This window comes from Hyperolius riggenbachi, chromosome 2 (genome assembly GCF_040937935.1).
Source record: "Hyperolius riggenbachi isolate aHypRig1 chromosome 2, aHypRig1.pri, whole genome shotgun sequence".
NCBI classification, from domain to species: domain Eukaryota; kingdom Metazoa; phylum Chordata; class Amphibia; order Anura; family Hyperoliidae; genus Hyperolius; species Hyperolius riggenbachi.
In genome coordinates, this window is record NC_090647.1 from 6,037,336 (window position 1) to 6,181,514 (window position 144,179).

A 144,179-nucleotide genomic window follows, 5' to 3' on the forward strand; every position below is an offset into this window, starting at 1 on the left:
TTGGGGTGTCTTCTTTCTAAAATGTGGTCATTTGTGGGGTTCCTATACTGTCCTGGCATTTTAGGGGCCCTAAACCGTGAGGAGTAGTCATGAAACGAAATTTCTCAAAATGACCTGTGAAATCATAAAGGTACTCATTGGACTTTGGGCCCCTTAGCGCAGTTAGGCTGCAAAAAAGTGCCACACATGAGGTATCGCCATACTCAGGAGAAGTAGTATAATGTGTTTTGCGGTGTATTTTTACATATACCCATGCTGGGTGGGAGAAATATCTCTGTAAATGGACAGTTGTGTGTAAAAAAATCAAAATATTGTCATTTACAGAGATATTTCTCCCACCCAGCATGGGTATATGTAAAAATACACCCCAAAACACATTATACTACTTCTCCCGAGTACAGCGATACCACATGTGTGGCACTTTTTTGCACCCTAACTGCGCTAAGGGGCCCAAATTCCAATGAGTACCTTTAGGATTTCACAGGTCATTTTGAGAAATTAGGTTTAAAGACTACTCCTCACGGTTTAGGGCGCCTAAAATGCCAGGGCAGTATAGGAACACCACAAATGACCCCATTGTAGAAAGAAGACACCCCAAGGTATTCCGTTAGGAGTATGGTGAGTTCATAGAAGCGTTTATTTTTTTGTCACAAGTTAGCGGAAATTGATTTTTATTGTTTTTTTCACAAAGTGTCATTTTCCGCTAACTTGTAACAAAAAGTAAAATCTTCTATGAACTCACCATACTCCTAACGGAATACCTTGGGGTGTCTTCTTTCTATAATGGGTTTATTTGTGGTGTTCCTATACTGCCCTGGCATTTTAGGGGTCCTAAACCGTGAGGAGTAGTCTTGAAACCAAATGTCTCAAAATTACCTGTGAAATCCTAAAGGTACTCATTGGACTTTGGGCCCCTTAGCGCAGTTAGAGTGCAAAAAAGTGCCACACATGTGGTATCGCTGTACTCGGGATAATGTGTTTTGGGGTGTATTTTTACACATACCTATGCTGGGTGGGAGAAATATCTTTGTAAATGGACAGTTGTGTGTAAAAAAAATCTAAAAAATCTCATTTACAGAGGTATTTCTCCCACCCAGCATGGGTATGTGTAAAAATACACCCCAAAACACATTATACTATTTCTCCTGAGTACGGCGATACCACATGTGTGACACTTTTTTGCAGCCTGGGTGCGCTAAGGGGCCCAAAGTCCTATGAGCACCTTTAGGCTTTACAGGGGTGCTTACAATTTAGCACCCCCAAAATGCCAGGACAGTAAACACACCCCACAAATGACCCCATTTTGGAAAGTAGACATCCCAAAGTATTCATAGAGGGGCATGGTGAGTCTGTGGCAGATTTCATTTTTTTTGTCACAAGTTAGCAGAAATGGAAACTTTTTATTATTTTTTTTTTGGTCACAAAGTGTCATTTTCCGCTAACTTGTGACAAAAAATAAAATCTTCTATGAACTCACCATGCCTCTTAGTGAATACTTTGGGATGTCTTCTTTCCAAAATGGGGTCATTTGGGGGGTATTTGTACTATCCTGGAATTCTAGCCCCTCATGAAACATGACAGGGGGTCAGAAAAATCAAAGATGCTGGAAAATGGGAAAATTCACTTTTTGCACCATAGTTTGTAAACGCTATAACTTTTACCCAAACCAATAAATATAGGCTGAATGGGTTTTTTTTTAATCAAAAACATGTTTGTCCACATTTTTCGTGCTGCATGTATACAGAAATTTTACTTTATTTGAAAAATGTCAGCACAGAAAGTTAAAAAAATCATTTTTTTTACAAAATTCATGTCTTTTTTGATGAATATAATAAAAAGTTCAAATCGCAGCAGCAATCAAATAGCACCAAAATAAAGCTGTATTAGTGACAAGAAAAGGAGGTAAAATTTGTTTGGGTGGTAAGTTGTATAACCGAGCAATAAACAGTTATAACTGCAGTGGTCTGAATTGTAAAAAATGGCCTGGTCTTTAGGGGGGTTTAGCACTGCAGTCTTCAAGTGGTTAAAGGGAACCTAAACGGAGAAGGATATGGATTTTTCCTTTTAAAATAATACCAGTTGCCTGACTCTCCTGCTGATCCTGTGTCTCTAATACTTTTAGCCACAGCCCCTGAACAAGCATGCAGATCAGGTGCTCTGACTGAAGTCAGACTGGATTAGCTGCATGCTTGTTTCAGGGTGTGATTCAGCCACTATTGCAGTCACAAAGATCAGCTGGACTGCCAGGCAACTGGTACTGTTTACAGGAAACATCCATATCACTCTCAGTTAAGGTTCCCTTTAAGCAACCTGTTTCTATTGCATTGAGCATAAATGGTAAATTTTAGGCCAGCTTCACTTACTACTGTAGTGGTATAGTGGTTAGGGTGACTTGCCCACCACACAGTGAGATCTGGGTTCGATTCCCAGCCATGGTATGATGTATACTGGTTTTTAAAATAGTATAATTCCCTGGCAGAAGAGACCTTCCTCCCTCCGGTAGGAGGGAGGTGACCCACAAGAGGCTAATTAAAATCTCCCTAGCAGAGTGTGTAGCAGCTGTCCCATAACTAATTAGTGTAGGCAGACAACTGAGTCAAATGGTATAAGGACCTTGCTTGGAGGAGGGAGGGTGGGTGGGCTTACAGCAGTGAGACCAGTTTGTTTGGCAATAATATGTCTGCTGACAGTGATATGGAGGGTCAAAGTTTTGGTCAATAGAGCATTATGGGGTGAATCGAACTTCCGCAAAAGTTCGCCTGATGCAGGCGAACGCGAACCCCCAAAGTTCGCCTGGAACCATTCGCAGGCGAACCGTTCGCGACATCTCTAGCTTTCAGCCAACATCAAGTACCTAGACAATCTTAAAATTAGGGATGGTCGGAAATGCCAATTTCCGATTCCGCGGTAAATCCGCATTCCGCCATTACCGATTCCGCTTTCCGCTACCAATTTCTGCATTCCAATGCGGAATTTCCGCTGGAAATCGCGGAAATTCCACCTGACTTTAACATCAATTTTCACAAAAACTATAAGGTCTTTTTGAAAACTTTTTTTGAATCTTGTTCAGAAGATTCTGTTTAATAAACCCTGAAAATTTGGTGTTTCTAGGACTTACGGTGGCTTTGCTATTAACCGCTAAAGTCGGCGGATTTTTACTGTAATATAAATGCAGAAAATAGGCAGATGCAGATTTTCTGCATTTCACATTACAGTAAAAATCCGCCGAATTTAGCGGTTAATAGCAAAGCCCCTGTAAGTCCTAGAAACACCAAATTTTCAGGGTTTATTAAACAGAATCTTGTGAACAAGATGCAAAAAAAAAGTTTTCAAAAAGACCGTATAGTTTTTGAGAAAATCAATGTTAAATTCGGGCGGAATTTCTGCACTTGCATTACCGAATTCCGCATTCCGATGCGGAAATACAATTTCCGATCGGAATTTCGGAAATTGCATTTCCGCTGAATCCGTATGAGCATCCCTACTTATAATCAATGACAAACTTATCTCGTTTCATAACCTAGTGGATCAATTCCACCTCCATCTTCTGAATTTGTGACGTACCTCCGAATTAATCATCTTGTTTCCTCCAAGAGATTTAACAATAAATACCTTCCAAACCATCTCTTAGCATATACAGTACCAAAGCTCCTAACAGCCTGAAGGACGGCCTATCATTATGGGACTCAGCTTTACTGGAGAATGAATCCTATTCTAATTCCTATCATAAACACTACTCCCAATGGTCTCGAGATTTAACATTAGACATCAACCCACTGAAGGCCACAAAAAATATGAAATCTTACTCTCACTGTACGACGCACTTAGAAACGGTTTTAAAAATCTTTTACAAGTGGTATCTAACTCCACGTAGGCTAGCCACGTTCTCCAATGGATAATCCCCTCTATGCTGGAGACAATGTGGAAACATAGGTACCTTACCCCACCTATGATGGTTTTGTCCTCTCATTATACCTCTTTGGAAACAAATATTTCATATCATATCAAAGTTAACAGTCTGTTCTCTCACCTTCTATTTGCTACCAGACAACTAATTTTAAATCATTGGAGATCTCCAGAACTCCCCTCAACTTCACAAATAATAGGTTACACCAATGCTAACATTTCTATAGAAAACCAATTAACTGCTAGACTAAAAAGTATAACCTATGACATTATTTGTATTCAGACTACTTAGCCCTGGGCCTTTAAGTTTAAAGTGAACCAGAAATGAAGCACTCTCATGTATTTTACCATATATATCAGTGGACCATCAGAGAAAACGCCTACCCTGCTCTCTGTTTCATCCTTCACTGCTCAGCCTGCTTGTTAACAGCCCTGATAAAATCCCTGACTGAGCATTCAGTCTGGCTTTGCTCAGGAATCATAGTTGAGTCTGTCTTCTCTGATGTCTGGCTCTGCTATAATGACTCAGCTATAATGATTCCTGAGCAAAGCCAGACTGAGTGCTCAGTCAGGGAATTTATCATGGCTGATAACAAGCAGGCTGAGCAGTGAAGGATGAAGTAGAGAGCAGGGTAGGTGTTTTCTCTAATGTTTCCACTGATATATACGGTAAAATACATGAGGGTGCTTCATCTCTGGTACATTTAAAGTCTAAGTTTAGGGTTAAGTTTAGGCTTGACCCTAGCCTTGACAATTTTCCACCACGTCTATTTATTGTCAGAAACCCTAAATAATTCAACTGGGGTTCACTGTCAGGTTCTTAAAAGAAAAAAAATCAATTATAAATAATTCAACATTATTTATTTTGAGTTACAAACTCTCATCTAGCTATAGAGACATATAGTTTGTTATTTTCCTATATTGTAGTCTGTCAATATAAGAATTTCCACTACATTGTATATTTCACCTGGAGTACCACTACGTTTAATTTGTGTGTATACTAGTTTAATTAAGTTTGATCATTATTATATATTCATTGTACTCTAGGTTCTTTTCTGTATTTTGTGTTTTACGTGCGACGTGTCATCTTCTTGCACTCATTTGTGCGTGTTGCATTATTTGTTACTGTTATAAATTCTTAATAAAAATGATAGAAACAGAATATGTCGGTGCTGCTATATAAATACTTTTCATAAATAAAGAAAATAAACTATCTGGCAGGGTGATCACTGGGATCCACTGTGCCGACAGACGGGAGCGAGCGCTCGGGTGAGCACGAGCTCCCATCAAATGTCTTTCCTCTCAAGATGAAGCATATATACTTTGCGGAGGAGCGAGAGAGCCACTGTCCCATCGCCATTCTGCATTAGGCGGTCGGGAAGCAGTTAAAGTGTGTAAAACCTCTCAAAACAGGAAATTAAATGTGCAAGTCATGTCCACATTGAGATTTAGTGTAAACATTGTGTTTCCAGGATCGGTGTAAGCCATGCTGGGGCCCCTGGGCAAAAGTGACTTTGAGGCCCCTACCCCCGCCAAGCAAAGTCAGCACCTAGGGACCCGCTCTTCCGGACCCCCCAGATGGTCTCCTGCTGACTTCTCCCCATAGCCCTCGAATGTTCTGTAGCTGACCTACATTGTAATAACTCATCTCTCCTAGGAGCTGTTCTGTTTCCACTCTCCATCTTCAGCCATGCTGCCTGCATCTTCTCCATTGCATGCATGTTATGTGTAAAAACCACGTGTCGGACATACAGAAGAGGCAGGCAGGGTGGCTGAAGATGGAGATTGGAGGGGAGAAGCCACTGGGACAGGTGAGTTATTACAGGGCAGCTCAACTAGGGAACATGCGGGGGCCATGAGGAGCAGTCAGCGGGAGACCACCTGGGGGTCCAGCAGAGTGGGGGCCCCTGGAGTGGTCGAGGGCCTGGGCATTTGCCCCCTTAGCCTTAATGGCAATGCCAACCCTGTGTGCTTCATATGCTGAATCCATCGGCAGAGGTTAAGTTCTTTAGTGGGGGACGGAAGTGGCTTCGACCTCAAGTGACATGAACATCATTTAATGCCAAATTCGCAAATGCTACTTTCACCTGTTGAGCTGATTTCCACACTTTAATCAGATTTCTGCAATTTATCCTGCTTCCGCCAATACAGTGACCCAAATACATCATTTCCGCCCATACATCACGTCACTTCCGGTTTTCATTTGGATGACCAAATGAGGAAATTATATTTTTTCAGACTATTAGACGCACCTTTTCTTCCCCAAAACTGTGGGGGGAAGAAGGAAGTTGGTGCGTCTTATAGTGCGAGTATACGGTTCCAGACTGTGAAGCAGAGCACTTACTAGCCGGCATTCTCCTCTCCACCTCCATCTCCCTCTATCTGTGGCTTTACCCTGCAACCCCTAGAACTGAAAGCCGGTTGGGAGATCAGCGAGGTGGGGGGGGGGACGTATGAGCAGGAAAGAGGCAGCCATCCACCTGTGTTCATACATGCCGAGATCTGGTGACGATGACAAGATCAATGAAGTCTGCAATGTGCAGGAGCGAGGCAGCCATTCACCAACGCACATAACACATACAATAATTGTAAGCGGGTGGGAGATTAGTGAGGTCTGGAATGTGCAGTCAGGTGGATGGCTGCCTCACTCCTGCTCTTATCAGAGTTCCTTGTTTAACTGAAGTCAAATGTATGACGTTTAAGTCAGGCAGGGTTTGTTCTATAACAATAGGGCCCCCCAGACAAAATTAACCCAGAGGCCCCCGATAGACACTCCCAACCAAAAAAAGCAACAGTAGGGAGGGCCCTTTGTTGCCGCCACATTTCCCCCAGGACCCCTGAGCTGTGTGTTGACACCCCATCACCCCGTAACTTAACTGTGCTCCCCGGGGCCCCTGCAGAGTCTTTGGCAGAGTAGCATCTTCCCTGTGCTTGCGGGCGCCCTCCTCTGTGATCAGCAGCATAGCTGCCCACCACCATAAACCATAACTTCAGATGCAGTGAGTCCAACAGGGAGCCAGCCTGAAGCCCAGTCCCCTGAAGGTGGACACATGTGACCACTGACTGTTACCTAGCAACTGTGAGACCAGTGAGGAGCCAGCCTAGAACCCAGAGCCTTGTCGCCAGCCTGAAGGAGGACACATGTGACCACTGCCTGTCACCCAGCAACCGTGAGACCTGCGAGCAGCCAGCCTAGAGCCAAGAGCCTGGTCGCCAACATGAAAGAGGACACATGTGACCACTGACTGTCACCCAGAAACTGTGAGACCTGCAAGGAGCCAGCCTAGAGCCCAGAGCCCGGGTCCCCGGCCTTAAGGAGGACATATGTGACCACTGACTGTCACCCAGCATCCGTGAGACCAGCGAGGAACCAGCCTGGAGCCCAGAGCCCATTCCCCGGCCTGAAGGAGGACATATGTGACCACTGTCTGTCACCCAGCAACTGTGAGACCAGCGAGGAACCAGCCGGGAGCCCAAAGCCCAGTCCCCGGTCTGAAGGAGGACACATGTGATAGGCTGTCCTATCACCTGCATCTCTGAAGACCAGGCAAAACTTGTTCTGTTAGCTAAGAGTCATTTCCAGTACACACTGTGAGCACGGCCCTTTTTTTTCTATTTCCCAGTGGAGTCCTGAAAGCTGCACCAGTGGAACCTCCTCCTCACCTGATGGCACCGCATCTAAGATCTCTGTATCCCGATACCCAATGCAGCTATTGCTTCTGATGGTCCTTGGTGTGTTGTAGGTTCTGCATCTAATAAAGCCTTCCTGGCCTTGTCTCTGTGTCCTGATTCCACCAATGTCCCTCCAGTCATATAATGCTCCACACAGGTTATTCCCTCTGCATATTTCCTCATTATTCCCCAGATACCATCCCACTTAGAAGCTTATCATCAATCATCAATCATCTAATAATAATAATGATTATCATCATCTGGTTCTACAAGAACAGAAAGAGTGACATACTTACATTGGGTGTGACCTGGAAGAGAGAAAAAATAAGAAATTGGTTAGATTCATTTTTTTTACTAATTCCCCCAACTCCCCCCCCCCCCACTTGCCCACAGCCTCTTATCCTCTTTTACTGGCCAAGAGAAACACAAGAGCTGTAAGATGTCCCATCTGATCAGGCAATGGTGATTGTGACTGAGAAATCCAGCGCTCAAAGCTTCCAACACAACAAAAATTGCCAAACAAAATAAAGGCTCTGAGTTCTGCAGAATTGCTTCAGTATTCTTCAGTTAAGCCAAGCACTAGAATCATTGAGATTCCCTCCTTAGGATTGGCCCAGTTATACCAGCATGCAACTAGACAGTTCATGCATACAATGTGACATTTAGGGAAACACAAATGCATCCAACCAGCCATCCTACAAAATACATGAGGTACAAACTCGCTCACATGGTTGTAATTATGGGCTGTGGTGGGAGAGGAGAGCTGCAGCTTGGAGCCTGGCTGGTTGGGCTTCCAGAAGCATTCAGAAGAGCTAGAGCTACAAACTCGCTCACATGGTTGTAATTATGGGCTGTGGTGGGATAAGGAGAGCTGCAGCTTGGAGTCTGGCTGGTAGGGCTTCCAGAAGCATTCAGAAGAGCTAGAGCTACAAACTCGCTCACATGGTTGTAATTATGGGCTGTGGTGGGATAAGGAGAGCCGCAGCTTGGAGCCTGGCTGGTAGGGCTTCCAGAAGCATTCAGAATAGCTAGAGCTATAAACTCGCTCACATGGTTGTAATTATGGGATGTGGTGGGATAAGGAGAGCCGCAGCTTGGAGCCTGGCTGGTAGGGCTTCCAGAAGCATTCAGAAGAGCTAGAGCTACAAACTCGCTCACATGGTTGTAATTATTATGGGCTGTGGTGGGATAAGGAGAGGAGAGCTGCAGCTTGGAGCCTGGCTGGTAGGGCTTCTAGAAGCATTCAGAAGAGCTAGAGCTACAATCTCGCTCACATGGCTGTAATTATTATGGGCTGTGGTGGGATAAGGAGAGCTGCAGCTTGGAGCCTGGCTGGTAGGGCTTCCAGAAGCATTCAGAAGAACAAGGCTGCTTTGCTCATCCCACACAGACAATAAGTAGGGTAAATAGCGGTGCAAAGGGGTGTGGCCAGATCAAATGCAAACCAGTATTAACCCTTGCAGCCAAAGCTTACACTTGCAGCAACGCATAACACACAGCAATATAAACTGCCAAACAGACAATTCCGGTGCGCTGGGTTTATCCAAGAATGCAGCCGTATTTTTTAGAAAACTACTAAAGTCCGCTATTTTGTTTGGCATTTTCAATTGCTGGGTATGCTGTGTTGTCTTGCCTGTGCACTGCAGTGTTACTGCCACTTATGTCAGTTATGTGCAGTGTGCAATTAGCACAACCTGCGATTCCCAGGTAATGAGTGTGTTGCCAGGGTAATGTGCATTATGTTACTTGTGTACTGCAGGACACGCTAGCACCATCTGCACCTTATGCACGCATGCAGCATAACTGGCATTAGTACCGTTATCATTTAAAATCTATAGAGAGTGGCGCTGGACTTATTTTGTTTTTATTCAATAAAATCACTGTATATCCAAAAAGAGTGAAAATCACTATAAATCCAAAAGAGTGAAGGTACTTCAGTATCAGTCTTAATATCAGTTGGCTTCTAAAGTCATATAAAATCCACAACAAGATTATTAAAATAATGAATGAATTTTAAAAATTAAAAAAATCAATAATGAAAATAAAAATGAAAATTAAATTAAAATAAGAGTCAAATCGATACCACCAGTTAAGCACCAGGACATTAAAATAATGTTTGTATGACCCCGCAATCCTTAGCAGCAATATTGTTACCAATTTGTTGACATATCACAATATGCCCATAAACTCATACAACCACCATACACACTACTCTCACCGGAGCCACCTGATTCCCTTCAGTGGGGGTAGTCCAACTGGGATCTAACTTTGTGATATCTGAGTCTCATAAAACTCTATATTGCATCAACGTCCTCATCCGGTGACTAACCGTGGTAGCCAGTGTCATACAGACTGAGTTCACTGCTCAGAATGAGCTTCTGATACGTCCGGAACTTATAGTCCCGCAAGATTTGAATGGCTCACGAATCTAGCAGCTTTGTAGGGTAAACCTTCTGATGCGGGCCTCCACCGGCGGCCTTGCACCTCGTTCCTGATTCGTCATCCGTAGACAGCCGTCCTCTGTGCCGCGGCTGCTGTACGCATAAACCCCGAAATCATTAAAGGCTGGATTCGCCAGGGAGATATGACTTTGGGCAAGTTTCTATCTGGGAGTGATGTCACTTAAAAAGTCTCATAAAACTCTATATTGCATAAACGTCCTCATCCGGTGACTAACGGTTATATCCTGGCCTGTAGGTGCCATTTACCAGCATGGCTGGATAATGTCCCAAAGGGACAGTTCATGAGGTTAAAACGGGACTGTACTGAGGTGGTGGAGTACAGAAAGGAAGTAGAAGTAATGTCTGAACATTCAGAGAGAAGGGATATAGAGAAGGTATTATAGAAAAAGCCAAACTAGAAGTAGAAAAGGTGGAACCGAGGGATCTTTTGGAGAAGAGAGTGAAGAAGGAAGGGGGAGATTTCTCACTGAGATGAAACTTGAGCTATAATCCCCAGGTGGGACAAGTAAAGGCAATTATTAGAAAACACTGGGAGATTTTACAAGGGGATAAGATACTGAGGGAGATACTCTCAGAATATCCATCCTTTATCCACAGAAAGTCTAGTATTATTGGACTTAAGGTGGCTACTGCAGTCAATGGGGGAGGGATGACCCAAAGAAGAGCAGGAGGTGGGTTTGTTAGATGTGGGAGGTGTCATAATTGTAATACAACTAGAGGTTATAGCAAGTTAAGTGAAGTGGGTGGGGGGAGTGAGACATATAGAATTAACCACTTAAGTCTATCTGGATGGATATTTCAGTCCAGATAGACTGTGCTGCTGCCAGTGCCTGAGGCGCATGATCGTGCGTGCTCCCATGCATGCTCCCGCGGCCTGCCGTTAGCCCACAGATCAATGAATGGGAATATACTTCCCATTCATCAATCTAAGTCCCCCGCAGAAAATCCGTCGGCCTCTTATCAGTTGTCGCGGTCTTTCTGCATAAACATTTTTTTTTCCCTTCTTCATTCTAGTTTCTGGAAGCAAGATTGTTCACTTCCAGGACCTTTTGACTGTGGCCAAATAGTAAAACTACACCCACATACATTTTTAAATACATAATATTTCATTTATAGTTAGCTGTTTACCTCCTACACCAAAAATTACAGTAAATAAAAAGCAATCACAATTTAAAAAAACAAACAACATAAATATTTACCTATGGTCTGAACTTTTTAAATATGCATGTCAAGAGAGTATATTAATATATTTTTTTTAATTATAGGCTTGTAAATAGTGATGGACGCAAATTGAAAAAATGCACCTTTATTTCCAAATAAAATTTTGACGCCATACATTGTGATAGGGACATAATTTAAATGGTGTAATAACCGGGACAAATGGGCAAATAAAATACATTGGTTTTAATTATGGTAGCATGTATTAATTTCAAACTATAATGTTCAAAAACTGAGAAATAATCATTTTTTTCCCATTTATTTCTTAATCTTCCTGTTTAAATGGATTTAGAATAAAATAATTCTTAGTAAAATAAAATGTACCACCCAAAGAAAGCCTAAATGGTGGTGGCAAAAACAAGATATAGATCATTTCATTGTGATAAAGTTATTGGCAAATGAGTGGGAGGTGAAAGATGCTCGGATGCACAAGGTGAACAGCACTGTAGGCTGAAGTGGTTAAAGAGCTGATTACTTGTGACACAAAGGGTGTTATTTACTGCCTTGTATGCCCAGGTGGCAAAAAATATGTGGGATGTACAAAAAGGGAACTAAGCAGGAGGATAAGTGAACATCTGAACAACATCCTCAAGGTTTGGGAGGAACACCCTCTTTCTAAACACTTTAGTGTAATTGCCTTCTTAAAACAGAAGGGAATTTGCAATAATTCAGTTATAAGTGAACATTTGTGGTTACCCACAATGCCCTACTGAATATGCAAATTATCCCTTTTTGCCCTTGTGAAGCCAAGCAAGCATCCAGAACCGCTGGTTTATAGCAAGCCTATAGCTTTAAGTTGTACACAGCCATATCAAACCCACATGTAGACAGCCTGTTTCAAACTTTTGGTCCTCCTCAGTACATAGCAGGGATTGAAAAGGCTGTATGAAATAGGGCTTTGACGAGAACAACAGAGTAACCAAGCAGCTCAGGGTGACCCAAACTACTAGGAATGTATAGGGGGATAAAAGAAACCAAAAAGCCCTCCTACTAAAAAAGCAAAGCTTGGTGTAATTGCCTTCTTAAAACAGAAGGAAATTTGCAATAATTCAGTTATAAGTGAACATTTGTGGTTACCCACAATGCACTGCTACTGAATATGCAAATTATCCCTTTTTGCCCTTGTGAAGCCAAGCAAGCATCCAGAACCGCTGGTTTATAGCAAGCCTAAAGCTATAGGCTTGCTATAAACCAGCGACACATGTAGCCATCAAAACATGTTGATCTACAGGTCCCCGAACAAAGAGTAAAGTTGTTCCCACCAACTATCATTCAATTGCGCACCCCTCAGCCGACGTACGCAGGCCTGGAGACAATCGGCTGTGAGTGGAATGCAGGGAGTCCGTGGGGAAGTGACATCACTCCCAGAGAGCAACTTGCCCGGAAGTCATATCTCCCTTGCGAATCCAGCCTTTGATAACTGTGAGGTTTATGCGTACAGCAGCCGCGGCACGGAGGATGGCTATCTACAGACGACGAATCGGGAACGAGGTGCAAGGCCGCCGGTGGAGGTCCCCATCAGAAGGTTTACCCTACAAAGCTGCTAGATTCGTGAGTCATTCAAATCTTGCAGGACTATAAGTTCCGGACATATCAGAAGCTCATTCTGGGCAGTGAACTCAGTCTGTATGACACTGGCTACCATGGTTAGTCACCGGAGGACGACGTTTATGCAACATAGAGTTTTATGAGACTCAGATATCACGAAGTTAGATCCCAGTTGGACTACCCCCACTGAAGGGAATCAGGTGGCTCCGGTGAGAGTAGTGTGTATGGTGGTTGTATGAGTTTATGGGCATATTGTGATATGTCAACAAATTGGTAACAATATTGCTGCTAAGGTTTGCGGGCTCATACAAACATTATTTTAATGCCCTGGTGCTTAACTGGCGTTATCGATTTGACTCTTATTTTAATTTCATTTTAATTTAAATTTTTTTATTTTTATAATTTATTCATTATTTCGATAATCTTGTTGTGGATTTTATATGACTTTAGAAGCCAACTGATATTAAAACTGATACTGAAGTACCTTCACTCTTTTGGATATACAGGGATTTTATTGAATAAAAACAAAATAAGTCCAGCGCCACTCTCTATAGATTTTATATGCGGTTGTTTGGAAGCGGATATCCCAGATCCTGAGGGAAGGGCAGCAGGAGGAAGTGTACATATATTAGACTTCATATCATGTAGATTGTGTGAGTTATATTGATAGCAGCGCCCTTTAATATTTGCTTTTTTAGTACCGTTATAATTGCTGTGCAGTAACTGCACACAGCATTTTTACATGAAAGCAACAGGGACAGCCATGCCATGCCAGGAAAAAAACACATATATAAGCAGATAACTACTTGTTCCACTAACAAAATAGATGTATTGTACTGATTGTACTGTTCGTATTTTTATTTCTGCAAATTTTATATAGTAAAAAAAGACAATTCTGTTCCTGGCATTTGCCATCTTGGCTCCCTCTGACTGAAGCCAATTCTAATGTCATTTCCTCCCTTCTCCTAGAAACTGCACTGTCATATCTAGCTTGCTTAGTAAACATGTGAGCGCAGTAAGATCAGGTTACAGCAGCTTTACACTGAACTGCCCGGCTGGTGGCTGAGAGCGGAGCTTTGGCATGGGACATTTCAGCTGCAAGGGGCTGGAAGACGCCCCAAGTAAGTAGATCGGGGGTAGGATAAATAGCCCAATGATTCCTTCAAGTTAGCCATACATCTAGTGATAATGGGCAGATTCAACTAACAGACAAATCTCTCTCTGATTGAATCTGATTAGAGATTGATTTGTCAGCTGCCCATACACTGCAGGCCAATACTCGATCAATTTCAGCATGTAATCTCTCAGGAATCAAGGGAGCCCGCCGCTCCTGCCACTTTCACCACCTTGCCGCTATTCCCCTATGTATAAGTGTGTATGTCTTATACGCTGCCAGCATGTATAGGAGATATAACGGACAGCAGCGGATTTGGGAGAGGGTGGGCAGCATGACACAGGACAGGTAATGTATAAATGCACATACATATACATGTACATACACATTTATACATACATAACCAGCGCCGGGAGTGTCTTCTCTCATTCTGATATCACTTGCCGTTAACACCGTGCACCCAACCAACTGCCACGGCCCGAGATCTTACAGCGTTTCTTATCAATTAATGCAACCAGTTGTGGCCCACAATATTATTTGTATAAGTATAATAATTGAAATTTGATGGTCGATCGGCCACCAAGTCGCCTGATGTTTGGCCACCTTTATTAGTTGGGGGAATAACAAGGTGAGATAACTGGTGAGATTTGTGTGTTGTGTATTATTAGCTGTACTGGTTCCAGACTTACATTTTGTGCATGTGTCTTCATCAGCTTTTGTGGTTGTGCTTGTAGTTGTAGAAGTTGTAGTTGGAGTGGTTGTTGTAGTGGTTGGTGTTGTAGTTGGAGTGGTTGTTCTTGTAGTGGTTGGTGTTGTAGTTGGAGTGGTTGTTCTTGTAGTGGTTGGTGTTGTAGTTGGAGTGGTTGTTGTAGTGGTTGGTGTTGTGGTTGGTGTTGTAGTTGTGCTAGTTGTTGTTGGAGTAGCTGTAGATACCACAGGGAGTCTTCTTGTACTTGCACTTGTAGTCACGATGTTAATGTCAGGATCTGAAAAAAAAATAATTATAAATAATTCTTAAAGATCGAGAAAATTTTCAAACTTCTGCAATGCCCCTGCTTAAGTTGAAAGATCTCTGGCACTTTCATTTTGGCCCTTTGCACACTTGCACGCTGCGCCACCCTTCATTACTCTCCACCCACCACATTCCCGCCCTGAGACTTGCGCACTTCCCGCGATGTGACAGGATGCGCCAGAAGTATCCAAATTGCCGCAATGATGACACAAAGTCAATGGGTGACGCAGTATGTGTGCAGGTCGGGAGCGCGGTGCGACACACAGACTGATGGGTATCCCAGTGACATACTTCCTGTCCAGCAAGGCGTACGTCACTGAGCTGGGGGCGGGCCTATGAATATGACGCCGCACTGTGGCACAGGGTCATATGATGGCTGATTCCTGTGTTGCGGTGCTGCAATTATTAGGTGTGCAGCCGGCAGCAGTCTTGTTTTTTTTTTTTTTTTCTTCAGAACAAATGGGGCTTTCTTTTGATACCGTTTCATTATATTTGTAATTTGCTTGTTTTTTTAGAGAGAAAATATTTATAAAAAATGAAAAAAAAAGATTATTTTCAGCATTTCTCAACCAAAAATATGCAAATAGATCAAATTGGAGCAATAAAACTCTCAGAAACGGAAAGGTTCATGTTTTCTATGCAGAAATGTCAAAATTATGCGGATTATTTACACCACATTCCAAATTATTAAGCAAACTATATTTTCTCTGATTTTCCTAAATATTCAATGCAAGCGGTGAGTCAGAATGTTTTTGAGTCATCCACCTTTAGCCCATAATTAATTTACTGAAAAAAAAATCTCATAATGATAATGGAATGTTCTAGGATTCTCAAGAGGTCAGAGGTCCTGTGGAGCAGCAACATTGCAAAACGCATGAGGGAGCACAGGGCGACGCGGGTGATGTTGTGGTGATGCAGCAGTACAGTGACTAACCTGTGCAGTACAGTGGCTCACCTGTGCAGTACAGTGACTCACCTGTGCAGTATAGTGACTCACCTGTGCAGTACAGTGACTCACCTGTGCAGTACAGTGACTAACCTGTGCAGTACAGTGGCTCACCTGTGCAGTACAGTGACTCACCTGTGCAGTACAGTGACTCACCTGTGCAGTACAGTGACTCACCTGTGCAGTATAGTGACTCACCTGTGCAGTACAGTGACTCACCTGTGCAGTACAGTGACTCACCTGTGTAAAATAGTGGCTCACCAGTGCAGTATAGTGACTCACCTGTGTAGTGCAGTGACTCACCTGTGCAGCACAGTGACTCACCTGTGAAGTACAGTGACTCACCTGTGCCGTACAGTGACTCACCTGTGCCGTACAGTGACTCACCTGTGCAGTACAGTGGCTCACCAGTGCAGTATAGTGAATCACTTGTGCAGTACAGCTACTCACCTGTGCAGTACAGTGACTCACCTGTGCAGTACAGTGACTCACCTGTGCAGTACAGTGACTCACCTGTGCAGTACAGTGACTCACCTGTGCAGTACAGTGACTCACCTGTGCAGTACAGGGGCTCACCAGTGCAGTATAGTGAATCACTTGTTCAGTACAGTTACTCACCTGTGCAGTATAGTGACTCACCTGTGCAGTAGTGACTCACCTGTGCAGTACAGTTAATCACCTGTGCAGTACAGTGGCTCACCTGTGCAGTACAGTTAATCACCTGAGCAGTACAGTGACTCACCTGTGCCGTATATTGACTCACCTGTGCAGTACAGTTAATCACCTGTGCAGTACAGTGACTCACCTGTGCAGTAAACATCAAATTTGAGGGATCCAGAGAACTTGTAGACGTAATGTCCCGCAGAACAGGCTTTCACAAGAATATTTGGCCCATTGTAACATCCAGAGGCCACACTGTTGATCAGCAGAGGCAATATCTGGATCCCATCTCCAATCTTTGGGTGGCTTCCTCCTAGAGTGTATGGTTCCAGGGATCCACACTTCAGAGGTCCCACACACCCTTCCTTCAGGCTGGATCCAGTGCCAACATAACGGTACCAACCACAGAGGTTCCGGTCAGTGGGGAATCTTCCGGTGGAGGACATGTTGGCCAGCCGGTTGGCTCCATTGACCTGCTGGTAGTTATAACAAGGGTCAGCACACTGAGCTTCCCCACTGATCCTCAGACAGTCATGTTCACTGGTGCAGTGGCTGTCTTCTGATCTGCCACATGGGGCATTCCTGTTTCTATTACACAAGTAGGTGCCGTTTTGGTTGACACAGGTGTCTGTTGGAGAACACTTGTTCAGTGTAGGGCTGGCACACTCATCGATGTCCGCACATAGCTTTTGTTTATTATCCCAGGTGTAGCCATCAGGACAGCATGGACTGGTGTCACAGAACTCCATGATTGTGCAGTTCAAACCGTCGCCCACATATCCAGGCTTGCAGGAACACGACACGTAGCCTGACTTGGCAGCACAGTTGGCGGTTGTTGTAGAGTTGCAATCACTGCAGGCTTTGGCATCTGTACAAATCCAGAAAAAAAAAGACATTAAGCTCCCGTACGTGATATAGAATAAAATGAATACATTTCAGTAATAACAAAAGGGATCTAATCAATATCTATAAATATTAGTCATCTATAATTTGAATTAGGTCTTATAAATTGAATTAAATCTGCTTAAAGTGTGTAAATCCTCTCAAAACATGGAATTAAATGCGTACGTTAAAAAGGGGCGCTGGGAAAAAAGGGCGCGGGGTTTTAAACGATAAGCATGGATAACGTTTAAAAATGTATTGTACTGTATTTCGTTTAAAATTAATGTTTAATAAAGTTATAAATCATTAAATAATGTGCATTAAATCGGCAATTGTAAAAACGTTAATCTTCCGTTTAAATAGTGAAACGTATAATAACGTTTAAAAATTTTTTACTAAGTAACCCTCCCTGTACCTACCCCTAACCCCTAGACCCCCCTGTTGATGCCTAAACCTAAGACCCCCCCTGTTGGTGCCTAAGTAACCCTCCCTGTACCTAACCCTAACCCCTAGACCCCCCTGTTAGTGCCTAAACCTAAGACCCCCCTGTTGGTGCCTAAACCTAAGACCCCCCTGTTAGTGCCTAAACCTAAGACCCCCCTGTTGGTGCCTAAACCTAAGACCCCCCTGTTGGTGCCTAAACCTAAGACCCCCCTGTTGGTGCATAAACCTAAGACCCCCTGTTGGTGCCTAAACCTAAGACCCCCTGGTGGTGCCTAAACCTAAGACCCCCCTGTTGGTGCCTAAACCTAAGACCCCCCTGTTGGTGCCTAAACCTAAGACCACCCTGTTGGTGCCTTAACCTAAGACCCTCCTTAGTACTCACTGTATTGTGTGTAGAATAATGTTTTAAAAACAGTAAGGGATAAAATATATTACAATTTACATTACGTACTGATCGCTTTGTTTTGTGAATAATAATGTTTTACAAACAGTAAGGGATAACATTTAAAATAATGTTTTATTGAAATAAGAAACGTAAATCATCACAAGCAGTTATAAAACATGAAAAATCTTCGGGCGCCGTTGGAAAACGTTATTATTCTCGGGCGCCCTTTTTTCCTGTTCGGCGCCCATTAAACGATAATTATTATAGGAGTGAATGGCGGCGCCCGATTTGTCCACTAGCCTCCTGCGCCCTTTTTTACTGTTACCGAATTAAATGTGCAAGTCATGTCCACATTGAGATTTAGTGGAAACATTTGGGCAAAAGTAACTTGGAGGCCCCTCTGCCCCTGCCAAGCAAAGTCAGCTCCGTGGACCTGCTCTGCCAGACCCCCCTGGTGGTCTCCCTCTGACTGCTCCCCATGGCCCCCACATGTTCCATAGCTGAGCTGTCCTGTAATGTCTCATCTCTCCTGGCAGCTGCTCCGCCCCGATCTCTGTCTTCAGTCATGCTGCCTGCCTCTTCTGTATGCCCGACGCATGGTTTTTACACATAACATGCATGCAATGGACAAGACGCAGGCAGCATGGCTGGAGATGGAGAGCGGAACAGCACAGCTCCTAGGAGAGATGAGTTATTACAATGCAGGTCAGCTACAGAACATGCGGGGGCCATGGGGAGCAGTCAGTGGGAGACCACCTGGAGGGTCTGACAGAGTAGGGGACCGTGAAGTGGACAGGGTCTTGGGCTCTGGGGCCTCAATGGCAGCACCAGCCATGTGTGCGTTATATGCTGAATCCATTGGCAGAGGTTAAGTTCTTTAGTGGGGAAGGAAGTGTCTTCTGACCTCAAGTGACATGGACATCACTTAATGCCAAATTTGCAGATGCTTCTTTCACATTTTGAGCTGACTTCCGCACTTTAATCGGATTTCTGCAATTTAGCTGCGAGCGTCCTGCTTCCGCCAATATAGTGACCCAAATGCATCATTTCCGCCCATACATCACGTCACTTCCGGTTTTTCATTGGAAGCAATGACCAAACCAGGAAACTATTTACCGTATTCTTGGGACTTTAAGACGCACTTTTTCTTAAAACTGTGGGGGGAGGGGGAATTTGGTGTGTCTTATAGTGCAAATATACATTTACCAGCCGGTGTTCTCCTCTCCTCCTCTGTCTCCCTCCATCTGCAATTCTAACCTGCAACCCCTAGAGCTGGCAGCAGGTGGGAGATTAGCGAGGGGGGGTATGAGCAGGAGTGAGACAGCTATCCCACTGTGGGCATACATGCCAAGAACTGGTGGCAGGTGCAAGATCAGCAAGGCCTGGAATGTGCAGGAGCGAGTCAGCCATCCACCCACGGGCATAACACATGCCGATAATTGGCAGCGGGTAGAAGATCAGTGAGGTCCAGAATGTGCAGGAGCGAATCAGCCATCCACCCATGGGCATAACACATGCTGACCCAGCAGCACACACGTGTCACATGGTTTAAGGACACCATTAACCAAGAAGTATGGAGGAGCCGGGAATGGATAGAGCTGCATGATTTTTGAAAAATGAAGACAGACAGAGACAGAGGAGTGGAGCGCGGCAGCTGCAGGATGGTCTGAAGCATGTGTTACACCTGCAGGTGGATGGCTGCCTCGCTCCTGAACATTCCTGATCTCACAGACTTCCCACCCACTTACAATAATCGGCATGTGTTATGCCCATGGGTGGATGTAAGCCTCGCTCCTGCACAATGCTGCGTGGTCCACCAGGCCGACGCCCCTGTGAAGGTCGCCTGGGATGCCATGTGGGGGTGTGCTGCCACAGTGGTTTTACGGCCGTTCCCACCCCCCACCAGATTGTGGGACCCCCGTGATGAACTAACATGTGGACTATAATAGATGCCGCACCAGTTCACTCCCTGCAGCCGGCAGCTCACCTCAGCCTGTGGAGTCTTCTAGCAGGCAGAGGAGGGCTACGGAAAGATGGCGTCCAAAGTCCTGTACTAGAGACTATTTGTGTTTCCAGTACAGGGCTACAGGCACCATCTTCCCGTAGCCTTGCTCTCTGTCTGTCAGCGCAGGACTTTCGCAGCATCTGGTTGCAGGAAGATGATCGGAGGAGCTGCATGTGGGGAGAGGAGTCTTCTGCAGGTTAGTAAAGGCTTTTTTTTACAGGTGCACACTATTTTCTGGTAGTGCTGCTCATCCGGATTTCGGATATCCGAACTACCCAGATAATCCGATCTTTTTCCACTATCCGACTTGGATTCGGATTTCGGATACCTTCACCAAATCCTAATAGTACTATCCGAGTTAACTTGGATATCTATCTAAAATCCATCGGATATTGAGGCCGGATATCCAAATCCGTGTACTGTAACCATGGAGATGACGTCCATGACGTAATTGAGCCAATTAGAGGGCTCCCAGCAAAAGCCTTAGCAACCAATCACAGAAGGGAACCCTGGCCAGCCCCTCCTGACCTCATTGAGCCAATCAGAGGGCTCCCAGCCTAAGCCCTAGCACCCAATCACAGAAAGGAACCCTAGCCAGGCCCCCCTGTATATTAAGGAGGGGTGCCAGGATGAGAAATCTCGCTCTTGCTTGTGTGACTGCTCACTGAGAGACATGCTCCTGTGCTGCTGGCCTAGCAAGTGCTGTATACAGTGATAAACCTAAAGCTGTTTAGTGAATAGCACCTTTACTATCACTACACTATTGTTCTATTGTTTATTAGGTAGCTAGCTTGATTTCATTCAGTGACAGTCAGAGAGTGTGCTGCAGGCCTGCAGCAGCTGCTATACACAGACCAGGCCAGCTGCTGGCCTGCTATTAGCCTTAGCTACAGTATAGGTTAAGGAATAGGATTACTGTATTATTGTGTAGTTAGTACTGCAGTCTGTGCTAGTTAGTTGTTACAGTAGTACCACTGTGTTAGCTTACTACAGAACTGCTGTGCTGAGCAGTGTCAGAGTGACAGTTAGTGTGCACTAGTGTCATCTCCTCTGCTGTCTGTCACTCCGTGCTGATTTGCTTTAAAGTCCAACCCTGATTTTAATAAAGTACAAGTACCCCACATCATGTGGCTGAAGCAAGCTGGTGCTGGCAATGGTCAGACTCGGAGCACCAGAACCCCCTCTGCCACTCCTGCCGACACTGAGGCCTGTTCAGGCAGCCAGTCCTCAGTGGCCTCCTCTGCTCCCTCCACCACTTCCCGCTTCCCGTGCATGAAAAAACCGCCGCCAGACCCTGTTGAGCGAGTTTTTCCCTTTTGTTGGCAAGAGGTGGACATGAAGTGGCTGGGAATCACTATGCCTGCCTTACCACCCTTTACCACCACCACCACAACCTCCTGGCTCCTCCTGATTAACTATTACTAACAAAGCCGCCTGGTTCAAAAAATTTTTACAGCCGTGGTACCACCAACGCTACGTGCCAAGTACCACGTGCACTCAGCACGTGGCACTTAGCACGTGTCACATGGCACTTAGCACGTGCGACGTACCAGGTACCATGTCCAGCATGCTCCTGGCACACGTTACATCTGCTGCTGCTGCATTGCCCTGCTCCTGCTGCCTGTGCAGCTCCCATTTTTTTTTGGGGGGGGGGGGGTTAAGTCCCCACATAATCAATTAGTGTTTTATTTTAAAAAAACATGATGCTACATGCCTCATTTACCCTAAAAATGTTTTAAAAGCAATTTAAAGGCCACTTCCGGTTTTCTATTCGGATATCCGAATCCGGGCGGATATCTCTGATATTGGGTCTGGATAGCCAATTCTATTTGGAAACCAAAATGTTCGGATTCGGATCAGAGCCGGATTAAGGCTAAATGGGGCCCTAAGCAAAGTAACTGATTTGGGCCCCCCATCATGTCGTAATAGAATCAGAAGATGCAGCTGCACAGCAATATGTCGCACACACCGGGCAGCCGAGCTACTGGCTGCTATGGGCAACAGCACGCTTTCCTCTGTGGGTGCACAATGCAGGGAATAGCAGCGGCAAAATGCAGAGTGAGAGATGAATGGCTGGGACATTTGCACTCAGGGGCTGGGGCACCCCTGTGAAGAGGGCGCCAGATATCACAGCAGCAGCACTTTCTCCCTGCATCTCCAGCCTGGCAATAGCAGAAAGCTCTGGACACCACAAAACCGGAAGCCGTTCCCCAGACAGAATTACATAACCACTCCCACCACCGAACAACCAATTTCCTCCCAAACTAGACAGCCACCATGCAGCCTCCATCCCAGTGAATTCGATAGTCCAGCAGAGAAGGCAGCCGCAGTGGGGGAGAATGACAGCACCAGATGACTCACATTCACCTATTGCGATCCAAGCAATAGAGGTCCCGTCATCCGGAGCCCATCTGTCTCCTCTAGAGTGCTGCCGCTCTGTTACTACTACTATTACTACTTCCTACTTCATGTCTGATCTGAGAATCAGGAAGTTCAGAGCGAGCGGCTGCACTGTAGAAGAGACAGATGGGTTTCAGATGACGGGATCTCTATTGCTTGGATCATGGATAGGTGAGTGAGCGTTTGCCATCTGCTGCTATCATTCTTGCTGCAGCTGTGGTTCTCTGTGGTAAGGGAGGGTGGAGTGGGCAGCGGCAGAGCGCACAGTAGCAGGAGGGGGACCTAGGAGGAGAGCCTGGCTCTGAAGACAATCAGCAGCGCACGGCATCATTTGACAAGACAAGACAAATAACATTTATATCGCGCTTTTCTCCTGGTGGACTCAAAGCGCCAGAGCTGCAGCCACTAGGACGCGCCCTATAGGCAGTAGCAGTGTTAGAGAGACTTGCCTACGGTCTCCTACTGAATAGGTGCTGGCTTACTGAACAGGCAGAGCTGAGATTCGAACCCTGGTCTCCTGTGTCAGCGGCAGAGCCCTTAAAGGGACTCCAAGCAGTGCCTGTGGATATGCCTTTAAGCATACCCACAACTAATTCATTACATCCTCACAATTACCAGCATGATGTTTGTAATTATATCCCCCTGGGTTCCTTATACTTCATTGCATTGTGCTGAATCGAGCTGCCAACTTTGGAGAAAAGTCGTCCTGTGGCCGTGATTTTGATCGTGAAAATATCAAAAACTAAAGGCATAGAGCAGCCGTTTATATATCATTGGAAAGAGGAGAAAAAGAGCTTTAAAATGATATGCATCTTTCCATAGTTACTGCACTGCTCAGAGTCCCTTTAACCATTATACCATCCAGCCACCGCTGACTTTGGAGAAAAGTCGTCCTGTGGCCGCGATTTCGATCGCAAAAATATCGAAAACTAAAAGGCATAGAGCAGCTGTTTATATATCATTGGAAAGAGGAGAAAGAGAGCTTTAAAATGATATGAATCTTTCCATAGTTACTGCATTTCTCAGAGTCCCTTTAACCATTATACCATCCAGCCACCGCTGACTTTGGAGAAAAGTCGTCCTGTGGCCGCGATTTCAATCGCGAAAATATCGAAAACTAAAAGGCATAGAGCAGCTGTTTATATATCATTGGAAAGAGGAGAAAGAGAGCTTTAAAATGATATGAATCTTTCCATAGCTACTGCACTGCTCAGAGTCCCTTTAACCATTATACCATCCAGCCACGGCTGACTTTGGAGAAAAGTCGTCCTGTGGCCGCGATTTCAATCGCGAAAATATCGAAAACTAAAAGGCATAGAGCAGCCATTTAGATATCATTGGAAAGAGGAGAAAGAGAGCTTTAAAATGATATGCATCTTTCCATAGTTACTGCACTGCTCAGAGTCCCTTTAACCATTATACATCCAGCCACCGCTGACAGGATGGCAAGGGCTGGTTTATGTGCTAATGGGGCCCCTTTGACTCTGAATGGGGCCCCAAGCGACTGCTTTTGTTGCCTGGTCGGTAGTCCGGCCCTGATTCGGATATCCGATTCGGAACCGGATTTCTGGGTATCCGGATCTGAATCAATTCGGATTTTGAAGATGGGTATCCGAGCAGCACTGTTTTCTGGTGAAACATTGCTGCATTATGATTATTTTCTGTGATACATTGCCGCATTATGATTATTTTCTGGTGAAACATTACTATATTATGATTATTTTCTGGTAAAAGATTGCCGCATTACGATTATTTTCTGGTGAAACATTGCTGCATTACGATTATTGTCTGGTGAAACATTGCTGCATTATGATTATTTTCTGGTGAAACATTGCTGCATTAGGATTATTTTCTGGTGAAACATTGCTGCATTATGATTATTTTCTGGTGAAACATTGCTGCGTTAGGATTATTCTCTGGTGAAACATTGCTGCATTAGGATTATTTTCTGGTGAAACATTGCTGCATTGATTATATTCTGGTGAAACGTTGCTGCATTATGATTATTTTATGGTGAAACATTGCTGCATTACGATTTTTTTCTGGTGAAACATTGTTGCATTATGATTATACTCATGAGGGGCCACCATGGGGTAACAGGTTTTCTCACCTTGAGGAACAAAATGGCTAGAGGCGCACCTGCTCCTGCACATTCAAGACCTCACTGATCTCCCACCTGATGCCAGTTATCAGCATCTGCTATGCCCCGGGGAAGGCTGCCTCGCTCCAGCTCTTACCCCCTCACTGATCTCCCACCTGCTGCCAGTTATCAGCATGTGTTATGCCCCGGGGAAGGCTGCCTCGCTCCTGCACTTACTCGCTCACTGATCTCCCACCTGCTGCCAGTTATCAGCATGTGTTATGCCCCGGGGAAGGCTGCCTCGCTCCTGCTCTTACCCCTCTCACTGATCTTCCACCTGCTGCCGGTTATCAGCATGTGTTATGCCCCGGGGAAGGCTGCCTTGCTCCTGCTCTTACCCCCCTCACTGATCTCCCACCTAAAGTCAGGCAGGGCCAGTTCTAGTAACAATGGGAACCCCAGATAAAATTAACCCAGGGGCCCCAATTGATCCCACGCACCAAAAAAACAACAGTAGGGGACCATTTGTTGCAGCCACATTTCCCCCAGGACCCTTGTGCTGTGTGCTGCCTGACACCCCATCACCCCCTAACTTAACTGTGCTCCCCGGGGCCCCTGCAGAGTGTTTGGTAGAGTAGCATCTTCCCTGTGCTTGCGGGCGCCCTCCTCTGCTCAGCAGCATAGCTGCCCACCACCATCAACCATAACTGCAGATGCAGTGAGTCCAACAAGAAGCCAGCCTGGAGCCCAGAGCCTAATCCTTAGCATGAAGGAGGACACATCTGTGAACACTGACTGTCACCTAGCAACTGTGAGACCAGCGAGGAGCCATCCTTGAGCCCAGAGCCCAGTCGCCAGCCTGAAGGAGGAAACATGTGACCACTGACTGTCACCCAGCAACCGTGAGACCTGCGAGGAGCCAGCCTAGAGCCCAGAGCCCGGTCGCCAGCATGGATGAAGACACATGTGACCACTGTCTGTCACCCAGCGACTGTGAGACCTGCAAGGGGCCAGCCTAGAGCCCAGGGCCCGGTCTCTGGCCTGAAGGAGGACACATGTGAACACTGACTGTCACCCAGCAACCATGAGACCAGCGAGGAACCAGCCTGGAGCCCAGAGCCCGGTCCCCGGCCTGAAGGAGGACACATGTGACCACTGGCTGTCCTATCACCTGCAGCTCGGAAGACCAGGCAAGACCTGTCCTGTTAGCTAAGAGCCATTTCCAGTACACACTGTGAGCACGCCCCTTTTTTTTCCTATTTCCCAGTGGAGTCCTGAAAGCTGCACCAGTGGAACCGCCTCCTCATCTGATGGCACCGCATGTAAGATCTCTGTATCCCGATACCCAATGCAGATATCCGAATCCGGGCTGATATCTCTGATATTGGGTCTGGATATCCGATTCTATTTGGAAATTAAAATGTTCGGATTCGGATATCCGATTCGGAACCGGATTTCTGGGTATCCGGATCTGAATCAATTCGGATTTTGAAGATGGGTATCCGAGCAGCACTGTTTTCTGGTGAAACATTGCTGCATTATGATTATTTTCTGTGATACATTGCCGCATTACGATTATTTTCTGGTGAAACATTACTATATTATGATTATTTTCTGTGGAACCGCCTCCTCATCTGATGGCACAGCATCTAAGATCTCTGTATCCCGATACCCAATGCAGCTATTGCTTCTGATGGTCCTTGGTGTGTTGTAGGTTCTGCATCTAATAAAGCCTTGCTGGCCTGGTCTCTGTGTCCTGATTCCACCGCTGTCCCTCCAGTCATATAATGCTCCACACAGGTTATTCCCTCTGCATATTCCCTCATTATTCCCCACATACCATCCCACTTACAAGCTTATCATCAATCATAAATCATCTAATAATAATAATGATTATCATCATCTGGTTCTACAAGAACAGAAATAGTGACATACTTACATTGGGTGAGACCTGGAAGAGAGAAAAAATAAGAAATTGGTTAGATTCATTTTTTTTTTACTAATTCCCCCAACTCCCCCCCCCCCACACTTGCCCACAGCCTCTTATCCTCTTTTACTGGCCAAGAGAAACACAAGAGCTGTGAGATGTCCCATCTGATCAGGCAATGGTGATTGTGACTGAGAAATCCAGCGCTCAAAACTTCCAACACAACAATAACTGCCACACAAAATAAAGGCTCTTAGTTCTGCAGAATTGCTTCAGCATTTTTAAGTTAAGCCAAGCACTAGAATCATTGAGATTCCCTCCTTAGGATTGGCCCAGTTATACCAGCATGCAACTAGACAGTTCATGCATACAATGTGACATTTAGGGGAACACAAATGCATCCAACCAACCATCCTACAAAATACATGAGGTACAAACTCGCTCACATGGCTGTAATTATGGGCTGTGGTGGGATAAGGAGAGGAGAGCTGCAGCTTGGAGCCTGGCTGGTAGGGCTTCTAGAAGCATTCAGAAGAGCTAGAGCTACAAACTCGCTCACATGGCTGTAATTATTATGGGCTGTGGTGGGATAAGGAGAGGAGAGCTGCAGCTTGGAGTCTGGCTGGTTGGGCTTCCAGAAGCATTCAGAAGAGCTAGAGCTACAAACTCGCTCACATGGCTGTAATTATTATGGGCTGTGGTGGGATAAGGAGAGGAGAGCTGCAGCTTGGAGTCTGGCTGGTAGGGCTTCCAGAAGCATTCAGAAGAGCTAGAGCTACAAACTCGCTCACATGGTTGTAATTATGGGATGTGGTGGGATAAGGAGAGCTGCAGCTTGGAGCCTGGCTGGTAGGGCTTCCAGAAGCATTCAGAAGAGCTAGAGCTACAAACTCGCTCACATGGTTGTAATTATTATGGGCTGTGGTGAGATAAGGAGAGGAGAGCTGCAGCTTGGAGCCTGGCTGGTAGGGCTTCCAGAAGCATTCAGAAGAGCTAGAGCTACAAACTCGCTCACATGGTTGTAATTATTATGGGCTGTGGTGGGATAAGGAGAGCTGCAGCTTGGAGCCTGGCTGGTAGGGCTTCCAGAAGCATTCAGAAGAACAAGGCTGCTTTGCTCATCCCACACAGACAATAAATAGGGTAAATGGCGGTACAAAGGGATGTGGCCAGATCAAATGCAAACCAGTATTAACCCTTGCAGCCAAAGCTAACACTTGCAGCAACGCATAACACACAGCAATATAAACTGCCAAACAGACAATTCCGGTGCGCTGGATTAATCCAAGAACACTGGCGTATTTTTAGAAAACTACTAAAGTCCGCCATTTTGTTTGTCAGTTTGAATTGCTGGGTATGCTGTGTTGTCTTGCCTGTGCACTGCAGTGTTACTGCCACTTATGCCAGTTATGTGCAGTGTGCAATTAGTACAACCTGCGATACCCACGTAATGAGTGTGTTGCCAGGGTAATGCGCATTATGCTACTTGCGTACTGCAGGACACGCTAGCACCATCTGCACCTTATGAACACATGCAGCATAACTGGCATTAGTACCGTTATCATTTAAAATCTATAGAGAGTGGCGCTGGACTTATTTTGTTTTTATTCAATGAAATCACTGTATATCCAAAAGAGTGAAAATCACTATATATCCAAAAGAGTGAAGGTACTTCAGTATCAGTTTTAATATCAGTTGGCTTCTAAAGTCATATAAAATCCACAACAAGATTATTAAAATAATGAATGAATTTTAAAAATTAAAAAAATCAAAAATGAAAATAAAAATGAAAATTAAATTAAAATAAGAGTCAAATCGATACCACCAGTTAAGCACCAGGACATTAAAAGAATGTTTGTATGACCCCGCAATCCTTAGCAGCAATATTGTTACCAATTTGTTGACATATCACAATATGCCCATAAACTCATACAACCACCATACACACTACTCTCACCAGAGCCACCTGATCCCCTTCAGTGGGGGTAGTCCAACTGGGATCTAACTGTGATATCTGAGTCTCATAAAACTCTATATTGCATAAACGTCCTCATCCGGTGACTAACCGTGGTAGCCAGTGTCATACAGACTGACTTCACTGCTCAGAATGAGCTTCTGATACGTCCGGAACTTATAGTCCCGCAAGATTTGAATGGCTCACGAATCTAGCAGCTTTGTAGGGTAAACCTTCTGATGCAGCCCCCCACCGGCGGCCTTGCACCTCGTTCCTGATTCGTCATCCGTAGACAGCCGTCCTCCGTGCCTCGGCTGCTGTACGCATAAACCCCGCAATCATTAAAGGCTGGATTCGCCACGGAGATATGACTTTGGGCAAGTTTCTATCTGGGAGTGATGTCACTTAAAAAGTCTCATAATACTCTATATTGCATAAACGTCCTCATCCGGTGACTAACGGTTATACCCTGGCCTGTAGGTGCCATTTACCAGCATGGCTGGATAATGTCCCAAAGGACCAGTTCATGAGGTTAAAACGGGACTGTACTGAGGTGGTGGAGTACAGAAAGGAAGTAGAAGTAATGTCTGAACATTCAGAGAGAAGGGATATAGAGAAGGTATTATAGAAAAAGCCAAACTAGAAGTAGAAAAGGTGGAACCGAGGGATCTTTTGGAGAAGAGAGTGAAGAAGGAAGGGGGAGATTTCTCACTGAGATGAAACTTGAGATATAATCCCCAGGTGGGACAAGTAAAGGCAATTATTAGAAAACACTGGGGGATTGTACAAGGGAATAAGATACTGAGGGAGATACTCCCAGAATATCCATCCTTTATCCACAGAAAGTCTAGTATTATGGGACTTAAGGTGGCTACGGCAGTCAATGGGGGAGGGATGACCCAAAGAAGAGCAGGAGGTGGATTTGTTAGATGTGGGAGGTGTCATAATTGTAATACAACTAGAGGTTATAGCAAGTTAACTGAAGTGGGTGGGGGGAGTGAGACATATAGAATTAACCACTTAAGTCTATCTGGATGGATACTTCAGTCCAGATAGACTGTGCTGCTGCCAGTGCCAGAGGCGCGTGATCGTGCGCGCTCCCACGCATGCTCCTGCCACCTGCCGTTAGCCCACAGGTCAATGAATGGGAATATACTTCCCATTCATCAATCTAAGTCCCCCGCAGAAAAACCATCGGCCTCTTATCAGAGGCCGTGGTCTTTTTGCATAAAAAAAGTTTCCCATACTCCTTATAGTTCCTGTAAGCAAGATTGTTCACTTCTGTTACGAGTGGCGGGGACACCGCCACGGCAGAGAGCGGCATGTCCGCCACTTCCGCATCTCAGCTGGTGGCGGGCCCCGCCTCGCAGGCGTACAGTACGCCTCAGTTAGGTCCTTCGGCCACTCACAGGCTCAGGGACACGCGCACGCCCAGCGCCAGGACCTTTATTGTTTGAGGAGAAGAGTCAGCTGACCCACCGGTCAGCTGACCTCGGCAAGTACTCTGATTGGCTGGGCTTCTGGGCGGCACTGCTGAATGATCCTTATCATATAAGGATCTGCCGGTCAGTTGTTCTTTGTCTGTTGTTGCGAATACTTCGTGTTAGCGCTCAGACCTTGGATAGCTGTAATCAGTAGTATTCAATACCATTGTATTACTATTGTGTTTTGAACTCTGCCTGTACTTTTGACTATTCTCCTCCCTTCCGATTCTGTACTTCGCTTATCTGATCCGTTGCCGATTTCTAGCCTGAACCTCTGACTCTGATTTTTGCCTTCTGATTCTGTACCTTACCTGTCCGACCCACTGTCGAACTCACCTTGTATTTGACTATGATTTTGCCTGACGTTTCTGACCGACACATTGCCGACCTTGCTCGTACGACTACTCTCTGTCTGGTGATAGCCTCAGTCTCCAAGGGCTATCACTGAAGGCGTACTCCTGTATTACTGTTTGCACCAATCACTACACTTGTGCAATAAAGTTTTTCATTTCCTATTGGTATATCTGTTTTATTTAACGATACTGCAGATCGTCAAATAATCAGATATCGATAGTCGTGCACACATTGTTACAACTTTCAGGACTTTTTGACTGTGGCCAAAATTTCGACGCCATACATTGTGATAGGGACATCATTCAAATGGTGTAATAACCAGGACAAATGGGCAAATAAAATACATGGGTTTTAATTATGGTAGCATGTATTAATTTTAAACTATAATGGTCAAAAACTGAAGAATAATTATTTTTTTACATTTCTTTCCTAATCTTCCTGTTAAAATGGATTTAGAATAAAATAATTCTTAGCAAAATGTACCACCCAAAGAAAGCCTAAATGGTGGTGGAAAAAACAGGATATAGATCATTTAATTGTGATAAAGTTATTGGCGAATGAGTGGGAGGTGAAAGTTGCTCGGATGCACAAGGTGAACAGCACTGTAGGCTGTAGTGGTTAAAGAGCTGATTACTTGTGACACAAAGGCCTCGATTCATAAACAGCAGTGCGATAAAAAAATCTTGTCGGGAAAATACCGCACTCTGTATTTTCCCGGTCTGTGTGCTAATTCATAAAGATTTCCCCAGCTGCCCTTGGAGGTCGGTAAATTACCGCAGCCCATTGAGCGGTAGAGTAGAGCAGTGTCTCGATTCTCTCTTTGCCCTGCAGAAATGAATCACACAGACGGCTCTCTCTGGCTCTCCCACTGATGACTCAGACAGATGAGTCACACATTCTTTCCCTGCCTGCAGAAATGACTCACACAGACGGCTCTCTCCACTGATGACTCAGACAGATGAGTCACACAGTCTATCCCTTCCTGCAGAAATGACTCACACAGACGGCTCTTTCCACTGATGACTCAGACAGATGAGTCACACAATCTTTCCCTGCCTGCTAAATGACTCACACAGAGGGCTCTCTGGCTCTCTCCACAGATGACTCAAACAGACTTCAGCTCTCTGCACTTTTGCATTCATCAGAGCTGTCAGAGCTGTCGGTAACTTGTTATCGCCTCACTAGAGGTGTCGGTAACTACTGCCAGGCTTACCGCTTGTTGAAGGCTTTATGAATTGACATTTGCTGACAATTTACTGACATGTGTTGTCGGTAACTGCAGCCAAGTCGGTAATTTATCTCCCTGGTCGGTAATGTCAGCTTTTCATGCGGTAACAGCCTTTATGAATTGACATTTTACTAAATGGTCGGTAAAGTCTGCTGTTTTCAGCATTACCGCATGAGGTAATGCTTTATGAATCGAGGCCAAAGGGTGTTATTTACTGCCTTGTATGCCCAGGTGGCAAAAAATATCTGGGATGTACAAAAAGGGAACTAAGCAGAAGGATAGGTGAACATCTGAACAACATCCTCAAGGTTTGGGAGGAACGCCCTCTTTCTAAACACTTTACATTTTGTTTATGCCACAAATGTAAAATAGAGCATGTAATATATTTTGGCCTTGAAATAATCCAGAGAGATCCAAGAGGTGGGGACTACATAGCAAAGATGTGCAGAAAAGAAAGCAAATGGATCTTTAATTTGAACACCATGGTGCCGAGAGGTTTAAATGTAGAGTGGGAGATGTTTGGCTTTCTGAGATAGAAGGAGGTGAATAGGAGCCACCTGATTGGAGAACCACCTGTTTCCCCAGAAGGAGCTGCTGTCATGAGAAAGAAGGGGTCAGCTTGAGGAGATATGTTAGTGAAATAAGTAGAGTGGGAAGAAGAGGGTTTTGTGTATGGTTAGAATGGATACAAACATAGAGTGAAAAGAGGAAAAAATTGTTTTGAGCTATGCTGGAAACTAAAGTAAAGAGACCTTTATAACAACTAATATATAGACAAATAACTGACATAATAAGGGAGAGAAGACCAACAATGATGAGACATATATGAGGTTTATGCGTACAGCAGCCACGGCACGGAGGACGACTGTCTACGGACGATGAATCGGGAACGAGGTGCAAGGCCGCCGGTGGGGGACCGCATCAGAAGGTTTACCCTACAAAGCTGCTAGATTTGTGAGTCATTCAAATCTTGCAGGACTATAAGTTCCGGACGTATCAGAAGCTCATACTGGGCAGTGAACGCTCACTGAAGGGAATCAGGTGGCTCCGGTGTGAGTAGTGTGTATGGTGGTTGTATGAGTTTATGGGCATATTGTGATATGTCAACAAACTGGTAACAATATTGCTGCTAAGGATTGCGGGGTCATACAAACATTCCTTTAATGCCCTGGTGCTTAACTGGCGTTATCGATTTGACTCTTATTTTAATTTTAATTTCATTTTTATTTTCATTTTTTATTTTTATAATTTATTCATTATTTCGATAATCTTGTTGTGGATTTTTTATGACTTTAGAAGCCAACTGATATTAAAACTGATACTGAAATACCTTCACTCTTTTGAATATACAGGGATTTTATTGAATAAAAACAAAATAAGTCCAGCGCCACTCTCTATAGATTTTATATTCGGTTGTTTGGAAGCGGATATCCCAGATCCTGAGGGAAGGGCAGCAGGAGGAAGTGTACATATATTAGACTTCATATCGTGTAGATTGTGTGAGTTATATTGATAGCAGTGCGCTTTAATATTTGTTTTTTTTAGTACTGTTATAATTGCTGTGCAGTAACTGCACACAGCATTTTTACATGAAAGCAACAGGGACAGTCATACCATGCCAGGAAAAAAACACATATATAAGTATATATACGTATACTTATACTTAAGTATATAAGTATATATAAGTAGATAATAACTACATGTTCCACTAACATGATAGATGTATTGTACTGTTCATGTTTGTATTTCTGCTAATTTTATTTAGTAAATAAAGACAATTCTGTTCCTGGCATTTACCATCTTGGCTCCCTCTGACTGAAGCCAATTCTAATGTCATTTCCTCCCTTCTCCTAGAAACTGCACTGTCATATCTAGCTTGCTTTGCTTTGTAAACATGTGAGCGCAGTAAGATCAGGTTACAGCAGCTTTACACTGAAATGCCCAGCCGGCAGCTGAGAGCGGAGCTGTGGCGTGGGACATTTCCGCTGCAAAGGGCTGGAAGAAGCCCCAAGTAGGTAGATGTCGGTAGGATAAATAGCCCAATGATTCCTTTAAGGTAGCCATACATCTAGTGATCATGGGCAGATTCAACCAAGAGACAAATCTCTCTCTGATTGAATCTGATTAGAGATTGATTTGTCAGCTGTCCATACACTGCAGGCCAATACTCGATCAATTTCAGCATGTAATCTCTCAGAAATCGGGGGAGCCCGCCGCTCCTGCCACTTTCACCACCTTGCCGCTATTCCCCTATGTATAAGTGTATATGTATGTCTTATACGCTGCCAGCATGTATAGGAGATGTAACGGACAGCAGCGGATTCGGGAGAGGGTGGGCAGCATGACACAGGACAGGTAATGTATAAATGCACATACATATACATGTACATACACATTTATACATACATAACCAGCGCCGGGAGTGTCTTCTCTCATTCTGATATCACTTGCCGTTAACACCGTGCACCCAACCAACTGCCATGGCCTGAGATCTTACAGCGTTTCTTATCAATTTAATATAACCAAATTTAGCCCGAAATATTATTTTTATAAGTATAATAATTGAAATTTGATGGTCGATTGGCCACCAAGTCGCCTGATGTTTGGCCACCTTTATTAGTTGGGGGAATAACAAGGTGAGATAACTGGTGAGATTTGTGTGTTGTGTATTATTAGCTGTACTAGTTGCAGACTTACATTTTGTGCATGTGTCTTCATCAGTGTTTGTGGTTGTTCTTGTAGTGGTTGGTGTTGTGGTAGAAGTTGTAGTTGGAGAAGTTGTTCTTGTAGTAGTTGGTGTAGTAGTAGTTGGTGTTGTAGTTGGAGTGGTTGTTCTTGTAGTAGTTGGTGTAGTAGTAGTTGGAGTTGTAGTTGGAGTGGTTGTTCTTGTAGTGGTTGGTGTTGTAGTTGGAGTAGTTGTTCTTGTTGTGGTTGGTGTTGTAGTTGGAGTGGTTGTTCTTGTAGTGGTTGGTGTTGTAGTTGTAGTGGTTGTTGTAGTGGTTGGTGTTGTGGTTGGTGTTGTAGTTGTGCTAGTCGTTGTTGGAGTAGCTGTAGATACCACAGGGAGTCTTCTTGTACTTGCACTTGTAGTCACGATGTTAATGTCAGGATCTGAAAAAAATAATTATAAATAATTCTTAAAGACCGAGACAATTTTCAAACTTCTGCAATGCCCCTGCTTAAGTTGAAAGATCTCTGGCACTTTCATTTCGGCCCTTTGCACACTTGCACGCTGCGTCACCCTTCATTACTCTTCACCCACCACATTCCCGCCCTGAGACTTGCGCACTTCCCGCGATGTGACAGGATGCGCCAGAAGTATCCAAATTGCCGCAATGATGACACAAAGTCAATGGGCGACGCAGTATGTGTGCAGGTCGGGAGCGCGGTGCGACACACAGACTGATGGGTATCCCAGTGACATACTTCCTGTCCAGCAAGGCGTACGTCACTGAGCTGGGGGCGGGCCTATGAATATGACGCCGCACTGTGGCACAGGGTCATATGACGGCTGATTTCTGTCGTGCGGTGCTGCAATTAGTAGGTGTGCAGCCGTCCTCAGTCTTGTTTTTTTTTTTTTTTTCTTCAGAACAAATGGGGCTTTCTTTTGATACCGTTTAATTATATTTGTAATTTGCTTGTTTTTTTAGAGAGAAAATATTCATAAAAAATGAAAAAAAAAAAATATAATTTTCAGCATTTCTCAACCAAAAATATGCAAATAGATCAAATTGGAGCAATAAAACTCTCAGAAACGGAAAGGTTCATGTTTCCTATGCAGAAATGTCAAAATTATGCGGATTATTTACACCACATTCCAAATTATTAAGCAAATTATATTTTCTCTGATTTTCCTAAATATTCAATGCAAGCGAATGTTTTTGAGTCATCCACCTTTAGCCCATAATACATTTACTGAAAAAAAAATCTCATAATGATAATGGAATGTTCTAAGATTCTCAAGAGGTCAGAGGTCCTGTGGAGCAGCAACATTGCAAAACGCATGAGGGAGCACAGGGCGACGCGGGTGATGTTGTGGTGATGCAGCAGTACAGTGACTAACCTGTGCAGTACAGTGGCTCACCTGTGCAGTACAGTGACTCACCTGTGCAGTATATTGACTCACCTGTGCAGTACAGTGACTCACCTGTGCCGTACAGTGACTCACCTGTGCAGTACAGTGGCTCACCAGTGCAGTACAGTGAATCACTTGTGCAGTACAGTGACTCACCTGTGCAGTACACTGACTCACCTGTTCAGTACACTGACTCACCTGTGCAGTACAGTGACTCACCTGTGCAGTACAGTTACTCACCTGTGCAGTATAGTGACTCACCTGTGCAGTATAGTGACTCACCCGTGCCGTAGTGACTCACCTGTGCAGTACAGTTAATCACCTGTGCAGTACAGTGGCTCACCTGTGCAGTACAGTGACTCACCTGTGCAGTACAGTGACTCACCTGTGTAAAATAGTGGCTCACCAGTGCAGTATAGTGAATCACTTGTGCAGTACAGTTACTCACCTGTGTAGTACAGTGGCTCACCTGTGCAGTACAGTTAATCACCTGAGCAGTACAGTGACTCACCTGTGCAGTATAGTGACTCACCTGTGCAGTACAGTTTATCACCTGTGCAGTACAGTTAATCACCTGTGCAGTATAGTGACACACCTGTGCAGTATAGTGAATCACTTGTGCAGTACAGTGACTCACCTGTGCAGTAGTGACTCACCTCTGCAGTACAGTGAATCACCTGTGCAGTACAGTGACTCACCTGTGCAGTATAGTGACTCACCTGTGCAGTACAGTTAATCACCTGTGCAGTACAGTGACTCACCTGTGCAGTAAACATCAAATTTGAGGGATCCAGAGAACTTGTAGATGTAATGTCCCCCAGGACAGGCTTTCACAAGAATATTTGGCCCATTGTAACATCCGGAGGCCACACTGTTGATCAGCAGAGGCACAATCTGGATCCCATCTCCAATCTTTGGGTGGCTTCCTCCTAGAGTGTATGGTTCCAGGGATCCACACTTCAGAGGTCCCACACACCCTTCCTTCAGGCTGGATCCAGTGCCAACATAACGGTACCAACCACAGAGGTTCCGGTCAGTAGGAAATCTTCCGGTGGAGGAGATGTTGGCCAGCCGGTTGGCTCCATTGATCTGTTGGTAGTTATAACAAGGGTCAGCACACTGAGTTTCCCCACTGATCCTCAGACAGTCATGTTCACTGGTGCAGTGGCTGTCTTCTGATCTGCCACATGGGGCATTCCTGTTTCTATTACACAAGAAGGTGCCGTTTTGGTTGACACAGGTGTCTGTTGGAGAACACTTGTTCAGTGTAGGGCTGGCACACTCATCGATGTCCACACATAACTTTCGCTTATTATCCCAGGTGTAGCCATCAGGACAGCATGGACGGGTGTCACAGAACTCCATGATTGTGCAGTTCAAACCGTCGCCCACATATCCATGCTTGCAGGAACACGACACGTAGCCTGACTTGGCAGCACAGTTGGCGGTTGTTGTAGAGTTGCAATCACTGCAGGATTTGGCATCTGTTCAAATCCAGAAAAAAAAAAGACATTAAGCTCCCGTACGTGATATAAAATAAAATGAATACATTTCAGTAATAACAAAAGGGATCTAATCAATATCTATAAATATTAGTCATCTATAATTTGAATTAGGTCTTATAAATTGAATTAAATCTGCTTAAAGTGCGTGAATCCTCTCAAAACATGGAATTAAATGTGCAAGTCATGTCCACATTGAGATTTAGTGGAAACATTTGCTCAAGGGCCGGTGTAAGCCACGCTGGGGCCCCTTGGCAAAAGTAACTTGGAGGCCCCTCTGCCCCTGCCAAGCAAAGTCAGCCTCGTGGACCTGCTCTGCCGGACCCCCCTGGTGCTCTTCCTCTGACTGCTCCCCATGGCCCCCACATGTTCCGTAGCTGAGTTGTCCTGTAATGTCTCTTCTCTCCTGGCAGCTGCTTCGCCCCAATCTCTGTCTTCAGTCATGCTGCCTGCCTCTTCTGTATGCCCGACACGTGGTTTTTACACATAACATGCATGCAATGGAGAAGACGCAGGCAGCATGGCTGAAGATGGGGAGCGGAACAGCACAGCTCCTAGGAGAGATGAGTTATTACACTGCAGGTCAGTTACAGAACATGCGGGGGCCATGGGGAGCAGTCAGTGGGAGACCACCTGGAGGGTCTGACAGAGTAGGGGACCATGAAGTGGACGGGGTCTTGGGCTCTGGGGCCTCAATGGCAGCACCAGCCCTGTGTGCGTGATATGCTGAATCCATCGGCAGAGGTTAAGTTCTTTAGTGGGGACGGAAGTGTCTTCTGACCTCAAGTGACATGGACATCACTTAATGCCAAATTTGCAGATGCTTCTTTTACATTTTGAGCTGATTTCCACACTTTAATCGGATTTCTGCAATTTAGCTGCGAGTGTCCTGCTTCCGCCAATATAGTGACCCAAATGCATCACTTCCGCCCATACATCACGTCACTTCCGGTTTTTCATTGGAAGCAATGACCAAACCAGGAAACTATTTACCATATTCTTCGGACTTTAAGACACACTTGTTCTTAAAACTGTGTGGGGGAAGGGGGAATTTGGTGCATCTTATAGTGCGAATATACATTTACCAGCCGGTGTTCTCCTCTCCTTCTCCGTTTCCCTCCATCTGCAATTCTAACCTGCAACCCCTAGAACTGGCAGTAGGTGGGAGATTAGCGAGGAGAGGGGTATGAGCAGGAGTGAGACAGCTATCCCACTGTAAGCATACATGCCAAGAACTGGTGGCGTGTGCAAGATCAGCAAGGCCTGGAATGTGCAGGAGCGAGTCAGCCATCACCCACGGGCATAACACATGCTGACCCCAGCAGCACACACGTGTCACATGGTTTAAGGACACCATTAAGTAAGAAGCATGGAGGAGCCGGGAATGGATAGAGCTGCATGATTTTTGAAAGATGAAGACAGACAGAGACAGAGGAGTGGAGCGCGGCAGCTGCAGGATGGTCTGAAGCATGTGTTACACCCGCAGGTGGATGGCTGCCTCGCTCCTGAACATTCCTGATCTCACAGACTTCCCACCCACTTACAATAATCGGCATGTGTTATGCCCATGGGTGGATGGCTGCCTCGCTCCTGCACAATGGCGCATGGTCAACCAGGCTGATGCCCCTGTGCAGGTTGCCTGGGATGGAAAGATGGCGTCCAAAATCCTTCACTGGAGACTATTTGTGTTTCCAGTACAAGGCTACAGGCACCATCTTCCCGTAGCCCTGCTCTCTGTCTGTCAGCGCAGGACTTTCGCAGCATCTGATTGCAGGAAAATGATCGGGGGAGCTGCATGTGGGGAGAGGAGTCTTCTGCAGGTTAGTAAAGGCTTTTTTTAACAGGTGCACACTATTTTCTGGTAAAAGATTGCCGCATTACAATTATTCTCATGAGGGGCCACCATGGGGGGGGGGGGGGGGGGGGTAACAGGTTTTCTCACCTTGAGGGATAAAATGGCTAGAGGTGCACCTGCTCCTGCACATTCCAGACCTCGCTGATCTCCAACCTGCTGCCAGTTATCAGCATGTGTTATGCCCCGGGGAAGGCTGCCTCTCTCCTGCTCTTACCCCCTTACTGATCTCCCACCTGCTGCCAGTTATCAGCATGTGTTATGCCCCGGGGGAAGGCTGCCTCGCTCCTGCACATTCCAGACCTCGCTGATCTCCAACCTGCTGCCAGTTATCAGCATGTGTTATGCCCCGGGAAAGGCTGCCTCGGTCCTGCTCTTACCCCCTCACTGATCTCCCACCTGCTGTCAGTTATCAGCATGTGTTATGCCCCGGGGGAAGGCTGCCTCGCTCCTGCTCTTACCCCCTCACTGATCCCCCACCTGCTGCCAGTTATCAGCATGTGTTATGCCTCGGGGAAGGCTGCCTCGCTCCTGCTCTTACCCCCCTCACTGATCTCCCACCTGCTGCCAGTTATCAGCATGTGTTATGCCCCGGGGAAGGCTGCCTCGCTCCTGCTCTTACCCCCTCACTGATCTCAAACCTGCTGCCAGTTATCGGCATGTGTTATGCCCCGGGGAAGGCTGCCTTGCTCCTGCTATTACCCCCCCTCACTGATCTCCCACCTGATGCCAGTTATCGGCATTTGTTATGCCCCGGGGAAGGCTGCCTCTCTCCTGCTCTTACCCCCCTCACTGATCTCCCACCTGCTGCCCGTTATCTGCATGTGTTATGCCCCGGGGAAGGCTGCCTCACTCCTGCTCTTAACTCCCCCTCACTAATCTCCCACCTGCTGCCAGTTATCTGCATGTGTTATGCCCCGGGGAAGGCTGCCTCACTCCTGCTCTAACCCCCCTCACTGATCCCCCACCTGCTGCCAGTTATCATCATGTGTTTTGTCCCGGGGAAGGCTGCCTCACTCCTGCTCTCACCCCCCTCACTGATCTCCCACCTGCTGCCAGTTATCTGCATGTGTTATGCCCCGGGGAAGGCTGCCTCGCTCCTGCTCTTACCCTCCTCACTGATCTTCCACCTGCTGCCAGTTATCAGCATGTGTTATGCCCCGGGGGAAGGCTGCCACGCTCCTGCTCTAACCCCCCTCACTGATCTCCCACCTGCTGCCAGTTATCAGCATGTGTTATGCCCCGGGGGAAGGCTGCCTCGCTCCTGCTATTACCCCCCCTCACTGATCTCCCACCTGATGCCAGTTATCTGCATGTGTTATGCCCCGGGGAAGGCTGCCTCGCTCCTGCTCTTACCCTCCTCACTGATCTTCCACCTGCTGCCAGTTATCAGCATGTGTTATGCCCCGGGGGAAGGCTGCCTCACTCCTGCTCTAACCCCCCTCACTGATCCCCCACCTGCTGCCAGTTATCTGCATGTGTTATGCCCCGGGGAAGGCTGCCTCGCTCCTGCTCTTACCCTCCTCACTGATATTCCACCTGCTGCCAGTTATCAGCATGTGTTATGCCCCGGGGGAAGGCTGCCACGCTCCTGCTCTAACCCCCCTCACTGATCTCCCACCTGCTGCCAGATATTAGCATGTGTTATGCCCCGGGGGAAGGCTGCCACGCTCCTGCTCTTACACCCCTCATTGATCTCCCACCTGATGCCAGTTATCTGCATGTGTTATGCCCCGGGTAAGGCTGCCTCGCTCCTGCTCTTACCCTCCTCACTGATCTTCCACCTGCTGCCAGTTATCAGCATGTGTTATGCCCCGGGGGAAGGCTGCCTCACTCCTGCTCTAACCCCCCTCACTGATCCCCCACCTGCTGCCAGTTATCTGCATGTGTTATGCCCCGGGGAAGGCTGCCTCGCTCCTGCTCTTACCCTCCTCACTGATCTTCCACCTGCTGCCAGTTATCAGCATGTGTTATGCCCCGGGGGAAGGCTGCCACGCTCCTGCTCTAACCCCCCCTCACTGATCTCCCACCTGCTGCCAGTTATCAGCATGTGTTATGCCCCGGGGGAAGGCTGCCACACTCCTGCTCTTACCCCCCTCACTGATCTCCCACCTGCTGCCAGTTATCTGCATGTGTTATGCCCCAGGGAAGGCTGCCTCGCTCCTGCTCTTACCCTCCTCACTGATCTTCCACCTGCTGCCAGTTATCAGCATGTGTTATGCCCCGGGGGAAGGCTGCCACGCTCCTGCTCTTACCCCCTTACTGATCTCCCACCTGCTGCCAGTTATCAGCATGTGTTATGCCCCGGGGAAGGCTGCCTCGCTCCTGCTCTTACCCCCCTCACTGATCTCCCACCTGCTGCCGGTTATCAGCATGTGTTATGCCCCGGGGAAGGCTGCCACGCTCCTGCTCTTACCCCCCTCACTGATCTCCCACCTGATGCCAGTTATCTGCATGTGTTATGCCCCGGGGAAGGCTGCCTCGCTCCTGCTCTTACCCTCCTCACTGATCTTCCACCTGCTGCCAGTTATCAGCATGTGTTATGCCCCGGGGAAGGCTGCCTCACTCCTGCTCTTACCCCCCTCACTGATCTCGAACCTTAAGTCCGGCAGGGCCAGTTCTAGTAACAATGGGAACCCCAGACAAAATTAACCCAGGGGCCCCAATTGATCCCCCCACCAAAAAAACAACAGTAGGGGACCATTTGTTGCAGCCACATTTCCCCCAGGACCCCTGTGCTGTGTGCTGACACCCCATCACCCTCTAATGTAACTGTGCTCCCCGGGGCCCCTGCAGAGTGTTTGGCAGAGTAGCATCTTCCCTGTGCTTGCGGGCGCCCTCCTCTGTGCTCAGCAGCATAGCTGCCCACCAACATCAACCATAACTGCAGATGCAGTGAGTCCAACAGGAAGCCAGCCTGAAGCTCAGAGCCTAATCCTTAGCATGAAGGAGGACACATCTGTGACCACTGACTGTCACCTAGCAACTGTGAGACCAGCGAGGAGCCAGCCTGGAGCCCAGAGCCCGGTCCCTAGCCTGAACGAGGACACATGTGATCACTGACTGTCACCCAGCAACTGTGAGACCTGCGAGGAGCCAGCCTGGAGCCCAGAGCCTAATCCTTAGCATGAAGGAGGACACATGTGATCACTGACTGTCACCCAGCAACTGTGAGACCAGCGAGGAGCCAGCCTGGAGCCCAGAGCCCGGTCCCTAGCCTGAACGAGGACACATGTGACCACTGACTGTCGCCCAGCAACTGTGAGACCAGCGAGGAGGCAGCCTGAAGCCCAGAGCCTAATCCTTAAAATGAAGGGGGACACATGTGACCACTGACTATCACCCAGCAACTGTGAGACCAGCGAGGAACCAGCCTTGAGCCCAGAGCCCGGTCCCCGGCCTGAAGGAGGACATATGTGACCACTGACTGTCACCCAGCATCCGTGAGACCAGCGAGGAACCAGCCTGGAGCCCAGAGCCTGTTCCCCAGCCTGAAGGAGGACACATGTGACCACTGTCTGTCACCCAGCATCCGTGAGACCAGCGAGGAACCAGCCTGGAGCCCAAAGCCCGGTCCCCGGCCTGAAGGAGGACACATGTGATAGGCTGTCCTATCACCTGCACAGCTCCGAAGACCAGGCAAGACCTGTCCTGTTAGCTAAGAGCCATTTCCGGAACACACTGTGAGCACGGCCCTTTTTTTTCTATTTCCCAGTGGAGTCCTGAAAGCTGCACCAGTGGAACCGCCTCCTCATCTGATGGCACCGCATGTAAGATCTCTGTATCCCGATACCCAATGCAGCTATTGCTTCTGATGGTCCTTGGTGTGTTGTAGGTTCTGCATCTAATAAAGCCTTGCTGGTCCGGTCTCTGTGTCCTGATTCCACCGCTGTCCCTCCAGTCATATAATGCTCCACACAGGTTATTCCCTCTGCATATTCCCTCATTATTCCCCAGATACCATCCCACTTACAAGCTTATCATCAATCATCATCATCAATCATCTAATAATAATAATGATTATCATCATTTGGTTCTACAAGAACAGAAATAGTGACATACTTACATTGGGTGTGACCTGGAAGAGAGAAAAAATAAAAAATTGGTTAGATCCATTTTTTTTTTACTAATCCCCCCCCCCCCAATTAGGCCACAGCCTCTTATCCTCTTATACTGGCCAAGATAAACACAAGGGGCCTGATCCACAAAGCGGTGCTAACAGTTAGCACGCTGGTGAAAAGCCCTTTATCACGCCTAAACTCAGTTTAGGCATGATAAGTTTAGGTGTGATAAGTTTAGGTGTGATAAGTTTAGGCATGATAAGTTTAGGTGTGATAAGTTTAGGCATGATAAGTTTAAGCACCAACTGAGTTAGCACCGCAGTGCACAGCTGATCAAAAGTTTTGCGCTTGCAAAGTCTGGTGCACTTCGCATAGAGTTTAATGGTGCTGCTTTGCGTACAGGACTTTGCACACTATCTTCACTTATCTAAACTTAGCATGCTTAAACTTATCACACCTAAACTTATCACGCCTAAACTTATCACGCCTAAACTGGCTTTTCACCAGCGTGGTGCAATGGTTATCACGCCTAAAGTCTCTAACTGGGTTAGCACCGCTTTGTGAATCGAGCCCAAGAGCTGTAAGATGTCCCATCTGATCAGGCAATGATGATTGTGACTGAGAAATCCAGCGCTCAAAGCTTCCAACACAATAATAACTGCCACACAAAATAAAAGCTCTTAGTTCTGCAGAATTGCTTCAGCATTCTTCAGTTAAGCCAAGCACTAGAATCATTGAGATTCCCTCCTTAGGATTGGCCCAGTTATACCAGCATGCAACTAGACAATTCATGCATACAACGTGACATTTAGGGAAACACAAATGCATCCAACCAGCCATCCTACAAAATACATGAGGTACAAACTCGCTCACATGGCTGTAATTATGGGCTGTGGTGGGATAAGGAGAGGAGAGCTGCAGCTTGGAGCCTGGCTGGTAGGGCTTCCAGAAGCATTCAGAAGAGCTAGAGCTACAAACTCGCTCACATGGTTGTAATTATGGGCTGTGGTGGGATAAGGAGAGCTGCAGCTTGGAGCCTGGCTGGTAGGGCTTCCAGAAGCATTCAGAAGAGCTAGAGCTACAAACTCGCTCACATGGTAGTAATTATGGGCTGTGGTGGGATAAGGAGAGGAGAGCTGCAGCTTGGAGCCTGGCTGGTAGGGCTTCCAGAAGCATTCAGAAGAGCTAGAGCTACAAACTCGCTCACATGGTTGTAATTATGGGATGTGGTGGGATAAGGAGAGGAGAGCTGCAGCTTGGAGCCTGGCTGCTAGGGCTTCCAGAAGCATTCAGAAGAGCTAGAGCTACAAACTCGCTCACATGGTTGTAATTATGGGTTGTGGTGGGATAAGGAGAGGAGAGCTGCAGCTTGGAGCCTGGCTGGTAGGGCTTCCAGAAGCATTCAGAAGAGCTAGAGCTACAAACTCGCTCACATGGTTGTAATTATGGGCTGTGGTGGGATAAGGAGAGGAGAGCTGCAGCTTGGAGCCTGGCTGGTAGGGCTTCCAGAAGCATTCAGAATAGCTAGAGCTACAAACTCACTCACATGGTTGTAATTATGGGCTGTGGTGGGATAAGGAGAGGAGAGCTGCAGCTTGGAGCCTGGCTGGTAGGGCTTCCAGAAGCATTCAGAAGAGCTAGAGCTACAAACTCGCTCACATGGTTGTAATTATGGGCTGTGGTGGGATAAGGAGAGGAGAGCTGCAGCTTGGAGCCTGGCTGGTAGGGCTTCCAGAAGCATTCAGAAGAGCTAGAGCTACAAACTCGCTCACATGGTTGTAATTATGGGCTGTGGTGGGATAAGGAGAGCTGCAGCTTGGAGCCTGGCTGGTAGGGCTTCCAGAAGCATTCAGAAGAGCTAGAGCTACAAACTCGCTCACATGGTAGTAATTATGGGCTGTGGTGGGATAAGGAGAGGAGAGCTGCAGCTTGGAGCCTGGCTGGTAGGGCTTCCAGAAGCATTCAGAAGAGCTAGAGCTACAAACTCGCTCACATGGTTGTAATTATGGGATGTGGTGGGATAAGGAGAGGAGAGCTGCAGCTTGGAGCCTGGCTGGTAGGGCTTCCAGAAGCATTCAGAAGAGCTAGAGCTACAAACTCGCTCACATGGTTGTAATTATGGGTTGTGGTGGGATAAGGAGAGGAGAGCTGCAGCTTGGAGCCTGGCTGGTAGGGCTTCCAGAAGCATTCAGAAGAGCTAGAGCTACAAACTCGCTCACATGGCTGTAATTATTATGGGCTGTGGTGGGATAAGGAGAGGAGAGCTGCAGCTTGGAGCCTGGCTGGTAGGGCTTCCAGAAGCATTCAGAAGAGCTAGAGCTACAAACTCGCTCACATGGTTGTAATTATGGGATGTGGTGGGATAAGGAGAGCTGCAGCTTGGAGCCTGGCTGGTAGGGCTTCCAGAAGCATTCAGAAGAGCTAGAGCTACAAACTCGCTCACATGGTTGTAATTATGGGCTGTGGTGGGAGAGGAGAGCCGCAGCTTGGAGCCTGGCTGGTAGGGCTTCTAGAAGCATTCAGAATAGCTAGAGCTACAAACTCGCTCACATGGTTGTAATTATGGGCTGTGGTGGGATAAGGAGAGGAGAGCTGCAGCTTGGAGCCTGGCTGGTAGGGCTTCCAGAAGCATTCAGAAGAACAAGGCTGCTTTGCTCATCCCACACAGACAATAAGTAGGGTAAATGGCGGTACAAAGGGGTGTGGCCAGATCAAATGCAAACCAGTATTAACCCTTGCAGCCAAAGCTTACACTTGCAGCAACGCATAACACACAGCAATATAAACTGGCAAACAGACAATTCCGGTGCGCTGGGTTAATCCAAGAACACTGGCGCATTTTTGGAAAACTACTAAAGTCCGCCATTTTATTTGGCAGTTTGAATTGCTGGGTATGCTGTGTTGTCTTGCCTGTGCACTGCAGTGTTACTGCCACTTATGTCAGTTATGTGCAGTGTGCAATTAGCACAACCTGCGATTTCCAGGTAATGAGTGTGTTGCCAGGGTAATGCGCATTATGCTACTTGCGTACTGCAGGACACGCTAGCACCATGTGCACCTTATGTACGCATGCAGCATAACTGGCATTAGTACCGTTATCATTTAAAATCTATAGAGAGTGGCGCTGGACTTATTTTGTTTTTATTCAATAAAATCACTGTATATCCAAAAAGAGTGAAAATCACTATATATCCAAAAGAGTGAACGTACTTCAGTATCAGTTTTAATATCAGTTGGCTTCTAAAGTCATATAAAATCCACAACAAGATTATCAAAATAATGAATGAATTTTAAAAATTAAAAAATAAAAAATGAAAATAAAAATGAAAATTAAATTAAAATAAGAGTCATATCGATAATTCCAGTTAAGCACCAGGGCATTAAAATAATGTTTCTATGAGCCTAACCTTAGCAGCAATATTGTTACCAATTTGTTGACATATCACAATATGCCCATAAACTCATACAACCACCATACACACTACTCTCACCAGAGCCACCTGATCCCCTTCAGTGGGGGTAGTCCAACTGGGATCTAACTTTGTGATATCTGAGTCTCATAAAACCCTATATTGCATAAACGTCCTCATCCGGTGACTAACCGTGGTAGCCAGTGTCATACAGACTGAGTTCACTGCTCAGAATGAGCTTCTGATACGTCCGGAACTTATAGTCCTGCAAGATTTGAATGGCTCACGAATCTAGCAGCTTTGTAGGGTAAACCTTCTGATGCGGTCCTCCACCGGCGGCATTGCACCTCGTTCCTGACCAGGCCGGTCAGCTGACAATTCCACCACCTGCCATTGGTCTAGCACTTAGGGGAGGCGCTGGAGAGCGCTTTGCTATATATACTGGGTGCTGGTCATTCTCTGGTTGTCTGCTGTTGCGATCACAACGTGGTAGCACTCAGACCTTATCTGTATCTGTGTTCTAGCATAGTTTCCAAAGGTGTTGACATCAAGGCGCTCATACCTTAGCATTAGGAACATTGTATTGTATTATTTGTTATGACCTTCTGCCTGTCTGACTATTCCTCTGAACTCTGATTCTGTACCTTGCTATTTCTGATATCCTGTTGCCAAACTCTGCTCGTCATTGGACTCCGTATTGGCATCCTGATTCTGTACCTTATCTGTCTGTGTGGTAACGACCTGGCTTGCCGACCTCGAGAACTGGCCTTACTGTTAGAGGCAGTTCCCAGATCTGTTAGTGACACCCCCCACTCGGGTGTCACTCACGCTCTGACCTTCCTACCTTCAGCCTAGCTCCTCCCTCCTGGAGAGTCTAGGCCATAGGAAGGAACATACTTCTGGTGAAATAATCAAAGTATACTGTTGCATCTAACACTCACTGGTTCTCCCTGGTGTCCAGAGGTTAGTGTATATATCTGATTATCGGTGATACTGCAGATCACCAATAATCGGGTATATTCTGTATTCCTGGTGAGACTGCAGTTCACCGGTAATCAGACCCTCTCTGTGTTACACCGATTGTTACAGTGAGATATAATCCCCAGGTGGGACAAGTAAAGGCAATTATTAGAAAACACTGGGAGATTTTACAAGGGATAAGATACTGAGGGAGATACTCCCAGAATATCCATCCTTTATCCACAGAAAGTCTAGTATTATGGGACTTAAGGTGGCTACTGCAGTCAATGGGGGAGGGATGACCCAAAGAAGAGCAGGAGGTGGGTTTGTTAGATGTGGGAGGTGTCATAATTGTAATACAACTAGAGGTTATAGCAAGTTAACTGAAGTGGGTGGGGGGAGTGAGACATATAGAATTAACCGCTTAAGTCTATCTGGATGGATATTTCAGTCCAAATAGACTGTGCTGCTGCCAGTGCCAGAGGCGCGTGATCGTGCGCGCTCCCACACATGCTCCTGCCACCTGCCGTTAGCCCACAGATCAATGATTAGGAATATACTTCCCATTCATCAATCTAAGTCCCCCGCAGAAAAAACGTCGGCCTCTTATCAGTGGCCGCGGTCTTTCTGCATAAGAAAATGTTTCCCTTCTTCATTCTAGTTCCTGGAAGCAAGATCGTTCACTTCCAGGACTTTTTGACTGTGGCCAAATAGTAAAACTACACCCACATACATCTTTACATACATTATATTTCATTTATAGTTAGCTGTTTACCTCCCACACCAAAAATTACAGTAAATAAAAAACAATCACAATTTAAAAAAACAAACAACATAAATAGTTACCTATGGTCTGAACTTTTTAAATATGCATGTCAAGAGAGTATATTAATATAATTGTTTAAATTATAGGCTTGTAAATAGTGATGTATGCAAATTGAAAAAAATGCACCTTTATTTCCAAATAAAACTTTGACGCCATACATTGTGATAGGGACATCATTTAAATGGTGTAATAACTGTGACAAATGGGCAAATAAAATACATTGGTTTTAATTATGGTAGCATGTAATAATTTCAAACTATAATGTTCAAAAACTGAGAAATAATCATTTTTTCTCATTTATTTCTTAATCTTCCTGTTTAAATGGATTTAGAATAAAATAATTCTTAGCAAAATGTACCACCCAAAGAAAGCCTAAATGGTGGTGGAAAAAACAAGATATAGATCATTTCATTGTGATAAAGTTATTGGTGAATGAATGGGAGGTGAAAGTTGCTCGGATGCACAAAGTGAACAGCACTGTAGGCTGTGACACAAAGGGTGTTATTTACTGCCTTGTATGCCCAGGTGGCAAAAAATATGTGGGATGTACAAAAAGGGAACTAAGCAGGAGGATAAGTGAACATCTGTACAACATCCTCAAGGTTTGGGAGGAACGCCCTCTTTCTAAACACTTTACGTTTCCTTTATACCAGGAATGTAAAATAGAACATGTAATATATTTTGGCCTTGAAATAATCCAGAGAGATCCAAGAGGTGGGGACTACATAGCAAAGATGTCCAGAAAAGAATGCCAATGGATCTTTAATTTGAACACCATGATGCTGAGAGGTTTAAATGTAGAGTGGGAGATGTTCGGCTTTCTGAGATAGAGTGAATGGGAGCCACCTGATTGGAGAACCACCTGTTTCCCCAGAAGGAGCTGCTGTCATGAGAAAGAAGGGGTCAGCTTGAGGAGATATGTTAGTGAAATAAGTAGAGTGGGAAGAAGAGGGTTTTGTGTATGGTTAGAATGGATACAAACATAGAGTGAAAAGAGGAAAAAAGTGTTTTGAGCTATGCTGGAAACTAAAGTAAAGAGACCTTTATAACAACTAGAGTTGGGCCGAACGGTTCGCCTGCGAACGGTTCCATGCGAACTTCCGTGGTTCGCGTTCGCGTCCCGCAGGCGAAGTATTGCGGAAGTTCAGTTTGCCCCATAATGCACCATGAGGGTCAACTTTGACCCTCTACATCACAGTCAGCAGGCCCAGTGCAGTCATTTAGGCTACACTAGCCCCTGGAGCCACTCCCCCCCTTATAAAAGGCAGACAGCGGCGGCCATTACGGTCACTCGTGTGCTGCCTGCGTTAGTGAGAGTAGGGCGAGCTGCTGCAGACTGTCTCTCATAGGGAAAGATTAGTTAGGCTTAGCTTGTTCCTGGCTGCATACCTGTTCTGTTCAGTGAACCTGCCACTGCATACCTGTTCTGTGAACCCACCACTGCATACCTGTACTGTGAACCCACCACTGCATACCTGTTCAGTGAACCCACCACTGCATACCTGTTCAGTGAACCCACCACTGCATACCTGTTCAGTGAACCCACCACTGCATACCTGTTCAGTGAACCCACCACTGCATACCTGTTCAGTGAACCTGCCACTGCATACCTGTTCAGTGAACCTGCCACTGCATATCTGTACTGTTCTGTGAATCCGCCACTGCATACCTGTTCTGTTCAGTGAACCCACCACTGTATTCCTGTTCAGTGAACCTGCCACTGCATACCTGTTCTGTGAACCCGCCACTGTATACCTGTTCTGTTCAGTGAACCCGCCACTGTATACCTGTTCTGTTCAGTGAACCCGCCACTGTATACCTGTTCAGTGAACCCACCACTGCATACCTGTTCTGTGAACCCACCACTGCATACCTGTTGTGTTCAGTGAACACGCCACTGTATACCTGTTCTGTTCAGTGAACCTGCCACTGTATACCTGTTCAGTGAACCCGCCACTGCATACCTGTTGTGTTCAGTGAACCCGCCACTGTATACCTGTTCTGTTCAGTGAACCTGCCACTGTATACCTGTTCTGTTCAGTGAACCCGCCACTGCATACCTGTTCAGTTCAGTGAACCCGCCACTGTATACCTGTTCTGTTCAGTGAACCCGCCACTGTATATCTGTTCTGTTCAGTGAACCCGCCACTGTATACCTGTTCAGTGAACCTGCCACTGCATACCTGTTCTGTTCAGTGAACCCGCCACTGTATACCTGTTCTGTTCAGTGAACCCGCCACTGCATACCTGTTCTGTTCAGTGAACCCGCCACTGTATACCTGTTCTGTTCAGTGAACCTGCCACTGTATACCTGTTCAGTGAACCCGCCACTGCATACCTGTTGTGTTCAGTGAACCCGCCACTGTATACCTGTTCTGTTCAGTGAACCCGCCACTGTATACCTGTTCTGTTCAGTGAACCCGCCACTGTATACCTGTTCAGTGAACCTACTAAGCCACTAATCCTCCTCCCGTGTCCACGCAGTCAAAGACAGGACGCTCCAGCGATCTCATGGTGATGTCGGACATGCGGACGTTCTTTAGTCCAACGCCTCGCCGTAGCCCTTCCGGATCCACCCTCCTCCAATGCCTGGAACGGCAGGTAGCCGACTACCTGGCCTTAAGTGTGGATGTAGACACTGCTGTGAACAGCGATGAGGAACCCTTGAACTACTGGGTGCGCAGGCTTGACCTGTGGCCAGAGCTGTCCCAATTTGCCATCCAACTTCTCTCCTGCCCTGCCGCAAGCGTCCTGTCAGAAAGGACCTTCAGCGCAGCTGGAGGCATTGTCACTGAGAAGAGAAGTCGCCTAAGTCACAAAAGTGTTAAGTACCTCACCTTTATCAAAATGAATGAGGCATGGATCCCGGAGGGCTGCTGCCCGCCCCAAGTCAGTCCCCGCACACACAGCATCTCTGCCTGCACGCCGTGTGACTGGCTGCCTGGCCTGCCCCAAGAAGACTAAGTCGCTCCCAGTCCCTCCACACAGCATGTCTGCCTGCAGGCCGCTTGACTACCTTCTCCGCCACCACCAACAGGGTCCGGGACTCCAGGCGGATTGCTGAATTTTTTAGGCCGCTGCTAGCAGCGGCCGCTGTAATAATTTTTCTGGTGCGTGTACATGACTGCCTAATTTTTCTGGCTGCACTGCGGGCAGCTGCAACAACAAAAGAAAAGGCATGTACATGCGCCCATTCCCCTTCGTGATCATTACCTTGCCGTGGTAAAGGGGCTTGCGTATCACAATGAAGCAATGACCGGCACCTAGATGAGTGTCTCGGGGGGCACACAAAAGATAAGGTCGTTGCTTCATTGTGGTCAGACCAAATTTGATCAGCTGGACAGTCACTGTTCTGTCATTCAGCTACATCAGCCAGGCGACCATATGGGCTGTAAAGCCACCAAAACCTGCACTCTCGCCATGGTGCGCACCAGTCCAGCACGGCCGTCACTACACAAACAGCTGTTTGCGGTGCGTTAAACGGTGAGTTTGGTGTGTCAGTGTGAAGCAGTACCTTAATTACACTCCCTGATTGATGTATACACATGCAAGATGTTTTAAAGCACTTTAGGCCTGTCATTTAGCATTCAATGTGATTTCTGCCCTTAAAACGCTGCTTTGCGTCAAATCCAGATTTTTCCCGGGGACTTTTGGCGTGTATCCCACTCCGCCATGCCCCCCTCCAGGTGTTAGACCCCTTGAAACATCAGCAGGCCCAGTGTAGCCAATTAGGCTACACTAGCCCCTGGAGCCACTCCCCCCCTTATAAAAGGCAGGCAGCGGCGGCCATTACGGTCACTCGTGTGCCTGTGTTAGTGAGAGTAGGGCGAGCTGCTGCAGACTGTCTCTCATAGGGAAAGATTAGTTAGGCTTAGCTTGTTCCTGGCTGCATACCTGTTCTGTTCTGTGAACCCACCACTGCATACCTGTTCAGTGAACCTGCCACTGCATACCTGTTCTGTGAACCCACCACTGCATACCTGTTCTGTGAACCCGCCACTGCATACCTGTTCTGTGAACCTGCCACTGCATACCTGTTCTGTGAACCCACCACTGCATACCTGTTCTGTGAACCCACCACTGCATACCTGTTCAGTGAACCCGCCACTGTATTCCTGTTCAGTGAACCCGCCACTGCCGTCACTACACAAACAGCTGTTTGTGGTGCGTTACACGGTGAGTTTGGTGTGTCAGTGTGAAGCAGTACCTTAATTACACTCCCTGATTGATGTATACACATGCAAGATGTTTTAAAGCACTTTAGGCCTGTCATTTAGCATTCAATGTGATTTCTGCCCTTAAAACGCTGCTTTGCGTCAAATCCAGATTTTTCCCGGGGACTTTTGGCATGTATCCCACTCCGCCATGCCCCCCTCCAGGTTCTAGACCCCTTGAAACATCTTTTCCATCACTTTTCTGGCCAGCATAATTATTTTTTTTCAAAGTTCGCATCCCCATTGAAGTCTATTGCAGTTCGCGAACTTTAACGCGAACCGAACCTTCCGCGGAAGTTCGCGAACCCGGTTCGCGAACCTAAAATCGGAGGTTCGGCCCAACTCTAATAACAACTAATATATAGACAAAGAACTGACATAATAAGGGAGAGAAGACCAACAATGATGAGACATATATGGGGTTTATGCGTACAGCAGCCGCGGCATGGAGGACGACTGTCTACGGACGATGGATCGGGAACGAGGTGCAAGGCCGCCGGTGGGGGACCGCATCAGAAGGTTTACCCTACAAAGCTGCTAGATTTGTGAGTCATTCAAATCTTGCGGGACTATAAGTTCCGGACGTATCAGAAGCTCATACTGGGCAGTGAACGCTCACTGAAGGGAATCAGGTGGCTCCGGTGTGAGTAGTGTGTATGGTGGTTGTATGAGTTTATGGGCATATTGTGATATGTCAACAAACTGGTAACAATATTGCTGCTAAGGATTGCGGGGTCATACAAACATTCCTTTAATGCCCTGGTGCTTAACTGGCGTTATCGATTTGACTCTTATTTTAATTTTAATTTCATTTTTATTTTCATTTTTATTTTCATTTTTTATTTTTATAATTTATTCATTATTTTGATAATATTGTTGTGGATTTTTTATGACTTTAGAAGCCAACTGATAATAAAACTGATACTGAAGTACCTTCACTCTTTTGGATATACAGGGATCTTATTGAATAAAAACAAAATAAGTCCAGCGCCACTCTCTATAGATTTTATATTCGGTTGTTTGGAAGCGGATATCCCAGATCCTGAGGGAAGGGCAGCAGGAGGAAGTGTACATATATTAGACTTCATATCGTGTAGATTGTGTGAGTTATATTGATAGCAGCGCGCTTTAATATTTGTTTTTTTTAGTACCGTTATAATTGCTGTGCAGTAACTGCACACAGCATTTTTACATGAAAGCAACAGGGACAGCCATACCATGCCAGGAAAAAAACACATATATAAGTAGATAACTACTTGTTCCACTAACATAATAGATGTATTGTATTGTTCATGTTTGTATTTCTGCTAATTTTTTTTTTAGTAAATAAAGACAATTCTGTTCCTGGCATTTGCCATCTTGGCTCTCTCTGACTGAAGCCAATTCTAATGTCATTTCCTGCCTTCTCCTAGAAACTGCACTGTCATATCTAGCTTGCTTCGTAAACATGTGAGCGCAGTAAGATCAGGTTACAGCAGCTTTACACTGAACTGCCCGGCTGGTGGCTGAGAGCGGAGCTGTGGCGTGGGACATTGCAGCTGCAAGGGGCTGGAAGAAGCCCCAAGTAAGTTTATCGGGGGTAGGATAACTAGCCCAATGATTCCTTCAAGGTAGCCATACATCTAGTGATCATGGGCAGATTCAACCAAGAGACAAATCTCTCTCTGATTGAATCTGATTAGAGATTGATTTGTCAGCTGTCCATACACTGCAGGCCAATACTCGATCAATTTCAGCATGTAATCTCTCAGAAATCGGGGGAGCCCGCCGCTCCTGCCAGTTCGCCACCTTGCCGCTATTCTCCTATGTATAAGTGTATATGTATGTCTTATACGCTGCCAGCATGTATAGGAGATGTAACGGACAGCAGCGGATTCGGGAGAGGGTGGGCAGCATGACACAGGACAGGTGATGTATAAATGCACATACATATACATGTACATACACATTTATACATATATAAACAGCGCCAGGAGTTTCCTCTCTCATTCTGATATCGCTTGCCATTAACACCGTGCACCCAACCAACTGCCACGGCCCGAGATCTTACAGCGTTTCTTATCAATTTAATATAACCAAATTTAGCCCGAAATATTATTTTTATAAGTATAATAATTGAAATTTGATGGTCGATTGGCCACCAAGTCGCCTGATGTTTGGCCACCTTTATTAGTTGGGGGAATAACAAGGTGAGATAACTGATGAGATTTGTGTGTTGTGTATTATTAGCTGTACTAGTTGCAGACTTACCTTTTGTGCATGTGTCTTCATCAGTGTTTTTGGTTGTGCTTGTAGTTGTAGAAGTTGTAGTTGGAGTGGTTGTTGTAGTGGTTGGTGTAGTGGTTGGTGTTGTGGTAGTTGTTGTAGTTGGAGTGGTTGTTCTTGTAGTGGTTGGTGTTGTAGTTGGAGTGGTTGTTGTAGTGGTTGGTGTTGTGGTTGGTGTTGTGGTAGTTGTTGTAGATGGAGTGGTTGTTCTTGTAGTGGTTGGTGTTGTAGTTGTAGTGGTTGTTGTAGTGGTTGTTGTAGTGGTTGGTGTTGTGGTTGGTGTTGTAGTTGTGCTAGTTGTTGTTGGAGTAGCTGTAGTCAAGATGTTAATAACAGGATCTGAAAAAAATAATTATGAAAAATTCTTAAAGACCGAGACAATTTTCAAACTTCTGCAATGCCTCTACTTGAGTTGAAACATCTCTGGCAATTTCATTTCGGCCCTTTGCACACTTGCACGCTGCGTCACCCTGCATTACTCTTCACCCACCACATTCCCGCCGTGAGACTTGCGCACTTCCCGCGATGTGACAGGATGCGCCAGAAGTATCCAAATTGCCGCAATGATGACACAAAGTCAATGGGTGACGCAGTATGTGTGCAGGTCGGGAGCGCGGTGCGACACACAGACTGATGGGTATCCTAGTGACATGCTCCTGTCCAGCAAGGCGTACGTCACTGAGTTGGGGGCGGGCCTATGAATATGACGCCGCACCGTGGCACAGGGTCATATGACGGCTGATTCCTGTGTTGCGGTGCTGCAATTAGTAGGTGTGCAGCCGTCCTCAGTTTTTTTTTTTTTTTTTTTCTTCAGAACAAATGGGGCTTTCTTTTGATACCGTTTAATTATATTTGTAATTTGCTTGGTTTTTTTTGTTGTTTTTTTAGAGAGAAAATATTCATAAAAAATGAAAAAAAAATAAATAATTTTCAGCATTTCTCAACCAAAAATATGCAAATAGATCAAATTGGAGCAATAAAACTCTCAGAAACTGAAAGGTTCATGTTTTCTATGCAGAAATGTCAAAATTATGCGGATTATTTACACCACATTCCAAATTATTAAGCAAATTATATTTTCTCTGATTTTCCTAAATATTCAATGCAAGCGGTGAGTCAGAATGTTTTTGAGTTATCCACCTTTAGCCCATAATTAATTTACTGGAAAAAAAAAAGATTCTCAAGAGGTCAGAGGTACTGTGGAGCAACATCATTGCAAAACGCATGAGGAAGCACAGGGCGACGCGGGTGATGTTGGGTTGAGGCATCAGTATAGTGACTCACCTGTGCAGTACAGTGACTCACCTGTGCAGTACAGTGACTCACCTGTGCAGTACAGTGACTCACCTGTGCAGTATAGTGACTCACCTGTGCAGTACAGTGACTCACCTGTGCAGTACAGTGGCCCACCTGTGCAGTACAGTGACTCACCTGTGCAGTACAGTGGCTCACCTGTGCAGTACAGTGACTCACCTGTGCAGTACAGTGGCTCACCTGTGCAGTACAGTGACTCACCTGTGCAGTACAGTGACTCACCTGTGCAGTACAGTGACTCACCTGTGCAGTATAGTGACTCACCTGTGCAGTACAGTGGCTCACCTGTGCAGTACAGTGAATCACTTGTGCAGTACAGTGACTCACCTGTGCAGTATGGTGACTCAACTGTGCGGTAGTGACTCACCTGTGCAGTACAGTGAATCCCCTGTGCAGTACAGTGACTCATTTTTACAGTACAGTGACTCACCTGTGCAGTATAGTGACTCACCTGTGCAGTACATTGATTCACTTGTGCGGTAGTGACTCACCTGTGCAGTACATTGATTCACCTGTGCAGTATAGTGAATCACTTGTGCAGTACAGTGAATCACCTGTGCAGTATAGTGACTCACCTGTGCGGTAGTGACTCACCTGTGCAGTACAGTGAATCACCTGTGCAGTACAGTGACTCACCTGTGAAGTATAGTGACTCACCTGTGAAGTACAGTGGCTCACCTGTGCAGTACAGTGACTCACTTGTGCAGTACAGTGGCTCACCTGTGCAGTTTAGTGACTCACCTGTGTAAAATAGTGACTCACCTGTGCAGTACAGTGGCTCACCTGTACAGTATAGTGACTCCCCTGTGCAGTACAGTGGCTCACCTTTGCAGTGCAGTGACTCACCTGTGCTGTCTAGTGACTCACCTATGTAAAATAGTGACTCACCTGTGCAGTACAGTGGCTCACCTGTGCAGTACAGTGACTCACCTGTGCAGTACAGTGACTCACCTGAGCAGCATAGTGACTCACCTGTGCAGTACAGTGACTCACCTGTGTAAAATAGTGGCTCACCTGTGCAGTATAGCGAATCACTTGTGCAGTACAGTGACTCACCTGTGCAGTATGGTGACTCACCTGTGCGGTAGGGACTCACCTGTGAAGTACAGTGAATCCCCTGTGCAGTACAGTGACTCATTTTTACAGTACAGTGACTCACCTGTGCAGTATAGTGACTCACCTGTGCAGTACATTGATTCACCTGTGCAGTATAGTGACTCACCTGTGCAGTATAGTGACTCACCTGTGCAGTATAGTGAATCACTTGTGCAGTACATTGACTCATCTGTGCGGTAGTGACTCACCTGTGCAGTACAGTGAATCACCTGTGCAGTACAGTGACTCACCTGTGCAGTATAGTGACTAACCCGTGCAGTACAGTTAATCACCTGTGCAGTACAGTGACTCACCTGTGCAGTAAACATCAAATTTGAGGGATCCAGAGAACTTGTAGACGTAATGTCCCCCAGGACAGGCCTTTACTGAAATATTTAGCCCATTGTAACATCCGGAGGCCACACTGTTGATCAGTAGAGGCATCATCTGGATCCCATCTCCAATCTTTGGGTGGCTTCCTCCTAGAGTGTATGGTTCCAGGGATCCACACTTCAGAGGTCCCACACATCCTTCCTTCAGGCTGGATCCAGTGCCAACATAACGGTACCAACCACAGAGGTTCCGGTCAGTGGGGAATCTTCCAGTGGAGGAGATGTTGGCCAGCCGGTTGGCTCCATTGACCTGCTGGTAGTTATAACAAGGGTCCGCACATTGAGCTGCCCCACTGATCCTCAGACAGTCATGGTCACTAGTGCAGGAGCTAGATCCGGGGCCTCCACATGGGGCCTTCCTGTTTATATTACACAAGTAGGTGCCGTTTTGGTTGACACAGGTGTCTGTTGGAGAACACTTGTTCAGTGTAGGGCTGGCACACTCATTGATGTCCACACATAGCTTCTGCTTTGTATCCCAGGTGTAGCCATCAGGACAGCATGGACGGGTGTCACAGAACGCCATGAGTGTGCAGTTCCAACCGTCACCCACATATCCAGGCTTGCAGGAACACGACACGTAGCCTGACTTGGCAGCACAGTTGGCGGTTGTGGTGGAGTTGCAATCACTGCAGGATTTGGCATCTGTACAAATCCAGAATAAAATACATTAACCTCCTTTACATGATAGAAAATAAAATGAATACATTTCAGTAATAACACAATGGATCCCATTAATATCTATAAATATTAGTCATCTATAATTTGAATTAGGTCTTATAAATTGAATGAAATATGCTTAAAGTGCGTGAATCCTCTCAAAACATTGAATTAAATGTGCAAGTCATGTCCACATTGAGATATATAGTGGAAACATTGTGCTCAAGGGCCGGTGTAAGCCACGCTGGGGCCCCTGAGCAAAAGTAACTTGGAGACCCCTCTGCCCCTGCCAAGCAAAGTCAGCCCCGTGGACCCGCTCTGCCGGACCCCCCTGGTGGTCTCCCGCTGATTGCTCCCCATGGCCCCCGCATGTTCCGTAGCTGAGCTGTCCTGTAATGTCTCATCTCTCCTGCCAGCTGCTCCGCCCCAATCTATGTCTTCAGTCATGCTGCCTGCCTCTTCTGTATGCCTGACAAGTGGTTTTTACACATAACATGTATGCAATGGAGAAGACGCAGGCAGCCTGGCTGAAGATGGAGAGCGGAACAGAACAGCTCCTAGGAGAGATGAGTTATTACAATGCAGGTCAGTTACAGAACATGTGGGGGGCATGGGGAGCAGTCAGCGGGAGACCACCTGGAGGGTCTGACAGAGTAGGGGACTGTGAAGTGGACGGGGTCTTGGGCTCTGGGGTCTCAATGGCAGCCGCAGCCCTGTGTGCGTTATATGCTGAATCCATCGGCAGAGGTTAAGTTCTTTAGTGGGGACGGAAGTGGCTTCTGACCTCAAGTGACATGGACATCACTTAATGCCAAATTTGCAGATGCTTCTTTTACATTTTGAGTGGATTTCCGCACTTTAATCGGATTTCTGCAATTTAGCTGCGAGCGTCCTGCTTCCGCCAATATAGTGACCCAAATGCATCATTTCCGCCCATACATCACGTCACTTCCGGTTTTTCATCGGAAGCAATGACCAAACCAGGAAACTATTTACCGTATTCTTCAGACTTTAAGACGCACTTGTTCTTAAAACTGTGGGGGGAGGGGGAATTTGGTGCATCGTATAGTGCGAATATACATTTACCGGCCGGTGTGCTCTTCTCCTCCTCCGTCTCCCTCCATCTGCAATTCTAACCTGCAACCCCTAGAAGTGGCAGCAGGTGGGAGATTAGCGAGGGGGGGTATGAGCAGGAGTGAGACAGCTATCCCACTGTGGGCATACATGCCAAGAACTGGTGGCAGGTGCAAGATCAGCAAGGCCTGGAATGTGCAGGAGCGAGTCAGCCATCCACCCACGGGCATAACACATGCCGATAATTGGCAGCGGGTAGGAGATCAGCAAGGCCTGGAATGTGCAGGAGCGAGTCAGCCATCCACCCGCGGGCATAACACATGCCGATAATTGGCAGCGGGTAGGAGATCAGTGAGGTCCAGAATGCGCAGGAGTGAGTCAGCCATCCACCCGCGGGCATAACACATGCCGATAATTGGCAGCGGGTAGGAGATCAGCAAGGCCTGGAATGCGCAGGAGTGAGTCAGCCATCCACCCATGGGCATAACACATGCTGACCCCAGCAGCACACACGTGTCACATGGTTTAAGGACACCATTAACCAAGAAGTATGGAGGAGCCGGGAATGGATAGAGCTGCATGATTTTTGAAAGATGAAGACAGACAGAGACAGAGGAGTGGAGCACGGCGGCTGCAGGCTGGTCTGAAGCATGTGTTACACCCGCAGGTGGATGGCTGCCTCGCTCCTGCACATTCCTGATCTCACAGACTTCCCACCCACTTACAATAATCGGCATCTGTTATGCCCATGGTTGGATGGCTGCCTCGCTCCTGCACAATGGCGCATGGTCAACCAGGCTGATGCCCCTGTGCAGGTTGCCTGGGATGGAAAGATGGCGTCCAAAATCCTTCACTGGAGACTATTTGTGTTTCCAGTACAGGGCTACAGGCACCATCTTCCCGTAGCCTTGCTCTCTGTCTGTCAGCGCAGGACTTTCGCAGCATCTGGTTGCAGGAAGATGATCGGGGGAGCTGCATGCGGGGAGAGGAGTCTTCTGCAGGTTAGTAAAGGCTTTTTTTTTACAGGTGCACACTATTTTCTGGTAAAAGATTGCAGCATTACGCTTATTCTCATGAGGGGCCACCATGGGGGGGGGATAACAGTTTTTCTCGCCTTGAGGGACAAAATGGCTAGAGGCACACCTGCTCCTGCACATTCCAGACCTCGCTGATCTCCAACCTGCTGCCAGTTATCAGCATGTGTTATACCCCGGGGATGGCTGCCTCGCTCCTGCTCTTACCCCTCTCACTGATCTCCCACCTGCTGCCAGTTATCTGCATGAGTTATACCCCGGGGAAGGCTGCCTCACTCCAGCTCTTACCCCCCTCTCTGATCTCCCACCTGCTGCCAGTTATCTGCATGAGTTATGCCCCAGGGAAGGCTGCCTCACTCCAGCTCTTACCCCCCTCTCTGATCTCCCACCTGCTGCCAGTTATCTGCATGAGTTATGCCCCAGGGAAGGCTGCCTCACTCCTGCTCTTACCCCCTCACTGATCTCCCACCTGCTGCCAGTTATCAGCATGTGTTATGCCCCGGGGGAAGGCTGCCTCGCTCCTGCTCTTACCCCCCTCACCGATCTCCCACCTGCTGCCAGTTATCAGCATGTGTTATGCCCTGGGGAAGGCTTCCCCGCTCCTGCTCTTACCCCCCTCACTGATCTCCCACCTGCTGCCAGTTATCAGCATGTGTTATGCCCCGGGGGAAGGCTACCACGCTCCTGCTCTTACCCCCCTCACTGATCTCCCACCTGCTGCCAGTTATCAGCATGTGTTATGCCCCGGGGAAGGCTGCCTCGCTCCTGCTCTTACCCCCTCACTGATCTCCCACCTGATGCCAGTTATCAGCATGTGTTATGCCCCGGGGAAGGCTGCCTCGCTCCTGCTCTTACCCCCTCACTGATCTCCCACCTGCTGCCAGTTATCAGCATGTGTTATGCCCCGGGGGAAGGCTGCCTCGCTCCTGCTCTTACCCCCCTCACTGATCTCCCACCTGCTGCCAGTTATTGGCATGTGTTACGCCCCGGGGAATGCTGCCTCGCTCCTGCTCTTACCCCCTCACTGATCTCCCACCTGCTGCCAGTTATCCGCATGTGTTATGCCCCGGGGGAAGCCTGCCTCGCTCCTGCTCTTACCCCCTCACTGATCTCCCACCTGCTGCCAGTTATCAGCATGTGTTATGCCTCGGGGAAGGCTGCCTCGCTCCTGCTCTTACCCCCCTCACTGATCTCCCACCTGCTTCCAGTTATTAGCATGTGTTATGCCCCTGGGAAGGCTGCCACACTCCTGCTCTTACCCCCCTCACTGATCTCCCACCTGCTGCCAGTTATCAGCATGTGTTATGCCCCAGGGAAGGCTGCCTCGCTCCTGCTCTTACCCCCCTCACAGATCTCCTACCTGCTGCCAGTTATCAGCATGTGTGATGCCCCGGGGAAGGCTGCCTCGCTCCTGCTCCTACCCCCCTCACAGATCTCCTACCTGCTGCCAGTTATCAGCATGTGTTATGCCCCGGGGAAGGCTGCCTCGCTCCTGCTCTTACCCCCTCACAGATCTCACACCTGCTGCCAGTTATCTGCATGTGTTATACCCCGGGGGAAGGCTGCCTCGCTCCTGCTCTTACCCCCCTCACTGATCTCCCTCCTGATGCCAGTTATCAGCATGTGTTATGCCCCGGGGGAAGGCTGCCTCGCTCCTGCTCTTACCCCCTCACTGATCCCCCACCTGTTGCCAGTTATCAGCATGTGTTATGCCCCGGGGGAAGGCTGCCTCGCTCCTGCTCTTACCCCCTCACTGATCCCCCACCTGCTGCCAGTTATCAGCATGTGTTATGCCCCGGGGAAGGCTGCCTTGCTCCTGCTCTTACCCCCCTCACTGATCCCCCACCTGCTGCCAGTTATCAGCATGTGTTATGCCCCGGGGGAAGGCTGCCTCGCTCCTGCTCTTACCCCCCTCACTGATCCCCCACCTGCTGCCAGGTATCAGCATGTGTTATGCCCCAGGGAAGTCTGCCTTGCTCCTGCTCTTAATTCCCTCACTGATCTCCCTCCTGATGCCAGTTATCATCATGTGCCCAGTCCCCCGCCTGAAGTAGGACACATGTGACCACTGGCTGTCCTATCACCTGCACAGCTACGAAGACCAGGTAAGACCTGTCCCGTTAGCTAAGAGCCATTTCCAGTACACACTGTGAGCATGTTCCTTTTTTAATTTCCCAGTAGAGTCCTTAAATTTGCACCAGTGGTACCTCCTCCTCACCTGATGGCACCGCATCTAAGGTCTCTGTCAGGGATGGGCTCAAATTTGAATTTGGGTGAATCCAGAAAGTTGCTATCCGGATTTTACCCAGTTACCTGTGCGGGGTGGGCGAGGGGTCAAGCTTACCTATCTGACGTCTTCTTCGGTCCGTCCCTCGGCACCTCCCGTTATGCGGTCCAAGCAGCGGTCACGTGATTACAAGCACTTCCTCCTTCCGGGTTGAAGTGTATAGTCACGTTACGCGCGTGGACCGCATTGTGGGAGGCGCCGAGGGAGGGACCGAAGAAGACGTCAGATAGGTAAGCTTGACCCCCCACCGCCAACCCCGCACAGGTAACTGGGTGAAATCCGGATAGCAACTATCCGAATTCACCCAAATTCAAATTTGAGCCCATCCCTGGTCTCTGTATCCCGATACCCAATGCAGCTATTGCTTCTGATGGTCCTTGGTGTGTTGTACGGAAAACCTTAAAGGAACTCTGAAGCAAGAAAAAGAAGACTGACATACTTACCTAATACAGAAGGTTCTGCATCTAATAGAGCCTTCCTGGTCTGGTCTCTGTGTCCTGATTCCACCGCTGTCCCTCCAGTCATATAATGCTCCACACAGGTCAGGGCAGCCATCAGGGGGGTACAAGAGGGACAGTAGTATGGGGCCCTGGAAGGGTCTGGGGCCCAAACAGCGGCAGTGCCACTCGAGCCTCTGCTGGCAATTATTCTAGCAACAGGAGTTGTGTGGTCATCTCCCTCTTCCCTGCTGCGTGATTGGTGAACACACATCAATGCAGGGGGGAGGGTGTTATGGGCGGCAGGCAGGAAGCAGGAAAATCTGGTGCATAGCTCCGCAGCTACTTTCTGGCATGCCATTCAAATGTATGGAAAACGTAATTTACCGTTTTCAGGCGGCATCGTTGCTGGATGGCTGTCTGTGGTGTGGGGGAGTGGGAGAGTGCATTGCCTGGCTGCCTGCGGTGGGGCGGGAGGAGGCAATAGCTGCCCGGGAAAAGTGTAGCAGATGTGCGCAGGGAGTGGGGGCCAACTCCTACCCTCTGTTCCTCACCTCGGGAGCCCCTTCCTTTTAATGGCAGTCAGCGCAGCGGAAGAGGATGCTCGGATGTGCCTTATCCACGAATTCGGAAATACGCGTGGTTGCAAAAAAAAATCCGCATTCGGCCCCGCCGCATGCGGATTTTCGTCCGCATCCACGCAACCACGCGGATTTTTTTCCCGTGAATGGCGTAATCACGCGCGGATTCACGCCCGGAGGCGGATTTTCTTTTAACGTTAATAACAAAGCCCCCATACATGCTACAGTCCCCCAAATAGCATGGATTATCGAGGTGATAAGGGGCAACATAACTTCAACATAAAAAATTCCCCCCCAAAATTTTTTTTTCGAGAAAATGTATTTTAACCACTTGAGGACCCACCCTTTACCCCCCCTTAAGGACCAGCGCTAGTTTGATTGATCTGTGCTGGGTGGGCTCTGCAGCCCCCAGCACAGATCAGGGTGCAGGCAGGGAGATCAGATTGCCCCCCTTTTTTCCCCCCTATGGGGATGATGTGCTGGGGGGGTCTGATCTCTGCTGCCTGCGAGTGGCTGGCGGGGGGGGCACCTCAAAGCCCCCCTCCGCGGCGAAATGCTCCCCCTCCCTCTCCTACCTGGCCCCCTTTGGTAAGCCGGGCTGCACAGGACGCTATCCGTCCTGTGCAGCCAGTGACAGGCTGTCTCCTGTCACATGGCGGCGATCCCCGGCCGCTGATTGGCCGGGGATCGCCGATCTGCCTTACGGCGCTGCTGCGCAGCAGCGCCGTACAAATGTAAACAAAGCGGATTATTTCCGCTTGTGTTTACATCTAGCCTGCGAGCCGCCATCGGCGGCCCGCAGGCTATTCACGGAGCCCCCCGCCGTGATTTGACAGGAAGCAGCCGCTCGTACGAGCGGCTGCTTCCTGATTAATTAGGCTGCAGCTGGCGACGCAGTACTGCGTCGCTGGTCCTGCAGCTGCCACTTTGCCGACGCACGTTATGAGTGTGCGGTCGGCAAGTGGTTAAAGTGAAATCAACACTTTAAATGGGGCTATTAATTGGTAATAAGTGGTTTTAAAAAGGGATATACGCGTTAAGCAGTCAAAGAGGTGAAGGCGAGTTCCAATGGCACTTGGCGGCGAAGGTACCGCTGGAGGAGGATGAGTGGCTGACGGCAAAAAGGCTCCAGAGAGGTTTTTGTAATTTTTTTTTTTTTTTTTGCAGCAATTAGCAATGACATCGCAGCAGAGTTGTCAGTGGACACGGGCAGTGTGAACGCAGAGTGCAGTGGTGGTAGCGACTGAGTCAGGAGAAGGACAATGCGGGCGGTCAGTTCAGCAGCACAGAAGGACCACGGCAACATACTGGTGGTAGTAGTAGCAGCACAGCGTCATAGTGCTGGCCAAAGAATTAAATGCACCCGGCGACCCGGGCAGTGTGAACGCAGAGTGTAGTAGCGACTGAGTCAGGAGGACAAAGCGGGCGGTCAGTTCAGCAGCAGCAGCACAGTAGTAGTAGCACAGCGTCATAGTGCTGGCCAAAAAATTAAATGCACCCGGCGACCCGGGCAGTGTGAACGCAGAGTGTAGTAGCGACTGAGTCAGGAGGACAAAGCGGGCGGTCAGTTCAGCAGCAGCAGCACAGTAGTAGTAGCACAGCGTCATAGTGCTGGCCAAAAAATTAAATGCACCCGGCGACCCGGGCAGTGTGAACGCAGAGTGTATTAGCGACTGAGTCAGGAGGACAAAGCGGGCGGTCAGTTTAGCAGCAGCAGCACAGTAGTAGTAGCACAGCGTCATAGTGCTGGCCAAAAAATTAAATGCACCCGGCGACCCGGGCAGTGTGAACGCAGAGTGTAGTAGCGACTGAGTCAGGAGGACAAAGCGGGCGGTCAGTTCAGCAGCAGCAGCACAGTAGTAGTAGCACAGCGTCATAGTGCTGGCCTAAAAAATTAAATGCACCCGGCGACCCGGGCAGTGTGAACGCAGAGTGTAGTAGCGACTGAGTCAGGAGGACAAAGCGGGCGGTCAGTTCAGCAGCAGCACAGTAGTAGTAGCACAGCGTCATAGTGCTGGCCAAAACATTAAATGCACCCGGCGACCCGGGCAGTGTGAACGCAGAGTGTAGTAGCGACTGAGTCAGGAGGACAAAGCGGGCGGTCAGTTCAGCAGCAGCAGCACAGTAGTAGTAGCACAGCGTCATAGTGCTGGCCAAAAAATTAAATGCACCCGGCGACCCGGGCAGTGTGAACGCAGAGTGTAGTAGCGACTGAGTCAGGAGGACAAAGCGGGCGGTCAGTTCAGCAGCTCAGAAGGAGGACCATGGCAACTTACTGGTAGTAGTACCATAACACCAAAAAATTAACCAAGGTAGGCACTAGGCAGGTAGTAAATGTCTTTATAAAGGCAGGCATAGTTAACAACAGCACATGCAGCAGCCACTTCATGTCCCCCTGTGTCCGACAATAGGGGCCAGGAACTCACCTTCCACCCAAGCCTGGTTGATTTTCAGGAAGGTGAGTTTGTCCACAGAGGCGTGGGAGAGCCGAGAGCGCTTCTCTGTGACCACGCCACCGGCCGCACTAAAGCATCTCTCTGAGAGGACACTGGAAGGAGGGCAGGATAGGAGTTCCAGGGCGTACTGGGAAAGCTCGCTCCAGATGTCCAGTCTCTTGACCCAGTACTCCAAGGGGTCCACGGGGCTGTCGGTGTCATTGAGCCCGCTGGATGACCCCATATAGTCAGACACCATGGTGGTCAGTCGTTGCTTGTGCTGGTTGGTGGTGGATGCTGTGGCGGGCACCTCTGTTCTGGGCTGCTGCACTGCATACAGGCTCTTGCTTAGGCTCTTCAGGTCTCCGGGGCGCCAGTTGCTGCTGCTGCTGCTGGTGGTTGTTGTTGTGCTGCTAGTGGCAATGGCAGGCACCTCTTGCTGGCTTGGCAGAGCAGTTACAATGGGGGTGGAAGGCTGGGGGAATGCTTCCAGTAGTCTGCGCACAAGGGCCTCCTTCAACTCCCTTGTGCGTTGCTCGGTGGTGGATGGCGTCATTAAGTCTCCCAGCTTCCCCTTCAGATGGGGATCAAGCATCAAGGTAATCCAGATGTCCTCCCTTGAACGCATCTGGATCACCCGGGGGTCCCTGCGAAGGCAGCGCAACATGTGCACAGCCATGGGAAACAAGTGGGCCCTGCCAGCAAGATCTTCCTCGTCCTCGCCATTGTCCCATAACGCATGCCTGTCCTCTTCCTGTGCCATGTCGTTGTCCTCCTCAAACCGCCATCCACGTACAACGCCTGCTGCACTCTGCTCCTCCTCCTCCTCCTCATTCAGGTTAGGGACCTCCAACTCTTCCACTACCTGCTGTGAGCCCTCCTCTGAGCTGGACTGTGCTGCCATCTGCTCCTGTTCTTCCAACTGCCTCAGGGCTTCATCCCCACGCTCAATTAAATTGTCCATTGCCTGCTCCAGTAGACAAACCAAGGGCACCCACTGGCACACAGAGGCCCGCTCCTCACTGACCATCTTGGTTGCCTCCAGGAAGGGACTCAGCACCAGGCATACTTGCTGCATCAGAGTCCACTGAGTGGCAGTAATCATGGGGACTTGCTGGTTGCTGGGGACACTTGGGTCTAGCATGTAGGCCCTAAGAGCCAGCCTGTGCTGACACAGCCGCTCCAACATGGCCAGAGTCGAATTCCAGCGAACTGGCATGTCGATGATCATCCGGTGTTGTGGCCTTCCATACTGCTGCTGTAAGGTGGACAAGAGTGCAGAGGCAGTGGCTGACAGGCGGAAAAAGCGTACCACCGCCCGGGCATCCTGCAGCAGCTCGCTCATCCCCTGGTAGGTGCGCAAGAAGCGCTGCACCACAAGATTGAGCACGTGGGCCAAGCAGGGGATGTGCTGGAGGTTTCCCTGCTGCACTGCTGCCACCAGGTTGGCCCCGTTATCGGCTGCCACATACCCCACTTCCAGGCCTCTGGGGGTCAGCCACCTCCGCTCCTGCTTCCTGAGGGCGGCCAGGACATTGGTGGCCGTAAGCCTCTCCTTTCCCAGGGTCACCAATTTTAAAAGGGCTTGGCAGTGCCGAGGCTTGGCGCTGCTGCTGCCGAGGCGGGCTTGCTTTCCGGGTGCTGAGGGAGTGTCGTGACAGGACCCTTCTGCATCCCCCCTGATCCCGCGTGGTGGCACCACTAGCTGGGCTGATGCGCTCTTGTCCTCCCTCCCTTCCATCAGTGTCACCCAGTGGGCCGTAAAGGACAGGTAGCGACCTGTCCCAAATCTGCTACTCCACGAGTCCATGGTCACGTGGACCCGCTTGCCCACAGAGTAGTCCAGGGAACGGGCCACGTTTTCCACCGCAAACTTGTGGAGTGCTGGGATCGCGCTCCTGCTGAAATAGTGGCGACTGGGGACTTGCCACTCGGGGATGCCAAATTGGAGCAGCGTCCGCATGGCGCTCCCCTCCTGCACCAGGGAGTAGGGAAGCAGCTGTGATGCCATGGCCCGGGCCAGCAAGCCATTTAGTTTGCGGATCCGCCTGTGGCTTGGAGGCAGAGGCTTGGTCAGACCCTGAAAGGTGTCGCTCAGCAGGGTCTGACGACGCTGGAATGCAGGGGAGACAGAGGAGAGAGACGAACACTGGCTGCCAGCCTCAATGTCTGTGTCCTGAGCAGCCGAGGTGGAAGAGCGCTTGCGTGCTACTACTGCTGCTGCTGTGGGGGATTCACGACCCTGAGGGAGGGAGGATGCTGCTGCGCTGGTGGGCCTTCTGCTCTCAGGAACCCCTGCCAGCAGTGCCTGCTTCCTCTTAAAGTCCGCATACTCGCGGCAGTGGCGGCTTCTCAGGTGGCCCTGGAGGGATGAGGTACCCATCTTGCTCAGACTTTTCCCACGGCTCAATCTTTTGCTGCATAACCTGCACACCGCATACCTTTTGTCATCAGTACATTCCTCAAAGCAATCCCACACTGGTGACTTTAATTTACTGCGGCCCCCACTAGCAGAGGGTGCAGCGGAGCAATGTGTGGTAGTAGTTGCCGGGGGTTGCATGGTGGTGGTGCCGGCTGAAGCAGTGTCCTGTCTACTTCCTCCACGCCCACTGCTGCCGATGCCCCTGCCTGACATATGGCGATATCCTTGCCTAGGCTGAGGTGACTCGTCATCCTGCTCTGACCATTCTTCCACGGACTCAGCAGGCTGCACATAGTTAGGGTCCACAACGTCATCATCAGCAGCATCATCATAATCCAGCTCTTCCTCTGACTCCCCCGCCTCCTCTTCTGTCCCTACATCCCCAGACACAGACCCCTCTTCTTCATCACCAGAACTCAACAACGCTTGTGATTGTGGCCCGATCTCAATCTCTGCCACATCAGTCCCCAGTAAGTCCTGTGCTTCTTGCATCAGCAGGTTCCCAGATGCCGGACTGAGGGACAGAACGCTGTCATCCTGGGAGGGCTGCTGACCAGTGGGTGCTGGGGTGGATGTCACAACAAGCGTGGGATGTTGGCTGCTGCTGCTACTGCTTGGAGTGGTGCTCACAGTAGAGGTCTGGGAGGAAGTCATGATGTCCATGAGTACGTCAGGTTCCATTTGCTCAACCACCACACGGGGACCAGAAACTTTAAAATATTTGGACAATGGCGTCCGCTGACTCGGCCCAGGCTTTGCTGCCCCCTTTTCTGCTGCATCACGACCACGTACAGCTGGGCGTCCTCTCCCTGGACGTGGAGCAGTCCCAGAAGTGGCTGAGGCAATTGAACTCCCTTTCCTCTCACCCCGCGAAACCCTGCCAGACATGTTGCTAGTAATGAATCACTGGATGCAGTGGGCACAGTACAAGGTCACTGAAGGATGCAGTGGGCACAGCACAAGGTCACTGAAGGATGCAGTGGCCACAGCACAAGGTCACTGAAGGATGCAGTGGGCACAGCAGTGGGCACTGGATATACAACTAGGTCACTGAAGGATGCAGTGGGCACAGTACAAGGTCACTGAAGGATGCAGTGGGCACAGCAGTGGGCACTGGATATACAACTAGGTCACTGAAGGATGCAGTGGGCACAGTACAAGGTCACTGAAGGATGCAGTGGCCACAGTACAAGGTCACTGAAGGATGCAGTGGGCACAGCAGTGGGCACTGGATATACAACTAGGTCACTGAAGGATGCAGTGGGCACAGTACAAGGTCACTGAAGGATGCAGTGGCCACAGTACAAGGTCACTGAAGGATGCAGTGGCCACAGTACAAGGTCACTGAAGAATGCAGTGGGCACAGCAGTGGGCACTGGATATACAACTAGGTCACTGAAGGATGCAGTGGGCACAGTACAAGGTCACTGAAGGATGCAGTGGGCACAGCAGTGGGCACTGGATATACAACTAGGTCACTGAAGGATGCAGTGGCCACAGTACAAGGTCACTGAAGGATGCAGTGGGCACAGCAGTGGGCACTGGATATACAACTAGGTCACTGAAGGATGCAGTGGGCACACAAGGATGTCACACTGTGTAATGAGATGCTCATATGCCAGCGAGCGAGCGAGCAGTGGGCACTGGGCACGGCACAAGGTCACTGACAGAATGAATGAACAGCGCTGGCAGAGAGTGGCGGCGCTGGCGGTGTGACTGGCTGCCTGCAAATAGTACAAGTGTATAACTGTCACTGGAATATACAAGTGAACACTGCAGCTGCACTAACCTGCCTGCCTGCACTCTACACACAGATAATCCCCACTCCCACTACACTGCAGCACTGAACCTGCCTGCACAGCACTACACACAGTTAAATAATCACTAGACTCCCACACTCCCACTACACTACACTGACTACAACTAACTACAGCAATCACTCACTGACTAGCTAACTGTGTACAGTATAAGAGCAGTGTTAGCAAAAAAAACGCTTTGTTTTTAACACAATAAATGCACTTGCTCAAACAACAATGGCCTGGAGATAATCCTCTCAGCACCACAGTCTAGCAAGGACAGAGCTTTTCCATCATGGCCGCCGCTTTATATTCAGGAGGGGAGGGCATAGCTCTCCTCCTGTGATTGGTTGCTAGGGCCTGGCTGGGGCACTCTGATTGGCCTGCTATGTGTCACTTCCGCATAGTTTGACGCATTTCCGCAAACCACGACTTCAGCCCCGGGTTTCACGAGCGTGAATGCGGATTTCTGTCCGCATTCACGCGAAGCCGAAGTAGATTTTCGTGGTTGAAAATCTATTCACGGCTTAGCGTGTCCGAGGCGGAATGCGTCAAAATGGTCGTGAATCCACGCGTAAGCGTGATCACGACCTGGCGGTGAGCACCACTGCGGAAGATACAGCTGATCAATCACCTCCCCAGGCTCCGGTCTTTAGCAAACGTTAGAGCTGCAGGTCTACGCTGTCTCTTCTCTCTGCAATGCTGATTACACTACTTCCTGATTTCAGTGTAATCGGAGGGGGCTCCTGAGGTGAGGAACAGAGGGTAGGAGTTGGCCCCCACTCCCTGCGCACATCTGCTACACTTTTCCCGGGCAGCTATTGCCTCCTCCCGCCCCACCGCAGGCAGCCAGGCAATGCACTCTCCCACTCCACCACACCACAGGCAGCCTGGGGAGACTGTCGCTGTATCTTCTTCTGCAAAAAAACTTTTTTACCAAAACTCAAAACGAAAAATTGCGTTTGGAACACAATCACATTAAAACCCTTAATATCGTTTTATCAGCATTATGCTTCAGAACCATGCGCCATTTTTTCCCCTGGCGCCGTTTTTTACTGTATGCGGCAGGCAAGTTCCTTTTTACTCTACCCCACATACTGTGGCTCTGCCCTCACACAATCTACCTATCAGATTGGTATTTGGTGTGAGGTGGGCCCTGTAGGTTTGCCAAGTATGGGGCCCAGAAAATTCTGATGGCGGCCCTGACACAGGTTATTCCCTCTGCATATTTCCTCATTATTCCCCACATACCATCCCACTTACAAGCGTATAATCAATCATCAATCATCTAATAATAATAATAATGATTATCATCATTTGTTTCTACAAGAACAGAAATAGTGACATACTTACATTGGGTGAGACCTGGAAGAGAGAAAAAAATAAGAAATTGGTTAGATTCATTTTTTTTTTACTAATTACCCCAACTCTCCCTCACCCCCCCCCCCCCTCCATTAGCCCACAGCCTCTTATCCTCTTATACTGGCCAAGAGAAACACAAGAGCTGTAAGATGTCCCATCTGATCAGGCAATGGTGATTGTGACTGAGAAATCCAGCGCTCAAAGCTTCCAACACAACAATAAAAAATGCCAAACAAAATAAAGTCTCTTAGTTCTTCAGAATTGCTTCAGCATTCTTCAGTTAAGCCAAGCACTAGAATCATCGAGATTCCCTCCTTAGGATTGGCCCAGTTATACCAGCATGCAACTAGACAATTCATGCATACAATGTGACATTTAGGGAAACACAAATGCATCCAACCAGCCATCCTACAAAATACGTGAGGTACAAACTTGCTCACATGGTTGTAATTATGGGCTGTGGTGGGATAAGGAGAGGAGACCTGCAGCTTGGAGCCTGGCTGGTAGGGCTTCCAGAAGCATTCAGAAGAGCTAGAGCTACAAACTCGCTCACATGGCTGTAATTATTATGGGCTGTGGTGGGATAAGGAGAGGAGAGCTGCAGCTTGGAGCCTGGCTGGTAGGGCTTCCAGAAGCATTCAGAAGAGCTAGAGCTACAAACTCGCTCACATGGCTGTAATTATGGGCTGTGGTGGGATAAGGAGAGGAGAGCTGCAGCTTGGAGCCTGGCTGGTAGGGCTTCCAGAAGCATTCAGAAGAGCTAGAGCTACAAACTCGCTCACATGGCTGTAATTATTATGGGCTGTGGTGGGATAAGGAGAGCTGCAGCTTGGAGCCTGGCTGGTAGGGCTTCTAGAAGCATTCAGAATAGCTAGAGCTACAAACTCGCTCACATGGCTGTAATTATGGGCTGTGGTGGGATAAGGAGAGGAGAGCTGCAGCTTGGAGCCTGGCTGGTAGGGCTTCCAGAAGCATTCAGAAGAACTAGAGCTACAAACTCGCTCACATGGTTGTAATTATGGGCTGTGGTGGGAGAGGAGAGCTGCAGCTTGGAGTCTGGCTGGTAGGGCTTCCAGAAGCATTCAGAAGAGCTAGAGCTACAAACTCGCTCACATGGTTGTAATTATGGGCTGTGGTGGGATAAGGAGAGGAGAGCTGCAGCTTGGAGCCTGGCTGGTAGGGCTTCCAGAAGCATTCAGAAGAACTAGAGCTACAAACTCGCTCACATGGTTGTAATTATGGGCTGTGGTGGGATAAGGAGAGCTGCAGCTTGGAGCCTGGCTGGTAGGGCTTCCAGAAGCATTCAGAAGAGCTAGAGCTACAAACTGGCTCACATGGTTGTAATTATGGGATGTGGTGGGATAGGAGAGCTGCAGCTTGGAGCCTGGCTGGTAGGGCTTCCAGAAGCATTCAGAAGAGCTAGAGCTACAAACTCGCTCACATGGCTGTAATTATTATGGGCTGTGGTGGGATAAGGAGAGGAGAGCTGCAGCTTGGAGCCTGGCTGGTAGGGCTTCCAGAAGCATTCAGAAGAACAAGGCTGCTGTGCTCATCCCACACAGACAATAAATAGGGTAAATGGCGGTACAAAGGGGTGTGGCCAAATCAAATGCAAACCAGTATTAACCCTTGCAGCCAAAGCTTACACTTGCAGCAACACATCACACACAGCAATATAAACTGCCAAACAGACAATTCCGGTGCGCTGGGTTAATCCAAGAACACTGGCGCATTTTTGGAGAACTACTTAAGTCCGCCATTTTGTTTGTCAGTTTGAATTGCTGGGTATGCTGTGTTGTCTTGCCTGTGCACTGCAGTGTTACTGCCACTTATGTCAGTTATGTGCAGTGTGCAATTAGCACAACCTGCGATTTCCAGGTAATGAGTGTGTTGCCAGGGTAATGCGCATTATGTTACTTGTGTACTGCAGGACACGCTAGCACCATCTTCACCTTATGAACGCATGCAGCATAACTGGCATTAGTACCGTTATCATTTAAAATCTATAGAGAGTGGCGCTGGACTTATTTTTTTTTATGCAATGAAATCACTGTATATCCAAAAAAAGTGAAAATCACTATTTATCCAAAAGAGTGAAGGTACTTCAGTATCAGTTTTAATTTCAGTTGGCTTCTAAAGTTATATAAAATCCACAACAAGATTATGGAAATAATGAATAAATTATAAAAATCAAAAAATCAAAATCAAAAATGAAAATAAAAATGAAAATGAAATTAAAATTAAAATAAGAGTGAAATCAATAACAACAGTTAAGCACTAGGGGCTGGAGTCACTAAAGGGTGCTAAGTGTTAGCACGGCAGTGAAAATCCGCTTTGCACGTGCAAACTACTTAGCACCTAAGTTTACACGTGCAAAGCCTTAACACTCAAGTTAGCACATGCAAATGCTTTACACTCGAGTTAGCACATGCAAAGCCTTTACACTCGAGTTAGCACATGCAAAGCCTTTACACTCGAGTTAGCCCATGCAAAGCCTTTACACTCGAGTTAGCACATGCAAAGCCTTTACACTCGAGTTAGCACATGTAAAGCCTTTACACTCGAGTTAGCACGTTCAAAGCTTTTACACTCGAGTTTGCTCATGGAAAGCCTTTACACTCAAGTTAGCACGTGCAAAACCTTTACACTCGAGGTTGCACGTGCAAAGCCTTTACACCTGATAACTGAGTTATCATGCTTTAGCCAATCGAGCCCGGGCAGCAGCGGGAGCGCGGAAAGTACGGATTTCTCCGTCCCTGGGGGTTAAAGGATGGAAAAAGGGATGGAGAAATTCGTACGCGTGGGGGTAAAGTGGTTAAAACTGATACTGAAGTACCTTCACTCTTTTGGATATACAATGATTTTATTGAATAAAAACAAAATAAGTCCAGCGCCACTCTCTATAGATTTTATATTCGGTTGTTTGGAAGTGGATATCCCAGATCCTGAGGGAAGGGCAGCAGGAGGAAGTGTACATATATTAGACTTCATATCGTGTAGATTGTGTGAGTTATATTGATAGCAGCGCCCTTCAATATTTGTTTTTTTAGTACCATTATAATTGCTGTGCAGCACCTGCACACAGCATTTTTACATGAAAGCAACAGGGACAGTCATACCATGCCAGGAAAAAAACACATATATAAGTAGATAACTACTTATCTAACATAATAGATGTATTGTACTGTTCATGTTTTTATTTCTGCAAATTTTATATAGTAAATAAAGATAATTCTGTTCCTGGCATTTGCCATCTTGGCTCCCTCTGACTGAAGTCAATTCTAATATCATTTCCTCCCTTCTCCTAGAAACTACACTGTCATATCTAGCTTGGTTTGTAAACATGTGAGCGCAGTAAGATCAGGTTACAGCAGCTTTACACTGAACTGCCCGGTGGCTGAGAGCGGAGCTGTGGCGTGGAACATTGCAGCTGCAAGGGGCTGGAAGAAGCCCCAAGTAAGTACATCGGGGGTAGGATAAATAGCCCAATGATTCCTTTAAGGTAGCCATACATCTAGTGATAATATATAGTGAACTGAACAGAGGCACCAAAAGGATAAAAACAGTATTTAAAATATTTAAAATTGCTTAGGAGGCAGTGGTGGACTTACCTCCTTCAAGCAGACACAAAAAACTGTGTAGTTCAACAACAATAAATCTATTAGTACACTGCAGGGTTTTAGTGGGTATAAAAACCCTGGAGTGTACTAATAAATTTATTGTTGTCGAACTACACAGTTTTTTGTGTCTGCTTGAGGGAGGTAAGTCCACCACTGCCTCCTAAGCAATTTTAAATATTTTAAAGTTGATGGGAGAGCTGGCAGGCACTCGGGTTATGCTGTGTGTAGCGAGCAAAGATGGACAAACACCCAGGTTCGCTATGTGCTCAAGACTAAAAGACAAAGTCTATGCAAAACAGCTGGAGAGAACATGAAGAGTCTGGCACTATAGTGTGTATTTCATAAAAATGGAAACAATGCAGCAAGCAGCGATGTGCATAAATATCTTGCAGTGAACTGGCATACAAAATAGTCTGAGGTGTGCACATCACCTCAGAAGAAGCCAGGCACTTTGCCCTGCGAAACGGTCGTCAGGCCGTGCACCCTCTGGCGCCCACACCTGCCACCTCCCTACACCCAGGTATAGCCTTCCAGCACTTGCTATTTTTACTTGCTGCACTACTATTTTGTATGCCAGTTCACTGCAAGATATTTATGCACATCGCTGCTTGCTGCATTGTTTCCATTTTTATAAAATACACACTATAGTGCCAGACTCTTCATGTTCTCTCCAGCTGTTTTAAATATTTTAAATCCTGTTTTTATCCTTTTGGCGCCTCTGTTCAGTTCACTATATAGCATATATCCACCCTTGGTGGAGGGGGATACCCCTTTCGTTTCACGTCTACAGAGAGCAACTTTCTAATCCTGAGTGGGGACAGGTCAATCTCCTCACCTGCTTATACAGTGGTTGCCTGGAGGTAACCCTGGTTTGTGAGTATATAACTTAGACTTTTTCATTATACCAATTGCCTCAACTTACTACACTATATTGGGCTCTCGGTTCTCCCTTTTTTTACACATCTAGTGATAATAGGCAGATTCAACTAACAGACAAATCTCTCTCTGATTGAATCTGATTAGAGATTGATTTGTCAGCTGCCCATACACTGCAGGCCAATACTCGATCAATTTCAGCATGTAATCTCTCAGAAATCGGGGGAGCCCGCCGCTCCTGCCACTTTCACCACCTTGCCGCTATTCCCCTATGTATAAGTGTGTATGTATGTCTTATACGCTGCCAGCATGTATAGGAGATGTAACGGACAGCAGCGGATTCGGGAGAGGGTGGGCAGCATGACACAGGACAGGTGATGTATAAATGCACATACATATACATGTACATACACATTTATACATACATAACCAGCGCCGGGAGTGTCTTCTCTCATTCTGATATCACTTGCCGTTAACACCGTGCACCCAACCAACTGCCACGGCCCGAGATCTTGTAGCGTTTCTTATCAATTAATGCAACCAAATTTGGCCCAAAATATTATTTTTATAAGTATAATAATCAAAATTTGATGGTCGATCGGCCACCAAGTCGCCTGATGTTTGGCCACCTTTATTGAGGGAACAACAAGGTGAGATAACTGGTGAGATTTGTGTGTTGTGTATTATTAGCTGTACTGGTTCCAGACTTACCTTTTGTGCATGTGTCTTCATCAGTGTTTGTGGTTGTGCTTGTAGTTGTAGAAGTTGTAGTTGGAGTGGTTGTTGTAGTGGTTGGTGTTGTGGTTGGTGTTGTGGTAGTTGTTGTAGATGGAGTGGTTGTTCTTATAGTGGTTGGTGTTGTAGTTGTTGTAGTTGTTGGTGTTGTAGTTGGAGTGGTTGTTCTTGTAGTGGTTGGTGTTGTAGTTGGAGTGGTTGTTGTAGTGGTTGGCGTTGTGGTTGGTGTTGTAGTTGGAGTGGTTGTTCTTGTAGTGGTTGGTGTTGTAGTTGGAGTGGTTGTTCTTGTAGTGGTTGGTGTTGTAGTTGTGCTAGTTGTTGTTGGAGTAGCTGTAGATACCACAGGGAGTCTTCTTGTACTTGTACTTGTAGTCAAGATGTTAATAACAGGATCTGAAAAAAATAATTATGAAAAATTCTTAAAGACCGAGTAAATTTAAAACTTCTGCAATGCCCCTGCTTGAGTTGAAAGATCTCTGGCAATTTCATTTCGGCTCTTTGCACACTTGCACGCTGCGTCGCCCTGCATTACTCTTCACCCACCACATTCCCGCCGTGAGACTTGCACACTTCCCGCGATGTGACAGGATCAGGGCCGGTTTAAGCAACAATGGGGCCCCAGGGCATTAAGGGACCTTTTTTGCAGCTGGTATAGTCAGGGCATGAAGCCCCAATCGGTCGGAGCTCCACATTCTGGCTATCCCAGCCTGCATGGGGGACAAGGGGTTAAAAGGTTTCAGGAGGGGGGACCCCACATAATTTTTTTTTTTTTTTAATTCCCACATTCTAAACATAAAAAAAATGTGAAAATAGGAAAAAATGCCAGGGATCTTCATACAGCCATATTGCGGCTGTATAGCGATCCCTGGCCAAAGCGCTGCGGCTGCGTATGGACCCCCTGGAAGCCCCGTCAGGAAATTTATTGCTCTTTCTATTGATACATGTAAAATTACACTACTGTTAGGTTTGCTACTAAAAGTGACATTTACCACATTTAAAAGTATACTTTTTTCCTTTGAAACTTTAAAATTGATTTTCTCAAAAACTATAAGGTCTTTTTGAAAAATAGTTTTTTTTCTCTTATTCCCAATGATCTCCTTAACATATCCTGCAAATTTAAGGTTTCTAGCATTTAAGGTGGATTTTCTATTAACCATTAAAGTCGGCAGGTATTTAAATGTGTATTTTTTTTTTTCTTTTGAAACTTTAAAATCGATTTTCTCAAAAACTATAAGGCCGATTTGAAAAAAAATTGTTTTCCTCTTGTAGCCACTGGGGGCCCCTACAAGCTCTGGGGCCCTGGGGCAATTGCCTCCTTTGCCTCTATGGTAGCGCCGGCCCTGGACAGGATGCGCCAGAAGTATCCAAATTGCCGCAATGATGACACAAAGTCAATGGGCGATGCAGTATGTGTGCAGGTCGGGAACGCGGTGCGACACACAGACTGATGGGTATCCCAGTGACATACTTCCTGTCCAGCAAGGGGTACGTCACTGAGTTGGGGGCGGGCCTATGAATATGACGCCGCACTGTGGCACAGGGTCATATGACGGCTGATTACTGTGGTGCTGCAATTATTAGGTGTGCAACCAGCCTCAGTCTTGTTTTTTTTTTTTTTTTCATAACAAATGGGGCTTTCTTTTGATACCATTTAATTATATTTGTAATTTACTTGGTTTTTGTTTTTTAGAGAAAATATTCATAGAAAAAAAAAAGATATATAATTTTCAGCATTTCTCAACCAAAAATATGAAAACATCTTAAATTGCAGCAAGAAAATGTTTAGAAACTAATAGTTTCATATGTTTTCTATGCAGAAATGTCAAAATGATGTAGATTATTTACTCCGCATTACAAATTATTAAGCAAATAATATTTTCTCAGATTTTCCTAAAATTCAATGCAAGCGGTAGTAAGAATATTTTTGTCATCCACCTTTAGCATATAATTCATTTACTGTAAACAATCTCAATGATAATAGGATGTTCTAAGTTTCTCAAGAGGTCAGAGGTCCTGTGGAGCAACAACATTGTGAAACGCATGCGGGAGCACAAGGCGACGCGGGTGATGTTGTGGTGATGCAGCAGTACAGTGACTCACCTGTGCAGTATAGTGACTCACCTGTGCAGTATAGTGACTCATCTGTGCAGTATAGTGACTCACCTGTGCAGTATAGTGACTCACCTGTACAGTATAGTGACTCATCTGTGCAGTATAGTGACTCACCAGTGCAGTATAGTGACTCACCTGTACAGTATAGTGACTCACCTGTACAGTATAGTGACTCACCTGTGCAGTATAGTGACTCATCTGTGCAGTACAGTGACTCACCTGTGCAGTACAATGACTCACCTGTGCAGTATAGTGACTCACCTGTGCAGTACAATGACTCACCTGTGCAGTATAGTGACTCACCTGTACAGTACAATGACTCACCTGTGCAGTATAGTGACACGCCTGTACAGTATAGTGACTCACCTGTACAGTATAGTGACTCACCTGTACAGTATAGTGACTCACCTGTGCAGTATAGTGACTCACCTGTACAGTATAGTGACTCACCTGTACAGTACAGTGACTCACCTGTGCAGCATAGTGACTCACCTGTGCAGTACAGTGGCTGACCTGTACAGTATAGTGACTCACCTGTACAGTATAGTGACTCACCTGTACAGTATAGTGCAAAAGGTGGATCAGCGCAACACCAGGCCGCCTCCGAATGGCCTCCATCAGAGATGCGCTGACCCCCCCCAGGAACTACAAACGCACCTTGAACCCAAACAGAAGCTCTGCATATACACCAAAAGCATGGCTGTTAAGTGGGAGCAGCTGACCAAAAACGAATTAAATTAGTACATAGCAAGGAAATGAACAGCGCTACTTAAAAACAGGCAAGTGCCTACCTGCAAAAGAGTGCAAGCCCCACTTGTGTATGCTCGGTGTGTATTATATCCCACAAGTGGGGCTTGCACTCTTTTGCAGGTAGGCACTTGCCTGTTTTTAAGTAGCGCTGTTCATTTCCTTGCTATGTACTAATTTAATTCGTTTTTGGTCAGCTGCTCCCACTTAACAGCCATGCTTTTGGTGTATATGCAGAGCTTCTGTTTGGGTTCAAGGTGTGTTTGTAGTTCCTGGGGGGGCTCAGCGCATCTCTGATGGAGGCCATTCGGAGGCGGCCTGGTGTTGCGCTGATCCACCTTTTGCGCAATTTTCAATTTTCGATTTTACTTGATTAGCCGCACCCAGGCTATGCATATACATAGGTTAGGATTTAGTTAGTGTTAGGCCCCTCCCATGGAGCATTGACTTCTACGCAGTGGGAGGGACGAGTACTTAATAGGTTGTATGCAAGCTGTTACAGGAAACCAACATCCTCCAGTGGTAGACAGGTCATGTGTATGCTCGCTGTGTATTATATCCCACAAGTGGGGCTTGCACTTTTTTGCAGGTAGGCACTTGCCTGTTTTTAAGTAGTGCTGTTCATTTCCTAGCTATGTACAGTATAGTGACTCACCTGTACAGTACAGTGACTCAACTGTGCAGCATAGTGACTCACCTGTGCAGTACAGTGACTGACCTGTACAGTACAATGACTCACCTGTGCAGTAAACATCAAATTTGAGGGATCCACAGAATTTGTAGATGTAATGTCCCCCAGGACAGGCTTTTACTGAAATATTTGGCCCATTGTAACATCCGGAGGCCACACTGTTAATCAGCAGAGGCACCATCTGGATCCCATCTCCAATCTTTGGGTGGCTTCCTCCTAGAGTGTATGGTTCCAGGGATCCACACTTCAGAGGTCCCACACACCCTTCCTTCAGGCTGGATCCAGTGCCAACATAACGGTACCAACCAAAGAGGTTGCGGTCAGTGGGGAATCTTCCGGTAGAGGAGATGTTGGCCAGCCGGTTGGCTCCATTGACCTGCTGGTAGTTATAACAAGGATCCGCACACTGAGTTTCCCCACTGATCCTCAGACAGTCATGTTCACTGGTGCAGTGGCTGTCTTCTGATCTGCCACATGGGGAATTCCTGTTTATATTACACAAGTAGGTGCCGTTCTGGTTGACACAGGTGTCTGTTGGAGAACACTTGTTCAGTGTAGGGCTGGCACACTCATCGATGTCCACACATAACTTTCGCTTATTATCCCAGGTGTAGCCATCAGGACAGCATGGACTGGTGTCACAGAACTCCATGATTGTGCAGTTCCAACCGTCGCCCACATATCCAGGCTTGCAGGAACACGACACGTAGCCTGACTTGGCAGCACAGTTGGCGGTTGTTGTAGAGTTGCAATCACTGCAGGCTTTGGCATCTGTTCAAAAAAGACATTAACCTCCTTTACATGATAGAAAATAAAATGAATACATTTCAGTAATAACAAAATAGATCCAATCAATATCTATAAATATTAGTCATCTATAATTTGAATTAGGTCTTATAAATTGAATGAAATATGCTTAAAGTGTGGAAATCCTCTCAAAACATTGAATTAAATGTGCAAGTCATGTCCACATTGAGATATATAGTGGAAACATTGTGCTCAAGGGCCGGTGTAAGCCACGCTGGGGCCCCTGAGCAAAAGTAACTTGGAGGCCCCTCTGCCCCTGCCAAGCAAGTCAGCTCTGTGGACCCGCTGTGCCGGACCCCCCTGGTGGTCTGACTGGTCTCCCGCTGACTGCTCCCCATGGCCCCCGCATGTTCCGTAGCTGAGCTGTTCTGTAATGTCTCATCTCTCCTGGCAGCTGCTCCGCCCCAATCTCTGTCTTCAGTCACCCTACCTGCCTCTTCTGTATGCCCGACATGTAGTTTTTACACATAACATGCATGCAATGGAGAAGACGCAGGCAGCCTGGCTGAAGATGGAGAGCGGAACAGAACAGCTCCTAGGAGAGATGAGTTATTACAATGCAGGTCAGTTACAGAACATGCGGGGGCCATGGGGAGCAGTCAGCGGGAGACCACCTGGAGGGTCTGACAGAGTAGGGGACTGTGAAGTGGACGGGGTCTTGGGCTCTGGGGCCTCAATGGCAGCGGCAGCCCTGTGTGCTTCATATGCTGAATCCATCAGCAGAGGTTAAGTTCTTTAGTAGGGGACGGAAGTGTCTTCTGACCTCAAGACACATGGACATCACTTAATGGCAAATTTGCAGATGCTTCTTTCACATTTTGAGCGGTTTTCTGCACTTTAATCGGATTTCTGCAATTTAGCTGCGAGCGTCCTGCTTCCGCCTATATAGTGACCCAAATGGATCATTTCCGCCCATACATCACGTCACTTACGGTTTTTCATTGGAAGCAATGAACAAACCAGGAAACTATTTACCGTATTCTTCTGCGCACTTGTTCTTAAAACTGTGGTGGGAAGGGAGAATTTGTTGCATCTTATAGTGCGAATATACATTTACCAGCCGGTGTTCTTCTCTCCTCCTCCGTCTCCCTCCAACTGCAATTCTAACCTGCAACCCCTAGAACTGGCAGCAGGTGGGAGATTAGCGAGGGGGGGTATGAGCAGGAGCGAGACAGCTATCCCACTGTAAGCATACATGCCAAGAACTGGTGGCAGGTGCAAGATCAGCAAGGCTTGGAATGTGCAGGAGTGAGTCAGCTATCCCACTGTGGGCATACATGCCAAGAACTGGTGGCAGGTGCAAGATCAGCAAGGCTTGGAATGTGCAGGAGTGAGTCAGCTATCCACCCACGGGCCTAACACATGCCAATAATTGGCAGCGGGTAGGAGATCAGCAAGGCCTGGAATGTGCAGGAGCGAGTCAGCCATCACCCACGGGCATAACACATGCTGACCCCAGCAGCACACACGTGTCACATGGTTTAAGGACACCATTAACCAAGAAGTATGGAGGAGCCGGGAATGGATAGAGCTGCATGATTTTTGAAAGATGAAGACAGACAGAGACAGAGGAGTGGAGCACGCTGGCTGCAGGCTGGTCTAAAGCATGTGTTACACCCGCAGGTGGATGGCTGCCTCGCTCCTAAACATTCCTGATCTCACAGACTTCCCACCCACTTACAATAATCGGCATCTGTTATGCCCATGGTTGGATGGCTGCCTCGCTCCTGCACAATGGCGCGTGGTCCACCAGGCTGACTCCCCTGTGCAGGTTGCCTGGGATGGAAAGATGGCATCCAAAATCCTGTACTGGAGACTATTTGTGTTTCCAGTACAGGGCTACAGGCACCATCTTCCCGTAGCCCTGCTCTCTGTCTGTCAGCGCAGGACTTTCGCAGCATCTGGTTGCAGGAAGATGATCGGGGGAGCTGCATGCGGGGAGAGGAGTCTTCTGCAGGTTAGTAAAGGCTTTTTTTTTTTACAGGTGCACACTATTTTCTGGTAAAAGATTGCCGCATTACAATTATTCTCATGAGGGGCCACCATGGGGGGGGGGGTAACAGGTTTTCTCGCCTCAAGGGAAAAAATGGCTAGAGGCGCACCTGCTCCTGCACATTCCAGACCTCGCTGATCTCCAACCTGCTGCCAGTTATCAGCATGTGCTATGCCCCGGGGAAGGCTGCCTCGCTCCTGCTCTTACCCCCCTCACTGATCTCCCACCTGCTGCCAGTTATCAGCATGTGTTATGCCCCGGAGGAAGGCTGCCTCGCTCCTGCTCTTACCCCCCTCACTGATCTCCCACCTTCTGCCAGTTATCAGCATGTGTTATGCCCCAGGGAAGGCTGCCTCGCTCCTGCTCTTACCCCCCTCACTGATCCCCCACCTGCTGCCAGTTATCAGCATGTGTTATGCCCCGGGGAAGGCTGCCTCGGTCCTGCTTTTACCCCCCTCACTGATCCCCCACCTGCTGCCAGTTATCAGCATGTGTTATGCCCCGGGGAAGGCTGCCTTGGTCCTGCTTTTACCACCCTCACTGATCCCCCACATGCTGCCAGTTATCAGCATGTGTTATGCCCCGGGGGAAGGCTGCCTCGCTCCTGCTCTTACCTCCCTCACTGATCTTCCACCTGATGCCAGTTATCAGAATGTGTTATAGCCCGGGGGCAGGCTGCCTCGCTCCTGCTCTTACCCCCTCACTGATCTCCCACCTGATGCCAGTTATCAGCATGTGTTATGCCCCGGGGGAAGGCTGCCTCGCTCCTGCTCTTACCCCCCTCACTGATCTCCCACCTGATGCCAGTTATCAGCATGTGTTATGCCCCGGGGAAGGCTGCCTCGCTCCTGCTCTTACCCCCCTCACTGATCTCCCACCTGCTGCCAGTTATCAGCATGTGTTATGCCCCAGGGAAGGCTGCCTCTCTCCTGCTCTTACCCCCTCACTGATCCCCCACCTGCTGCCAGTTATCAGCATGTGTTATGCCCCGGGGAAGGCTGCCTCGCTCCTGCTCTTACCCCTCTCACTGATCTCCCACCTGCTGCTAGTTATCAGCATGTGTTATGCCCCAGGGAAGTCTGCCTCACTCCTGCTCTTACCCCCCTCACTGATCCCCCACCTGCTGCCAGTTATCAGCATGTGTTATGCCCCGGGGAAGGCTGCCTCGCTCCTGCTCTTACCCCCCTCACTGATCCCCCACCTGCTGCCAGTTATCAGCATGTGTTATGCCCCGGGGAAGGCTGCCTCGCTCCTGCTCTTACCCCCCTCACTGATCTCCCACCTGCTGCCAGTTATCAGCATGTGTTATGCCCCGGGGGAAGGCTGCCTCGCTCCTGCTCTTAACCTCCTCACTGAACCCCCTCCTGATGCCAGTTATCATCATGTGCCCAGTCCCCCGCCTGAAGTAGGACACATGTGACCACTGGCTGTCCTATCACCTGCACAGCTACGAAGACCAGGTAAGACCTGTCCTGTTAGCTAAGAGCCATTTCCAGTACACACTGTGAGCATGTTCTTTTTTTAATTTCCCAGTAGAGTCCTTAAATTTGTCCCAGTGGTACCTCCTCCTCACCTGATGGCACCGCATCTAAGGTCTCTGTCAGGGATTGGCTCAAATTTACATTTGGGTGAATCCGGATAGTTTCTATCCGGATTTCACCCAGTTACCTGTGCGGGGTGGGCGGGGGGTCAAGCTTACCTATCTGACGTCTTTTTCGGTCCATCCCTGGCACCTCCCGTGATGCGGTCACGTGATTACAAACACTTCCTCCTTCCGGGTTGAAGTAGGAAGTGTATAGTCACGTGACGCGCGTGGACCACATTGTGGGAGGCGCCGATGGAGGGACTGAAGAAGACGTCAGATAGGTAAGCTTGACCCCCCCCCCCCGCCCACTCCGCACAGGTAACTGGGTGAAATCCGGATAGCAATCATCCGGATTCATCCAAATTCAAATTTGAGCCCATCCCTGGTCTCTGTATCCCGATACCCAATGCAGCTATTGCTTCTGATGGTCCTTGGTGTGTTGTACGGAAAACCTTAAAGGAACTCTGAAGCAAGAAAGAGTAGACTGACATACTTACCTAATACAGAAGGTTCTGCATCTAATAGAGCCTTTCTGGTCCGGACTCTGTGTCCTGATTCCACCGCTGTCCCTCCAGTCATATAATGTTCCACACAGGTTATTCCCTCTGCATATTTCCTCATTAATCCCCAGATACCATCCCACTTACAAGCTTATCACCAATCATCAATCATCTAATAATAATAATGATTATCATCATTTGTTTCTACAAGAACAGAAATAGTGACATACTTACATTGGGTGACACCTGGAAGAGAGAAAAAATAAGAAATTGATTAGATTCGTTTTTTTTGCTTATTCTCCCAACTACACTCAAGTTAGCACGTGCAAAGCCTTTACACTCAAGTTAGCACGTGCAGAGCCTTTACACTCAAGTTAGCATGTGCAAAGCCTTTACACCTGATAACTGAGTTATCATGCTTTAGCCAATCGAGCCCATGTTAATGTAACCACCATTCATAATTACATTAACATACTCTAGTTTACTGTGCTGGCAAATCTCCATTGATTTCAAGACTTTGCACGTGCAAACTAGGATGCTAAGTAGTTAGCACATGCAAACTACTTAGCATACTTGTTTGCATGTGCAAACTACTTGGCACCCTAGTTAGCACATGAAAACTACTTAGCACTTTAGTTAGTTAGCTTTTAGGCATGATAACTGAGTTATCAAGCTTTTGTGAATCAAAACCACACCAGAGCCACCTGATTCCCTTCAGTGGGGGTAGTCCAACTGTGATCTAACTTTGTGGTATCTGAGTCTCACAAAACTCTATATTGCATAAACGTCCTCATCCGGTGACTAACGGTTATACCCTGGCCTGTAGGTGCCATTTACCAGCATGGCTGGATAATGTCCCAAAGGACCAGTTCATGAGGTTAAAACGGGACTGTACCGAGGTGGTGGAGTATAGAAAGGAAGTAGAAGTAATGTCTGAACATTCAGAGAGAAGGGATATAGAGAAGATATTATAGAAAAAGCCAAACTAGAAGTAGAAAAGGTGGAACCGAGGGATCTTTTGGAGAAGAGAGTGAAGAAGGAAGGGGGAGATTTCTCGATGAGATGAAACTTGAGATATAATCCCCAGGTGGGACAAGTAAAGGCAATTATTAGAAAACACTGGGGGATTGTACAAGGGAATAAGATACTGAGGGAGATACTCCCAGAATATCCATCCTTTATCCACAGAAAGTCTAGTATTATTGGATTTAAGGTGGCTACAGCAGTCAATGGGGGAGGGATGACCCAAAGAAGAGCAGGAGGTGGGTTTGTTAGATGTGGGAGGTGTCATAATTGTAATACAACTAGAGGTTATAGCAATTAACTGAAGTGGGTGGAGGGAGTGAGACATATAGAATTAAAGAGCTGATTACTTGTGACACAAAGGGTGTTATTTACTGCCTTGTATGCCCATGTGGCATAAAATACGTGGGACGTACCAAAAGGGAATTAAGCTGGAGGATAGGTGAACATCTGAACAACATCCTCAAGGTTTGGGAGGAACGCCCTCTTTCTAAACATTTTACGTTTCCTTTATACCAGGAATGTAAAATAGAACATGTAATATATTTTGGCCTTGAAATAATCCAGAGAGATCCAAGTGGTGGGGACTACATAGCAAAGATGTCCAGAAAAGTATGCCAATGGATCTTTAATTTGAACACCATGGTGCCGAGAGGTTTAAATGTAGAGTGGGAGATGTTCGGCTTTCTGAGATAGAGTGAATGGGAGCCACCTGATTGAAGAACCACCTGTTTCCCCAGAAGGAGCTGCTGTCATGAGAAAGAAGGGGTCAGCTTGAGGAGATATGCTATTGAAATAAGTAGAGTGGGAAGAAGAGAGTTTTTTGTATGGTTAGAATAGATGCAAACATAGAGTGAAAAGAGGAAAAAAGTGTTTTGAGCTATGCTGGAAACTAAAGTAAAGAGACCTTTATAACAACTAATATATAGACAAATAACTGACATAATAAGGGAGAGAAGACCAACAATGATTAGACATATTCCTTTGAGATGTATATGGGGCAATGTTGAGGCAAAAGTGAAAAAGTGTGTTCCCCTTTAAGAGGAGGAGAGTAGGAATGCTCTGCAGTTCCAATAAGTATTTAAGGCAGGAAGTGGAAGCAATCTGGTGATTTGATCCTGAGAAGGATGGTTGAATAGCCATCAAAACATGTCGATCTAGAGGCACCCGAACAAAGAGTATAGTTGTTCCCACCAACTCTCATCCAATTGTGCACCCCACAGCCAACATACACAGGCCTGGAGACAAGCGGCTGTGAGTGGAACGCAGGGAGTCCATGGGGAAGTGACATCACTCCCAGAGAGCAACTTGCCCGGAAGTCATATCTCCCTGGCGAATCCAGCCGGTTAATGACTGTGAGGTTTATGCGTACAGCAGCCGCGGCACGGAGGATGACTGTCTACGGACGATGAATCGGGAACGAGGTGCAAGGCCGCCGGTGGGGGACCGCATCAGAAGGTTTACCCTACAAAGCTGCTAGATTTGTGAGTCATTCAAATCTTGCAGGACTATAAGTTCCGGACGTATCAGAAGCTCATACTGGGCAGTGAACGCTCACTGAAGGGAATCAGGTGGCTCCGGTGTGAGTAGTGTGTATGGTGGTTGTATGAGTTTATGGGCATATTGTGATATGTCAACAAACTGGTAACAATATTGCTGCTAAGGATTGCGGGGTCATACAAACATTCTTTTAATGCCCTGGTGCTTAACTGGTGTTATCGATTTGACTCTTATTTTCATTTTAATTTCATTTTTATTTTATTTTTTTCTTTTTATAATTTATTCATTATTTTGATGTTTTTATGACTTTAGAAGCCAACTGATATTAACCACTTCACCACTGAGGGGTTTTACACCTTGAGCACCAGAGCAATTTTCACCTTTCAGCACTCCTTCCATTCATTCGTCTATAACTTTATCATTACTTATCACAATTAAATGAACTATATCTTGTTTTTTCCACCACCAATTAGGCTTTCTTTAGGTGGGACATTATGCCAAGAATTATTTTATTCTAAATATGTTTTAATGGTAAAATAGGAAAAATGTGGGAAAAAATGCATTATTTTTCAGTTTTCGGCCATTATAGTTTTTAAATAAAGCATGCTACTGTAATTAAAACCCATGAAATGTATTTGCCCATTTGTCCCAGTTATAAAACCGTTTAAATTATGTCCCTATCACAATGTTTGGCGCCAATATTTTATTTGGAAATAAAGGTGCATTTTTTTCAGTTTTGCGTCCATCCCTAATTACAAGCCCATAGTTTATAAAGTAACAGTGTTATACCCTCTTGACATAAATATTTAAAAAGTTTAGTCCCTAAGGTAACTATTTATGTATTTTTTTTAATTGTACATTTTTTAAATTTTTTTTAATTACAAAAAAAAAAAAAAAAATTGGGGAGTGTGGGAGGTAATGAGTTAATTTGTTTTGTATAAGTAATGTATTTGTATGTGAAAAATGCTTTAGGGTGTAGTTTTACTATTTGGCCATAAGATGGAAACAGTAACTTTTTGTTTAATGCAACCTCCAAGCGTCCTTCTGGACGCTTGGAGGAAGTACTAGGAGGCTGGGAACGGGTTTTTTTTCACAATGATTGCGCTGTTTAGCGGAGAAGCAGCGGATCATTGCGGGGACGGAGAAATACTCTCCGCGCTCCCGCTGCTGCCCGCGCTCCCGCTCGCTCTAGCGTGCACTCCCGCTCGTAAACACGCCGCCGGCCGCTCGCCCGGAGATCAATGAAAGGGAAAATCCATTCCCGTTCGTTGATCTAAGGATCAACGAACGGGAATGGATTTTACCATTCATTGATCTCCGGGCGAGCAGCCGGCGGCGTGTTTACAAGCGGGAGTGCGCGCTAGAGCGAGCGGGAGCGCGGGCAGCAGCGGGAGTGCAGAAAGTACGGATTTCTCCGTCCCTGGGGGTTAAAGGATGGAAAAAGGGATGGAGAAATTCGTACGCGTGGGGGTAAAGTGGTTAAAACTGATACTGAAGTACCTTCACTCTTTTGGATACACAGTGATTTTATTGAATAAAAACAAAATAAGTCCAGCGCCACTGTCTATAGATTTTATATTCGGTTGTTTGGAAGCGGATATCCCAGATCCTGAGGGAAGGGCAGCAGGAGGAAGTGTACATATATTAGACTTCATATCGTGTAGATTGTGTGAGTTATATTGATAGCAGCGCCCTTTAATATTTGTTTTTTTAGTACCATTATAATTGCTGTGCAGTACCTGCACACAGCATTTTTACATGAAAGCAACAGGGACAGCCATACCATGCCAGGAAAAAAACACATATATAAGTAGATAACTACTTATCTAACATAATAGATGTTTTGTACTGTTCATGTTTTTATTTCTGCAAATTTTATATAGTAAATAAAGATAATTCTGTTCCTGGCATTTGCCATCTTGGCTCCCTCTTACTGAAGCCAATTCTAATGTCATTTCCTCCCTTCTCCTAGAAACTGCACTGTCATATCTAGCTTGCTTAGTAAACATGTGAGCGCAGTAAGATCAGGTTACAGCAGCTTTACACTGAACTGCCCGGTGGCTGAGAGCGGAGCTGTGGCGTGGGACATTGCAGCTGCAAGGGGCTAGAAGACGCCCCAAGTAAGTAGATCGGGGGTAGGATAAATAGCCCAATGATTCCTTTAAGGTAGCCATACATCTAGTGATAATGGGCAGATTCAACTAACAGACAAATCTCTGTCTGATTGAATCTGATTAGAGATTGATTTGTCAGCTGCCCATACACTGCAGGCCAATACTCGATCAATTTCAGCATGTAATCTCTCAGGAATCAAGGGAGCCCGCCGCTCCTATCACTTTCACCACCTTGCCGCTATTCCCCTATGTATAAGTGTGTATGTATGTCTTATACGCTGCCAGCATGTATAGGAGATGTAACGGACAGCAGCGGATTCGGGAGAGGGTGGGCAGCATGACACAGGACAGGTAATGTATAAATGCACATACATATACATGTACATACACATTTATACATACATAACCAGCGCCGGGAGTGTCTTCTCTCATTCTGATATCACTTGCCGTTAACACCGTGCACCCAACCAACTGCCATGGCCTGAGATCTTGTAGCGTTTCTTATCAATTAATGCAACCAAATTTGGCCCGAATTATTATTTTTATAAGTATAATAATCAAAATTTGATGGTCGATCGGCCACCAAGTCGCCTGATGTTTGGCCACCTTTATTAGTTGAGGGAACAACAAGGTGAGATAACTGGTGAGATTTGTGTGTTGTGTATTATTAGCTGTACTGGTTCCAGACTTACATTTTGTGCATGTGTCTTCATCAGCTTTTGTGGTTGTGCTTGTAGTTGTAGAAGTTGTAGTTGGAGTGGTTGTTGTAGTGGTTGGTGTTGTGGTAGTTGTTGTAGTTGGAGTGGTTGGTGTTGTAGTTGGAGTGGTTGTTGTAGTGGTTGTTGTAGTGGTTGGTGTTGTGGTTGGTGTTGTGGTAGTTGTTGTAGTTGGAGTGGTTGTTCTTGTAGTGGTTGGTGTTGTAGTTGGAGTGGTTGTTGTAGTGGTTGGTGTTGTGGTTGGTGTTGTAGTTGTGCTAGTTGTTGTTGGAGTAGCTGTAGATACCACAGGGAGTCTTCTTGTACTTGTACTTGTAGTCAAGATGTTAATAACAGGATCTGAAAAAAATAATTATGAAAAATTCTTAAAGACTGAGACAATTTTCAAACTTCTGCAATGCCTCTACTTGAGTTGAAAGATCTCTGGCAATTTCATTTCGGCCCTTTGCACACTTGCACGCTGCGTCACCCTGCATTACTCTTCACCCACCACATTCCCGCCGTGAGACTTGCGCACTTCCCGCAATGTGACAGGATCAGGGCCGGTTTAAGCAACAATGGGGCCCCAGGGCAAAATAAACCTGGGGCCCCTCCCCCAACAGATAGCCCGGAACAAAAATCGGCATTAAGGGACCTTTTTTGCAGCTGGTATAGTCAGGGTGTGAAGCCCCAATCGATCGGAGCTCCACATTCTGGCCACCCCAGCCTGCATGGGGGACAAGGGGTTAAAAAGTTTCAGGAGGGGGGACCCCACATAATTTTTTTTTTTTAATTCCGACACTCTAAACATAAAAAAATAATTTGAAAATAGGAAAAAATGCCAGGGATCTTCATACAGCCATATTGCGGCTGTATAGCGATCCCTGGCCAAAGCGCTGCGGCTGCGTATGGACTAGTGTTGGGCGAACATCTAGATGTTCGGGTTCGGGCCGAACAGGCCGAACATGGCCGCGATGTTCGGGTGTTCGACCCGAACTCCGAACATAATGGAAGTCAATGGGGACCCGAACTTTTGTGCTTTGTAAAGCCTCCTTATATGCTACATACCCCAAATTTACAGGGTATGTGCACCTTGGGAGTGGGTACAAGAGGAAAAAAAAATTTAGCAAAAAGAGCTTATAGTTTTTGAGAAAATCGATTTTAAAGTTTCAAAGGGAAAACTGTCTTTTAAATGCGGGAAATGTCTGTTTTCTTTGCACAGGTAACATGCTTTTTGTCGGCATGCAGTCATAAATGTAATACATATAAGAGGTTCCAGGAAAAGGGACCGGTAATGCTAACCCAGCAGCAGCACACGTGATGGAACAGGAGGAGGGTGGCGCAGGAGGAGAAGGCCACGCTTTGAGACACAACAACCCAGGCCTTGCATGAGGACAAGAAGCGTGCGGATAGCATGCTTTGTACCACCATGCAGTCATAAATGTAATAAAGATAAGTGGTTCAATAAACAGGGACCACGCGGCAACGCTAACCCAGCAGCAGCACACGTGATGGAACAGGAGGAGGCGCAGGAGGAGAAGGCCACGCTTTGTGAGACACAACAACCCAGGCCTTGCATGAGGACAAAAAGCGTGCGGATAGCATGCTTTGTACCGCCATGTAGTCATAAATGTAATAAAGATAAGAGGTTCAATAAACAGGGACCACGCGGCAACGCTAACCCAGCAGCAGCAGCAGCAGCAGCACACGTGATGGAACAGGAGGAGGCGCAGGAGGAGAAGGCCACGCTTTGTGAGACACAACAACCCAGGCCTTGCATGAGGACAAAAAGCGTGCGGATAGCATGCTTTGTACCGCCATGTAGTCATAAATGTAATAAAGATAAGAGGTTCAATAAACAGTGACCACGCGGCAACGGTAACCCAGCAGCAGCAGCAGCACACGTGATGGAACAGGAGGAGGCGCAGGAGGAGAAGGCCACGCTTTGTGAGACACAACAACCCAGGCCTTGCATGAGGACAAAAAGCGTGCGGATAGCATGCTTTGTACCGCCATGTAGTCATAAATGTAATAAAGATAAGAGGTTCAATAAACAGGGACCACGCGGCAACGGTAACCCAGCAGCAGCAGCAGCAGCAGCAGCACACGTGATGGAACAGGAGGAGGCGCAGGAGGAGAAGGCCACGCTTTGTGAGACACAACAACCCAGGCCTTGCATGAGGACAAAAAGCGTGCGGATAGCATGCTTTGTACCGCCATGTAGTCATAAATGTAATAAAGATAAGAGGTTCAATAAACAGGGACCACGCGGCAACGGTAACCCAGCAGCAGCAGCAGCAGCACACGTGATGGAACAGGAGGAGGCGCAGGAGGAGAAGGCCACGCTTTGTGAGACACAACAACCCAGGCCTTGCATGAGGACAAAAAGCGTGCGGATAGCATGCTTTGTACCGCCATGTAGTCATAAATGTAATAAAGATAAGAGGTTCAATAAACAGGGACCACGCGGCAACGGTAACCCAGCAGCAGCAGCAGCACACGTGATGGAACAGGAGGAGGCGCAGGAGGAGAAGGCCACGCTTTGTGAGACACAACAACCCAGGCCTTGCATGAGGACAAAAAGCGTGCGGATATAGCAGCAATGCTTTTTGCCGCCATGCAGTCATAAATGTAATACAGATGAGAGGTTCAATAAACAGGGACCGGAAACGCTAAACCATCCCAGATGTTCATCGGTCATGTTACTTGGTTGGGGTCCAGGAGTGTTGCGTAGTCGTTTCCAATCCAGGATTGATTCATTTTAATTTGAGTCAGACGGTCTGCATTTTCTGTGGAGAGGCGGATACGCCGATCTGTGATGATGCCTCCGGCAGCACTGAAACAGCGTTCCGACATAACGCTGGCTGCCGGGCAAGCCAGCACCTCTATTGCGTACATTGCCAGTTCGTGCCAGGTGTCTAGCTTCATGCCCGGTTTCAGGTCCAGCGGTGCCAGCCACAAATCCGTCTGTTCCTTTATTCCCCTCCAAATTTCCTCCCCTGTGTGCTGCTTATCCCCAAGGCAGATCAGCTTCAGCAACGCTTGCTGACGCATGCCAACAGCTGTGCTGCACTGCTTCCACGATCCTACTGCTGCTGGTGCTGGGTTAGCATTTCCGGATGAGGTACAGCTTTGAGATGCGTTGGAGGAGAAGGAGTCAGAGAGGTAGGTGCTGCTGTTGTTATCCAGCTGTTTGCGGCGTGGGCAACACCCGCGCCGTAGCAGGTGAGGAATCGCTGCCAGGCTCCACAAGGTTCACCCAGTGCGCGGTAAGGGAGATGTATCGACCCTGGCCGAACGCACTCGTCCAGGTGTCAGTGGTGAGGTGAACCTTGCAGGCAACGGCATTCTTCAAGCTTCGGGTTATTTAGCTGACCACGTGCTCATGCAACTCAGGCACTGCAGAGCGCGCAAAGTGGTAGCGGCTGGGAACCACGTAACGTGGGATGGCCACTGACATCATGCCCTTGAAGCTGTTTGTCTCCACCACTCGATATGGCAGCATTTCGCAGGCCAGAAGCTTGGCTATGCTGGCTGGCTGTTACTGCCACGGCCCGGGGGTCATTTGCTGGCAATTTCCTCTTGTGCTCAAACATCTCAGAAACAGACAACTCAACCGTAGCGCTGCACACCGAAGGGCTGTTGGTTGTTGTGTTTGATGAACACTGGGAGACCTCAAGAGCACTAGTCCGGAAAGTGACAGTGTCAGCATCGTCTGATGTTTGTGAATGTTGTGAACCACGCAATGGCTGGGCTACTGCTGCTGCTGAGGCGGGTCTGGTGGTGAGTCTGGTGAACCCAAGGGAGGCAGTGTTGCTGGTGGTACCCTGTCCTGCCGCGTTTGCCCACAGAGTGGGATGTTTGGATAGAATGTGGCGGCTCATGCTGGTGGTGGAGAGGTTGTTAATACTTTTCCCCCTGCTCAGGCGGGTCTTGCACACCTTGCAAATCGCCATGGTAACATCCTCAGTGCAGTCTTCAAAGAAAGCCCAGACTTTAACTGGCTGAGGACTCGGACCTCGTGCGTGATGTGCTGGTGCTGCTTAACCCACTGCTGGACGCTTGAGAGGTCATCCAAGTAATTATCTGGTCCTGTTCTTTTGGATCTGTGAGGGTTGTTGTCCTGGACAACATGGGCAGTATTGAGTGGGTTTTCTTGGGTGCTCCCCTGTGGCCTGTACGTGAACCGTCAGGGGAAACACCTCTTCCCTTGCCCCTCCCTCTTTCACCGGATTTCTTCCTCATTTCACTTATCCTTAAAGTACACGCTGACTGGCAGCAGTACAGTGGCAGTACAGAAATGCTATACAGTGGTGGGTGAGCGGTGTACCACTATTGTCAGCAGTGACACAGAGCACAATGCTATACAGTGGCGGGTGAGCGGTGTACTACTGTTCCCAGCAGACACAGAGTGGAAGTAAACACAATGCTATATAGTGTGGCTGAGCCGTGTACACAGAGTGGCATTAAACACAATGCTATATAGTCTGCTATATAGTCACCCCGAACAGGGTGATGTTCTGCAGAACCCGAACAGTGGCAAACACTGTTCGCCCAACACTACTGGGAGGGAACGCAGATTTTAGTACCTAAACACACGATACAACATGTTTTCCGGGGTCGGACTCTGAGGCACATACAGATGGTCCCGATCATCATCCTCATCATACAACTCTTCTCCTGAGTCTGACCCACCCACCACCTCTGCCACCCCAACATCCCCAGACACAGACCCCTCATCGTCCTCAACATTAACTTGGGATGCTGGCCTGAGCCAGACCTCCTCCTCCACATCAGGCCCCATCATCTCCTCAATGGCAGCCCTCATTAATCGCTCTGGCGACGGACTGATGGACACAACGTTCTCCTCCGGGGAGGGCTGCTGCTGACCACTGGCTGCTGGGGTGGATGTTATAGCTTGCGTGGGGCGTTGGCTGTTGCTGTTGTTGGGAGTGCTGCTCACAGCGGAGGTCTCTGGGGAACTCATGTTGAGCTCATATAGTGGTTGACGGTGAGTGGAGTATTACTGATCCCAGCAATATACACACTGACTGGCAGAGTACGCAATGCTATATAGTGTGGCTGAGCGGTGTACACAGAGTGGCAGTAAACACAATGCTATATAGTCTGGCTGAGCGAGCGGTGTACTACTGTTCCCAGCAGAATCAGAGTGGCAGTAAACAATGGTATATAGTCTGGCTGAGCGGTGTACATAGAGTGTCAGTAAACAATGGTATATAGTCTGGCTGAGCGAGCGGTGTACTACTGTTCCCAGCAGAATCAGAGTGGCAGTAAACAATGGTATATAGTCTGGCTGAGCGGTGTACATAGAGTGTCAGTAAACAATGGTATATAGTCTGGCTGAGCGAGCGGTGTACTACTGTTCCCAGCAGAATCAGAGTGGCAGTAAACAATGGTATATAGTCTGGCTGAGCGGTGTACACAGAGTGTCAGTAAACAATGGTATATAGTCTGGCTGAGCGGTGTACACACAATGCTATATAGTCTGCTATATAGTGTCAGTAAACAATGGTATATAGTCTGGCTGAGCGGTGTACACAGAGTGTCAGTAAACAATGGTATATAGTCTGGCTGAGCGAGCGGTGTACTACTGTTCCCAGCAGAATCAGAGTGGCAGTAAACAATGGTATATAGTCTGGCTGAGCGGTGTACACAGAGTGTCAGTAAACAATGGTATATAGTCTGGCTGAGCGGTGTACACACAATGCTATATAGTCTGCTATATAGTGTCAGTAAACAATGGTATATAGTCTGGCTGAGCGAGCGGTGTACTACTGTTCCCAGCAGAATCAGAGTGGCAGTAAACAATGGTATATAGTCTGGCTGAGCGGTGTACACAGAGTGTCAGTAAACAATGGTATATAGTGTGGCTGAGTGGTGTACACAGAGTGTCAGTAAACAATGGTATATAGTCTGGCTGAGCGGTGTACACAGAGTGTCAGTAAACAATGGTATATAGTCTGGCTGAGCGAGCGGTGTACTACTGTTCCCAGCAGAATCAGAGTGGCAGTAAACAATGGTATATAGTCTGGCTGAGCGGTGTACACAGAGTGTCAGTAAACAATGGTATATAGTGTGGCTGAGTGGTGTACACAGAGTGTCAGTAAACAATGGTATATAGTCTGGCTGAGCGGTGTACACAGAGTGGCAGTAAACACAATGCTATATACTCTGGCTGAGCGAGCGGTGTACTACTGTTCCCAGCAGACACAGAACAGTAAACAGAATGCTATATAGTGTGGCTGAGCGAGCGGTGTACCACTATTCCCAGCAGACACAGAACAGTGAACAGAATGCTATATAGTGTGGCTGAGCGAGCGGTGTACCACTATTCCCAGCAGACACAGAACAGTAAACAGAATGCTATATAGTGTGGCTGAGCGAGCGGTGTACCACTATTCCAAGCAGACACAGAACAGTGAACAGAATGCTATATAGTGTGGCTGAGCGAGCGGTGTACCACTATTCCCAGCAGACACAGAGTGGCAGTAAACAGAATGCTATATAGTGTGGCTGAGCGAGGTACACAGAGTGGCAGTAAACAGAATGCTATATAGTGTGGCTGAGCGAGCGGTGTACCACTATTCCCAGCAGACACAGAACAGTGAACAGAATGCTATATAGTGTGGCTGAGCGAGCGGTGTACCACTATTCCCAGCAGACACAGAACAGTGAACAGAATGCTATATAGTGTGGATGAGCGAGCGGTGTACCACTATTCCCAGCAGACACAGAACAGTAAACAGAATGCTATATAGTGTGGCTGAGCGAGCGGTGTACCACTATTCCCAGCAGACACAGAACAGTGAACAGAATGCTATATAGTGTGGCTGAGCGAGCGGTGTACCACTATTCCCAGCAGACACAGAACAGTGAACAGAATGCTATATAGTGTGGCTGAGCGAGCGGTGTACTACTGTTCCCAGCAGACACAGAACAGTACACAGAATGCTATATAGTGTGGCTGAACGAGCGGTGTACTACTGTTCCCAGCAGACACAGAACAGTACACAGAATGCTATATAGTGTGGCTGAACGAGCGGTGTACCACTATTCCAAGCAGACACAGAACAGTGAACAGAATGCTATATAGTGTGGCTGAGCGAGCGGTGTACCACTATTCCCAGCAGACACAGAGTGGCAGTAAACAGAATGCTATATAGTGTGGCTGAGCGAGGTACACAGAGTGGCAGTAAACAGAATGCTATATAGTGTGGCTGTGCAAGCGGTGTACTACTATTCCCAGCAGACACAGAGTGGCAGTAAACAGAATGCTATATAGTGTGGCTGAGCGAGGTACACAGAGTGGCAGTAAACAGAATGCTGAGCGAGCGGTGTACTACTATTCCCAGCAGCGACACACAATGACTGGGGGGGACCCTGGCTAGCGTGGCTGGAGCGCGAACTACCCTGCCTGCCTACCCAAAGCTAAACCCACAGACAAATGGCGGAGATATGACGTGGTTCGGGTATTTATTTACCCGAACCACGTGACAGTTCGGCCAATCAGAGCGCGTTCGGGTCCGAACCACGTGACCCGTTCGGCCAATCACAGCGCTAGCCGAACGTTCGGGGAACGTTCGGCCATGCGCTCTTAGTTCGGCCATATGGCCGAACGGTTTGGCCGAGCACCGTCAGGTGTTCGGCCGAACTCGAACATCACCCGAACAGGGTGATGTTCTGCAGAACCCGAACAGTGGCGAACACTGTTCGCCCAACACTAGTATGGACCCCCTGGAAGCCCCGTCAGGAAATTTATTGCTCTTTCTATTGATACATGTAAAATTACACTACTGTTAGGTTTGCTACTAAAAGTGACATTTACCGCATTTAAAAGTATACTTTTTTCCTTCGAAATTTTAAAATTGATTTTCTCAAAAACTATAAGTTCTTTTTGAAAAATAGTTTTTTCCTCTTATTCCCAATGATCTCCTTAACATATCCTGCAAATTTAGAGTTTCTAGCATTTAAGGTGGATTTTGTATTAACCATTAAAGTCGGCAGGTATTTAAATGTGTATTTTTTTTTCCTTTGAAACTGAAAAATCGATTTTCTCAAAAACTATAAGGCCGATTTGAAAAAAATTGTTTTCCTCTTGTAGCCACTGGGGGCCCCTACAAGCTCTGGGGCCCTGGGGCAATTGCCTCCTTTGCCTCTATGGTAGCGCCGGCCCTGGACAGGATGCGCCAGAAGTATCCAAATTGCCGCAATGATGACACAAAGTCAATGGGCGATGCAGTATGTGTGCAGGTCGGGAACGCGGTGCGACACACAGACTGATGGGTATCCCAGTGACATACTTCCTGTCCAGCAAGGGGTACGTCACTGAGTTGGGGGCGGGCCTATGAATATGACGCCGCACTGTGGCACAGGGTCATATGACGGCTGATTACTGTGGTGCTGCAATTATTAGGTGTGCAACCAGCCTCAGTCTTGTTTTTTTTTTTTTTTCATAACAAATGGGGCTTTCTTTTGATACCATTTAATTATATTTGTAATTTACTTGGTTTTTGTTTTTTAGAGAAAATATTCATAAAAAAAAAAAAAATATATATAATTTTCAGCATTTCTCAACCAAAAATATGCAAATAGATCAAATTGGAGCAATAAAACTCTCAGAAACTGAAAGGTTCATGTTTTCTATGCAGAAATGTCAAAATTATGCGGATTATTTACACCACATTCCAAATTATTAAGCAAATTATATTTTCTCTGATTTTCCTAAAATTCAATGCAAGCGGTAGTAAGAATATTTTTGTCATCCACCTTTAGCATATAATTCATTTACTGTAAACAATCTCAATGATAATAGGATGTTCTAAGTTTCTCAAGAGGTCAGAGGTCCTGTGGAGCAACAACATTGTGAAATGCATGAGGGAGCACAAGGCGACGCGGGTGATGTTGTGGTGATGCAGCAGTACAGTGACTCACCTGTGCAGTATAGTGACTCACCTGTGCAGTATAGTGACTCATCTGTGCAGTACAATGACTCACCTGTACAGTATAGTGACTCACCTGTGCAGTATAGTGACTCACCTGTGCAGTATAGTGACTCATCTGTGCAGTACAATGACTCACCTGTGCAGTACAGTGACTCACCTGTGCAGTATAGTGACTCACCTGTGCAGTATAGTGACTCATCTGTGCAGTACAATGACTCACCTGTGCAGTATAGTGACTCACCTGTGCAGTATAGTGACTCACCTGTGCAGTATAGTGACTCACCTGTGCAGTATAGTGACTCATCTGTGCAGTACAATGACTCACCTGTGCAGTATAGTGACTCACCTGTGCAGTATAGTGACTCACCTGTGCAGTATAGTGACTCACCTGTGCAGTATAGTGACTCATCTGTGCAGTACAATGACTCACCTGTGCTGTATAGTGACTTGCTTGTACAGTATAGTGACTCACCTGTGCAGTATAGTGACTCACCTGTGCAGTATAGTGACTCACCTGTACAGTATAGTGACTCACCTGTACAGTATAGTGCAAATGGTGGATCAGCGCAACACCAGGCCGCCTCCGAATGGCCTCCATCAGAGATGCGCTGAGCCCCCCCAGGAACTACAAACGCACCTTGAACCCAAACAGAAGCTCTGCATATACACCAAAAGCATGGCTGTTAAGTGGGAGCAGCTGACCAAAAACGAATTAAATTAGTACATAGCAAGGAAATGAACAGCGCTACTTAAAAACAGGCAAGTGCCTACCTGCAAAAGAGTGCAAGCCCCACTTGTGTATGCTCGGTGTGTATTATATCCCACAAGTGGGGCTTGCACTCTTTTGCAGGTAGGCACTTGCCTGTTTTTAAGTAGCGCTGTTCATTTCCTTGCTATGTATTAATTTAATTCGTTTTTGGTCAGCTGCTCCCACTTAACAGCCATGCTTTTGGTGTATATGCAGAGCTTCTGTTTGGGTTCAAGGTGTGTTTGTAGTTCCTGGAGGGGCTCAGCGCATCTCTGATGGAGACCATTTGGAGGCGGCCTGGTGTTGCGCTGATCCACCTTTTGTGCAATTTTCAATTTTCGATTCTACTTGATTAGCCGCACCCAGGCTATGCATATACATAGGTTAGGATTTAGTTAGTGTTAGGCCCCTCCCATGGAGGATTGACTTCTACGCAGTGGGAGGGACGAGTACTTAATAGGTTGTATGCAAGCTGTTACAGGAAACCAACATCCTCCAGTGGTAGACAGGTCATGTGTATGCTCTCTGTGTATTATATCCCACAAGTGGGGCTTGCACTCTTTTGCAGGTAGGCACTTGCCTGTTTTTAAGTAGTGCTGTTCATTTCCTTGCTATGTACAATATAGTGACTCACCTGTACAGTACAGTGACTCAACTGTGCAGCATAGTGACTCACCTGTGCAGTACAGTGACTGACCTGTACAGTACAATGACTCACCTGTGCAGTAAACATCAAATTTGAGGGATCCACAGAATTTGTAGACGTAATGTCCCCCAGGACAGGCTTTTACTGAAATATTTGGCCCATTGTAACATCCGGAGGCCACACTGTTAATCAGCAGAGGCACCATCTGGATCCCATCTCCAATCTTTGGGTGGCTTCCTCCTAGAGTGTATGGTTCCAGGGATCCACACTTCAGAGGTCCCACACACCCTTCCTTCAGGCTGGATCCAGTGCCAACATAACGGTACCAACCAAAGAGGTTGCGGTCAGTGGGGAATCTTCCGGTAGAGGAGATGTTGGCCAGCCGGTTGGCTCCATTGACCTGCTGGTAGTTATAACAAGGATCCGCACACTGAGTTTCCCCACTGATCCTCAGACAGTCATGTTCACTGGTGCAGTGGCTGTCTTCTGATCTGCCACATGGGGCATTCCTGTTTCTATTACACAAGTAGGTGCCGTTTTGGTTGACACAGGTGTCTGTTGGAGAACACTTATTCAGTGTAGGGCTGGCACACTCATCGATGTCCACACATAGCTTTTGCTTATTATCCCAGCTGTAGCCATCAGGACAGCATGGACTGGTGTCACAGAACTCCATGATTGTGCAGTTCCAACCGTCGCCCACATATCCAGGCTTGCAGGAACACGACACGTAGCCTGACTTGGCAGCACAGTTGGCGGTTGTTGTAGAGTTGCAATCACTGCAGGATTTGGCATCTGTTCAAAAAAGACATTAACCTCCTTTACATGATAGAAAATAAAATGAATACATTTCAGTAATAACACAATGGATCCAATCAATAGCTATAAATATTAGTCATCTATAATTTGAATTAGGTCTTATAAATTGAATTAAATCTGCTTAAAGTGTGGAAATCCTCTCAAAACATTGAATTAAATGTGCAAGTCATGTCCACATTGAGATATATAGTGGAAACATTGTGCTCAAGGGCCGGTGTAAGCCACGCTGGGGCCCCTGAGCAAAAGTAACTTGGAGGCCCCTCTGCCCCTGCCAAGCAAGTCAGCTCTGTGGACCCGCTGTGCCGGACCCCCCTGGTGGTCTGACTGGTCTCCCGCTGACTGCTCCCCATGGCCCCCGCATGTTCCGTAGCTGAGCTGTTCTGTAATGTCTCATCTCTCCTGGCAGCTGCTCCGCCCCAATCTCTGTCTTCAGTCACCCTACCTGCCTCTTCTGTATGCCCGACACGTGGTTTTTACACATAACATGCATGCAATGGAGAAGACGCAGGCAGCCTGGCTGAAGATGGAGAGCGGAACAGAACAGCTCCTAGGAGAGATGAGTTATTACAATGCAGGTCAGTTACAGAACATGCGGGGGCCATGGGGAGCAGTCAGTGGGAGACCACCTGGAGGGTCTGGCAGAGTGGGGGACCGTGAAGTGGACGGGGTCTTGGGCTCTGGGGCCTCAATGGCAGCGGCAGCCCTGTGTGCTTCATATGCTGAATCCATCAGCAGAGGTTAAGTTCTTTAGTAGGGGACGGAAGTGTCTTCTGACCTCAAGACACATGGACATCACTTAATGGCAAATTTGCAGATGCTTCTTTCACATTTTGAGCGGTTTTCTGCACTTTAATCGGATTTCTGCAATTTAGCTGCGAGCGTCCTGCTTCCGCCTATATAGTGACCCAAATGCATCATTTCCGCCCATACATCACGTCACTTTCGGTTTTTCATTGGAAGCAATGAACAAACCAGGAAACTATTTACCGTATTCTTCGACGCACTTGTTCTTAGAACTGTTGTAAGGGAAGGGAGAATTTGTTGCATCTTATAGTGCGAATATACATTTACCAGCCGGTGTTCTTCTCTCCTCCTCCGTCTCCCTCCAACTGCAATTCTAACCTGCAACCCCTAGAACTGGCAGCAGGTGGGAGATTAGCGAGGGGTGGTATGAGCAGGAGTGAGACAGCTATCCCACTGTGGGCATACATGGCAAGAACTGGTGGCAGGTGCAAGATCAGCAAGGCCTGGAATGTGCAGGAGCGAGTCAGCCATCCACCCACGGGCCTAACACATGCCGATAATTGGCAGCGGGTAGGAGATCAGTGAGGTCCAGAATGCGCAGGAGTGAGTCAGCCATCCACCCGCGGGCATAACACATGCTGACCCAGCAGCACACACGTGTCACATGGTTTAAGGACACCATTAGGTAAGAAGTATGGAGGAGCCGGGAATGGATAGAGCTGCATGATTTTTGAAAGATGAAGACAGAGAGAGACAGAGGAGTGGAGCGCGGCAGCTGCAGGCTGGTCTAAAGCATGTGTTACACCCGCAGGTGGATGGCTGCCTCGCTCCTGAACATTCCTGATCTCATAGACTTCCCACCCACTTACAATAATCGGCATGTGTTATGCCCATGGGTGGATGGCTGCCTCACTCCTGCACAATGGCGCGTGGTCCACCAGGCCGACGCCCCTGTGCAGGTTGCCTGGGATGGAAAGATGGCATCCAAAATCCTGTACTGGAGACTATTTGTGTTTCCAGTACAGGGCTACAGGCACCATCTTCCCGTAGCCTTGCTCTCTGTCTGTCAGCGCAGGACTTTCGCAGCATCTGGTTGCAGGAAGATGATCGGGGGAGCTGCATGCGGTGAGAGGAGTCTTCTGCAGGTTAGTAAAGGCTTTTTTTTTTACAGGTGCACACTATTTTCTGGTAAAAGATTGCCGCATTACAATTATTCTCATGAGGGGCCACCATGGGGGGGACTGGGGGGGTAACAGGTTTTCTCGCCTCAAGGGAAAAAATGGCTAGAGGCGCACCTGCTCCAGCACATTCCAGACCTCGCTGATCTCCAACCTGCTGCCAGTTATCAGCATGTGTTATGCCCCGGAAAGGCTGCCTTGCTCCTGCTCTTACCCCCCTCACTGATCTCCCACCTGATGCCAGTTATTAGCATGTGTTATGCCCCGGGGAAGGCTGCCTCACTCCTTCTCTTACCCCCCTCACTGATCTCCCACCTGCTGCCAGTTATCAGCATGTGTTATGCCCCGGGGAAGGCTGCCTCGCTCCTGCTCTTACCCCCCTCACTGATCCCCCACCTGCTGCCAGTTATCAGCATGTGTTATGCCCCGGGGAAGGCTTCCTCGCTCCTGCTCTTACCTCCCTCACTGATCTTCCACCTGATGCCAGTTATCAGAATGTGTTATAGCCTGGGGGAAGGCTGCCTCGCTCCTGCTCTTACCCCCCTCACTGATCTCCCACCTGATGCCAGTTATCAGCATGTGTTATGCCCCGGGGAAGGCTGCCTCGCTCCTGCTCTTACCCCCCTCACTGATCTCCCACCTGCTGCCAGTTATCAGCATGTGTTATGCCCCGGGGAAGGCTGCCTCGCTCCTGCTCTTACCCCCCTCACTGATCTTCCACCTGATGCCAGTTATCAGAATGTGTTATAGCCTGGGGGAAGGCTGCCTCGCTCCTGCTCTTACCCCCCTCACTGATCTCCCACCTGATGCCAGTTATCAGCATGTGTTATGCCCCGGGGAAGGCTGCCTCGCTCCTGCTCTTACCCCCCTCACTGATCCCCCACCTGCTGCCAGTTATCAGAATGTGTTATGCCCCAGGGAAGGCTGCCTCGCTCCTGCTCTTACCCCTCTCACTGATCTCCCACCTGCTGCCAGTTATCAGCATGTGTTATGCCCCGGGGAAGGCTGCCTCGCTCCTGCTCTTACCTCCCTCACTGATCTTCCACCTGATGCCAGTTATCAGAATGTGTTATAGCCTGGGGGAAGGCTGCCTCGCTCCTCCTCTTACCCCCTCACTGATCTCCCACCTGATGCCAGTTATCAGCATGTGTTATGCCCCAGGGAAGTCTGCCTCACTCCTGCTCTTACCCCCTCACTGATCTCCCACCTGCTGCCAGTTATCAGCATGTGTTATGCCCCGGGGAAGGCTGCCTCGCTCCTGCTCTTACCCCCTCACTGATCCCCCACCTGATGCCAGTTATCAGCATGTGTTATGCCCCAGGGAAGTCTGCCTCACTCCTGCTCTTACCCCCTCACTGATCTCCCACCTGCTGCCAGTTATCAGCATGTGTTATGCCCCGGGGAAGGCTGCCTCGCTCGTGCTCTTACCCCCTCACTGATCCCCCACCTGATGCCAGTTATCAGCATGTGTTATGCCCCGGGGGAAGGCTGCCTCGCTCCTGCTCTTAACCTCCTCACCGAACCCCCTCCTGATGCCAGTTATCATCATGTGCCCAGTCCCCCGCCTGAAGTAGGACACATGTGACTACTGGCTGTCCTATCACCTGCACAGCTACGAAGACCAGGTAAGACCTGTCCTGTTAGCTAAGAGCCATTTCCAGTACACACTGTGAGCATTTTCTTTTTTTAATTTCCCAGTAGAGTCCTTAAATTTGCACCAGTGGTACCTCCTCCTCACCTGATGGCACCGCATCTAAGGTCTCTGTCAGGGATGGGCTCAAATTTACATTTGGGTGAATCCGGATAGTTTCTATCCGGATTTCACCCAGTTACCTGTGCGGGGTGGGCGGGGGGTCAAGCTTACCTATCTGACGTCTTTTTCGGTCCGTCCCTGGCACCTCCCGTGATGCGGTCCAAGCAGCGGTCACGTGATTACAAACACTTCCTCCTTCCGGGTTGAAGGAGGAAGTGTATAGTCACGTGACGCGCGTGGACCACATTGTGGGAGGCGCCGATGGAGGGACTGAAGAAGACGTCAGATAGGTAAGCTTGACCCCCCCCCCCCCCCGCCCACTCCGCACAGGTAACTGGGTGAAATCCGGATAGCAACCATCCAGATTCATCCAAATTCAAATTTGAGCCCATCCCTGGTCTCTGTATCCCGATACCCAATGCAGCTATTGCTTCTGATGGTCCTTGGTGTGTTGTACGGAAAACCTTAAAGGAACTCTGAAGCAAGAAAAAGAAGACTGACATACTTACCTAATACAGAAGGTTCTGCATCTAATAGAGCCTTCCTGGTCTGGTCTCTGTGTCCTGATTCCACCGCTGTCCCTCCAGTCATATAATGCTCCACACAGGTTATTCCCTCTGCATATTTCCTCATTATTCCCCACATACCATCCCACTTACAAGCTTATCATCAATCATCATCATCAATCATCTAATAATAATAATGATTATCATCATTTGTTTCTACAAGAACAGAAATAGTGACATACTTACATTGGGTGACACCTGGAAGAGAGAAAAAATAAGAAATTGATTAGATTTGTTTTTTTTTTTGCTTATTCTTCCAACTCCCCCCCCCCTCCCCGGCCCCCCCACCCCATCCCCCATAGCCTCTTATACTGGCCAAGAGAAACACAAGAGCTGTAAGATGTCCCATCTGATCAGGCAATGATGATTGTGACTGAGAAATCCAGCGCTCAAAGCTTCCAACACAACAATAACTGCCAAACAAAATAAGAGCTCTTAGTTCTTTAGATCTGCTTCAGCATTCTTCAGTTAAGCCAAGCACTAGAATAATCGAGATTCCCTCCTTAGGATTGGCCCAGTTATACCAGCATGCAACTAGACAGTTCATGCATACAACGTGACATTTAGGGGAACACAAATGCATCCAACCAGCCATCCTACAAAATACGTGAGGTACAAACTTGCTCACATGGTTGTAATTATGGGCTGTGGTGGGATAAGGAGAGGAGAGCTGCAGCTTGGAGTCTGGCTGGTAGGGCTTCCAGAACCATTCAGAAGAGCTAGAGCTACAAACTGGCTCACATGGTTGTAATTATGGGCTGTGGTGGGATAAGGAGAGGAGAGCTGCAGCTTGGAGGAGAGCTGCAGCTTGGAGCCTGGCTGGTACGGCTTCCAGAAGCATTCAGAAGAGCTAGAGCTACAAACTCGCTCACATGGCTGTAATTATTATGGGCTGTGGTGGGATAAGGAGAGGAGAGCTGCAGCTTGGAGCCTGGCTGGTAGGGCTTCCAGAAGCATTCAGAAGAACAAGGCTGCTGTGCTTATCCCACACAGACAATAAATAGGGTAAATGGCGGTACAAAGGGGTGTGGCCAAATCAAATGCAAACCAGTATTAACCCTTGCAGCCAAAGCTTACACTTGCAGCAACGCATAACACACAGCAATATAAACTGCCAAACAGACAATTCCGGTGCGCTGGATTAATCCAAGAACACTGGCGTATTTTTGGAGAACTACTTAAAGGGAAGGTTCAAGCAAAATAAAAAACGGAGTTTCACTTACCTTGGGCTTCTACCAGCCCCAGGCAGCCATCCTGTGCCCTCGTAGTCGCTCACTGCTGCTCCAGTCCCCCGCTGGCAGCTTGCCGACCTGGGAGGTTGGCGGGACGCATTGCGTACATTTTTACGCATTCCTGCTAGGGCAGGAACATTAGCACATACATTTTTACACATTACTGGTTCAATGCGTGAAAATGTACGCATTGAACCAGTAATGCGTAAAAATGTATGTGTTAATGTTCCTGCCCTAGCAGGAATGCGTAAAAATGTACGCAATGCGTCCCGCCGACCTCCCAGGTCGGCAAGCTGCCAGCGGGGGACTGGAGCAGCAGTGAGCGACTACGAGGGCACAGGATGGCTGCATGGGGCTGGTAGAAGCCCCAGGTAAGTGAAACTCATTTTTTTTATTTTGCTTGGACATTCCCTTTAAGTCCGCCATTTTGTTTGGCAGTTTGAATTGCTGGGTATGCTGTGTTGTCTTGCCTGTGCACTGCAGTGTTACTGCTACTTATGCCAGTTATGTGCAGTGCGCAATTAGTACAACCTGCGATACCCAGGTAATGAGTGTGTTGCCAGGGTAATGCGCATTATGTTACTTGTGTACTGCAGGACACGCTAGCACCATGTGCACCTTATGCACGCATGCAGCATAACTGGCATTAGTACCTTTATCATTTAAAATCTTTACAGAGAGGCGCTGGACTTATTTTTTTTTATTCAATGAAATCACTGTATATCCCAAAAAAGTGAAAATCACTATATATCCAAAAGAGTGAAGGTACTTCAGTATCAGTTTTAATTTCAGTTGGCTTCTAAAGTTATATAAAATCCACAACAAGATTATGGAAATAATGAATGAATTATAAAAATAAAAAAAATCAAAATCAAAAATGAAAATAAGGGGCGTGGCCAAGATGGCGATGAAGTAGGACGCGCTGTAGCTGAGCTCCGGTGAAGACCAACCTAACTGCACATTCAGCCTTACCGCAGAGCCCTTCCTGAACTGTGCTTAGTACCGGTACAACCTACTGAACTTCCCATGGACATGTCCCGTCGGAATAAGGCTACTGTTGCCACTGCGTCCATTGAGAAATATATGCGGGTGGAGAACTCCGGCCTACCACAACGCGGCCAGACGCAGCAGACCCAGAGCGGATCGGTGAGCCAAAACCCCCTCTCCCTGCCACGAGAGCTACCTACCACTGCTCACGGAGACATGGATGATAGGGTGGACGGACACCTACTGTCGGGAGATGCCGCCCTGCACTCCTCCGCCATGCCTGTCCACTCTCCGCCATCTTGTGTCACAGTTCATAATTCCGAGGACCAGGCCTCTGAGTCCTTCTTGGACGAAACCCTTCCGCTGACCTCCGAGAGCATTAACCCGGTCTGGGATGATACTGATAACCCTGAAGATAACGGTGAGCCTGAACTTACCCTTAAAGATATGTATGGCCAGTTGCTGGCAGCTATCACGGAATCCCGCACTGCGGTCACTGCAAAAGTTGAGGAAGTTAAAATAGATGTAGGCCTGCTGCGTCAAGATATGCAGAAGCTGAGGGAGCGCACTACCGAGCTTGAAACCAGGGTGTCCACACTTGAAGACACGGTGGCACCACTTTCTGGAGATATCCGCACGGTTAAGCGACAATCTGCTGCCAATTACACCAAATCGGACGATATTGAGAATCGCTTACGTCGTAACAATTTACGGTTTGTTGGCCTCCCTGAAGGGACGGAAGGTTCCAGACCAGAGGACTTTATTGAGAAATGGCTCTTGCAGCACTTTGGCGCTGACAATCTCTCAAATGCGTTTGCTGTAGAACGTGCGCACAGGGTTCCAGCCTGCAAACCTCCACCTGGCAAGCCCCCAAGATCCTTCCTAGCACGCATCTTAAACTGTAGGGACAGAGACATTATCCTGCGTTTAGCACGCACCAAAGGTGATTTTAAAATTGACAACGCCAAAGTTATGATCTTTCCTGATTTTTCTTCTGACCTGCAAAAGAAACGAGCCTCTTTTACTGATATTAAACATCGATTAAGGGATGCTAATATTCCCTACTCAAAGCAATTCCCAGCTAAATTGCGAATTGTGGATGGGGATGATACTAACTTTTTTACTGATCCTCAAGAAGCGGTGGACTGGTTAGATGTCAAGTTGAAACGCAGCTGATTTATGATGTTATTAGAATATATCTTCCAACTTTGCTGCTGTATAAGTCTATGCCTTTTCCCTGCAACCCTCTTCTAATGCTACCTTCTGTCCTGAGGTTTACTTTATTTTGAGGTTGTACCGGTCTTGCAATAATGTCTTAAGCCCACTTGGGCATGAAATGCATATGCACTGCTACCAACAATGTGCAATGCGGGTCTTCGGTATATATACCTAGCTAATTGGTCTGTCTGAGCTAATCTAAGTAGTGGTGCTCCGCAGAGCTCGAATATTCGAGTAGCTCGAATATTCGAGCTCTTTTTCAGCTATTCGAGCTCGGTATTCGAGCTCCGAATAGCTGGAGCTATTCGAATGGGCTATTCGAGTGAACTCGAATAGCCCATTCACTATTCGCGCTATTCGAGCTAACAGCGCTATTCGAGCTCGAATACCGAGCTCGAATAGCGTCATAGCCCAGATTGATGTCCTTAGAGCCAATCAGAGGGCTCCCAGGCCCTCTGACGGCAGCCAATCACAGAGGGGGACCCTGGCCAGCCCCTACCCTATAAATAGCGGCTGCCATGTTAGGTTTTTCCGTCCTTGCCTGACTTTGCACAGAGAGAGATCTGCTCCTTTGTGCGTTGGCTTAGCAAGAGCTTTATTGTGGTCAATCACCTAGCGTTTTTGCTCACATACACCTCCTATATACACCTATATTGTTGTTAGTTAGATAGACATTGTATTTTAGTTAGTAGCTTTTGTGTTACATAGAGAGAGACAGCTGCTGCAGGCTTACAGCTTTAGGCCTCAGGGCCTGCCTGTGTGGGCAGCTGTTCTCTCCCGTCCTCTGTTTATTTCTCATCTATACCAGTATTTCTGCTGTCCTTTACTACTGATTGATTGTATTTTGTATTGTAGTTATATACTGTAACTGTACTAGGACACTCACTGTCACTGTTCATAGGCTAGCTCCTGCGTGTGCGTGCACTCACTGTCTCTGTACACACACTCTATTTCCTTCTGATTACTGATTGATTATTGTAATTTCTAGTTGTACTTACTGTTACTACTTACTGTACTAGTAGGGACACTCAGTCACTGTTCATAGGCTAGCTCCTGCGTGTGTGTGCGACTGTGCGTGTGCACTCACTGTCTGTAGTGTACACACACTCTATTTCCTTGTGATTATTACTACTGATTATTGTAACTTCTAGTTGTACTTCCTGACTTTTACTACTTACTTACTGTACTAGACACTCACTCAGTCACTGTTCATAGGCTAGCTCCTGCGTGTGTTTGCGCGTGCGTGCACTCACTGTCTGTAGTGTACACACACTCTATTTCCTTGTGATTACTACTGATTATTGTAACTGCTAGTTGTACTTCCTGACTGTTACTACTTACTTACTGTACTAGACACTCACTCAGTCACTGTTCATAGGCTAGCTCCTGCGCGTGTTTGCGCGTGCGTGCACTCACTGTCTGTAGTGTACACACACTCTATTTCCTTGTGATTACTACTGATTATTGTAACTGCTAGTTGTACTTCCTGACTGTTACTACTTACTTACTGTAGTAGGGACACTCACTCAGTCACTGTTCATAGGCTAGCTCCTGCGCGTGTTTGCGCGTGCGTGCACTCACTGTCTGTAGTGTACACACACTCTATTTCCTTGTGATTACTACTGATTATTGTAACTGCTAGTTGTACTTCCTGACTGTTACTACTTACTTACTGTAGTAGGGACACTCACTCAGTCACTGTTCATAGGCTAGCTCCTGCGCGTGTTTGCGCGTGCGTGCACTCACTGTCTGTAGTGTACACACACTCTATTTCCTTGTGATTACTACTTATTATTGTAACTTCTAGTTGTACTTCCTGACTGTCACTACTTACTTACTGTACTAGGGACACTCACTCAGTCTCTGTTCATAGGCTAGCTCCTGCGCGTGTTTGCGCGTGCGTGAACTCACTGTCTGTAGTGTACACACACTCTATTTCCTTGTGATTACTACTGATTATTGTAACTGCTAGTTGTACTTCCTGACTGTTACTACTTACTTACTGTACTAGGGACACTCACTCAGTCACTGTTCATAGGCTAGCTCCTGCGCGTGTTTGCGCGTGCGTGCACTCACTGTCTGTAGTGTACACACACTCTATTTCCTTGTGATTACTACTGATTATTGTAACTGCTAGTTGTACTTCCTGACTGTTACTACTTACTTACTGTAGTAGGGACACTCAGTCACTGTTCATAGGCTAGCTCCTGCGCGTGTTTGCGCGTGCGTGCACTCACTGTCTGTAGTGTACACACACTCTATTTCCTTGTGATTACTACTGATTATTGTAACTGCTAGTTGTACTTCCTGACTGTTACTACTTACTTACTGTACTAGACACTCACTCAGTCACCTCGCCCACCAACCCACTCCATTAAAGTACCCCACTTTTCACCCGCCCTTTTAAAAAACTTTTGTGTTTACGCCCAAAACATCAAAGATGTCTGGTAGTGGCAGCCAGCGCGGTTTGGGCAAGGGGAAGGGCAGCAAGGGAATCAGGAGGAGAGGGAGCAGCATTGTGGCAAGCCGCGGGCGCGGCCGCGCCACCATGCACAGTTCCGAAGCAGCAGCGTCAGTGGCTAACATTCCTCCTATAGCCACTGGCCGTGGCTATAGAGAAATAAGTGAAGAAGAAGAAGACGATATAGAAAAAGAAGGAGAAGAAGAAGAAGAAGAAGAAGAAGAAGAAGGAGAAGAAGAAGAAGAAGAAGGAGAAGAAGAAGAAGATGAAGAAGAAGAAGATGAAGAAGAAGAAGATGAAGAAGATGAAGAAGATGAAGAAGATGAAGAAGAAGAAGAAGATGAAGAAGATGAAGAAGAAGAAGATGAAGAAGATGAAGAAGAAGATGAAGAAGATGAAGAAGAAGAAGATGAAGAAGATGAAGAAGAAGATGAAGAAGATGAAGAAGAAGAAGATGAAGAAGAAGATGAAGAAGAAGAAGAAGAAGATGATGATGAAGAAGATGAAGAAGATGAAGAAGAAGAAGAAGACAATATAGAAGAAGAAGAAGAAGATATAGAAGAAGATATAGAAGAAGAAGATATAGAAGAAGAAGAAGAAGATATAGAAGATAAAGAAGAAGAAGAAGAAGAAGAAGTATATACAGTACTGAACAAAATTCTGGACACAACTTCTCTTTCCACCTTTTTTTTTTAAAGGAACATCCCCACATAATCACTTGCTGTTGTTACTTGGAAAAAAAAGATGTTTCTTGCATCATTCACCCTCAAAACAAGTGTTGGAAGCTATTTAAGGCCAATTCGAATAGTCAGCTCGAATAATGAGCTCGAATACCGACTCGAATAGTGAGCTCGAAGTCCGAGGTCAAATCGAATAGTAAAAAATATTCGACTCGAATATTCGACTGAATTCGAATAATTTACTATTCGAATTCGACCAAACTCGAATAATAAAAAGGGGTATCCAAGCACCACTGAATCTAAGCACTTGGTTCACTTAAGTACGGTCAGTATTTAACTGACCTCTTGCCTGTCTTTAGTTTTGGGTACAAGACCCCAGTACTTGGTTGGTTATTTGTTAAGCACTGTGGGTAGGGGTTTACTATGGGTTCATGTTATTGTTTTTATTTTTTGGGCTGGCTTCTACTTTACTATATCATCTTCTCTCTACTGCAGCAACTAAGCTATGGTGACACTATGGTCCTTTGCCACATGCTGAAAGGGTTATTTTATTTCCTACCACTTCTTAATGCCGGTAACTATGGATAGGTTGACATTCATGTCTTGGAATGTCCGATGAAATGCTGATCCCTGAGTTGTATAAGACCCTTTCATACTGTTGTCAAAATTTATCTCTACCTGACTCATTTAACTCTGCATCGGTAATATTACTTTTAAAACCTGGCAAAGACCCTTTAGAATGCTCCTCCTACAGACCGATTTCTTTACTTAAAGAGACTCCGTAACAAAAATTGCATCCTGTTTTTTATCATCCTACAAGTTCCAAAAGCTATTCTAATGTGTTCTGGCTTCCTGCAGCACTTTCTGCTTGCACAGTCTGTGTAATAAATCAATGTATCTTTCCCCTGTCAGACTTGTCGGCCTGTGTCTGGAAGGCTGCCAAGTTCTTCAGTGTTGTGGTTCTGATATGAACTCCCCCTTCCAGGCCCCTCTATACACACTGCCTGTGTGATATTTAGATTAGTGCAGCTTCTCTCTGCTCTCTTATCTTTTACAAGCTGGATAAATCGTCCTCTGAGCTGGCTGGGCTTTCACATAGTGAGGAATTACAGACAAGGGCAAAGCTGTTTGCAGGAAGAAAAGAGCAGCCTGAAACTTCAGTGCATGAGAGATGCAGGGGGGAAGAAACACACAAATGATCTCTTGAGATTCAAAAGGAAGGGTGTATACAGCCTGCTTGTGTATGGTTGTATTTTCTATGTGTGGACATACTGTACATCAACCTACTTCCTGTTTTGGTGGCCATTTTGTTTGTTTATAAACAAACTTTTTAAAACTGTTTTTAACCACTTTTAATGCGGCGGGGAGCGGCGAAATTGTGACAGAGGGTAATAGGAGATGTCCCCTAACGCACTGGTATGTTTACTTTTGTGCGATTTTAACAATACAGATTCTCTTTAACAGTGACTATAAGGTATTAGCCAAACTGCTTTCTAACAGACTTCAAAATGTTATCTTGGAATTAATACACCCAGACCAGTGTGGATTTATGCCTGGTAAATCCACGTCTAGTAATATCAGGAAAACATTAACACATTTAGTAATTGACCATGACGTAGTTGGGGATAGAGCTTTGGTCTCACTGGATACTGCCAAGGCATTTGACACAGTTGAATGGCAATTGCTTTGGCAGACCCTTGAACGTTTCAAATTTGGCCCTAAGTTTATCTCCTGGATGAAACTACTTTATGCCGCGCCACAAGCAACTATAAATGTCAATGGCCATATGTCCTCTCCCTTTTCCCTCACCAGGGGAACAAGGCAGGGGTGCCCTATATCTCCGTACTTGTTTTCCTTGGTGATGGAAGTCTTAGCTGTTCGTTTAAGATCCAACCCATCCATGCATGGACTGCGAATAGGATCTCTTGTTGATACCCTGGCTCTATATGCCATTGATTTAATATTATACCTACAAGATACTGATGATTCGCTGCAACAAGTATTTACAACGATACAATCCTTCTCTAAGTACTCAGGGTTGTGTATAAACTGGCAAAAATCGGTTATACTGCCACTTGACTCTCGCTATATTAAACATCCATCTCTACATTTACAATTACAAGTGGTTCAAAGTTTCAAATACCTTGGTATCTATGTAGTTGCAGATAAATCTGAATTTCTTCGCTTAAATATTGAACCTCTGTTATTCTTTGTTCGCGAGAAATTTGATAAATGGTGCCTCTTCCCTTTAAATGTAATAGGGCGAATTAATTTAATTAAGATAATTATTCTGCCTAAACTACTATATACCCTGGAACATGTGCATGTACTGGTTCCTAAAAAGTTTTTCACTGAGTTAAATTCCTTAATAACCTCATTTGTTTGGGGTAAGGGTAGAGCCTCCAATCCCTACAAGCACCTAAGCAATCCGCAGGACTGGCGCTTCCGAACTTCTATCTTTATTACTTAGCAGGTCAGCTTCGTTATATAAATAAGTGGGTATATGAACATTTTGAACGCCCCATATCTGAGCAGCTTTTGGCTAAATATGTTAAGAATGATAATTTATTGGCATTTTTGGAGGCCCCTAAAACTCAGCTAATAGGGAATGGTACATCAATCCATAGGCTAGCGGTCAGGGTCTGGGTAGAGTCCAAACGTATCCATGGTATGGATGGCCTGCTTGGTGAAACTCCCCTATGGTCTAACACTAAGTTTCCCCATTTAGCTTCCTTTCATGGTGCCCTAGAGTGGCAGAAGGTTGGAGTCACTCTATTTAAACAAGTAGTAGACCAAGGCATCTTTAGATCATTTGATCAGTTTAAAACCACCTATAACCTGCCTAACTCCTTTTTCTATAAATATCTACAATTAAGTAATTGCTGGCACTCCCAATTTGGTAGTGCCGCTATTACCTTCTCAGAATTCCCTGTTATAGGTATACTCTGTACTCAAGGGATGGGCGGACTCATCTCCATGCTATACACTTCCCTTATCACAGCAATAGCAGACAAAGATACTGACCTTCTTAGGTCTAAGTGGGACTGCTTCCTTACTGATGTGGATGATGAGGAATGGGAGGATATTCTTGAATCACATGTATATGCCTCTATATCTGCAAATGGTAAACTAATACAGTTCTATCTTATTAGACAAGCATATTTCACTCCCTTACGATTATCCAAAATCAAGCCCAATTACTCTCCGGCCTGCCCCAAGTGTACATCTCCATCGGCTGATTTTTGGCATATGCTGTGGGAATGTCCCTCGATTAAATCCTACTGGCAACAAGTAGTACAGCTACTAGCAGAGATAGTAGGGAAACAAATAACTCTCTGCCCCAAGATTTGTTTATTTGCTGTCTTGCCACAACACCAGTACACTAAATTTGAATGCACCTTGCTCCACGAATCCCTTTTGTATGCCCGAAAAGTTATCACAACTTGTTGGATATCACCACAAATCCCTTCTATTACTGAGTGGGTGAGTCAAGTTAACAAAATTTTGCCTTATATTAAGCTGGTTTATCAGCATAGGAACTGCCCTGGCAAATATGTTCAAGTGTGGGGTAAATGGACTCTGTCACCTCTTACGGTCACTATGTAATGACGTTTGAATATACTATAGCTGCTGTAGATCTATATTCTATATTCTATGCATGATCTTTGTTTTTAAACAATGCCAGCCTAGGTTTTGAATAAGTTATATGTCATGTTGACATATTTCGTTATTTTATGTTACTTATTACTTTGGTAAATGTACTAATGATCCTTAACTATATTGACACACTAATTCTCCTCTGTAATTGCAATTAGATTGGTTATATTTGTATTTACAATATTGACAATCCTTAAAATGTTTATTTGCAAATCTTTTCAATAAAAGCGTGTATAAAAAAAAATGAAAATAAAAATGAAAATGAAATTAAAATAAGAGTGAAATCGATAACAACAGTTAAGCACTAGGGGCTGGAGTCACTAAAGGGTGCTAAGTGTTAGCACGGCAGTGAAAATCCGCTTTGCACGTGCAAACTACTTAGCACCTAAGTTTACACGTGCAAAGCCTTAACACTCGAGTTAGCACATGCAAAGCCTTTACACTCGAGTTAGCGCATGCAAAGCCTTTACACTCGAGTTAGCACATGCAAAGGCTTTACACTCGAGTTAGCACATGCAAAGCCTTTACACTCGAGTTAGCACATGCAAAGCCTTTACACTCGAGTTAGCGCATGCAAAGCCTTTACACTCGGGTTAGCGCATGCAAAGCCTTTACACTCGAGTTAGCGCATGCAAAGCCTTTACACTCGAGTTAGCACATGCAAAGCCTTAACACTCAAGTTAGCACATGCAAAGCCTTAACACTCAAGTTAGCACATGCAAAGCCTTTACACTCAAGTTAGCACATGCAAAGCCTTTACACTCAAGTTAGCACGTGCAAAGCCTTTACACTCAAGTTAGCACGTGCAAAGCCTTTACACTCAAGTTAGCACGTGCAAAGCCTTTACACTCAAGTTAGCACGTGCAGAGCCTTTACACTCAAGTTAGCACGTGCAAAGCCTTTACACCTGATAACTGAGTTATCATGCTTTAGCCAATCGAGCCCATGTTAATGTAACCACCATTCATAATTACATTAACATACTCTAGTTTACTGTGCTGGCAAATCTCCATTGATTTCAAGACTTTGCACGTGCAAACTAGGGTGCTAAGTAGTTAGCACATGCAAACTACTTAGCACCCTAGTTTGCATGTGCAAACTACTTGGCACCCTAGTTAGCACATGCAAACTACTTAGCACTTTAGTTAGTTAGCTTTTAGGCATGATAACTGAGTTATCAAGCTTTTGTGAATCAAAACCACACCAGAGCCACCTGATTCCCTTCAGTGGGGGTAGTCCAACTGTGATCTAACTTTGTGATATCTGAGTCTCATAAAACTCTATATTGCATCAACGTCCTCATCCGGTGACTAACGGTTATATCCTGGCCTGTAGGTGCCATTTACCAGCATGGCTGGATAATGTCCCAAAGGACCAGTTCATGAGGTTAAAACGGGACTGTGCTGAGGTGGTGGAGTATAGAAAGGAAGTAGAAGTAATGTCTGAACATTCAGAGAAAAGGGATATAGAGAAGGTATTATAGAAAAAGCCAAACTAGAAGTAGAAAAGGTGGAACGGAGGGATCTTTTGGAGAAGAGAGTGAAGAAGGAAGGGGGAGATTTCTCAATGAGATGAAACTTGAGCTATAATCCCCAGGTGGGACAAGTAAAGGCAATCATTAGAAAACACTGGGAGATTTTACATGGGGATAAGATACTGAGGGAGATACTCTCAGAATATCCATCCTTTATCCACAGAAAGTCTAGTATTATTGGACTTAAGGTGGCTACTGCAGTAAATGGGGGAGGGATGACCCAAAGAAGAGCAGGAGGTGGGTTTGTTAGATGTGGGAGGTGTCATAATTGTAATACAACTAGAGGTTATAGCAATTAACTGAAGTGGGTGGAGGGAGTGAGACATATAGAATTAAAGAGCTGATCACTTGTGACACAAAGGGTGTTATTTACTGCCTTGTATGCCCATGTGGCATAAAATACGTGGGACATACCAAAAGGGGATTAAGCTGGAGGATAGGTGAACATCTGAACAACATCCTCAAGGTTTGGGAGGAACGCCCTCTTTCTAAACATTTTACGTTTCCTTTATACCACGAATGTAAAATAGAACATGTAATATATTTTGGCCTTGAAATAATCCAGAGAGATCCAAGAGGTGGGGACTACATAGCAAAGATGTCCAGAAAAGAATGCCAATGGATCTTTAATTTGAACACCATTTTGCCGAGAGGTTTAAATGTAGAGTGGGAGATGTTCGGCTTTCTGAGATAGAGTGAATGGGAGCCACCTGATTGGAGAACCACCTGTTTCCCCAGAAGGAGCTGCTGTCATGAGAAAGAAGGGGTCAGCTTGAGGAGATATGCTATTGAAATAAGTAGAGTGGGAAGAAGAGGGTTTTTTGTATGGTTAGAATGGATGCAAACATAGAGTGAAAAGAGGAAAAAAGTGTTTTGAGCTATGCTGGAAACTAAAGTAAAGAGACCTTTATAACAACTAATATATAGACAAATAACTGACATAATAAGGGAGAGAAGACCAACAATGATGAGACATATTCCTTTGAGATGTATATGGGGCAATGTTGAGGCAAAAGTGAAAAAGTGTGTTCCCCTTTAAGAGGAGGAGAGTAGGAATGCTCTGCAGTTCCAATAAGTATTTAAGGCAGGAAGTGGAAGCAATCTGGTGATTTGATCCTGAGAAGGATGGTTGAATAGCCATCAAAACATGTCGATCTAGAGGCACCCGAACAAAGAGTATAGTTGTTCCCACCAACTCTCATCCAATTGTGCACCCCACAGCCAACATACACAGGCCTGGAGACAAGCGGCTGTGAGTGGAACGCAGGGAGTCCATGGGGAAGTGACATCACTCCCAGAGAGCAACTTGCCCGGAAGTCATATCTCCCTGGCGAATCCAGCCGGTTAATGACTGTGAGGTTTATGCGTACAGCAGCCGCGGCATGGAGGACGACTGTCTACGGACGATGAATCGGGAACGAGGTGCAAGGCCGCTGGTGGGGGACCGCATCAGAAGGTTTACCCTACAAAGCTGCTAGATTTGTGAGTCATTCAAATCTTGCAGGACTATAAGTTCCGGACGTATCAGAAGCTCATACTGGGCAGTGAACGCTCACTGAAGGGAATCAGGTGGCTCCGGTGAGAGTAGTGTGTATGGTGGTTGTATGAGTTTATGGGCATATTGTGATATGTCAACAAACTGGTAACAATATTGCTGCTAAGGATTGCGGGGTCATACAAACATTCTTTTAATGCCCTGGTGCTTAACTGGTGTTATCGATTTGACTCTTATTTTCATTTTAATTTCATTTTTATTTTCTTTTTTTATTTTTATAATTTATTCATTATTTTGATGTTTTTATGACTTTAGAAGCCAACTGATATTAACCACTTCACCACTGAGGGGTTTTACACCTTGAGCACCAGAGCAATTTTCACCTTTCAGCACTCCTTCCATTCATTCGTCTATAACTTTATCATTACTTATCACAATTAAATGAACTATATCTTGTTTTTTCCACCACCAATTAGGCTTTCTTTAGGTGGGACATTATGCCAAGAATTATTTTATTCTAAATATGTTTTAATGGTAAAATAGGAAAAATGTGGGAAGAAATGCATTATTTTTCAGTTTTCGGCCATTATAGTTTTTAAATAAAGCATGCTACTGTAATTAAAACCCATGAAATGTATTTGCCCATTTGTCCCAGTTATAAAACCGTTTAAATTATGTCCCTATCACAATGTTTGGCGCCAATATTTTATTTGGAAATAAAGGTGCATTTTTTTCAGTTTTGCGTCCATCCCTAATTACAAGCCCATAGTTTATAAAGTAACAGTGTTATACCCTCTTGACATAAATATTTAAAAAGTTTAGTCCCTAAGGTAACTATTTATGTATTTTTTTTAATTGTACATTTTTTAATTTTTTTTTAATTACAAAAAAAAAAAAAAAATTGGGGAGTGTGGGAGGTAATGAGTTAATTTGTTTTGTATAAGTAATGTATTTGTATGTGAAAAATGCTTTAGGGTGTAGTTTTACTATTTGGCCATAAGATGGAAACAGTAACTTTTTGTTTAATGCAACCTCCAAGCGTCCTTCTGGACGCTTGGAGGAAGTACTAGGAGGCTGGGAACGGGGTTTTTTTCACAATGATTGCGCTGTTTAGCGGAGAAGCAGCGGATCATTGCGGGGACGGAGAAATACTCTCCGCGCTCCCGCTGCTGCCCGCGCTCCCGCTCGCTCTAGCGTGCACTCCCGCTCGTAAACACGCCGCCGGCCGCTCGCCCGGAGATCAATGAAAGGGAAAATCCATTCCCGTTCGTTGATCTAAGGATCAACGAACGGGAATGGATTTTACCATTCATTGATCTCCGGGCGAGCAGCCGGCGGCGTGTTTACAAGCGGGAGTGCGCGCTAGAGCGAGCGGGAGCGCGGGCAGCAGCGGGAGTGCAGAAAGTACGGATTTCTCCGTCCCTGGGGGTTAAAGGATGGAAAAAGGGATGGAGAAATTCGTACGCGTGGGGGTAAAGTGGTTAAAACTGATACTGAAGTACCTTCACTCTTTTGGATATACAGTGATTTTATTGAATAAAAACAAAATAAGTCCAGCGCCACTGTCTATAGATTTTATATTCGGTTGTTTGGAAGCGGATATCCCAGATCCTGAGGGAAGGGCAGCAGGAGGAAGTGTACATATATTAGACTTCATATCGTGTAGATTGTGTGAGTTATATTGATAGCAGCGCCCTTTAATATTTGTTTTTTTAGTACCATTATAATTGCTGTGCAGTACCTGCACACAGCATTTTTACATGAAAGCAACAGGGACAGCCATACCATGCCAGGAAAAAAACACATATATAAGTAGATAACTACTTATCTAACATAATAGATGTTTTGTACTGTTCATGTTTTTATTTCTGCAAATTTTATATAGTAAATAAAGATAATTCTGTTCCTGGCATTTGCCATCTTGGCTCCCTCTTACTGAAGCCAATTCTAATGTCATTTCCTCCCTTCTCCTAGAAACTGCACTGTCATATCTAGCTTGCTTTGTAAACAAGTGAGCGCAGTAAGATCAGGTTACAGCAGCTTTACACTGAAATGCCCAGCCGGCAGCTGAGAGCGGAGCTGTGGCATGGGACATTTCCGCTGCAAGGGGCTGGAAGAAGCCCCAAGTAGGTAGATGTCGGTAGGATAAATAGCCCAATGATTCCTTTAAGGTAGCCATACATCTAGTGATCATGGGCAGATTCAACCAAGAGACAAATCTCTCTCTGATTGAATCTGATTAGAGATTGATTTGTCAGCTGCCCATACACTGCAGGCCAATACTCGATCAATTTCAGCATGTAATCTCTCAGGAATCGGGGGAGCCCGCCGCTCCTGCCACTTTCACCACCTTGCCGCTATTCCCCTATGTATAAGTGTGTATGTATATCTTATACGCTGCCAGCATGTATAGGAGATATAACGGACAGCAGCGGATTCGGGAGAGGGTGGGCAGCATGACACAGGACAGGTAATGTATAAATGCACATACATATACATGTACATACACATTTATACATACATAACCAGCGCCGGGAGTGTCTTCTCTCATTCTGATATCACTTGCCGTTAACACCGGCACCCAACCAACTGCCATGGCCTGAGATCTTACAGCGTTTCTTATCAATTAATGCAACCAAATTTGGCCCGAATTATTATTTTTATAAGTATAATAATCAAAATTTGATGGTCGATCGGCCACCAAGTCGCCTGATGTTTGGCCACCTTTATTAGTTGAGGGAACAACAAGGTGAGATAACTGGTGAGATTTGTGTGTTGTGTATTATTAGCTGTACTGGTTCCAGACTTACATTTTGTGCATGTGTCTTCATCAGCTTTTGTGGTTGTGCTTGTAGTTGTAGAAGTTGTAGTTGGAGTGGTTGTTGTAGTGGTTGGTGTTGTGGTAGTTGTTGTAGTTGGAGTAGTTGGTGTTGTAGTTGGAGTGGTTGTTGTAGTGGTTGTTGTAGTGGTTGGTGTTGTGGTTGGTGTTGTGGTAGTTGTTGTAGTTGGAGTGGTTGTTCTTGTAGTGGTTGGTGTTGTAGTTGGAGTGGTTGTTGTAGTGGTTGGTGTTGTGGTTGGTGTTGTAGTTGTGCTAGTTGTTGTTGGAGTAGCTGTAGATACCACAGGGAGTCTTCTTGTACTTGTACTTGTAGTCAAGATGTTAATAACAGGATCTGAAAAAAATAATTATGAAAAATTCTTAAAGACCGAGACAATTTTCAAACTTCTGCAATGCCTCTACTTGAGTTGAAACATCTCTGGCAATTTAATTTCGGCCCTTTGCACACTTGCACGCTGCGTCACCCTGCATTACTCTTCACCCACCACATTCCCGCCGTGAGACTTGCGCACTTCCCGCAATGTGACAGGATCAGGGTCCGGTTTAAGCAACAATGGGGCCCCAGGGCAAAATAAACCTGGGGCCCCTCCCCCAACAGATAGCCCGGAACAAAAATCGGCATTAAGGGACCTTTTTTGCAGCTGGTATAGTCAGGGTGTGAAGCCCCAATCGGTCGGAGCTCCACATTCTTGCCACCCCAGCCTGCATGGGGGACAAGGGGTTAAAAAGTTTCAGGAGGGGGGACCCCACATAATTTTTTTTTTAAATTCCCACATTCTAAACATAAAAAAATGTGAAAATAGGAAAAAATGCCAGGGATCTTCATACAGCCATATTGCGGCTGTATAGTGATCCCTGGCCAAAGCGCTGCGGCTGCGTATGGACCCCCTGGAAGCCCCGTCAGGAAATTTATTGCTCTTTCTATTGATACATGTAAAATTACACTACCGTTAGGTTTGCTACTAAAAGTGACATTTTCCGCATTTAAAAGTATACTTTTTTCCTTCGAAATTTTAAAATTGATTTTCTCAAAAACTATAAGGTCTTTTTGAAAAATAGTTTTTTCCTCTTATTCCCAATGATCTCCTTAACATATCCTGCAAATTTAAGGTTTCTAGCATTTAAGGTGGATTTTCTATTAACCATTAAAGTCGGCAGGTATTTAAATGTGTATTTTTTTTTCCTTTGAAACTGTAAAATCGATTTTCTCAAAAACTATAAGGCCGATTTGAAAAAAAATTGTTTTCCTCTTGTAGCCACTGGGGGCCCCTACAAGCTCTGGGGCCCTGGGGCAATTGCCTCCTTTGCCTCTATGGTAGCGCCGGCCCTGGACAGGATGCGCCAGAAGTATCCAAATTGCCGCAATGACGACACAAAGTCAATGGGCGATGCAGTATGTGTGCAGGTCGGGAGCGCGGTGCGACACACAGACTGATGGGTATCCCAGTGACATACTTCCTGTCCAGCAAGGGGTATGTCACTGAGCTGGGGGCGGGCCTATGAATATGATGCCGCACCGTGGTGCGTTGCTGCAATTATTAGGTGTGCAACCAGCCTCAGTCTTGTTTTTTTTTTTTCATAACAAATGGGGCTTTCTTTTGATACCATTTAATTATATTTGTAATTTACTTGGTTTTTGTTTTTTAGAGAAAATATTCATAGAAAAAAAAAAAAGATATATAATTTTCAGCATTTCTCAACCAAAAATATGAAAACATCTCAAATTGCAGCAAGAAAATGTTTAGAAACTAATAGTTTCATATGTTTTCTATGCAGAATGTCAAAATGATGTAGATTATTTACTCCGCATTACAAATTATTAAGCAAATAATATTTTCTCAGATGTTCCTAAATATTCAATGCAAGCGGTAGTAAGAATATTTTTGTCATCCACCTTTAGCATATAATTCATTTACTGTAAACCATCTCAATGATAATAGGATGTTCTAAGTTTCTCAAGAGGTCAGAGGTCCTGTGGAGCAACAACATTGTGAAACGAATGAGGGAGCACAAGGCGACGCGGGTGATGTTGTGGTGATGCAGCAGTACAGTGACTCACCTGTGCAGTATAGTGACTCATCTGTGCAGTACAATGACTCACCTGTGCAGTATAGTGACTCATCTGTGCAGTATAGTGACTCATCTGTGCAGTACAGTGACTCACCTGTGCAGTATAGTGACTCATCTGTGCAGTACAATGACTCACCTGTGCAGTATAGTGACTCACCTGTACAGTATAGTGACTCACCTGTGCAGTATAGTGACCCACCTGTGCAGTACAGTGACTGACCTGTACAGTACAATGACTCACCTGTGCAGTAAACATCAAATTTGAGGGATCCACAGAACTTGTAGACGTAATGTCCCCCAGGACAGGCTTTTACTGAAATATTTGGCCCATTGTAACATCCGGAGGCCACACTGTTAATCAGCAGAGGCACCATCTGGATCCCATCTCCAATCTTTGGGTGGCTTCCTCCTAGAGTGTATGGTTCCAGGGATCCACACTTCAGAGGTCCCACACACCCTTCCTTCAGGCTGGATCCAGTGCCAACATAACGGTACCAACCAAAGAGGTTGCGGTCAGTGGGGAATCTTCCGGTAGAGGAGATGTTGGCCAGCCGGTTGGCTCCATTGACCTGCTGGTAGTTATAACAAGGGTCCGCACACTGAGCTTCCCCACTGATCCTCAGACAGTCATGTTCACTGGTGCAGTGGCTGTCTTCTGATCTACCACATGGGGAATTCCTGTTTATATTACACAAGTAGGTGCCGTTCTGGTTGACACAGGTGTCTGTTGGAGAACACTTGTTCAGTGTAGGGCTTGCACACTCATCGATGTCCACACATAGCTTTTGCTTATTATCCCAGCTGTAGCCATCAGGACAGCATGGACTGGTGTCACAGAACTCCATGATTGTGCAGTTCCAACCATCGCCCACATATCCAGGCTTGCAGGAACACGACACGTAGCCTGACTTGGCAGCACAGTTGGCGGTTGTTGTAGAGTTGCAATCACTGCAGGCTTTGGCATCTGTTCAAATCCAGAATAAAAGACATTAACCTCCAGTACGTGATAGAAAATAAAATGAATACATTTCAGTAATAACAAAATAGATCCAATCAATATCTATAAATATTAGTCATCTATAATTTGAATTAGGTCTTATAAATTGAATTAAATGTGCAAGTCATGTCCACATTGAGATATATAGTGGAAACATTGTGCTCAAGGGCCGGTGTAAGCCACGCTGGGGCCCCTGAGCAAAAGTAACTTGGAGGCCCCTGCCAAGCAAGTCAGCTCTGTGGACCCGCTGTGCCGGACCCCCCTGGTGGTCTGACTGGTCTCCCGCTGACTGCTTCCCATGGCCCCCGCATGTTCCGTAGCTGAGCTGTCCTGTAATGTCTCATCTCTCCTGGCAGCTGCTCCGCCCCGATCTCTGTCTTCAGTCATGCTGCCTGCCTCTTCTGTATGCCCGACACGTGGTTTTTACACATAACATGTATGCAATGGAGAAGACACAGGCAGCATGGCTGAAGATGGAGAGCGGAACAGAACAGCTCCTAGGAGAGATGAGTTATTACAATGCAGTTCAGTTACAGAACATGCGGGGGCCATGGGGAGCAGTCAGCGGGAGACCACCTGGAGGGTCTGACAGAGTGGGGGACCGTCAAGTGGACGGGGTCTTGGGCTCTGGGGCCTCAATGGCAGCGGCAGCCCTGTGTGCTTCATATGCTGAATCCATCAGCAGAGGTTAAGTTCTTTAGTAGGGGACGGAAGTGGCTTCTGACCTCAAGTGACATGGACATCACTTAATGGCAAATTTGCAGATGCTTCTTTTACATTTTGAGTGGATTTCCGCACTTTAATCGGATTTGTGCAATTTAGCTGCGAGCGTCCTGCTTCCGCCAACATAGTGACCCAAATGCATCATTTCCGCCCATACATCACGTCACTTCCGGTTTTTAATTGGAAGCAATGACCAAACCAGGAAACTATTTACCATATTCTTCGGACTTTAAGATGCACTTGTTCTTAAAACTGTGGTGGGAGGGGGAATTTGGTGCATCTTTTAGTGCGAATATACATTTACCAGCCGGTGTTCTCCTCTCCTCCTCCGTCTCCCTCCATCTGCAATTCTAACCTGCAACCCCTAGAACTGGCAGCAGGTGGGAGATTAGCGATGGGGGTATGAGCAGGAGTGAGACAGCTATCCCACTGTGGGCATACATGCCAAAAACTGGTGGCAGGTGCAAGATCAGCAAGGCTTGGAATGTGCAGGAGCAAGTCAGCCATCCACACACGGGCATAACACATGCCGATAATTGGCAGCGGGTAGGAGATCAGCAAGGCCTGGAATGTGCAGGAGCTAGTCAGCCATCCACACACGGGCGTCCACCTCCACAATAAAGGGATAGGAGGTGTCGATGTGTCTCAAAATGGGTGCAGAGCAAAACAATTCTTTCAAAGTGGAGAAAGCAGCCAGAGCTTCGGGTGACCAGTGGTTGGTATCTGCCCCTTTCTTAGTAAGACTGGTGAGGGGTGCTATGACTGTGGAGTACCCATTTATGAACCTTCTATAGTAATTAGCGAATCCTAAAAATCTCTGGAGAGATTTCAGTCCCACTGGCTGAGGCCATTCCAGGACAGCAGAGACTTTGGCAGGATCCATAGAAAGGCCCGAGGTGGAAATTATGTACCCCAGAAAAGTGACAGATGTTACCTCAAAAATGCATTTCTCCAATTTAGCATAAAGCATGTTCTGTCTTAACTTGTGCAGCACAAATTTGACATGAGCCCTGTGCTCAGAGAGGTTATCTGAGAAGATTAGTATATCATCCAGATATACCAGAACAAATTTACCCAACACCTCCCTGAATACTTCATTAATGAGTTCCTGAAAGACGGCCGGGGCGTTACACAACCCGAAGGGCATCACCAGGTACTCGTAATGCCCATCGGGTGTGTTAAAGGCCGTCTTCCACTCATCGCCCTCTCTGATCCGCACCAGGTTGTATGCACCCCGCAAATCCAATTTCGAGAAAATCTTAGCATTGGTGACCTGAGTGAATAAATCGTCTATCAAAGGCAATGGATAGCGATTTTTTACTGTGATTTTATTCAGGCCCCGGTAATCAATGCATGGCCGAAGGCCTCCGTCTTTTTTCTTTACAAAAAAGAAACCTGCTCCGGCAGGCGACCGGGAAGGGCGAATGAAACCCTTAGCCAAGTTTTCACGGATGTACTCTCGCATGGCCACTTATTCTGGTCCAGACAAATTGTAGAGATGACCTTTAGGGGGCATACAACCAGATCGGAGATCGATGGGGCAATTGAAAGGGCGATGTGGAGGTAGTTTCTCTGCAGCTTTGGGACAAAACACATCTGAAAATTCAGAATATTGTTCCGGTACTCCCTCCACATGAATCCTGGTCTGACCCAAGGTTACCCTCACTAAACAATGATGAAAGCAATGGGCTGACCAGCTTGTTAGCTGACCAGTGGCCCAATTCATCTGAGGGGAGTAAAGGTGTAACCAAGGCATGCCAAGGATGATAGTGAAGGTTGTCATGTGTAACACAAAAAAAAAACAACTTCTCCCTATGCAGCACCCCTATAGTGACTCCCACCTCTGGTGTCTGAGACAGAGGGCGATTAAATTGCAGGGGGGAATCTTCCACTGCCGTAACCTGGATAGGTGGTGTTACCGGGGTGAGCGGAATACCCAGTTTCTTAGCAAATTCGTAATCCATAAAATTAGCCGCTGAGCCCGAATCAACAAAGGCCTCAGTGACTTCAGATCTATCTTCCCATGTAATCGTACAAGGAAGAAGCAACCTTTTATCATCTAGGGGTAAAAGTTGTACGCCTAGGGTATTACCCCCAACTACTCCTAGGCAGTAGCGTTTTCCGATTTCTTAGGGCAATTCTGTACTCTATGACCCCCCTCTGCACAATAAAGACATAACTGCTCTGAAATCCTGCGTCTCCGCTCCACTTGAGACAACTTTGACCGACCAATCTGCATTGGTTCAGGTGGAGGTGAAACAGGAGGAGGTGGAGTCACAGGAGGCGCAGCGTAGGACACCATCCTTACATGGTCTCTACCTCGGGTCTGTCTCTGATAGCGTAACCTACGGTCGATCCTGATGGCCGATGAAATGGCCTCATCAATGGTCTTAGGTTCAGGCTGACTTAACATAAGATCAGAGACCTCATCTGACAACCCTGATAAGAAACAATCTAACAGGGCAAAGGTGCCCCACCTGGCTGATACTGACCACCTTCTGAATTCAGCAGCATACTCCTCGACCGGACTCTTGCCTTGATGTAACAACTTGAGCTTCTGCTCAGAAGTCGAGGCAATGTCTGGATCGTCGTAAATTATTGCCATGGCTTTAAACAATTCATCTACAGAGGTTAGGGCTAAGTCTCCAGCGGGTAGACTGTACGCCCAGGTCTGAGAATCGCCTGATAACAAAGTCTTAATAAATGTGACCCTTTGGGCCATAGTTCCTGAAGATCTAGGTCTCAACTCAAAGTATGATAACACTCTACTCCTAAAATTTCGGAAATCAGATCTGTGACCAGAAAATTTTTCAGGTACAGGCATGCGTATGTCTGTGCTAGGAGGAGATCGCACTTCATCCACAGCCATCTGGAGGGTTTGTAAAGACCCGGACACAGCGTCAATTAACGCCCGGTGATTACCCAGCACTTGGTTGATGGTATCCACCGAAGTGGTAAGTGCGCCCAGACGGTCGGTGTGTGCGTCCATTTGCATTTTTCAGTCTGGCGTTCTGTAACGATCGGTGTAACACAGAGAGGGTCTGATTACCGGTAATCTGCAGTATCACCGAGAATACAGATATATACCCGATTATTGATGATCTGCAGTATCACCGATAATCAGATATATCTCTAACCTCTGGACACCTGGGTAATAAGAGTGTTTGGTGCAACAGTAATACTTTGAGGACTGCACCTGAGGAGCAGGTGCACAGCAGTAAGGAGTACTGCACAGTAACACGTTCCTTCCGCAAGCCTGAGACTCTCCCGAGGGAGGGGTCAGGCTAGGAGTAGGAAGGACAGAGTGTGAGTGACACCAAGGAAGGATGTCACCCACAGGTCTGTGAGCTATCTCTAGTCTGAGGAGATAGCTCTCAAGGTCGGGCAAGCCGGGTCGGCAACAGACAGACAGATCAGGGACAGAGACAGGAGACAGATGCGGAATTCTAAGACAAGCAGAGTTCGGCAACAGAGTATCAGATATAGCGAAGTACCTAATCAGAGATCAGAAGAGTAGTCAGGAAAGCAGAAGGTCATAACAAATAATCAACAATGCCTAGTCTTGGTTGTGAGCTCCTTGATCATCAACACCCTGGAACTGGTCTGAGTAATAACACAGATAATATACAGTTTTCCCTAGACTAAGGTGTGAGGTCCTTGATCATCAACACCCAGGAACTGGTCTAGATAATAACACAGATAATATCACAGATACTGACAAGTCTGAGTGCTACCACGTAGTGATCGCAATGCCAGACACCAGAGAAATGACCAGCACCCAGTATATATACACCAGCGCTCTCCAACGCCTCCCCTAAGTGCTAGACCAATGAAACCTGATAAAATTGTTAGCTGATCGTCTAGATCAGCTGACACCCTTCTGACTGCCATAAAGGCTCTGCCTCTCAGCGCGCGCGCGCGTCCTTCTGAACCTGTGTGGACTATCAGTCCCAGCCACACCAGACATGTTTCCCGGCGTTCATCCATACTGCTAGTGGTAAGCCCATGCGTGCAAACCGCCGCGTCGGACGCGGAATCCGCCGCCTTGTTCACTGGGCATGCGGCGGTTTCTCCACGCTCTGTCAGGCTAGTGGATGCAGGCCCATGTGCGCAAGCTGCCATGTTGGACGCGGAATCAGCCGCCTTACTCTGAGTACTCACGGCGGCTTTTCCGCGTTTTCTCACACTGCACCAGTGAAACCTCCTCCTCACCTGATTGCACCGCATCTAGGGTCCTGATAATCAATGCAATGCAAGTGAGAAAAAGAGAACTTACATACTTACCTAATACAGAAGGTTCGGGCTAGTAAAAAAGGGCGCACAGGGATAGTGGACAAAAAGGCCGCCGCCATAGACTGCAATGCAAAATATCGGCTATTCGGCGCCCGACAGGAAAAAAGGGCGCCCGAGAAATAGCGGTTACAGGGATCGTGTTAACAAAAGTTTTCGTTTACAGAATAAGGTTTATAACAAATATCGTTTACAAGTTCGTTTTGAGTTTGTGTTATACTTATTTTTTCATTTTTAAATTTCGCTTATATCAGTTTTAACTTATTTTTAGTTTTAAAATTTCGCTTACAAAAGTATAACAACTAAATTTTCGTTTACACTTCTTTGATCATTTAAAAATTTGTTTTCATATGTATAATGCGTAAATACCGGTTTCAACCTTACTGTATTAGAAATACATCGCTTTTGGTATTAACTTTGTTTTTACACTTATAATGCGTTGATTATAGTTACTAAAATATCGCTTTTAATATTACTGTTATTTTAAGATTTCTAATGCGTACATCTAATGCGTACATGATTGTAAGGCTATCTATTGTATTGTATATATTTATATATATTTTTCTCTATTTATAATTTTAATGTATACACGATTTAAAGGCTATTTTAAGGCTATTTATTGTATTACAAATATATAAATTATTTTATTCAAGTTATTTGTAGAGAAGATAAATTATTTTATTCATGTTATTTGTAGAGAAGTATTTTAAGGATTAAATATATTATTGTTTATATGTGTTTAGAGTGTTTGTGCGGTGGGGATGGTTAGGTTTAGGCATTACCAGGGGGGTCTAGGGGTTAGGGATAGGTACAGGGAGGGTTAGGTATAGTTACAGTATAATATACGCAACCAGGGGGTGGTTAGGGTTAGTCACCACTAGGGGGGTGCTTAGGTTTAGGCACCACCAGAGGGGTCTTAGGGTTAGGCACCCCCAGGGGGGTCTTAGGGTTAGGCACCACCAGGGGGGTCTTAGTGTTAGGCACCACCAGGGGGGTCTTAGGGTTAGGCACCACCAGGGGGGTCTTAGGGTTAGGCACCACCAGGGGGTTAGGCACCACCAGGGGGGTCTTAGGGTTAGGCACCACCAGGGGGGTCTTAGGGTTAGGCACCACCAGGGGGGGGGGGTCTTAGGGTTACGCACCACCAGGGGGGTCTTAGGGTTAGGCACCACCAGGGGGGTCTTAGGGTTAGGCACGACCAGGGGGGTCTAGGGGTTAGGGATAGGTACAGGGAGGGCTCTGTGTGAGAGTAAGGTTAAGTATAGTTACAGCATAATATATGTAATATATACAATTGATTAAATTATGTATATTTAAACAAAGAGGGGGTCTAGGGGTTAGGGATAGGGAGAGATCTGTGTGAGCCTACAGTTAGGTATAATTACAGTAAAATATCTGTAAAACCTACCATTGCATTGCTATGCTTAATACAAGTGTAAATATAGTTTTTGTTATAGACACAATTTGACATTTTTTTCAGAATTCGTATGTTGTTATAGACAGTATTTTGCCATTTCATTTCCGTTTATTTAACCTATTTATCGCTAAATTTTCGTTTACAACCTCTTAAACAAAAAATGTGGTTTTGCATTAAAACTTACAATTTCGGCTATACCCCGCGCCCTTTTTTCCAGGTGCCCTTTTTTGATACACGCCAGAAGGTTCTGCATCTAATAAAGCCTTCCTGGCCCGGTCTCTGTGTCCTGATTCCACCGCTGTCCCTCCAGTCATATAATGCTCCACACAGGTTATTCCCTCTGCATATTTCCTCATTAATCCCCAGATACCATCCCACTTACAAGCTTATCATCAATCATCATCATCAATCATCTAATAATAATAATAATAATAATAATAATAATAATAATAATAATAATAATAATAATAATAATAAAGATTATCATCATTTGGTTCTACAAGAACAGAAAGTGTGACATACTTACCTAGGGTGAGACCTGGAAGAGAGAAAGAATAAGAAATTGGTTAGATTTTAACATTTTGTTATTAATTCTGTTATATGTGGAGCAGTGACTGGTCTTGTGAGCTGGGCTATGACTGGTGCTCTCTAAACATGTCCACATTCTGTTATATGTGGAGGAGTGACTGGTCTTGTGGGCTGGGCTATGACTGGTGCTCTCTAAACATGTCCGCATTCTGTTATATGTGGAGCAGTGACTGGTTTTGTGAGCTGGGCTATGACTGGTGCTCTGTAAACATGTCTGCATTCTGTTATATGTGGAGGAGTGACTGGTCTTGTGGGCTGGGCTATGACTGGTGCACTGTAAACATGTCTGCATTCTGTTATATGTGGAGGAGTGACTGGTCTGGTGAGCTGGGCTATGACTGGTGCTCTCTAAACATGTCCGCATTCTGTTATATGTGGAGGAGTGACTGGTCTTGTGAGCTGGGCTATGACTGGTGCTCTGTAAACATGTCCGCATTCTGTTATATGTGGAGGAGTGACTGGTCTTGTGGGCTGGGCTATGACTGGTGCTCTGTAAACATGTCTGCATTCTGTTATATGTGGAGCAGTGACTGGTTTTGTGAGCTGGGCTATGACTGGTGCTCTGTAAACATGTCTGCATTCTGTTATATGTGGAGGAGTGACTGGTCTTGTGGGCTGGGCTATGACTGGTGCTCTGTAAACATGTCCGCATTCTGTTATATGTGGAGGAGTGACTGGTCTTGTGAGCTGGGCTATGACTGGTGCTCTCTAAACATGTCCGCATTCTGTTATATGTGGAGGAGTGACTGGTCTTGTGAGCTGGGCTATGACTGGTGCTCTGTAAACATGTCCGCATTCTGTTATATGTGGAGGAGTGACTGGTCTGGTGAGCTGGGCTATGACTGGTGCTCTCTAAACATGTCCGCATTCTGTTATATGTGGAGGAGTGACTGGTCTTGTGAGCTGGGCTATGACTGGTGCTCTCTAAACATGTCCACATTCTGTTATATGTGGAGGAGTGACTGGTCTTGTGGGCTGGGCTATGACTGGTGCTCTCTAAACATGTCTGCATTCTGTTATATGTGGAGGAGTGACTGGTCTTGTGGGCTGGGCTATGGCTGGTGCTCTCTAAACATGTCCGCATTCTGTTATATGTGGAGCAGTGACTGGTCTTGTGAGCTGGGCTATGACTGGTGCTCTCTAAACATGTCCGCATTCTGTTATATGTGGAGCAGTGACTGGTCTTGTGAGCTGGGCTATGACTGGTGCTCTGTAAACATGTCTGCATTCTGTTATATGTGGAGCAGTGACTGGTCTTGTGAGCTGGGCCATGACTGGTGCTCTCTAAACATGTCCACATTCTGTTATATGTGGAGGAGTGACTGGTCTTGTGGGCTGGGCTATGACTGGTGCTCTGTAAACATGTCCTCATTCTGTTATATGTGGAGGAGTGACTGGTCTTGTGAGCTGGGCTATGACTGGTGCTCTGTAAACATGTCCGAATTCTGTTATATGTGGAGGAGTGACTGGTCTTGTGAGCAGGGCTATGACTGGTGCTCTGTAAACATGTCCACATTCTGTTATATGTGGAGGAGTGACTGGTCTTGTGAGTTGGGCTATGACTGGTGCTCTCTAAACATGTCCGCATTCTGTTATATGTGGAGGAGTGACTGGTCTTGTGAGCTGGGCTATGACTGGTGCTCTCTAAACATGTCCGCATTCTGTTATATGTGGAGGAGTGACTGGTCTTGTGAGCAGGGCTATGACTGGTGCTCTCTAAACATGTCCGCATTCTGTTATATGTGGAAGAGTGACTGGTCTTGTGGGCTGGGCTATGACTGGTGCTCTCTAAACATGTCCACATTCTGTTATATGTGGAGGAGTGACTGGTCTTGTGAGCTGGGCTATGACTGGTGCTCTCTAAACATGTCCGCATTCTGTTATATGTGGAGCAGTGACTGGTCTTGTGAGCTGGGCTATGACTGGTGCTCTCTAAACATGTCCACATTCTGTTATATGTGGAGGAGTGACTGGTCTTGTGAGCTGGGCTATGACTGGTGCTCTCTAAACATGTCCGCATTCTGTTATATGTGGAGGAGTGACTGGTCTTGTGAGCTGGGCTATGACTGGTGCTCTCTAAACATGTCCACATTCTGTTATATGTGGAGGAGTGACTGGTCTTGTGAGCTGGGCTATGACTGGTGCTCTGTAAACATGTCCGCATTCTGTTATATGTGGAGGAGTGACTGGTCTGGTGAGCTGGGCTATGACTGGTGCTCTCTAAACATGTCCGCATTCTGTTATATGTGGAGGAGTGACTGGTCTTGTGAGCTGGGCCATGACTGGTGCTCTCTAAACATGTCCGCATTCTGTTATATGTGGAGAAGTGACTGGTCTTGTGAGCTGGGCTATGACTGGTTCTCTCTAAACATGTCTGCATTCTGTTATATGTGGAGAAGTGACTGGTCTTGTGGGCTGGGCTATGACTGGTGCTCTCTAAACATGTCCGCATTCTGTTATATGTGGAGGAGTGACTGGTCTTGTGAGCTGGGCTATGACTGGTGCTCTCTAAACATGTTCACATTCTGTTATATGTGGAGGAGTGACTGGTCTTGTGGGCTGGGCTATGACTGGTGCTCTCTAAACATGTCCGCATTCTGTTATATGTGGAGAAGTGATTGGTCTTGTGGGCTGGGCTATGACTGGTGCTCTGTAAACATGTCTGCATTCTGTTATATGTGGAGAAGTGACTGGTCTTGTGAGCTGGGCTATGACTGGTGCTCTCTAAACATGTCTGCATTCTGTTATATGTGGAGGAGTGACTGGTCTTGTGAGCTGGGCTATGACTGGTGCTCTCTAAACATGTCTACATTCTGTTATATGTGGAGAAGTGACTGGTCTTGTGAGCTGGGCTATGACTGGTGCACTGTAAACATGTCTGCATTCTGTTATATGTGGAGGAGTGACTGGTCTTGTGAGCTGGGCTATGACTGGTGCTCTCTAAACATGTCTGCATTCTGTTATATGTGGAGGAGTGACTGGTCTTGTGAGCTGGGCTATGACTGGTGCTCTCTAAACATGTCTACATTCTGTTATATGTGGAGAAGTGACTGGTCTTGTGAGCTGGGCTATGACTGGTGCACTGTAAACATGTCTGCATTCTGTTATATGTGGAGGAGTGACTGGTCTTGTGAGCTGGGCTATGACTGGTGCTCTCTAAACATGTCCGCATTCTGTTATATGTGGAGAAGTGACTGGTCTTGTGAGCTGGGCTATGACTGGTGCTCTCTAAACATGTCTGCATTCTGTTATATGTGGAGAAGTGACTGGTCTTGTGAGCAGGGCTATGACTGGTGCTCTCTAAACATGTCCACATTCTGTTATATGTGGAGGAGTGACTGGTCTTGTGAGCTGGGCTATGACTGGTGCTCTGTAAACATGTCCGCATTCTGTTATATGTGGAGGAGTGACTGGTCTTGTGGGCTGGGCTGTGACTGGTGCTCTCTAAACATGTTCACATTCTGTTATATGTGGAGGAGTGACTGGTCTTGTGAGCTGGGCTATGGCTGGTGCTCTCTAAACATGTTCACATTCTGTTATATGTGGAGAAGTGACTGGTCTTGTGAGCTGGGCTATGACTGGTGCTCTCTAAACATGTCTACATTCTGTTATATGTGGAGGAGTGACTGGTCTTGTGAGCTGGGCTATGACTGGTTCTCTCTAAACATGTCCACATTCTGTTATATGTGGAGGAGTGACTGGTCTTGTGAGCTGGGCTATGACTGGTGCTCTGTAAACATGTCCACATTATGTTATATGTGGAGGAGTGACTGGTCTTGTGAGCTGGGCTATGACTGGTTCTCTCTAAACATGTCCACATTCTGTTATATGTGGAGCAGTGACTGGTCTTGTGAGCTGGGCTATGACTGGTGCTCTGTAAACATGTCCACATTATGTTATATGTGGAGGAGTGACTGGTCTTGTGAGCTGGGCTATGACTGGTTCTCTCTAAACATGTCCACATTCTGTTATATGTGGAGCAGTGACTGGTCTTGTGAGCTGGGCTATGACAGGTGCTCTCTAAACATGTCTGCATTCTGTTATATGTGGTAACAGATTTAGGAAAGGCACACCTTGCCGTGAGTAGTTTGGTGCACAACCTTGATGTAGAAGCAACATCAGTTCAGTACAATCAATTCAAGGTCGGTCGGCACACCAATTCGAGTTCTCAAGCACATTTATTGAATGCACAGCTGTGCATTCAATAAATGTGCTTGGGAACTCGAATTGGTGTGCCGACCGACCTTGAATTGATTGCATTCTGTTATATGTGGGGCAGTGACTGGTCTTGTGAGCTGGGCTATGACTGGTGCTCTCTACACATGTCCGTGTTCTGTTATATGTGGAGGAGTGACTGGTTGTAACGATTGTGGGATATCTCTGTGGTCAGCGCACAAGATGTGCGCTGACACTGTGGAAAGTCCTCCACAAGCGTGTCAGAATACTAGAACCCAGCTTTTGGTGCAAGCACCAGTAGAGGGGAATTCCCACCGGCAGATGTAGCTGAGGAGTGCAGAGGAATAAACCCTCTGCGCTGCCACAAAGGCCAGATGAAAATTGTACGAAAAGAAGCAACGCAAGGCAAGATATCCCTCAAAGAGAGAGAGCAAAGAGACAGAATCAATGTGTGTCCACCAAACTAGTCGCCACCCAGCGACGCTGAACACACAATGGTGGAAACGAAGTGGGAACGCAATCGCAAGAATGGCGATTGCCAAATAGTGACACCAGACTGAGCAGGACAGAGCACGAGAGTAGCAAAGGCACAGCAAACAACAATCAGAGGATAAAGAAAATAACAAACGCTAGCTAAACGCGAACACCGCATTCATTCGCAACAGCAAACGCGTTTTCTGCACGATCACCGCGCGTTAGGCGCTCAGTGATAAGCGTGCCACCCTAACTAGCCACAAGTAACACAAATGAACACAAACAGACAAGACAGACAAATGGGGTAGCCAGTAGCAACCGCTGCTCCAGCTTACCCTCCAGGAAAACAGATCAGAAGGATCCACAGCCGCTACCGCTAGAGACTAGTGCGATCCAAACAAGACAGACAAATGGGGTAGCCAGTAGCAACCGCTGCTCCAGCTTACCCTCCAGGAACACAGATCAGAAGGATCCACAGCCGCTACCGCTAGAGACTAGTGCGATCCAAACAAGACAGACAAATGGGGTAGCCAGTAGCAACCGCTGCTCCAGCTTACCCTCCAGGAACACAGATCAGAAGGATCCACAGCCGCTACCACTAGAGGCTAGTGCGATCCAAACAAGACAGACAGATGAGGTAGCCAGTAGCAACCGCTGCTCCAGCTTACACTTCAGGAACTCAGATCAGAAGGATCCACAGCTGCTACCGCTAGAGGCTAGTGTGATCCAAACAAGGCAGAGCGATTCGCTATCCACCGCCGCTGGCGACAGCGCAATCGCGACAGACAAGACAGGACAGAATAGGCAGTACAAATATACACAAACTGACTGCACTAACTAGGAATGCAAGGAGCACTCCCCAAGAATTAACTATACTAAGATAGCAGTGGCTGACACTCCAGGTGAGTCCAGCAGGAACAAACCTCTATGAGCAGCAAAGGATTCTGGGATCACATGGTATTTATACTGCAAGCCTTCAAATGAGGCAGCTAGGCCGTTTGCATGACAAGTGTATGCAAATTGCTCAGCAGGAGAGCAGGTCTGAAACTTGCAAAGCACAGGCAGGTCTCTTTTCCAGAGACCTGCAGTCCTCAGACTTAAGAAATGGACAAACAGCCGTCTGCCCGTGCAGACAGCTGAGCAGATAGTTACACTGGTCTTGTGAGCTGGGCTATGACTGGTGCTCTGCTCTCTAAACATGTCTGTGTTCTGTTATACTTGGAGGAGTGACAGACAACATTTCATTCGGGACTTCAAACTATACCCTTCATTAGCTCTCCTTTGCTTGGATTTGGATAAGCTAGACCACCACTATAAGAAACGTATTGGTCATCTACTCATGGCTACATTGTACATTATTATAAACAACTGGAAAACCACTGAAGATCTACTAGTCATATATAGGACAAATATGGTAATGGAGGATTATATTAATCCCTGATCTCACTAAGTTATATATCCTAAACAGGGGTGCTCGGATACCCAGATATCCGGATTGGATACCCGAATCCGCACTTTTTAGTATCCGAATAGAATCGGATATCCGGACCCAGTATCCGGGATATCCGACCGGATTCGGATATCCGGATAGAAAACCAGAAGTGGCCCTTAAATTGCTTCCAAAACGTTTTTTTAGGGTAAATGAGGCATGTAGCATCATGTTTTTTTTTAAAGGGAACACTAATTGATTTTGTGGGGACTTAACCCCCCCCCCCCCCAAAAAAAAATGGCTGTAAATTAACATCAGGACTAGGTTCCAGACAGCGGTCGTGCAGCCCACTTTTATGGCCTCAATTCACCAAGCTTAAAGGGGCACTATGGCGAAAAATTATGTTTTATAGCCACTGTACTATGCCTAGCTGTTTGTAGAGCATAGTGGCTTACATGTAGTGAGGCACAGGGGCTTTTTTTTTAAACACTGACATCACCTTGTTTACATTATCAGTCACGTCGGCAGAAGTACCTTTCCGACGCCACTTAGCCTGTTCCATGTAGTTGTAGGGAGGCAACTTTCCCTGTTGCTGTAACTGACGTTACAGTTTTCCCCTCTCTGCAGCGCTGGAAGGTTTGTTCTAAATTTCAACTGCACGATCGTGCAGTTATAGTGATCCCCCATGAGCCGTAAAGAGTAGCAGCTTATGTGCTGTGAGGGGAGTGGAACGCACCCTCCCTCTTACGTGAGACGCAACTGCATGTGAGGAGGACTGTGGAGGAACGCATCATCATTACTGATGACGCTGCCTGGCAAGGACCCCTGTAGCTGAAGCTGGCATGTGCTGCGCAGACAGAGCGGCAGCTTGCAGAGCAGACACAAGCGCTGTAGCTGTGTCCTGCTAATTGTACAGTAGTTGTGATTGTTTTTTTTGTGGTGAATTTTTTTTTTACCCAATCGTTTTTTCAGTATTTTTTTTCTAAAGCAAATTGCAGGTAGTTATTCGGCCAGAGTAATAAAAAAAAAAAATGAATAACTACCTGCAATTTGCTTTAGAAAAAAAATACTGAAAAAACGATTGGGTAAAAAAAAAAAATTCACCACAAAAAAAACAACAATCACAACTACTGTACAATTAGCAGGACACAGCTACAGCGCTTGTGTCTGCTCTGCAAGCTGCCGCTCTGTCTGCGCAGCACATGCCAGCTTCAGCTACAGGGGTCCTTGCCAGGCAGCGTCATCAGTAATGATGATGCGTTCCTCCACAGTCCTCCTCACATGCAGTTGCGTCTCACGTAAGAGGGAGGGTGCGTTCCACTCCCCTCACAGCACATAAGCTGCTACTCTTTACGGCTCATGGGGGATTACTATAACTGCACGATCGTGCAGTTGAAATTTAGAACAAACCTTCCAGCGCTGCAGAGAGGGGAAAACTGTAACGTCAGTTACAGCAACAGGGAAAGTTGCCTCCCTACAACTACATGGAACAGGCTAAGTGGCGTCGGAAAGGTACTTCTGCCGACGTGACTGATAATGTATACAAGGTGATGTCAGTGTTTAAAAAAAAAGCCCCTGTGCCTCACTACATGTAAGCCACTATGCTCTACAAACAGCTAGGCATAGTACAGTGGCTATAAAACATAATTTTTCGCCATAGTGCCCCTTTAACTCCTGTCTTTAATAACTCTTCTGAGCTGTTTTACAGTTATCACCATGGTGATATAATTGTGATAACTGTAAAACAGCTCAGAAGAGTTATTAAAGGGGCACTATTGCTAATTTCATCTATTTTCATCCCCTTAACATACATATGCCTTATTGGAGTTATGCTATTGCTCAGTATATAGTCCTATCAAAATGTAATAACACTTGTAATAAACATTTACAGCCAGGCAGTCACGTCAGTAGTAAAACCTTTCCGACGCCAGTTCAGCATAAACCATTCTGTAGCAGGGAGGCATCTGCTATTGGTCCTTGAGCTGCCGTTATTTTCAACCCCTCTGGCCAGCTCATTTATTCTTTACCATGTTGTAACTGCACTAATGTGCAGTTACTGAGCCCACAGCAGCCGCCGTAAAGTGCATCACGCAGCCTTCTCCATACAGCGCAGCAAGTACATGTACGGCTGTGTGACGATACGCTGGCCGGCTGCTAAGGACCCCTTTTGTAAAGCCGGCAATAAAACGGACAGCTATTGCTGTCTGTTTCCATGGTAACCCGGCACCGGCAACATACAAAGCAGGACACAGCTGTGTCTGCTCTTTGATGCCGCCGCCGCCTAGCACACTTCAGAAGCCGGTGCCGGGTTACCATGGAAACAGACAGCAATAGCTGTCCGTTTTATTGCCGGCTTTACAAAAGGGGTCCTTAGCAGCCGGCCAGCGTATCGTCACACAGCCGTACATGTACTTGCTGCGCTGTATGGAGAAGGCTGCGTGATGCACTTAACGGCGGCTGCTGTGGGCTCAGTAACTGCACATTAGTGCAGTTACAACATGGTAAAGAATAAATGAGCTGGCCAGAGGGGTTGAAAATAATGGCAGCTCAAGGACCAATAGCAGATGCCTCCCTGCTACAGAATGGTTTATGCTGAACTGGCGTCGGAAAGGTTTTACTACTGACGTGACTGCCTGGCTGTAAATGTTTATTACAAGTGTTATTACATTTTGATAGGACTATATACTGAGCAATAGCATAACTCCAATAAGGCATATGTATGTTAAGGGGATGAAAATAGATGAAATTAGCAATAGTGCCCCTTTAAAGACAGGAGTTAAGCTTAGCGAATTGAGGCCTATTGTGTACAAAGTCCAACTGCACATCTGGGACATGGCAGTTTTCAGCCCAGACACCTCCAAAAATTATGCAGCACAGGCGGCAGGAGCAGAGCAATGCAGCAGCAGCAGGTGTAACGTGTGCCAGGAGCATGTCGGACGTGGCATGTGTACGTGGCGGTGGCATGTGTGCATGGCACGTGGGTGGCACGTGTACGTGGCATGTAGAATTGGTGGTACCATGACCTCCTGGAACTCCGGACCGGCCCGGGCATTCAAATCCGCTCTCATCGGGGCTTCCGGGTGACCTCGCCGGAGTGAACCCACATTGTGTCCAAAGTCCAACCGCACAACTACAAGGCAGTTTTCAGCCCAGACACCTCCCAAAAGAAAATTATGCAGCAATTGTGTTTTGGGTTAAATATAGGTGGTATCAGCACAGCAGCAGTGGCCTGTGGCACCCTGGCAGTGGGAGCTGCAAAGGCCGCAGCAGCAGGGCAATGCAGCAGCAGCAGGTGTAACGTCTGCCAGGGGCATGCTGGACGTGGCATGTGCACTTGGCACGTAGCATTGGGGGTACCACGGCTTTAAAAAAAAATTGTGAACCAGGCGGCTTAGTTAGTAATAGTTAATCAGGAGGAGCCAGGAGGTTGTGGTGGTGGTAAAGGGTGGTAAGGCAGGCATAGTGATTCCCAGCCACTTCATGTCCCCCTCTTGCCAACAACAGGGAAAGACTCACCCAATAGGGTCTGGCGGCGTTTTTTCCTTTCACGGGAAGCAGTGTAGGGAGAAGAGGAGGCCACTGAGGACTGGCTGCCTGAACAGGCCTCAGTGTCGGCAGGAGTGGCAGAGGGGGTTCTGGTGCTCCAAGTCTGACCACTGCCAGCGCCAGCTTGCTTCAGCCAAATTAATTATGTGGGGTACTTGTACTGTATTAAAATCGGAGTTGGACTTTAAAGAAAATCAGCATGGAGTGACAGACAGCAGAGTAGAAGACAGTGCACACTAACTGTCTAACTGTCACACTGACACTGCTCAGCAGAGCAGCACTTCAGTAATCTGTAGCAAGCTAACACAGTACTACTCTAACAACTAACTAGTGTTGGGCGAACAGTGTTCGCCACTGTTCGGGTTCTGCAGAACATCACCCTGTTCGGGTGATGTTCGAGTTCGGCCGAACACCTGACGGTGCTCGGCCAAACCGTTCGGCCATATGGCCGAACTAAGAGCGCATGGCCGAACGTTCCCCGAACGTTCGGCTAGCGCTGTAATTGGCCGAACGGGTCACGTGGTTCGGACCCGAACGCGCTCTGATTGGCCGAACTGTCACGTGGTTCGGGTAAATAAATACCCGAACCACGTCATATCTCCGCCATTTGTCTGTGGGTTTAGCTTTGGGTAGGCAGGCAGGGTAGTTCGCGCTCCAGCCACGCTAGCCAGGGTCCCCCCCAGTCATTGTGTGTCGCTGCTGGGAATAGTAGTACACCGCTCGCTCAGCATTCTGTTTACTGCCACTCTGTGTACCTCGCTCAGCCACACTATATAGCATTCTGTTTACTGCCACTCTGTGTCTGCTGGGAATAGTAGTACACCGCTTGCACAGCCACACTATATAGCATTCTGTTTACTGCCACTCTGTGTACCTCGCTCAGCCACACTATATAGCATTCTGTTTACTGCCACTCTGTGTCTGCTGGGAATAGTGGTACACCGCTCGCTCAGCCACACTATATAGCATTCTGTTCACTGTTCTGTGTCTGCTTGGAATAGTGGTACACCGCTCGTTCAGCCACACTATATAGCATTCTGTGTACTGTTCTGTGTCTGCTGGGAACAGTAGTACACCGCTCGTTCAGCCACACTATATAGCATTCTGTGTACTGTTCTGTGTCTGCTGGGAACAGTAGTACACCGCTCGCTCAGCCACACTATATAGCATTCTGTTCACTGTTCTGTGTCTGCTGGGAATAGTGGTACACCGCTCGCTCAGCCACACTATATAGCATTCTGTTCACTGTTCTGTGTCTGCTGGGAATAGTGGTACACCGCTCGCTCAGCCACACTATATAGCATTCTGTTTACTGTTCTGTGTCTGCTGGGAATAGTGGTACACCGCTCGCTCATCCACACTATATAGCATTCTGTTCACTGTTCTGTGTCTGCTGGGAATAGTGGTACACCGCTCGCTCAGCCACACTATATAGCATTCTGTTCACTGTTCTGTGTCTGCTGGGAATAGTGGTACACCGCTCGCTCAGCCACACTATATAGCATTCTGTTTACTGCCACTCTGTGTACCTCGCTCAGCCACACTATATAGCATTCTGTTTACTGCCACTCTGTGTCTGCTGGGAATAGTGGTACACCGCTCGCTCAGCCACACTATATAGCATTCTGTTCACTGTTCTGTGTCTGCTTGGAATAGTGGTACACCGCTCGCTCAGCCACACTATATAGCATTCTGTTTACTGTTCTGTGTCTGCTGGGAATAGTGGTACACCGCTCGCTCAGCCACACTATATAGCATTCTGTTCACTGTTCTGTGTCTGCTGGGAATAGTGGTACACCGCTCGCTCAGCCACACTATATAGCATTCTGTTTACTGTTCTGTGTCTGCTGGGAACAGTAGTACACCGCTCGCTCAGCCAGAGTATATAGCATTGTGTTTACTGCCACTCTGTGTACACCGCTCAGCCAGACTATATACCATTGTTTACTGACACTCTGTGTACACCACTCAGCCACACTATATACCATTGTTTACTGACACTCTGTGTACACCGCTCAGCCAGACTATATACCATTGTTTACTGCCACTCTGATTCTGCTGGGAACAGTAGTACACCGCTCGCTCAGCCAGACTATATACCATTGTTTACTGACACTCTGTGTACACCGCTCAGCCAGACTATATACCATTGTTTACTGACACTCTGTGTACACCACTCAGCCACACTATATACCATTGTTTACTGACACTCTGTG

The 144,179-nt window shown here is 46.8% G+C and overlaps 5 protein-coding genes across 5 annotated transcripts; all 5 read right to left on the bottom strand.

Annotated features, from left to right (window-relative positions):
* Window positions 1-8,301: 8,301 nt before the first annotated feature.
* On the bottom strand, window positions 8,302-18,816 carry LOC137542114 (uncharacterized). The gene is made up of 4 exons (XM_068263793.1): window positions 18,720-18,816; window positions 16,684-17,406; window positions 14,610-14,906; window positions 8,302-8,756 (listed from the first exon to the last, which is right to left on the bottom strand). Exons 1-4 carry the CDS (start codon window positions 18,814-18,816, stop codon window positions 8,302-8,304), a joined length of 1,572 nt encoding a protein of 523 aa, XP_068119894.1.
* A 6,679-nt stretch (window positions 18,817-25,495) lies between these two features.
* LOC137542122 (mucin-2-like) lies at window positions 25,496-75,160 on the bottom strand. Its single transcript, XM_068263804.1, has 10 exons — window positions 75,105-75,160; window positions 71,727-71,738; window positions 59,144-59,163; window positions 57,566-58,292; window positions 54,832-55,139; window positions 43,177-43,188; window positions 36,514-37,240; window positions 34,379-34,566; window positions 26,674-26,685; window positions 25,496-25,593 (listed from the first exon to the last, which is right to left on the bottom strand). Exons 1-10 carry the CDS (start codon window positions 75,158-75,160, stop codon window positions 25,496-25,498), a joined length of 2,160 nt encoding a protein of 719 aa, XP_068119905.1.
* Window positions 75,161-75,323: 163 nt separating this feature from the next.
* Window positions 75,324-85,522, bottom strand: LOC137542124 (uromodulin-like). Its single transcript, XM_068263808.1, has 4 exons — window positions 85,399-85,522; window positions 80,561-81,287; window positions 76,943-77,133; window positions 75,324-75,349 (listed from the first exon to the last, which is right to left on the bottom strand). Exons 1-4 carry the CDS (start codon window positions 85,520-85,522, stop codon window positions 75,324-75,326), a joined length of 1,068 nt encoding a protein of 355 aa, XP_068119909.1.
* A 51-nt stretch (window positions 85,523-85,573) lies between these two features.
* LOC137542131 (uromodulin-like) lies at window positions 85,574-106,217 on the bottom strand. The gene is made up of 4 exons (XM_068263820.1): window positions 106,094-106,217; window positions 101,159-101,885; window positions 90,731-90,939; window positions 85,574-85,647 (listed from the first exon to the last, which is right to left on the bottom strand). The coding sequence occupies exons 1-4, from the start codon at window positions 106,215-106,217 to the stop codon at window positions 85,574-85,576; spliced, it is 1,134 nt and encodes a 377-aa protein (XP_068119921.1).
* An 11,485-nt stretch (window positions 106,218-117,702) lies between these two features.
* LOC137542139 (uromodulin-like) lies at window positions 117,703-125,707 on the bottom strand. The gene is made up of 4 exons (XM_068263833.1): window positions 125,596-125,707; window positions 124,561-125,287; window positions 122,225-122,433; window positions 117,703-117,827 (listed from the first exon to the last, which is right to left on the bottom strand). The coding sequence occupies exons 1-4, from the start codon at window positions 125,705-125,707 to the stop codon at window positions 117,703-117,705; spliced, it is 1,173 nt and encodes a 390-aa protein (XP_068119934.1).
* Window positions 125,708-144,179: the final 18,472 nt, after the last annotated feature.

Bases quoted from the DNA above. Each gene is read 5' to 3' on its own strand.
- LOC137542114 (XM_068263793.1), bottom strand. From the start codon at position 18,816: ATGACTGAAGACAGAGATCGGGGCGGAGCAGCTGCCAGGAGAGATGAG. The intron at 14,907-16,683 runs GTGAGTCACTGT...TTTTTTTTTCAG, and splicing joins ATTTGATGTTTACTGCACAG to ATCCTGACATTAACATCGTG. The intron at 8,757-14,609 runs GTAAGTCTGGAA...ATCCCACCACAG, and splicing joins TGAAGACACATGCACAAAAT to CCCATAATAATTACAACCAT.
- LOC137542122 (XM_068263804.1), bottom strand. From the start codon at position 75,160: ATGTTCCACGCCACAGCTCCGCTCTCAGCCACCGGGCAGTTCAGTGTA. The intron at 55,140-57,565 runs GTCACTGTACTG...AACAACAACTAG, and splicing joins GATGTTTACTGCACAGGTGA to CACAACTACAACACCAACCA. The intron at 34,567-36,513 runs GTCACTGTACTG...AACCACTACAAG, and splicing joins GATGTTTACTGCACAGGTGA to AACAACCACTCCAACTACAA.
- LOC137542124 (XM_068263808.1), bottom strand. From the start codon at position 85,522: ATGAGGAAATATGCAGAGGGAATAACCTGTGTGGAACATTATATGACT. The intron at 81,288-85,398 runs GTAAGTATGTCA...TTTTTTGAACAG, and splicing joins TGCAGAACCTTCTGTATTAG to ATGCCAAAGCCTGCAGTGAT. The intron at 77,134-80,560 runs GTCATTGTACTG...AACCACTACAAG, and splicing joins GATGTTTACTGCACAGGTGA to AACAACCACTCCAACTACAA.
- LOC137542131 (XM_068263820.1), bottom strand. From the start codon at position 106,217: ATGAGGAAATATGCAGAGGGAATAACCTGTGTGGAGCATTATATGACT. The intron at 90,940-101,158 runs GTCATTGTACTG...AACCACTACAAG, and splicing joins GATGTTTACTGCACAGGTGA to AACAACCACTCCAACTACAA. The intron at 85,648-90,730 runs GTAAGTCTGGAA...TCTCTCTTCCAG, and splicing joins TGAAGACACATGCACAAAAT to GTGTCACCCAATGTAAGTAT.
- LOC137542139 (XM_068263833.1), bottom strand. From the start codon at position 125,707: ATGACTGAAGACAGAGATCGGGGCGGAGCAGCTGCCAGGAGAGATGAG. The intron at 125,288-125,595 runs GTCAGACCACCA...GGATTTGAACAG, and splicing joins AAGCAGTCAGCGGGAGACCA to ATGCCAAAGCCTGCAGTGAT. The intron at 122,434-124,560 runs GTCATTGTACTG...AACCACTACAAG, and splicing joins GATGTTTACTGCACAGGTGA to AACAACCACTCCAACTACAA.